The 139,949-nt window shown below is 39.8% G+C and overlaps 17 protein-coding genes across 19 annotated transcripts; 8 read left to right on the top strand and 9 right to left on the bottom strand.

Annotated features, from left to right (window-relative positions):
- Positions 1-34,073: 34,073 nt before the first annotated feature.
- On the bottom strand, positions 34,074-68,731 carry ssp3 (short spindle 3). The gene is made up of 11 exons (XM_070213997.1): positions 68,068-68,731; positions 65,191-67,449; positions 63,694-65,131; positions 63,173-63,430; positions 62,979-63,102; positions 60,192-60,331; positions 39,767-39,912; positions 39,564-39,656; positions 39,218-39,309; positions 34,929-35,255; positions 34,074-34,678 (listed from the first exon to the last, which is right to left on the bottom strand). The coding sequence occupies exons 1-11, from the start codon at positions 68,240-68,242 to the stop codon at positions 34,553-34,555; spliced, it is 5,178 nt and encodes a 1,725-aa protein (XP_070070098.1). The 5' UTR covers positions 68,243-68,731; the 3' UTR covers positions 34,074-34,552.
- A 5,731-nt stretch (positions 68,732-74,462) lies between these two features.
- Positions 74,463-75,117, top strand: LOC123003221 (uncharacterized). The gene is made up of 2 exons (XM_044395032.2): positions 74,463-74,772; positions 75,001-75,117. The coding sequence occupies exon 1, from the start codon at positions 74,563-74,565 to the stop codon at positions 74,734-74,736; it is 174 nt and encodes a 57-aa protein (XP_044250967.1). The 5' UTR covers positions 74,463-74,562; the 3' UTR covers positions 74,737-74,772; positions 75,001-75,117.
- A 2,412-nt stretch (positions 75,118-77,529) lies between these two features.
- LOC108059364 (glutathione S-transferase C-terminal domain-containing protein homolog) lies at positions 77,530-79,625 on the top strand. Its single transcript, XM_017144594.3, has 4 exons — positions 77,530-77,774; positions 77,837-78,006; positions 78,066-78,531; positions 78,591-79,625. Exons 1-4 carry the CDS (start codon positions 77,631-77,633, stop codon positions 79,566-79,568), a joined length of 1,758 nt encoding a protein of 585 aa, XP_017000083.2. The 5' UTR covers positions 77,530-77,630; the 3' UTR covers positions 79,569-79,625.
- A 656-nt stretch (positions 79,626-80,281) lies between these two features.
- Nedd8 (Nedd8 ubiquitin like modifier) lies at positions 80,282-81,037 on the bottom strand. Its single transcript, XM_017144595.3, has 3 exons — positions 80,879-81,037; positions 80,600-80,730; positions 80,282-80,537 (listed from the first exon to the last, which is right to left on the bottom strand). Exons 1-3 carry the CDS (start codon positions 80,894-80,896, stop codon positions 80,432-80,434), a joined length of 255 nt encoding a protein of 84 aa, XP_017000084.1. The 5' UTR covers positions 80,897-81,037; the 3' UTR covers positions 80,282-80,431.
- Positions 81,038-81,497: 460 nt separating this feature from the next.
- On the bottom strand, positions 81,498-84,374 carry LOC108059369 (homocysteine S-methyltransferase). Its single transcript, XM_017144597.3, has 4 exons — positions 84,111-84,374; positions 83,182-83,352; positions 82,931-83,110; positions 81,498-82,270 (listed from the first exon to the last, which is right to left on the bottom strand). Exons 2-4 carry the CDS (start codon positions 83,336-83,338, stop codon positions 81,612-81,614), a joined length of 996 nt encoding a protein of 331 aa, XP_017000086.1. The 5' UTR covers positions 83,339-83,352; positions 84,111-84,374; the 3' UTR covers positions 81,498-81,611.
- A 1,366-nt stretch (positions 84,375-85,740) lies between these two features.
- On the bottom strand, positions 85,741-88,034 carry Bhmt (Betaine-homocysteine S-methyltransferase). Its single transcript, XM_017144568.3, has 2 exons — positions 87,248-88,034; positions 85,741-86,485 (listed from the first exon to the last, which is right to left on the bottom strand). Exons 1-2 carry the CDS (start codon positions 87,860-87,862, stop codon positions 86,105-86,107), a joined length of 996 nt encoding a protein of 331 aa, XP_017000057.2. The 5' UTR covers positions 87,863-88,034; the 3' UTR covers positions 85,741-86,104.
- A 760-nt stretch (positions 88,035-88,794) lies between these two features.
- Positions 88,795-100,427, bottom strand: Nak (Numb-associated kinase). 2 transcript variants are annotated; one of them, XM_017144571.3, is made up of 8 exons: positions 99,935-100,427; positions 96,596-96,729; positions 96,399-96,532; positions 95,774-96,326; positions 95,149-95,714; positions 94,362-94,660; positions 94,029-94,253; positions 88,795-91,740 (listed from the first exon to the last, which is right to left on the bottom strand). In XM_017144571.3, the coding sequence occupies exons 1-8, from the start codon at positions 100,095-100,097 to the stop codon at positions 89,360-89,362; spliced, it is 4,455 nt and encodes a 1,484-aa protein (XP_017000060.2). In that variant the 5' UTR covers positions 100,098-100,427; the 3' UTR covers positions 88,795-89,359. The 2 variants fall into 2 exon arrangements, with proteins under 2 accessions (XP_017000060.2, XP_017000062.2); XM_017144573.3 differs by lacking the exon at positions 88,795-91,740 and adding an exon at positions 93,552-93,935.
- Positions 100,428-100,694: 267 nt separating this feature from the next.
- On the top strand, positions 100,695-104,011 carry Tango6 (transport and golgi organization 6). Its single transcript, XM_017144588.3, has 3 exons — positions 100,695-100,844; positions 100,903-103,101; positions 103,509-104,011. The coding sequence occupies exons 1-3, from the start codon at positions 100,784-100,786 to the stop codon at positions 104,009-104,011; spliced, it is 2,763 nt and encodes a 920-aa protein (XP_017000077.2). The 5' UTR covers positions 100,695-100,783.
- Positions 104,012-104,033: 22 nt separating this feature from the next.
- On the bottom strand, positions 104,034-106,501 carry L2HGDH (L-2-hydroxyglutarate dehydrogenase). The gene is made up of 3 exons (XM_017144590.3): positions 106,088-106,501; positions 104,641-105,498; positions 104,034-104,579 (listed from the first exon to the last, which is right to left on the bottom strand). The coding sequence occupies exons 1-3, from the start codon at positions 106,207-106,209 to the stop codon at positions 104,192-104,194; spliced, it is 1,368 nt and encodes a 455-aa protein (XP_017000079.2). The 5' UTR covers positions 106,210-106,501; the 3' UTR covers positions 104,034-104,191.
- A 660-nt stretch (positions 106,502-107,161) lies between these two features.
- On the top strand, positions 107,162-110,276 carry LOC108059345 (uncharacterized). Its single transcript, XM_017144574.3, has 3 exons — positions 107,162-107,313; positions 107,366-109,624; positions 109,936-110,276. Exons 1-2 carry the CDS (start codon positions 107,243-107,245, stop codon positions 109,551-109,553), a joined length of 2,259 nt encoding a protein of 752 aa, XP_017000063.2. The 5' UTR covers positions 107,162-107,242; the 3' UTR covers positions 109,554-109,624; positions 109,936-110,276.
- Swip-1 (EF-hand domain-containing protein D2 homolog Swip-1) lies at positions 110,263-120,723 on the bottom strand. 2 transcript variants are annotated; one of them, XM_070213695.1, is made up of 3 exons: positions 120,533-120,723; positions 120,140-120,472; positions 110,263-111,513 (listed from the first exon to the last, which is right to left on the bottom strand). In XM_070213695.1, exons 2-3 carry the CDS (start codon positions 120,376-120,378, stop codon positions 111,099-111,101), a joined length of 654 nt encoding a protein of 217 aa, XP_070069796.1. In that variant the 5' UTR covers positions 120,379-120,472; positions 120,533-120,723; the 3' UTR covers positions 110,263-111,098. The 2 variants fall into 2 exon arrangements, with proteins under 2 accessions (XP_070069796.1, XP_017000064.1); XM_017144575.3 differs by having other exon boundaries at positions 120,140-120,723.
- Positions 120,724-121,183: 460 nt separating this feature from the next.
- EMC5 (ER membrane protein complex subunit 5) lies at positions 121,184-121,808 on the top strand. Its single transcript, XM_017144593.3, has 3 exons — positions 121,184-121,345; positions 121,417-121,469; positions 121,535-121,808. Exons 1-3 carry the CDS (start codon positions 121,264-121,266, stop codon positions 121,727-121,729), a joined length of 330 nt encoding a protein of 109 aa, XP_017000082.2. The 5' UTR covers positions 121,184-121,263; the 3' UTR covers positions 121,730-121,808.
- A 63-nt stretch (positions 121,809-121,871) lies between these two features.
- Positions 121,872-124,474, bottom strand: LOC108059361 (uncharacterized). Its single transcript, XM_017144591.2, has 3 exons — positions 124,206-124,474; positions 124,007-124,138; positions 121,872-123,343 (listed from the first exon to the last, which is right to left on the bottom strand). Exons 1-3 carry the CDS (start codon positions 124,279-124,281, stop codon positions 121,872-121,874), a joined length of 1,680 nt encoding a protein of 559 aa, XP_017000080.2. The 5' UTR covers positions 124,282-124,474.
- A 249-nt stretch (positions 124,475-124,723) lies between these two features.
- Positions 124,724-126,373, top strand: LOC108059362 (uncharacterized). Its single transcript, XM_017144592.3, has one exon. The coding sequence runs from the start codon at positions 125,233-125,235 to the stop codon at positions 126,244-126,246; it is 1,014 nt and encodes a 337-aa protein (XP_017000081.2). The 5' UTR covers positions 124,724-125,232; the 3' UTR covers positions 126,247-126,373.
- Positions 126,374-126,884: 511 nt separating this feature from the next.
- LOC123003219 (uncharacterized) lies at positions 126,885-127,460 on the top strand. Its single transcript, XM_044395012.1, has 2 exons — positions 126,885-126,956; positions 126,990-127,460. Exons 1-2 carry the CDS (start codon positions 126,885-126,887, stop codon positions 127,458-127,460), a joined length of 543 nt encoding a protein of 180 aa, XP_044250947.1.
- Positions 127,461-128,041: 581 nt separating this feature from the next.
- Positions 128,042-130,832, bottom strand: LOC108059368 (protein psiQ). The gene is made up of 4 exons (XM_017144596.3): positions 130,673-130,832; positions 130,502-130,615; positions 128,905-129,801; positions 128,042-128,422 (listed from the first exon to the last, which is right to left on the bottom strand). The coding sequence occupies exons 1-4, from the start codon at positions 130,752-130,754 to the stop codon at positions 128,214-128,216; spliced, it is 1,302 nt and encodes a 433-aa protein (XP_017000085.2). The 5' UTR covers positions 130,755-130,832; the 3' UTR covers positions 128,042-128,213.
- Positions 130,833-133,406: 2,574 nt separating this feature from the next.
- Positions 133,407-139,258, top strand: LOC108059370 (probable multidrug resistance-associated protein lethal(2)03659). The gene is made up of 8 exons (XM_017144598.3): positions 133,407-133,486; positions 133,638-133,946; positions 134,006-134,214; positions 134,265-135,805; positions 135,925-136,424; positions 137,167-137,432; positions 138,105-139,034; positions 139,095-139,258. The coding sequence occupies exons 1-8, from the start codon at positions 133,408-133,410 to the stop codon at positions 139,116-139,118; spliced, it is 3,858 nt and encodes a 1,285-aa protein (XP_017000087.2). The 5' UTR covers position 133,407; the 3' UTR covers positions 139,119-139,258.
- The last annotated feature ends 691 nt before the right edge of the window (positions 139,259-139,949 follow it).

Raw genomic sequence — 139,949 nt, 5'->3', positions numbered from 1 at the left:
GAATGAAATAGACCTCGAGGACACAGAGACTTAGGCTTAGTATGCGAATAACCCTTCCGGGCTATAAGGATGATGATGATGGGTTAGTTGTCAGGGGCGTTTAACCCTTGACATATGGCCTAGTAAAAAATTGTCAAGTATTATCAACTCCGCGTTGTCATTAACTTTAATGCGCGAGGCAAATGTAACGATTCGGTGAAATTTACTGGAAGCTAAATCCGTAGCCGTGAACAATTGCAACCCCTAGGAGACGTACCCCTACCCATATATTCGGATATCCAAACACACACACTCACACGCATTACATAATTGCAGGGCGCTGTACCGCCCACATTTTGTGTTTCGAAAGCTTTTGTGCGAATTGGCGCCTAATCAAGCGGAAGATTTGAATGAGCGAACAGTCAACACCCGCAAAAGAGGAAGCTGCCTCAAAGGAACAGAGGTTGAAGCACTGGCAAGCGGGGTGGCGGGCTAAGTGTTGTCATTTTGGTGGCAATAAAAATATATTTTTGACAACCGCATGGCAGAAGTGTCGCCGTCATCGCATCAGGACATGCTTGGCTGCATCGCGCTTATTTCCTGGAGCGGGAGGCGGAGGCGGGCAGAGGGGGCGTGGCCAGACAGCGGCTGTTGTGATTTCGGCGACCCCACGGCACTGACAGAAAAGTTTGGCCCCAAAACTATCATATTTTGGTTACCCATAAAACATTTCTTGTATTCCAGATTCAAACTTAACTAGAGCTGCTTGCAGTGCACTTTGAGTCGCTGGCCAGTGAAGTGTGCTCGGACAGCGAAAGACTTCCACTTGGCTTGGCTTTAGTGGGTGTTATGACTTCTGACCATCGAATGAACAAAAGTATGTGTCATAAATCATGGGCCAACTGACAGGCGGGCAGATGAAGGGACTCTGACTCTGAAGAATAAATGAGGATACAGCAGAAATATGCGATGAATCCTTTCCCCCTCCTGTCGTCTCCTCATTAGCAGCCAGGTAATCGAGCAGCCCGGACACGTGCCCAAAATGCCCGAAAGGATATTTGGGCCAGAAACATCTCATCCCTTCAGAACTTTCCGAAAGTGAAAGTTTATACACTTTTAATTAGCGTTAATGATGAAACACAAGGAGAAGAGGCGTGGGCGTGGCAAACTGCATTTGGGGGGCTTTGTTCTACGTATTGACTTACAGCCTTAAAAGAGTCGCGCAAATTTATTGTAGGCAATAATCCTTAAAGTTTAAGTTACATTCCAAAGATAAGCGGCAGCCAAATGACTCGAGTCCCTGCACCAGAGCACCTCCATAAAAATTCAAACCAAAACCAGACCAAAAGTTGAGTGCACTTGAAGAAAATTGTGGAGTTCCATAAGGGGATCTGAAAATTAAGCCTACAAAACAAAACGTTTAATTCATTTTTCTTTTTTATTAATTTGTTTTGTTATCATAAAATATATTTAGGCTAATTTTTAAAAGGTACTTTTCATTAATACATTTAGGGGAATAAATTAGAACTAAAAGAAAAAGGCTTAGTACCTTGAAATCGATTAATCATTCGGCTCAAAAATCTAAGCTAACTAAACTAGCAAGAACTTTTTTGCTCAGTGTATTTATACGTACTTGTGCATATATGTATATGCTTATAAGGCCAGACGCCGTCGGGTCGCTTAATTGTCAGGCCCGAGTTCGGCTCAGAGAGCTCACCTTGCCGCAGTTGAGTTCTGTTCGGCTCGGTTTTTATTGTTTGCGGTGAGTCAGAGGGTCTCGGGACTGGATCTGGGATCTGGGGACCCGGACCCGATGGTGTGTTATCAGTGCAGGTTTAACCGAACCTATAAACAACCGCGCGGAATGCCATGCATAAATGTCCCCAAATTAGATAAACATGGCGCCAATGCAATCGAAAGACTCCGGCACGCACACAAAGGCCAAGACTGAGGAAGAAAGAGAGGCCCCGAAGAAGGAGACCTACCCACCAATGTGTGTATATATGTACTACTATCCAGGTGATTCGGTTTCTTGGACCTCCGCTCCGGAGTCGCCATTGCAGGGCGTGTTTCTTTTCTTGTGGCCCAATTTTATCTTAATACCTTTCCTAATTTCTGCCTCTCGGCCGGGGCTCATTTGAATAGATTCTACCTCTCTTTTTCGTTTTCCTCGTCTTTCTCTTTCTGCAGCCGGCTAGCTCTTCTTATTTTTCCTGCAGCTTGTAGCGTCTTATCGGCGAACAAATTTTCGTTTTGATAACAAAGCCGACTTCATGTAAATTGTAACCCAGACAAGACCAAAATAAAATAAAATAAAAAATAGGGTAGACCGGCACAAGAGGGGTAAGAGGAGGTACAAATTTGGTTTTCTTTGATGGCATATAAGTCATTTGTCGGAGATATTCCCGGCTAATAGGGGGCATGTGGTTTGGCCAGCGGAAAACAGATGTGAAAATGTGTCTGGCCAGCAGACGCTGGATATCGAACTTGATTGAGCATTGTCTGATGTCATATGGGAAAATTATAAAAAATATTTAAATAAATTTATTTATTTCAGCTTTATCAAAATGTTGTCTTTACAGCTTTCATTTGCATTTTACAAGTTTCATTGTGATTTTGATGAATAAAAAGGTTAACTGAGGCCTTTTAAAATAAATACTTTTAGTTTTAGATAAATCGTTTAAAAATTTAAGAAAAAACGGCTTAAAATATTTAGCGCTTTTTGTATTTTATTGATAAGTCATTAGTAATGCGTTAGTTTATTCAGCTAATTCATTGCTTATTGTAAGCCTCTGCCATTATCAGTATTTCCATAATCGAATCCCCAGTTAATCCTTTACTTACTGACGGCTAAGCACAATAGTATCGTGTTTGGAAAACCTCACATCCAGGCATATCGAATTTCGCAACATATTTTACTCAATCAGAATTGAGATGGATTTAGTGGCATCTCCACTGGACTCGGTACTTGGTTTTCGTGACATGTGTGCTGGACTGATAGCGTAACCTCCAACCCCACTATAACCCCCGACCCCTTCCAATAAAATCCTGCTGAGGCTGGCCGCAGTCAACGCGCACCCCTCTATTTTCTATTTGGACTTCGAAGGGGCGGAAAAAGCCTGCGCACCGAGTCATAAATTTCACTCTCAACTTTTGTGTACACAGGAACACATGAATTGCATTTTCGGCAAGCACCCCAAGAACCATAGACCGTAAGATCCCAGTCCCAGACAGCGAACATGGAAAATGCACAAAATATTGCGCGTTAAATTCAATTTTCAGGGCAACCCCCTGATACTTGTGTCACTGTTTTTTTGGGGAGGGATGTCCTTGCGGCTAGATGAGCCTTATTAGTTGATTACAGGATGCATTATCGTGATTATCGCGTATGTTCCGAAGTGTAGTCCCGAATCCATAAATATATTCTGCCTATCCGTGGCGAAGTATTTTTTGCACTTCCACTCCAAAAAGGGGTGTGCATGGGGGTGGTTGTGTGGGTGGAGGCCGAAAATTTACTGCTAATAGTTTGATTAATGGCCTCGAGTCAGTGGCTTAAAGTGAGCAACAAGGAATTTTCTCTGCGTGATCCGCAAATTGAATCCGGGGGAATATTTAATCGTAATCCCAATAATCATCACGGGCCCTGTGATTTGAGCGCGGCAGCTGATTGATAAGATTTCACGGAGATGTAAGTAGATTAGGCCCTGGAAAATTATACGGAAATGTCGCAATATGAAACAAATGTTCAAATTTATGATGGCCAGCCTACGAAAAGGTATGATTATTGACTGAAAAACATTTTAAAAGAACATACTGAATGTTAAGTGAAATACATTAAGAACTTGAAAGCATTGAAATATGATTAAAAAGATTTACTGATAAATTAAAGGCTCTTATTAGAACGAAGATGAAAAGGAAACAGTCCTTAAACTATAATTTGGTCATATCTTTGAAATTATATTCACTCACTTTAATATTTATAATTAGAATGTAATCTAAGTTTACATTGACGTTCAATTTATTTCTGTATTTGGTACCCGTAAAAATAGATTTACCTCTTAAAAATTAAAGAGAAAATATTGCAACATGAAGCGTAGACGGAGTGTGCTGACATATTCCAGATATCGAGATATGTGGCGCCTCTTGAAATCCGATTCTAAATGTAGCGGGATTGCAGCTGACTTGAGGATCGACTGACCAAGGGATATCGCGTCCTGTGACAGCTGTTCGTGGCACACTTTTCAACACACTGAAATTTCCACACTTTTGATTTCGGAGATCCTTCAGATCCGAGTGCCAACAACTGATGCTGCCGTTCAGCGCAGTCGCGTGTTATCCTTTAAGGGTCCTTGTGGCCTCTCTCACTCCGATTTCGATTCCGATTCCAAACCGAAACCCATTCGCAGTACCCCTTCTCCTTCTCCGATTCTCAAGCGGCACAGTTGCCGTTTTTGTGGTTTTTGTATATGTGTACTTTTCGTACATATTCCATTGGCATTCTGCTTTTATTGGTTTCTACAAATATTTAATGGATTTCAAGTGGCGGCTCCGTTGTTGTCGCTGGCACTTCATAATTTTCTGTTTCGAAAAGCAGAAGGGGTTGCCTTTTCCCTTGGCCCCACACCCCTTTTTTTCTCAGTTCGTAAGTGGAGTGCACCACTGTGGCGTTATATGGTTATATCGATACATGACTCATGTCAGCGACTGCAAACTGAAGATCTTTCGCCAGCAGCTGCTGTTTGGATCGGAAAGGTAACACAAGCCGGCTAAATTTAACCACTGAAATCGAAGCATTTCAATTGCAGTTTTTACTGTTTGAAGATCTCCTTGAAACTTAAAATAAAATCTGTGAATGGATTTAATTTATCATAATGCTCGTGAATAATGGATATTGCTATACAAATCTATTTTTTACCATAATTTTCGGTGGACCTTAAAAAAATAGATTAGATCATTTTTAAATGCCACCAGCACATCAACAAAACAAAGCCAGGAAGCAAAGTTCTTCCAAAAATGTTTTCACACACTTTATTCTATTCCCATTTCAATAAACTTTTCAACAAGGATTTTTCTCTGGCATGCACGCAGCCATATCATTATGAATCACCGAGCAAATCCTTAGAACAAGTTCGCCAAACGATCTCAGACACTTTCCCTGCAGAAAGTTTCCACACATCGCAGTGGGAAAGGAAAGCCCTTAGGAAGCCAAGCATTAGAACTGCCATTAAAGTGTCTTAACTTTTTCAGGGGTTCGTTTTGTTTCAGTTCACGTTTGTGCCTTACTGATTCTCTCTGCCTGGTTTTTCCTGCGCATTTTTTCCACACTCCCATTTTAAGCCTTAGTATTTGCCTTGGTCCGGGATCCGGAGTAAAACTCCACTCGAACTAAACTCTGGCAGTTAAAGGGGGTTTCCCATTTGGGTTGGGCTCGCTTTGGCTCTGGGGTTAGTAAATTTATGATCCTAGTCGTTGAAATGACGATGAACTTTTTGCTGCACACACGAACTTGGACTTGGGTCGCCGGTTTTTGGCCGTTGCCCGGTTTTTGTGCGTCCCGAGTATCATCTGCTTAATCACCAAAAATAGCCACCATATGGCACTCGCCCACAGAAAGGGAAAAAGGACTTCAAAAGGAGTCTTTGCTTTTTGCACGCACTGTACGACTGCCACAGTGTGCTGTGTGTTTGTGCCTCAATAATTTATTCATATGCGCTTACAAGTCACTAATGTTGTTGCTGCTCCTCCGGTTGCCGCAGACAATTTATGCACGCTTTTGCGGAAAAGCCGCAGGAATATACACAGTTTTTCCTTACACCATATCGCAGTTTTTCCTACTCTTCCGAGAGGTATTTGCAATTTAACTGAAAGTTTGGGGAGCATAGAATTCAGCTTGAGAATGATGAATTTTTTTTATACGATATACTTACATCTTATTTATTTGTAAATTTGTTTTTTTAACTTTCGGGAATATTTTTAAATACCAAACTTTGTTACCCACATTCTTTGTTTATATTTTTCGGGTAGCTTTTCCCCGACTTAAATTGCAGGAGAAATGCGTCGGGCTAAGCTGCTTACGGTGAGCTGTCGATAAGAGTGCGAGACTGACTGCCAGCAGCGATCGCTCATGTGCGCCATAAATCATAAAGAGGCGACCTCGGATCCGTGTCCCCGGCCATATTCCCTCCATGGTCTCCGATCTCGTCTCCGATTCGGCCGCCGTCGCTGGCCTCTAATGTGCTTAAGGAACGCTTAAGGTTGTCCGCACGTCAGGAATTCGCGTCCCGAGCTGATAAGGAGTCGGGTCGTCGCTGCCCTACCTGGATTTTGGCCCGAATACGACAGTTCGAGTCTTTAGACTCCAGACTGCGGCCCAGAATGGCCATGCAATACCAGAAGCCCGAAATCAATTGCGTATTTATTGGTCACAATCAATGCGGCGCGACAAGCAGCTAAAGACAGCGAGAGAGAGTGGGTAAAAGATAGTACACTGAAGAAAAATATTGAAATTATTTATTGTCAAATTTCATTATTAGAAATTACAATAAATTGTATTTTAGAAATCATTTTACATCTTACCGCAGGAATCAACAGTTAGTATTTAATCTATTGAAACCGATTAATCATCCGCGTGCCTAACTAAAATTGTTTTTTACCTAGAAATCCAAAAGAAATTTAAACATTAAAATCTACTTTACCTGTGTTAAGTTCAACAAGCTGAAAAATTACCGAAAACTCCTTTAGATTCTTGAAAAATATATTTTTTTTAACCGTGTACGAGAAATAGCGACGTTGATCGGCGACCGTGGAACGAGCGTTTAATGATCGCCCACCGCGTCGCCGTCAACCGTCAACCGCAATAAGCCGGCGGCGTCAGCAGAGCGCACCCACTTCATTACCGCTCCTGGGGAGGATCGCTTGACCAGGGCTCGATCTTCCTTTTGGCTTGTCCATTGCGTCATGGCTGTGGAATGCCAGCCCCTATATGGTGTTCCTCCGTTCTCTTTTCCGATTCCCTACCTGTCTTGTTGTCACTGTCTCTCTACGCATAATCAGTTATAAATCACCCGTCTAGGAAGTCCCAGTGCTTCATGCTGCTGTTGCCCTTCCAATTCCCAGTTTATGGCCCTGCCAAAATCGGAGAAAGGGTGAGTGGTAGGGGTTGGTCTTGGCTAATAGCTCCTACCTAGCCTTCAAAAGGTTTTCTCAATGGATTTCGATGGTTGTATCATTGCCTTTGCATGACTTTGGATGAAATTGATCTTTTATTTGTTTTGAATGGAGTTGTCGTTGCACTAATTGCTCAAATATCTTTCAACAATATCTATTCTTTGGGATGTGGGTATGCTAACGTGAAAGGTTCTAATGTTTTAAAATGTTCAATACCTTTTTTTACAGTAAATAATAAAAAAAAAATTATGATATTGTCTTTTGTTTCACGAATTACAAATGGTAATTGAATTAGAAATTCGAAAATTATAAAAATGAGGCAGTTCAATTTGCATGCCGTTTTTTCATCCCCGTAAAAGGACTTTTTATTTTCTGTGGGATAATTACATATGTTCATAAAATACAATACCATTTATTAAACATGGACAGCCCGCCGACTTCAAAACTTTAAATCAAGATAATATTTGGCCAACAACTGAAAGGACTATTGTGACTATTAAACTGAACTTTGAACTCAAAAGTGTTCCTGCTGTTTTTTTCAACCCCTAATTGTTAAAATTTTATTAATTTTTTATTATTAACACAAAACCAAGAGAACTTATGTTCTATTGGCAAAAGTTGCTTGCACGAAATCAAAAAGTCATTCGCAATAGATACATTTTCCATGAGCTGGCCAAATTTCGTTTATTCATCCCCCGAGCAGTTTCCATCGTTGGTAATTCCCATCAACAATTTTCCCAGGCAACCTGTGACCCGGGCTTCGAGTTGCAAACCTCCCATTCAATCATCATAAACATTGGCCACCGCTGCAAGTGCACCGCATGTGTCCCAAAACCCCTAACATCCCATCTACCACGGAACACCTCCCGCAGATGGTAATGAGTAAATTTCTGCCATGCGATTGCCCGACAGGAAAATATTAGCCACACTACACGCCCCGCATAAAAAACGGTCGAGGAGGGGTGGTTGGAAAATGTGGGTGGGGATGGAGAAGCGGAGGGCGGCGTAGGGGGAGGTGCACGCGCCGGACACGCAGCGTGACAAAAACGAGCAATATGGACAAAAAACAATTTACCAGGCCTCAGGCAAACGCGAATCCTTGGAGTGAAGCGAAAGTGTTGAGCACAAAAGTCAAAGGATCAACGCCTGCAAGTTAACCGGCGAAGAAAAAAGCAACACACCAAAAAAGAGCGTCGCGGAAACGGAAGAGAATGGTCGTACACTTGGAAAAATATATATTTTCAAGGAAATATACATGGAATGCTCTAATAGAATAACTTAAACTAACATCATTATACCCGTTACTCGTAGAGTAAAAGGGTATATTAGATTCGTGCAAAAGTATGTAACAGCTAGAAGGAAGCGTTTCCGACCCCATAAAGTATATATATTCGAGTCGATCTAGCCATGTCCGTCTGTCCGTCTCTCCGTCTGTCCGTCTATCCGTCTGTCCGTCTGTATGAACGCTGAGATCTCAGAAACTACAAAAGCTAAAAGGTTGAGATTTCCCACACATATTCTTTGGCTTCCTGCGCAGCGCAAGTTTATTTAAGCCGAGCGCCACGCCCTCTCTAAGGCCCACAATCGTCCACTAACGATTTTAAAATGGGTCCTGCGCCTACATCTTTAAAGATTTCCGAGAAGTATAAATGCAATTTTGTTGTGTATATTTATACCTATCGAAATGTAGAATACATTTTTCAAATCGGACCGATCATTAAAAAGTTATACTCAATGAAAATTTATATATCTATCTCCCTCGCACTATCCAGTACAACTTTCGCACTCCCTTTAGCTGAGTGACGGGTATTAGATAGTCGGGACACCAACCCGACTACCCGTTCTCTCTTGTTCTTATATTAAATTCATTAAATTAGTTTAAATTCAAGAAAGTGTCATGACAATGTTTTTATTTTCCATAAATTATTTTTTATCCTTTTAAATAATTTTGATTTAATAATTTAGGTGCTTTGAAAGGGAATTTAATTTTAATACTTTTTTTAAGTTCTCTTATAGCTGAGTGCTACATTTTTTCTGAGTGCTTCAAAGAGGAAGTTGAGGCACACGTGCCCTATAATGAAAACGGAATGAAGCGTAGCAGCGACAACAACCACCGAGCAACCAAAGACGAAGTGGACGAGGGGAGTTGAAACGAGGAGGAGTCATCATCATCGCAGTCATCGTCATCGGTGGCCAGCGGCACGTGCAGGATCCACGTGACTTGGGCGAGGGGATGGGGAAAAAGTAGCAAAACAATAGGCCACATTGGCGGGCAATCAGCCGTGGCAAGAGGATTGGGTTATCCAGCTAAATGTTCATCTTCCTGCCTCACAAATTGTTAGTATAAACAACAATTGTCCAGCACACGTGGCGGCCATTCGCCAGCGGATGGATGCAGATGGGTGGTTTCTCGGATCGAATTGAGGGACAAGTGCAAGGCGTCACCCCAAGGAACTCCCATACCACACAAATCATTCGGGCGACAATTTATTAGAGCAGTTGATTTTCGTAGTTGATTTCGATTGCGATCTTATATCCCCCTCCAAATTGCCGAGTTCCTGGCACGCGACATTCAATTGACGCTTTCGAAAAGTGATTAACGCATTAGGCCACGGCCACTGGCGGATTTCCCTTGGCCCAAATGCAAATCGAATTTACAGCGCCGCTTTCGGCCATTTTGTGGCCTCCGAACACTGAACGCCGAACACTAAACTCTAAACTGATTTACCTGAGCTCTTGGGCTCTTTAAGGCGCTCATGCTCACTACAATAGCGGCTTATTCCTCATTTAACGCATCTTTGGGCAAACACACTGGGATGATGCAGAGATACAAAGATACTCATCCGCATGGAGATTCGGAATCGGGGGGGGGAAATATCTGGAGGCTGGCGGAGGCGTGAAAAGCGTTGCGATGGCGACAAAAGGCGGCACTTTTTGTTCTGCTGCTCTTATCTTTTTGGTGTTACAATATCTGTCTGGGTGACCCACCGACCATCCGATTAGCCTAATGCCCTGTCTGCCGATCCGACGATCACCCCTCTATCTATCTATCCAACCATCCATCCATCCGTGATGATGCTGCATTATGTCATTTACTTTTTCTACACCTTCTTCGGCTTTGGCTGCGGTTTATCTATCGGTGTGATCGAACGCCGATCGCCGATCGCCAATGCAGCTGCCCCTCCAAAAAGATACGCCTTTGTGGATATGACTCAATTGAAGGGGAATTTTCAAAGGATTAGGGCTGGGAAAGGTGAACTTAATTTGATCGATATTAAATAAATATTTTTAAAATTTTATTTAAATTTCAAAATTAATTTTAAAAAAATACATTTAAATCTTGTTTTAGGTAATAATAATTAGCTTGGCATTCTGACGTATTAGAACATTACCTAAAATGTAATAAAACCCTAAATAAACATCTTGGTTTTTTAAATGCAAAGATTTCCCTTGTGGTGTAATTAAAGTCATTCCTATATGTCGGATTACATTGAAATATTTATGTTACCTTTCTGTTAATTTATATTCGACTAAAAATATTTTCATTTAAAGAAAATCTCCAAAATCATGATAATCTTCTCATTGCTCGTGCAGCCCTGATCTTAACCGTTGAATTTTTGATGGATGTGCATTGTTTGGGAATTTGTTAAACGCCACATTATGTCAATTTGGCATCGCGACTGCCCATCGACCGTCCACTGTCGCTCACCTTTGATCACTGCTCTTTTTACTCCACCGATCTTTCGGTAGATTGGAATTCAAGCCTCTTCTATAACATCTCACACCACCAATAAGCATCAGAGGAAAATATTGAAATATGAATGCAAACAACAAAATATTTTCCTTTCATTTGCGGCGTGGCTCAAACGTTTCCGTATTTTTTTTCGGCTTGGTTTCTTCTTTCTTTCTACGGTTTATTTTTGTGGTTTCAAAGGGGCAAGGGTTTTTTATTTTTTCCGTTTTTTGACTGCCAAGTAAGTAAACATGTCGCCACTTGACTGACAGCTGACTCGGCTCAGTCTGCGTCTTTGCAGGGGCACCTTACCCCCGCCCCGCCCTTAACCCACCGGGGCCCCAGCATTTTCCAGCCTGCCGAGGCGACTTTGATGCGCGGCAAAACGCGCCGTCAGCTAATCAATGCAATTAGCCCCCGACTTTTTGACCCCCAAAATGTGGAACCTTTTAAAATGCCACGCATTTCACGGCATACCCGCCTGTTTCCCCCGATTGCAGTACAATGCAATTTCCCTTCCGCTTTTACACGTAAAAAAAATTAACAGTTTTATGATAAAAAAAACCATCATATTTTTAACTCGTACTCTAAAAAGTATGAAGCTTTCTTTTAACTTTTGACAACGTAAAATAACTATTGTAGAAATAAAATAGAAATCATAAGATTTTATTAAAAACAAAAATGTAGTAAAGTATTTTATATTCAATTGTACTTTCTCCTACCTTTTAAGATTACCTTAATGAAAGAGCGAAATAAACTTCCCCCTAATTTTCCTGTAACTTTTTCTCCGTGCAGGTTCAATTATTGTTTATTTTGGTTTTCGGAACTGGTGGGAGAGTCGGCGGCAAATGGACTGCCATATATAAAAATGCACTCAGTCCGCAGCCTAGACAATAAATATGAATTTGAAAGTGTGGCCTGTGCCGGATCGGATCTCTCTCCCTCTCGCTCTCTTTCTTTGTCCCTATCTCCCTCTATTTCTCCCTGCCGCATCCATTAGCCCGTCGTCTAAATATAGTGCACTGGAGGCCCCATGATAAATGCCGCACAGAGGGCGCCATGTGCCGGCACTAGTTCCCTGGGATCTGCTGTTGGATCTACGGCAGGGTCCCTGTTTCAGTCCGCGTCCCTGGCCTTTGGATACCACAGATTTCCCATTTATTTCCTTCATCATTTTCATATTCCATTCGGTGTGTGTTTTTATAACAGGAGAAAGGAAAGGGTATCCAAGGGGAGTATTGGATCTTTAGAAAACAGCTATTTGGGTTCATATTTAAAAGTGGTAAAATCATCAACTTAATATTAACTTATGGGTTTCTTTTTACTCATTTGAACCTACTTAAATGTAAATATAAAATATATTTAAAACCCTTGTAAAGAATTTCTTACTACGAGTTTCTATTACTTTTATATTGGTTTCACTTTTAAATATTATTTTATACCACAGTATCAGCTAGTCTCTTACCTCCGAGAATACAAAGTATTTTGGCATTTCTTAACACATCGTCACTGTCAGTGGGATAATTGTGCGCCATATGTTTTGTGAAGCACTTTCGCAGTTCGTTTGTCCCTCATCCCAAGGTACTAAGTACTTGGTGGAGTGATTTAGTCCGTCAGACATTTAGCCAGTTTTCCCGAGTTCAGTCAGATGAGAGTCAGACTGATGCCAATCGATCGATCCGTGGCTCTAAGCCGCTGCAAATTGACTTCAAGCCGGCACCGATCAAGCCAATTTGTGACCAAGGCTTTGTGGTAACATTTCCACCGCTCCTTCCTCGATCCGCCGAGTCATGATCCGTTGCGATCTCAACTGACTGACAGGCTGACTTCCATGACGCTGGCGTTTTTACCGCAGTATCCTCCCCCCTTTTAAGATTCGGAGATTGAGTTATCAAGATATTTCTGTAATGCCTTCAGTCTGAAGTCGGTCTTTTGACACTGACACTGACGAGCGGCACTGCATTTCCTGCCAACCAAAAAAACAGGTGACTCCAGTGGGTACTCGGCCCCTTGCCCCCGTTCCCCCCTTTCTCACCTGGCCAAATGCAAATGTTGTTGACCGATGCGGGCGTCGCGAATTCATCAACTTCCCAGAGCTTGTCAAGCCACCAAACGGGCAATTAAAAAACAACACAAATACTTCGTCATTAACGATTTGTGTGTTGTATTAGGCTTCTTTTTGTTTTGCTTTTTTACGATTGTCTCTTGTCTGTCGCGGCGAATATTTAACAAATTTTATGGTACTCTCGTATGCGCATTCTCGAAAAAAAACAATGTTTATTTGTCATAAGACACAATCAAAACAGAGAAGCAAGGTAGAATAATTAATTCTCTTTTTCTTTTCAGGGTTTCTGCTGATGTAAATAACTTTTTCCATTTTAGTCTTTAATAAATATATTATTTTTCATTATTTTATATTATTTAAGTTATGAAAAAACTGCACGCATAGTTATTAAAAAGCCTAAATTTTATATTTATATAATTCAATTTTAAATTTGTTTTGCAAAAAAAATAATACTTAGTAATTATTAAATTCACAGCACCCCAAAGCCAAGTAGGGCATCTCCAGCTTGCGCAAGCAACCATCAAAAATTGAAGTAGTCACACTCATAAAAATAATTTTCTACATTTTAGAAAATTGCCCTAAAAAAATTTTCGCCCCTGAACTGAGAAAAATTTTCTATTTTCACGACAATTTTGCCATAAATTCAAGGCAGGTGACCATAAAAAAATATTTTTAGGGTTAATTTTTCTATTTTTCTAATAATTAGGGCGATTTTTTCGATTTGCTTCGATTTGACCTTTTCTAAATCCAACGGCGAATTGCCCTAATTTTTTTTCCAAAATCTGTCTAAATACAAGGGCGATTCGCCTTAAAAATCACTCCAAAAGTGTGAAATTCGGTAGCCCAGCGGTCTAATCACTAGCGCTTTCATCTTTGCTATATGAGGACTAAGGTCGTGGGGTTGTGGGTTCGAACCCTGTGTGATTCAACTTGATTTTTATTTATTTTTTTTTTTTGTAAACGTTATAATACTAAGGACATTTTTTCGTCCGAATTTTAAATTAAAGTAGTCTTTAAACCTTAAAAACGTATGGGAGTTCTGAGTTAAAAGCATCTTTGTGTTTGCTGGCAAGAAAACGGGACTAATTGTCACAATCGTCAGGAAAAAATATACGGTTTAGTTGCCTTTAGTCAAAATATAACGTAGACCTCAAGAAAATAAGATGTCTGCAGAGTTTGTTCGTTGTCTTGCGCGATGGGTCTGTGGTGCAGCGGTAGGACGCTAGACTCTAAACCGAGAGGTCGTGGGTTCGATTCTCGCAACGACCAAAAAAAGTAAGTTGTTTTTTCTCCTCATATTTATTTCCCTAATTCGTTTACAAACATGATTTTTCAGTTCTAACGGCTGTGTTGTATAGATCGGGCCCCCCTCTTAACGCAGCTCCCATATAAGCTACACACCAATACAATAATATGAAACGGTGTCCTCCGACTGTGTTGTTTAATTAAAGAACAGTCCCAGAATATAGACGATTAAAAAAAAAACATGCTTCCCAAATTCAGTTAAGCATGCTCAAACACGATTTTTTTTAATTTGTCTAATTTTTTAGGGCATTTGCCTATAAAATCAGAAAATTCGCCCCTAATTTTAGAAAAATACACCTTAAAATTAGGGCAAATCACCCTAAAAACAGGAAAATATTTCTTATTTCAAGAAAAATCACCCTAAATTAAACCAAATTTCCATCGGGATTTTTTAGAAAATTTTTCTAAATACACGGGCGAATCGCCAGCGGATACGATTTATGGGCGATTTTCTAAATCCACGGGCGAAAAGTCAGTTTTTTAGGGCGATTTAGGGTAAAAATTTCTATGAGTGCATAAAAAATCTCGGGTATAATGTTAATGTTTTCATCAGGCCCGCTTTGTCGCGTTTCGGATTTCTGGTTTCGGATATATATAATTTTTTGCTTTTGCCGAGAGAAAGGTGTTTCCAAAGCAATTCCTCCATGTGTTTTACAAGCGAAAAAGATATGGATATGCGGTGATTTTCGAGAGAAGAAAACGTTCCTAAGTCATGGCTAACTCTGCCTAACTTTGATTTATGCTAATCGAAACGCATAAACCTGCGATTCGGCCCAAATCGAAATGTATGCAAAACGTTTTTCAGATTGTGAAGGGAATAGGGTTAAACAGCAGGCCTACAAGGGGTTAAGGGGGTGGCGGTGGTGCGTAAGGTGGTCTGTGCCATGTCAAACGGAAATCTTCGCACACAAATGCAAACTGCAGCGGTTGAGAGCTTGAAAAGCGGGACACAATGGGGTAAACCTAATGGATTTCCGTTTCGACCAAAAGCCAAAGGCGGAAAACCATTGGCACTTGAGGAGACCAACATCTTCTAACCATCCTCTTCAATGGTGTTACATGGAAAGCAAATTCGACTTATTGAAATTGTAATATTATTGTATAATATTGAAATATTTTATTTTTTTGAATGTTAAAGCTGAAAAACATATTATTTTATTCGAAAAAAACAACAAGCAAACCATTAGTTTTTTTATTTTCTCAGATTTCTAAACAGTTATATTAAATAAAGTATATTTTGTAGCACACAATTTTCTCGGTGTACCACTTCTTTGCTTTTCTATTATGTGCAACCAAGCGCTTGAATGACATTTGTAGGCCTCTTTGCTTTTGCCTTCTTGTGCAAGTGGAAAACACCTCTTTTTGCCTATGTTACTTATTTTTAACGCATGCGAAACGCCCGAGGCTATGGCTAGCTGTTTTCCCCCCTTTCATTGTTCTGCTTTTGATATTTATTTTTCGCAATTTTTCTCTGGCTTCTTTAAGCTGTAACTAGCACTGAAAGTCACCAGCATTTTACTTTCGGTTGCTTCCTCGGCTGGTACCCAGGTGTTGGTACCATGGCACCTTAACCCTTCGACAAACATTTGTGGTGACAGGGAACAAGTGTTGCAATAATTCTTAGCCGAGCTCGAAATGAACAGAGTCTGAAAGTCGAAGAAGTAAGGGTTGTGTGGGTGCCTATATGATGAAGTTCTAATAACTAACAATTTTAGAATTTATTTGTAAAATACGGAAGAACCTCTTTTTAATAAAATCGAAAATGTAAGAATATGAATAGTAAATTAAAATATTTTCCCTGAGTTTTTCCCTTATCGATTTTGGTGAAGAACAATTTGTTAATACAAATTGTTTCTAAAATATTAATTCCAGGGCATGAACGGTCCCACTTTAAACTTTACCAAATACTTTAAATTTTAAGCTGAAAATGAAAAAGCGAAATTTATTTAATTCACAAAGTTTTAGAAAACCATTTTACTTTTATGTTGTACATTTGAGATTAATAAATAATTTTTAATGGCTAGCTCATTTGTCAATTCTTTTAGTCCCCAGAACAGAACATATTTTCAAAATTTCCCCCTTTGACGACCCCGATGTTTTTGTAAAATCTTTATTATGCATTTTTCGCTGAAAAGTCTCTTGATGAATATTTTTGGGCAAATGTTTTAATTATTATTTAATAGATTCAGCGTTGAAATTCGTGTTTCCTGCGATGGTACTCGATAGGATCGGGCATAAAGCCTTGTTGGTAGCTCATTAGCATAACAAACACTTTGGCGAGGACACTTTCCTCGCTGGTTGCTCGTTGTTTCGCTGAATTACAAATGTTATTTGCACAAAGGCGCAGAAATATTGCATAAATTCACTTTTATTACACCGCCAGATAGGGTTACATTTACACACAGACACACAGGATCCCTCTCTTACACACACACAAACACACATGCACAGCGCTGGTATTTATTGCGCGTCGACGCCATTTTGTTTGAACCTTTTGAAATATTTATGCGTTGAAATCAACACGCAACACACACAGAGTTGGATGAAGGGTGAAAGGGATGGAGGGGGTTATATGCGGATCGGGGTCCCACAGCAAAAACAACAAGTGTAAGCTGAAGTTACCTTCACACCTTTTACATTTACCCATTCTTTCCCAGCAAGCCAGTTTTACTAGGTCTCAAAATAAGAGATAGCTGAGTATTTTATTGAATTTTTATCAAACTTAAAAAAATATTTAGAAAAAAAGGAAAATACTTAAGTAGAATTAATATACTGAACTACATTTAAGATAAGATTGCCAAAAAATATTATATAATTTATAATTTGTATTTTTTTTTCTTTAATACTGTAAGAACATCTTTCGATCTTAAGAATGTGGAATGATAAAAAAGTTTTAAAGAAGTTTTAAGATGTTATTGTGTCTAAATAATTTTATTGTAACCACTTTCGATTGAACTACAAATGAAAAAATAATAAAGGTGGGATATGAGTATTTTCCAAAACAGCCAGACTGACAACTCAGTTGTGAACCAACAGCAAACCACCGACATGTTGGTTATCGTTATCCTTTCGCTCCTTGATGTTGGCGCAGCAACGAAATGCGAAATGCCAGCCGTATGCCGGGTCCTTTCGTCCTCTGCGGTGGTGGTGGTAGTACATCAGCCCCACCTGCCCCCCCTTTTGCAACACCCCTGCGATGTCCAATCCCTTCGCTTCGCCTGCCAGCGCTTTCGTTGTAATTACAATGCAGTTTAGGGTGCTGAAAGCTTTTGTGAAAATGTGCTTTATGAAATTATGATTATAGCTCAACAGCTGCACACACACAAACAACCAGCCAGAGGGGAGGACTGGCATTTAAATGTGTGGCAGCTTGTGCAAATAATGAAAATGAAACAACACTTTGGCGCATTAAAAGCATTAAAAACAGTTTGCCATATAAATGTGTCTGCTACCCCTCGCCGTCAGCATTTCTCTCCCTGCCCCTGTGGAAATATGGAGCCTCTGTGCGTATACATAATATGGACTCGAAACATACGCATACGCCGCATAGGCCGCGTTGTTTTTCTTCTGGCCTGGGGACAATGTCCATGGGCAGAAGCTAAGAGTTCAACGGAAAAGCTCTGCTTTCCATTTTTTTTTAGAGGAGGAGACTTTTTATTTTTCCTCGGGGAATTAACAATGAGAAAATTATTGTGGTGTGCAGCAAATACGAAGTTTTGCTCGGAACGTTTTAATAACTTGGAAAAGTACTTAGGCCAAACATTCATTAAAGCAGACATCATTTAAATAATCGTATACTATTATGGATTTCACTTAAACATCCTAGTTAGCTTTAACATTTTAAGACGATAAAGGGCATAGCAGACTTACCTAGGGAAAACGGCCCCCAGCGATTTTTAAAAATTTTGAATCAGCGATGGTAGATAATTAGAAGGAGAATATGGAAACCAATTTTCAAAGCTATTGGACATTTGGCTGAGGAGAAATCGTCTGCAATCCAAAAATGTATTTAAGCTTATATCTGACCAACGGAAACGCCTAACTGAAAATTAGTGATGAGAAATCAAAGGGATAAAAAATAGGTCCTCGCTAAAAAAGCTTGGAATTTTTAAGACTTTTTAAAAGTGCAGAAAACCGCGATTAAAATTTTCAAAAAAATTTTTGACCACTTTCAAGTTTTGGCAACACCACCAATTTTTTACAGCTCCTGTGTCTTTTAACCATTGAATTAATAAAAAAAAATCATAATTTTATAGGTGGTGCAACAGTGTCAAAGAAAGGAAAAACTAGATTTCAAGTAGTTTTGTGGGACTTTTTCTACAACCCGGCCACCCCAGTTTTTTTTTTTAAGTTTTTGAAGTGCACAGTACCAACTTGATTGCAAAGCCCATTGCTTCCAATATTTATTCTCACACCTATTTTGGCACTATCATCACTCTTTTGCCGTATTTTGGCGTTAGAAAGAAAACCGAAATCAATTTTATCTTTCGAGCAGAAAGCACGATTTGCATAATTCAAAAGCAGAAATATCTGTCTTTTCATGGCCGATTACGAGATAAAAAAATAATGCTTTCAGACCATTGATGACCCAGCGATACCATTTTTTAAGTCCAAAAGTAGGCTTTTAATATGTAATACACAAAATTGTATATGCTTTGGAAAAAAGTAATAGGTCAATAAAAAGAATTTATAGCGAATTCCTCAACGGAGATCCCACATTAAATCCAGTGAATTGGGATAGAATAGTATTTTTTAAACTTACCTATTGGCCGAAATCCTACTTTTGGACTTAAAAAATTGTCTGAACATCTATGGACATCTATGGTCTGAAAGCATTATTTTTTTATCTCGTAATCGGCCATGAAAAGACAGATATTTCTGCTTTTGAATTATGCAAATCGTGCTTTCTGCTCGAAAGATAAAATTGATTTCGGTTTTCTTTCTAACGCCAAAATACGGCAAAAGAGTGATGATAGTGCCAAAATAGGTGTGAGAATAAATATTGGAAGCAATGGGCTTTGCAATCAAGTTGGTACTGTGCACTTCAAAAACTTAAAAAAAAAAACTGGGGTGGCCGGGTTGTAGAAAAAGTCCCACAAAACTACTTGAAATCTAGTTTTTCCTTTCTTTGACACTGTTGCACCACCTATAAAATTATGATTTTTTTTTATTAATTCAATGGTTAAAAGACACAGGAGCTGTAAAAAATTGGTGGTGTTGCCAAAACTTGAAAGTGGTCAAAAATTTTTTTGAAAATTTTAATCGCGGTTTTCTGCACTTTTAAAAAGTCTTAAAAATTCCAAGCTTTTTTAGCGAGGACCTATTTCTTATCCCTTTGATTTCTCATCACTAATTTTCAGTTAGGCGTTTCCGTTGGTCAGATATAAGCTTAAATACATTTTTGGATTGCAGACGATTACTCCTCAGCCAAATGTCCAATAGCTTTGAAAATTGGTTTCCATATTCTCCTTCTAATTATCTACCATCGCTGATTCAAAATTTTTAAAAATCGCTGGGGGCCGTTTTCCCTAGGTAAGTCTGCTATGCCCTTTGTCAGCCAGTTACATATCAATAAATTTAATCAAAACCTAAAAAAAAATCAGCTTGTCCTACAAATAAAGACTAATTTATTTATTTATTTATTTATTTAATGCTAGCAACTAATTATAAACTACTTGCTAACAGTGGGTATGAGCTTTAGCAGCTGTAGGCCTTCAGCTCTTTGTGGAAATAAAGACTAATATTTTTGTAAAATATTTTGTAACTTTATTTATATTTCAAAGAACTTTTCAGTGTAGTTCCTAAAGTGTAAGGTTCATAAAATATTTCTCCAACCTCAAACCATATTTGTAGCTTTCTTGTTTTTGCATCATACCCGCACTCACATATATTTTATTTTTATGTGTTTTTATTGTGGGTTTGACCTCACACTAAGCATCGCCACGCCCCTTTTGCCCACAGACGAGGCAAATTGCATTTTCAACACTTTTGTTTATGCAAAAAAAATATTTATGCATGAGTTTCTGTCCTTCGCATGGAAAACCAAGCCAACCCAGCGCAAAACCAACCTCCCCCTATTTTGGAGTGTGTGCCGAGGGGCTTTAAGCCCGACCACGCCCCCTTCCACCGCCCATTTGCCACTGTATGCTCCTGCATAATGCAATGCAAACATGATTAATGCAAATGTTTTGCGTGGTGGGCGTGGCAAAAGAGGCACGAGGTGTTGCTTTACATTTGCATTTTGGCTTACGGGTTGGCAAGGATGCAGCGAAACCGCCAGGAGCCACCAGGAACCACCAGAAACCACCAGCCAACCGAACCACACTTAGTTGCCATCTAAGCAGCAAACGAAATTTCATTTTCCCCACTCCTCTCAGCATGTTTTATTTATTTTTTGCTGCATTTTTGTCGCATTTTTCATGCACTTTACGAGCTGGCCTATAACTTGCTAAATTTATGACAAATTGCAGCAGGCGCGATAAGAAAGTGAAAGGCTGCTCAAAAAAGAAGAAGCCCAGCTTCGGTGTGAGGCATAGCTCAAATGATTTTATAGTCCTTTGGGTGACTCCGAAACCCGTTTCTCCGATGGATTCCCCCGTGGCCATATCCCCATTCACATCCACATCAAGATGGCGTCGCTTTCATTGCACACAAAAGTGTAAAATGTTTACGCTTCGCTTGGGCTTCCTTTGGCTTTAGCTTTTCCTTTTTCTTCGCTGCCCATCCTTCGTGTTTCCTTGGGGCTCCTTTGGCCAGGATCGCTGGGCTGGCTTGGGTGAGTTGGTTGGGTTGGATAACGTGGCCTGAACCAAGCCAAGATGCTCATTCGAGCGGAATGAACCGTTTTATGCTCTACTTTTTAAGGAATAGCACATTGAAATTTCTGGTGAACTTGTTCATTTTAGGATTTTTAAAAAAACTTTCTCTAAATTGGGATTTTTAAATGAAGGATAACCAATTATTTTTCAATTCTCTAATAAATAAACCATTAATCATCTTATGCATAAAAATATATTATATTATATTTGTTTTAAAAACAGTTGCGTTTTATTTAATATTTAAATTATAAAAGATAATACTGTTTTGATCGAATTTATTCTGAATTTTTTTTTTTGCATGCATTAAGGTTTTTTTCTTTACTTCGTTATGTTTTTTAGATTTCCCTTTCCCGTAGAAAAAAATACTTCTTTATCCCAATTTTTTATTAAACCTTTCTACTTTAGGTCCTTGTAAAGAGTATTTCATACTTGTGATTGCCCTCCTCTCCATCATTTAGAACTTTCCCTGGAGCCTGGCAGCGACATTCGGTTCTCACAGTTTTTCGCTCTCGAGCTGAGCTTTTCATTTGTCTGGCTATTGACTTTGTTTGCCATTGGCGTGTCTGGCGGTGCTTAAGCTGCAGCAAAGTGTCTGCCGGGGAAGACTCGAAACGAACAGAAAATGGTCCGTCGGATGGAACTGGATCTCGACTGGCGGTCGAAGGTGTCTTCACATATGGATTTTTCGGATGGCAAGTGCAGCGAGTGCTGGTAAGTAAACGGCAGATTTGTTGCGTGTTCGCTTGCCCTTTGCGGGCTTTTCTCCTCTCTGATTTTGTATTTTTTTCCCACACGCAGCTCCAGTATCTTTGGATTTTCCTCTTCCGGTTCGGAGTTTTAGCCCAGACAAAACGCTCAATTTCCTTATCTTGGCTGCAACAATTGAGAATTTTCTTTTGCCGTTTAAGTGGTTCGGCATTTGGGCTGCTCAAGTGCTTAATTTATGGCGTAAAATATGGAAATCGGCGGGGAAAACACAAATGCCGACAATGAGACAACATTTTTCATCTCCCTCTGCGACAGTTGCCGTCTCTGTCGCTGGCGGTCTCCCCTTGAACTTGAAGGGACACACTGGGGGAAATATGTGTTTAAAACTAAAAAAATGCAAGGGAAATAAGCTATACTTATTAACATGTAAAATAGAGTTTTATATTAAGTTAAAATAAAAGTTTTAAAACCAAATTTTATAATAATTTTACAGGATAATTAAATTTTGTTTATAAAAATTATAAAACACATTACACCTTATTTTTGAAAAATCTAACTTTTTTCAAAGTTAATTTTTATAAATGTTCATTCAAAAAAAGAAGTACACTTTCTTTTATAAATGTTTATTAAAAAGAAGTAGCCCACTATATGTTTAATCAAATAAAATGAAGAAAGTGTTACAAGATTTATTGACAATTTGGAATACAGAAATTGAAAGCATATTAAGATTCTTAATTGATTAGTTAGTTTTTGCTGCGTGTAGATCTTGGCAGTTTCCATTTGAAATGGTAGATCACCGCACACGCAGATTTTTATTGATTTCCATGTAGCAACAACTACGGCAACTATGGATATATGTTGTGTTAATGGAAGGGCGCGGCATGACAAACGGGACGGGGGCTACTGTAGCTAATGTTGCCGGTGTTTCGGTGTTTCAGTTGCTGTTGCCACTTCCCCGCTGCCACCGCCACACGTCGCTAATGGAACCAAAACGATGACGTCTCCGTGTTCTTCGCGGATGGAAGTCCTCACCTTTCGCAGTGCAGAGACAGAGGCAACATCACCACTCCGGAGCGATCAGCCGCCTAATTTATGCCCCGAACGCCGCCCCTGCTCCTTTGAAGTTTCAATTATGCGCCTCATATGTCATTTTGTGCAAGCTGCCTCCGAAGTTGTTGCCGCTGCCAGAGACGCTAAAAGCCGCGACATGTTAATTGTGCCGCTTGGCCCATAAACACGCCAACTTGATGATGGCGAGCGCCAGGCTCAGACCCAGACTCCTCATCCACCAAGTGAAGAGCCCTCCTCCTCGCACTTCTCCAGCGACTCCAATTCCTTCGCTGGCCATTGAAAATTTGTTGAATTCTCCACAGAGAAAAAAATTAATGCCAAAATTGTTACCCTTCTGGTTGTCTTTAATGAAAACGTTTAGATATTTTCTAAATAAATATGGCGTTTCGATTACAAATATTAGTGTTATGCTGTTTTTAACTTTCATTTTCATAAAATATTCAGCATTTTTCAGTAATTAAAACTTTTCAAAATGTTTAAATGTATTTAATGTTTTGAAAAGTTGTATAAAACACTATTTCGATTTTCAAATTAGTAATTCTTTTAAAAATGTTTATTTTGGTAAATACATCAATTTATAAACTAATATATAATAAATATAATATTAATAATTTCATTAAAATATTGTATAAGCAACATTTTTTTTTAAGTACAGGCCAGTTTGTCGTTTGAGGCATTGCCAAAACCGGGTCTTATATCGTAGGCTATTGTGGGGGCAGAGATGCGGTGAGGGGTCCGGCATTAGAGAGACACAGACTGAAGACAAGGGGCAAACACTTGAGGGGCAAATCCATTTCGATTATCATGCTAAACGATTTGGTGGATATGCATATGTATCTACTTAACCCTGCTAAACCGAAATCTGCCGAATGCTGTGGGAGAGACTCGGCAGTGATGATTCTTCTCAGTCATAAACTGTAATGAAATCCATAAAAAAATAAACTTTGACGATAGATGTAGCAACGGATGGACAGAAAATATGTGAAATTTTATGCTGAATGATTATGGACTTTGTCCATTTGTACTAATGTCTCACTCATTGCTGCATGTTTTACAACTTGTTTAAAAGCTTTTCATAATAAAAATTAAACTAAAATAATAATCGTTTCCTATCAGGTTTATACGTGAAATATATTTTACATTTTTTTCTTTTTATTTACTACCTATTGATAAATGAAGTTTTTAGTTTAGCAAATAATTTTAATCTGTTTTGTGACACCTTAAAAATAATTTTCCCAAAAGGTCCACATCTCCTTGTTCCTCTTCTCGATCTGAGCACATGATGTCCCCTTTGGCTAATCTCCAAGCAAATGCAATTTTGTAATGACCAAAGTTTCGAGTTTGTTTTTGGTTATTAATTTTGCTTCGCTGGGGTTAAGTGTTCCACTGTACAGGGATGTCCATGTGTCCAAGTGTCCAGATGAGCCATTTAAGCCGCCGTTGGTCGTGTGTCCGGCATTTGAGTTGAGCTGTTACAGCGACGAGCACAAAGGTGTGAAAATTAAACAGGCTGCGCTGCAGGATTACAAATTATGACACCCACGAAGCCATCAGGGAAATGAGGGGGGTGGCGTTGGGTGGAAAATGCTTGACCTGCGCTGGTCAACCGGTCAAGTGTCAAAAAGGGATTTGCATGCAGCAGAGACAGCGGCAGAAACAGCGAGTGTAAGCCTTGTAATCGTGCCAAAGGAGTGGCGAAATGGATGGGAAATGGGGACTCTGGAGGTCCTGGTTTTGGTGGATTGGATTGGAGAAGCGTTGACAGCTCAGTTTGGGTTTTGTCCGGCTTTTGTTCGGGGGCTTTACTTGAATCGCCTGGATTGGCTGACATTTGCTTTGAAATGCACCGCAGAAGAGTTGATTAAAGTGGCTTTGCTGGGTCGCCATGCCCATGCCTATGCCCACGCCCCCAACGCCCCCCTGCCCACACGTATATATTATTCATGCAATTGCAGTTGCACCACCCTTAACCCCTTTTCTCTTATTTGGCCCTTGCATTATGAATGAGCCAACGCTTTTTGCATTTTTAATGCCTGCATTCTTCTCGTTAATGTTGAAAATCTCTTGCAAATTATTTTATGCCCATGTACCAAACAAATAGTTGCAAAAAGTCTGCAAAACAATCCGCCCATGCCAAAAAAAAATAGTAAAACCGGAAAAAAACATTTTAACAAAGGTAGAGTCACACAACAAATGGGCAACCGTAAAAAAATAAAAGGAATGAGTTGGAAAAATGGGAAAACTGTGGGGCTGTTGTCGAAAGATGAAGGGGAAATGGAAACGAGGATGCAACGTTAAACCAACAACAAAGGAGAGTCTCCTCATTCTTCCTTTAACTCCACCCACACAAGAAAAACAAGCATGGCCAATAACAATGCAAAATGCAAATATGCAATAAAAGCAAATGAAAATAAAAAACATTGCAGCACAGAAGCCGAAGCTAAAGCCCAAACAGAAAAAGTTTAAGAAAAACTTTTGGCGGAATAAACCAGGCTTTTTAATACACTTTAAGCTATGGACTGAAAATATGTCTACAAAAATATTTTCCAACACAAATAAAAGTTTTTTATACTCTATTTAAAATAATTTAATTTTTAATATACACAGAAACTAATATTTAAACACATTTTTTAAGTTTTTATAACAACCATTACCAAAATAATTTTACATTACGTATCAAATTTTTCAAAATATGTTTCACAAATCATTCCCCAATTTGTAAGTGCACCGAAAAAATAGTGAAATACAAATTCAAATTCCAAATGCGTTGCCTTAGCTGTGGTGGCAAAACAACAGGAATAACAATAACAATGGCCAACAGCAGTGGCAACAATGGATGATGGCCGGCAGTGTAAAAGCCAAGTTTAATCAAAATACGGCATGGTCTAGTGGACAAAGGACAGGCCGTGGTTGCTTTTGCACTGGCATGTGGAAATCCGAATGGGCGGGTGTGGGCGTGTCCAGGGGGCGTGGCATGCGGCTTTTCAACAAGGACACTGGACAGAGATTTTTATTTTTAATTTTTTATAAACACGCAAAAATGCTGGACACAGTTTGCGGTGCAACAAAGGATCAGCCGGCGTACAATACATATCTGAATATCTCTCCTACATCTATATCCCTGTATATATCTCTTTTATTTGCTGCACAGTGAGAAAAACATTAAATCAAACAAATAAAATTAATATTTTTCAATTATTATAATAAATTGTACAAATTATTACAGTTAAAAGTTAAAGAGCTAATATTATTTTATTTCAGCATTACACTTCCTTTTCTTTTTCCATTTATAGAGCTATAACTCAACTCTTTCTGCGTTTTTTGGTCGGCATATGGAATGTAGGACTTACTTTTATTACTATCAGTTTATGCAGCATTATCGCAATGCGAACTGTGCACTCATTTACCCACCCAATACACCTTGGAATCACCCATGGGCTATATCGTGCCTTTAACCCATAAAATTAAATCAAATTCATATTGTGCTGACACTGAACATGATAACTAATTGACAGACTTGTCGTCCTCATTGCTGCCTCGATTTCGAGTGTTCTAGAGTAGATTCCTGGTTTATTGATGGAGTTGTTTTCGTTGTGGAAAATGGTTGGGGCAGTTTTTCGACCCGATAAGCTTTTCCGATTACCAAAAGCTGACTGGACATGACCAGAGGCAAGCAATTCATTGGCAATCTGCGTAACAATGCAAACAAAATAGTTGAATCATGTCAACTGACAATTATGGGAGTCTGTTTTTTTTTTTTGTGAAGTCAGGATGATTGCGGGAGAATACCGAAATACTGAACGAGTGTTTGGTCTGTTTGGTTAATGGTTTAAATTAGTAAATAATCGAATGAAAGTTGTCTTTTTCGTACATCCGCAAAAATAACAAGAAAGGAAGCTAGCTTCGGCAAGCCGAAGCTTATGTACCCTTGCAGATCATTCTATTAATTTACAAATCGCAAAAATGTTAAATTTCTTATTATTTCACATTATTTTTTCGATCGTTTCTATCACAGCTATATGATATAGTAGTTCGATCTTTTAAAAATTAAAATCGAAATTCGGAAATATTTCAAAATAGTCATATCCCAGAGTAGAAGGAACTGTAATAAAAACCAACAAAGATATAATTTTTTCCCATTAATTTCCATTTAATTTTTCGACCGTTCCTATGGCAGCTATATGATATAGTGATCCGATTTAAAAAACAAAAAAACCGAAATTCAGAAATATATAAAAAACGAGGACGGAAGCTAACTTCGGCAAGCCGAAGTTTTAATACCCTTGCAGATTTTACGAATTAAAACTTTACTAGACTAGCAACATGAATTAATAAACAACAAAATATTTTATAATTGAAAAAATAAAATTTTAAAATTTTTCACCCTATTGTTCCTATGGGAGCTATAGGATATAGACGCCCGATCGGCACGCGCGTTTACCCTAATGAAGGTACGCACAAAAAAATACGATTTGGAAAGTTTCATGGGAATAGCTAATATTTTGCGCGAAATATCCTGAAAAACGTCAAATTTTGACCGATTTCACCCTATTGTTCCTATGGGAGCTATAAGATATAGACGTCCGATCGGCACGCGCTTTTACCCTGATCAAGGTACGCACAAAAAAATACGATTTGGAAAGATTCATGCCAATAGCTCTTACACTGAGCGAAATATCTTCATTTTTGTGAAAGCTATATCCGATTGTTCCTATGGGAGCTATAGGATATAGACGTCCGATCGGGTCGGCTTTCAAACTTGACCTGCGTACACATGTTTTAGGACGACTGTGAAAGTTTCAAGGCGCTAGCTTTTAAACTGAGCTCGCAAACGGTATTGAAACAGACATACAGACGGACAGACGGACAGACGGACAGACGGACATGGCTATATCGATTCCCCTATTGATCCTGATCAAGAATATATATACTTTATGGGGTCGGAAACGTCTCCTTCACTGCGTTACAAACTTCTGACCAAAATTATAATACCCTCTGCAAGGGTATAAAAATGTTCCCAAGAGTAAAAGGTAAAATTTTAAAAAACACCGGAGCTAGAATTTTTTTACGTTTTTTTTTTTGATCCTTCCTATGGGAGCTATAAGATATAGTTGTCCGATCCGTTTGGTTCCGACATATATACTACCTGCAATAGAAATACGACTTTTACGAAAGTTTCATCCCGATAGCTTTAAAACTGAGAGACTAGTTTGCGTAGAAACGGACGGACAGACGGACAGACGGACGGACAGACGGACAGACGGACGGACAGACGGACAGACGGACATGGCTAGATCGACTCGTCTAGTGATGCTGCTCAAGAATATATATACTTTATGGGGTCGGAAACGTCTCCTTCACTGCGTTGCAAACTTCTGACTGAAATCATAATACCCTCTGCAAGGGTATAAAAATTGTAATTTCCAATATAAAAAATGTAATAAAAATAAATATTTTAAATAAAATCAGGAAAACTCTACAAATTTGTCGTATTTTTAATCTTAAAACAATCAAGAAAACATTTATTTTGTAATCAATAAACTAACTCAATTAACAATTAACACTCTAAAGTTTAAACTTAAATTTAATTCTAACATTTATCTATACTGGTTAAAAACATATTAGCTTTAAAAGTCTAAACAGAAATATTTAAGTTCACAATTTCCAACCTTTATCTGGATAATCCAAATACTTTTAACTGCTCTCTTTTCTTATTGTTTTTGCAGCCCGATAAATAAAATGAAAATAATATAGCTGGAAAAAAAACGAATCAACGAAGAATAACTTCCAGCAAATGCAAATAACGCAAAAGTTGGGCGGAAGAGGGTTGTGGTCTGCGCCCAGAAGAGTGGGCGTGGCATGCTACTGCATGGCTTTCGATGATTAAATGCAAACACGCAAATATGACGAACGACGACTGACTGACAGTCGGACTGACTGTCTATATCCCCTCGCATTTGTTTTCGAGTGTGCGTCTGTTTGCCGACTGCCAACTGTCTTCAAATATGTAAAAATACGTATATGGGCAGAAAGAATGGGAATAAATAAAAGTTGGCATTAATAATTTATGCAATATTGTACAATGTACATATCCGAACGCATATCTGCATGAGAGACCGAAAATATTTCCGAGATAGAAAATGATGAAAATTGAATGCCTTACAACATCCAACGTTCTTCTGCCCCATCTCCACCATATGAAGCCATAATATGGCATTTGGTATATAAACATCTTTGCTCCGCTCTTCAGGCAATTGGAAAATTCAACAAAATGTTGTCAACACTTTTGCCTGTAGCAGACACCACTAAAAAAGAAATAAAACAAAATTGTATAGCCGTAATAAAAATTGTGTATTTTACTTATTGGTATTTGGAGGGAAAAAGTATAAGCAACTGCAAGAAATAGTTTTGATTACAAAAAAACGAAAAAGGTTTTGAAAAAAAAATTCTAAGTTCAAAAATGAAAATAAATTGCATTTTTAAGTTCTTACATTCTTATAACATTTATAATCTTATAACCTAAAGAATTCGTAAACATTGTTTTCAACAAATATTATACCACTGTAGAATGTTTTTGCCGAAGCTTAGTCTTTTATTTCGTCCTCTCAATATTTTCCCAGTTATTTAACCGGTAATCGTATCTTTAGCTATCTTATCGAGTTCGCCCCACAACATATGCTATATATTCGAGAACGATATGAAGCCGGCTAGTGTGGGTAAAACGCGTTTAATTAACCACTTACATGGTTTTAATTTATCTGCCTGCCGCGTTGGGAAAAAAAATAATTTCCATTAAAAAAACAGCACAAAAGTGCTTTGATAAAGATTTAGCTACAACAAATTGGTGTTATCTTCTGTGGCGGCCTTATCGAGACAGCAGGAGATACCTAGGCCACATGGCAGTGATTTATGCCCAGAAAACTGTCATGATTTTTCCCTCGGGTCCCCAGTTCTCCCCCTGCCCCACAAACTAGTTTTTCGAGTGTGGCATTTTGGCATCAAACAAACATTTTCGCTGTTCATTTGTCGAGTCGAGTTTTATTTATGCATATTTAATATTTATCAATATGAACTGTGCGCCCGTTACATATAGATATATATGTATTGGTATACCTAGATGGTTGTAGTCTGGGGACTGAGCTTCCTTTCGGTTCTCGGCCCTGTCTCTGCCTGGTTATTAAAACAAAAGAGAGTGGCAAAATTTATAGCCATATTATTTGTTATTTATTTAAGCTATAAATATGCATATGAAATGAACGAATGCTAGCAGCAGGTTTTTTACCATACCCTAGAGGCCAGCGACTTATGTCTATCGAGGGTTATGATGGACGCATCGGAAAAAAGTCATATTAGGTATTAGTCTTAATACAAAAGAAATATCAAATTCGTGAACCTAATAAATGAAACTAGAGCTATATAGAAGATTTTATTTCCAAAATAATAGATACCTACAACTATAATAATTATATATTTCCGTTATATTTTTATACCAGGACACCGTTATTACTATATCTTGTAGGGCATGTTCTATAAATCACAAAAACACTAATAACCTATATTGGGTATTGCCACATAATTACCGTTACCACTATACCTTTTTGAGGTATTTTTATCTTCGTTTTTATCTGGTTTTTAGTTGCTTGGGGTTTTTTTGGTGGGTATTCCTCAGCTGCCATCCCTATCGCACAGGCTCTATCTCTTTCTGGCTCAGACTGCCACTGGTTTTTCTGTTATGTTATTTATGTGGTCATAAATTTGCAGCTGAAAGCAAAGCTCCGAGAAAATGATTCGGGGACAAATAGTTGCACAAACACAGTTTCTTTTCCATGTGTGTGGATTGTCACGGTTAAACACTGAAAAAATCCAGTTATTAATTAAATTGGCTTAATGTTAATAAATATAATTTATTATTGCTGATCATATGCATTTTTTTTAAATTAAAGTTACTTTCTTTTTTAAACGAGTGGTCAGTTCAACACATTATAATGTAAATTCAATGAAATATTTCCTGTGTATTCCTAAGCCTTGACGCTTCGCTGCCTTTGAGGGCACAATTCAGTTGAGTTGAGTTTATTCCAGTCGGGTCTGGTTGAGTTATACGTGCAAATGAGCATCGGCAAAGCCGCTTAAGGACATTGTCCGTGGACGGGACTTGGCAACAGGAGCTTAGGCCACTGCGCTTCGCTGATTTTGAATGGGAAAGGCTGTTCTGTTCCTGCCCCTTATTCGTTGCCCCTCCTCCGAATATCCTGCGTGTGTTACATAATTTACCGTTGCTGCAAACATTTCCGCTGAATTTGAGGCGAGCACGCAACCAAGTCCAGGATATTTCTTTATAATCAGCTGGGTGTCATCATAAGGTCATCACGCAATACCATTGTTGCTCACATCATTTGTCCGCTTAGTCCGGGAATAAAAAGTCGGAAAGTCAACCCCCCGCTCGGTTCTTTGAGTCCTGCGCTCCCGGATCCTGAAGTCTTATCGGACACCATGCATCGCGCATAATGTGCACGGGGCACGTCAGGATTCTAGAATCTACATGACCAAGTTTCCAACCCAGCCTGCACAGGACACAAATTTGTGTGAATATATTTTACTGAAGATCGTTTCGTTATTATTTGTTACAAAGATATTTTAAACATAGATCCACAGGGGGACTTGCGAGTTAATCACTCCCCTCTCGGATGAAAAGTGAAAGGGAATTTGGTATTTAAAAAGTATGAAACAAAATATGTATTCTGCATTAAAATATATGCTAAAATGTGTTGCCTCCGGAATAAGGTGTTTTTTAAAAACGACAGGTACAACAACTTAATTTTTTTACTGTGCAAAGGAAACAAATTGAACAAGGAGCGAAAAAAAAGCAGCGGCCGTCGGCTAACCATAGTAAACAAATTAGGAGCGTATCCTGACCGGAAGTTCAGGCGCAACAAAAATAAAAATACTAAAACAAATCAGACGCAATAAAAAAAAAATGGACAGTCAGGATGGGTCAACTTTCCCTTTTTTGTGATTTCCTTTTTATACCCTTTTCGTTTGAGTGTACAATCATTTTTAGATCAAAGGTTTCAATACAGAATAAGCAAATTTCTACACCTGTATTTTTCCATAAAACAAAACAAAAAATGTTAGAAAAATTATTACTTAATTGCAAAATTCTGTGGACAAAATAAGACGCCTATTTAGGGTATTACAATTTACGGTTTACAACTTTTTCCAATATTCTTGTTTTCCGTTCGTCTTCTTCTGTGTTCCTTTGGTCAACATATTTTGTGTGGTCGTCGGAAATTTGTTTGTCCTGGCCGCGCCTGTAAATCAGTTGGCTTGCTGCGCCTCTTTAAGTTGCAATTAACTTTTTGGCTGCTTAAAGCTGACCAGAGCGAAAACCCTCCCTTAAAGTTAGCGGCCTTATGAGGCCACTGCACGCAACATCAGCGCACACTTTTTCATTTTAATTGCCCCTCACTATGCTAAACTAATCTACACAAAACGCAGCTCCCTTGGGGGTGACTTCTATACCGTTTCGATACTACAGTCAGTCGGTCATAATTTTGATTGAGAAGGTGAAATTGGTATTTTGTGATATATTGACATTGCCGCTCAGCGATGTCGTCTGCTTAGTCACTTGCAGCAATTAGTGGAGTGGACAGTTGGACAGTGGGAGTCGTGGCATCTACATAGCAATTATGACTTTTTATGGATAGTGGATGGATGGATGGATAGCTGGAAGGGTTGATTGACGCACTTTCATTTACGGCAAGTCCACCCACACTCACTCCATATTCAGCCCTTCTGCTACTGTAACTGCCCCACACTTACACGAATATGTTCTATTCTTTGTGCCCAAGCACTTGGCTTCTGCTAACACCAATTTGTTCATTGCTTTTCCGGGCTTCAAATTAAAAATGATGTTTGACAAAAAAAAGAGGAAAATAAAGCAGCCAAAACAGGAGACTTGATGAACATGGGGTTGTATTTATAAGAACAAAGATTACCCTACAATTGAGTAAATTTTTTTAAAATTATATTAGTAGTAAGTTCTTAAATTTGCTAACCACTTTATAAAGACGAATCTTGTAAATTTTTTTCGACTTTAAAAAAAATAGCAAAGCTCAGACTTTTAATTACTATTTTAAGGCAAGGATTGCAGATTTAATTTAAGTGGAAATATACAGTTTGAGCTGCTATACAGTTCAACAATCGTTAATTTCAAAAGGTCCAATAAACTTCTCACTCAAAACCAAGGATATTCCAGGATATGCGCTGCATATTGTCCCCATTTGATTGTGCAACTGTTCAGCGCTGACGCATTTTATTTCAAGTTGAGTGACTTCAATCTGTCGCCAGAGAGAAAGAGTCTTGAGGCCTTTTATTATTATTATGCTTGTTGTCGTTGTTCGAGTTCTTTCAATTTGGCAAAATAAAAAAAGCGAGGGTCTGGCCAGGGGTTGTGCATATGGCAGCATTAAAAAACCCACACGTACAATGTCCAAAGAAATTAGATGTCGTCGGTTGCCGCTGCTTTTCTCTGCTATGTTTGCTCCCACCGTGTGACATACATAATTCCGGGCTAGGTGCAACAACAAGGACAATCGAGACAATGGCCAGCCCAACACATCCTCCAGCCCCCCGGATCCTTGCCACGCCCCCGCTCCAGTCAGCAGGACAAAGGGACATTGCGCGATGTCTCAGCGTTGCCGACACTGATGAGTTTTGCCTTTGTTTCGCTTACAAAACCCCAAACGCCCCCTCTGGACCACGCCCACAAATGATTAAGGCACATTATTTTTGTCGTTTTTAATTTGTTGTTTTTTCGGGGGAGAGAAAGGAATTGCCAGGTCTCGGTTTCATTGTCTGCAGCACTTCAAACGTAAGAGGAAAACGCTGATCTGCCTGGCTGAGGAAAATGTAAAAAAATTACATGTTAGAACATAAAGAACTTTATCTGAATTATGAAATAACAAATTGCGGATTATCTAATTTTTTAAAGTTTTTGACGAAAAGAAACATATAGATTTGTTTAAAATAATGTTGATGCTGATCAAGAATTTACATATTTTGTGGGGTCGGAAATATCTCCTTTACTGCTCTCCCAGCCCAGACCTGAATATTTACGGAAAAACATTTATTATTTAATTTTTTAATTCTTTACTTCAGTTTTATTTTATTATACTGTTTTTGCACAAAACGTTGATGTCTATAAAAATACATTAGGTAGTTTAGTTAGGCCTTTTTTCCCATTCGTGTTTGTAAGTGTGTTATTCTGCGCAAAAAGCGTTAATTAGTTCGATAACTGAGAATTTGCCGTGTTTGTAAGTGAGTTCGATACAAGCGTTAAATTAAAGTTAATACTTTGCATTAAACATAAGCTACAATGAATATATGTATGCTATAGATATATGGATATATAATCTCTGCGAGTTCGACTTGTTGTGAATGTGTTTTAGCGAATGTGTGAGAGTGAGTGAGATGAAGTGATTGTTTAGTAAACTAGTTTAAATTAACGTTTAAGATTATATAAATTATATTAAAAATATTTTGTTTGTGACTTCAGCTTTCGATTTCCAATTATCCAGTTGTTCATCTCCTTGCGAATGTTTCAAGTTCTGTATTTTTGCTCTTTGCTTTAGTTATTTTAATTTTCTTTGAAAATAATATCACTTTGAGAGTTGAGACTTCGAGTTTAAGGATCCATCTGTAAGACAGCTACAGAGCCTGTGCCTGCGGATTACTATTATTACCGGGGCTGATTTTGTCTTTGGTGCGACTATTTATCAGTTTAATGACGCTGTTTCTTTGGGCGACCTCTGATTTGCTATACTCATCTATGAACTGAAAGGACATTTAAAAGAAATTTTATAAATTAAAATAATAATAGACCTTATTTCAAGCAGTGTTTACATAGGGTTATCAAAAATAAAATATCAAAATCACTTATAACTTTTTTATTAAGTTAAAGTTGTCTCAATTATACTCCCAAAGCAAAAGCAAAACGACAACAAAAAATCATGAAAAAGGGCTTGTTCTTTGGCCCAAATCCGAAATAAAAACATTTTTACTATTTAATTTATTTTTCACTTACCGCCAAATCGAAGTCCTTGCAGAGTAGCTCCCTAGCAGGCACATTTCCAAAGGAAACAGTGACCAAAAAGGGATAAATCACAGGATTAAACTGGGTCGGCATCTTGGCCAGGTTCTTGAAGATCACGGCAAACGGTTCCGATATCAGCAGGTCCTGATGCCTCCGATTGTTGACACAGAAAAAGGCCAGCGAAGCGATAAGGTCAATCAGCATTGGGGTGCTCTCGCTGTTCTTCACCCACTGGGCATTCGCCACACTAAAGTTCAGGATGAGGCTCATCACATCCAACAGCTTCAGCGACAAAGGACCCTCCACAGTCAATGCCTCCTGAAAATACAAAAAAAAATATATTTAATTGGCAACACACAACAATGGAAAAATAACCGAAACCGAAATCACTGAGCAAATGTTTTAATTAAGTCAAAGCAAATATCAAAAGAGTGCCACTTGTTTAGGGCAGGAAATGAAGGGCCGGCACGTCCTGCGGCCCGAATGTTTATATTCCTGGCTATATATTTGCGTGTTATTTGCATAAGGGACTCGCTGAACGAACCAGAGAGCGCTTCTAATTTGTTTGCCCTGGCAGGCCAAAACCCGAAACTCGATTCAACAACTGAAACAGGCAACTTGTTCGAGGACGAGGACGAGTACGAGCACTAAGCAAATATTTAGCCAAACAATTGACATGCCTGGCTGGCTAGAACAACGCCTCCTCACTTTTCCGACCCTGGCAGTTTATGAGCGAGCGGCAAGGATTTTCCAGCCGGAAACGAAAAAAAGAAATAAAGCGGCGGAGCGATTGAAATTGCGTGGGCCTCGGATTGGCTTGGGTTAAACTTGAAAATTTCATTTTACAAAGTCAATATTTACGCAAAAACAAGCGCTGCCTCTGAAGCGACTCTCGAAAATTGAGTTTGCTGATTAAAACCGAATCAAATTATTTGCCAAAAACGGAGCAACCGCCCCTCGCCCTCGCCCAAAAAGTTGATGATGAGCAACCGAAACCCTTATCTATTTTTGTGGTAATTTAAAACAAATAGCTCTAATCCCAGTGCAATTCGGGGTTGGAGCTTTCGGCAGCGGCAAAGTTTGTCTAGCAAATTAGTTTGTCAAGTGCGTAGACTTGCCTGCCACAGCCTGCATCTGTTAAATATTGACACGTGCAACAGACGCACACTCGAAAACTCAGATAACCGGATAGAGATACACAGGAAATTAAAATACAGATGCGGCACTCTACTAAAAAGGAGTCCCAAATTAGCCATTTGTTAACGGTTTAAAAAGTCAAAGGTACAATGTATAAAAGTATTTTTAAATATATCTGAAATATTTAGCTCATAAATTTATGGGAGTCCTGTTTAAATTGGAAGAATATACAACATTATTTAGTTTAAGATTATCTTTATTTTATTAATCTACACCCAAAAAAAACTTGATGTGAAACGTTGACCGACTTGATGTTATTTGGTGTAAATTTTGACTTGATGTGCTCGAATGATAAAAACGATATGCGTATGTATAAATACCAAAAATTTACCATGCGCATATCGATTTGATTCCGCCTTGTTTTTTTGTGTGTAGTTGCATATAATAAGCAATTACACAAACTTATCCCATCAGCATTCAATATTTTTCTAGTGCATTCAAAGAGATCCAGAGGTACAGATCTGCCAGGCTGAGTCCCAGTTAGTTTCACGAATTGCAGTACTCCTATATTCCGTTTCATTGGCGCGGTTTTTGGCTGCCAACCGAACTTTACCCATCGCATCTCCAGTCGGTTCGTTTCGTTACGGTTGGCATAAATATTTTAGGCCACGCCAAGACGACTGCCGACATTTGCCCCAAGTAAAGTGTCAAAATATTTGCGTATGCCACCCATCCTCTATTTTATCCTGACCCCATCACCATCACCACCCCCACCATCGTGCCATTTTGCTGATTTTCACCTCTGAATTTCTCGCAGGTACACGAGTACAGAGCGAAATGTCATCGCGGTTCAATGGCGTTTGCCTCATGTTGTGTTTGTCATTTGGCGCTGTGTTGTCTGTTAAGCAAATGTCACTCTGCCCTGACTCTGACTCTATGCATTTTCCCCAAACCAACCGAAGCCCACTCCTCCGGAAAATCCCACCCCACAAAATACACAATTCTCGTGGCTGTCATGACATTTGGCAATATGCAAATCACTCTGTCGAAATTCACTCGCAGATTGCAAGCCGCAGCGATTGCAAAGTTTTAAACGTCTGCACTAACTTTTCCTCGTGTTTTTTCACCCGCTATTGTTGTTGTTGTTGTTGTTGCCGATTTTCTCAATTTTCGCCAGGCGATTTCACGTTCGACAAAGTTTAGAAGAGCAAAGCAAAGAAAAGCCAAGCGCGTACACATATACCACCAGCAAAAACAAGAGCACCATCAACGGGAAAAAATAAAACAGAAGAGGAGAAATTCTAATGAAATTTTCTCTGGTCCTCGCTGCTTGAGCAGAAAAAATCAAGACACAGTGGATGGAAACTGGTTAGGAAATGTTAGATTTAAAAGAACTACGAGAACTAAAAGAACTTTTAATTATCTACCAGACAGATTCGAATAAACTTAATGTATAAAAGATTATAAGTTGTTTACCAAATCGTATATTATAATCGATTTTATATATACCCTTGCATAAAATATAATGATTTCGTTGAAAAGTTTTCAAACGCCGTAAAGGATACGTTGCCGATCCTATAAACTATATATATTCCTGAATATCCTATCTAGTCGCGTCAAACCATGTTTTTTCAGTTTTTCGGGTTTACACTTTCAAAAAAGTCTTATTTCTTTTGCAGCTAGTACATAAGTCGGAACGATCCGGACAACTATAAGCTTTCACAGGAATAATCAAAAAATTAATGGGAGGACAATTTAAACAAAATTATAGCCTAGGGGTTTTTATACCATTGCCGATTGATTCAAAGGGAAAAGCACTTTAAGGCATTCATCGAAATAATAAAGTAATATTTAAGTCATAACAAATTATTGAAAAAATATATTATTTAAAATTTTTATTTCATGGATTACAGCATGGTAACCAGTAATCTTAGAAATGATTGACTTCAGATAACTTAATCTTTGCAGTTTTTCCAAAAACTCTAGCCACTGCACTATGGGAAAAAAGTCTATTTTTTTGGCATAAACTCTAGTTTTAGAGATACAACTTAGAAATTTTGTATATATACTATTAAGATAAAGCTGTAATTTCGGTTTTTGTTGCTTTTTGAATCGGACCATTGTTTTTATCCACCGCCCACGCCGCATATTCAAATTAATTGGCAGGGATTTTAAAAAATTTGTATTTGTATTGGTAAGACGGTAAAATAATTTCGGTTTACGTTAATTTTTAAAATTTGTCAAAAAAAAAAAATTGGTGTCATGTACAAGAAAAGTGAAATATTATCTTAGAGCAGATGCCAATTTTAGCTTTAACGGGGGTCCAGCTTCTTTATATTTGAGTCCTTTGCAGCCAGGATTTTCACTTGACTTGTCCCTTTCCATGAATTCAATTTTTAAGATTAATGAAAGCCAGTTAGATTGTTTTTTTATTTAAAAAAATATTTTTTTTATGTTTATAAGTTGCTGGATTTAAGTCATTTTTTTAAGAAACGTGCAAAAAGTTGCAAAAATGATTAGTTTTGCGATATTAAGGATACATTTGGTAATAACTTTGCGTTTTTACCTTTTTGCAACTTTGTGCCATTTATAAGTTGTACACCACGGAACACAAACAAACTTGTTAGTTTTAAGCTAAAAAGATACACATTTAAAACAGTTCACAGTTGGACAACAAGCCACAATAATCAAAACATGTAATCTAAGATACATTTATAAATACCTTTGCTACGATTTGACATGATCAGAAATAATAAACCATTTTGTTGCTCCACAAAATAAGCACTGAAAGTTTGCAAAGATTTTTCACTAATTTACGCACACAACAAAGTCAATCAAACAGCTGACTTTGTTCGTTTATCAACCTTATAGTGTTGCTAGTAAAAAATCTTAGATAACTGTTCTTGGGTAATTAGGGTATGTAAATTCACAAAATATATTTTATTTTTAAAAATAATTTGTAAAATAAGTTGATTTTATGCCAACAAAATTGACTTTTTTCCCATAGTGCACTGTGCGTTCGTATTGAGTTTAAGGGCTGACTGACTTTTTGATTTGTTTAAACGGCGACGCACAACGTTCGACGTTTGTCGTTTGCCTTCGAAACTCCCAAGAATCCCTCTCCCGTGGAAAGGCAAACTCACCTGGAAAGTGTTCACATCCAGCGAGGCCAGGGACACGTAAAGATGAAAAGTCGATGCTGCCAAGGCGGTCGTGCGCGGTGGAATGCATTCACCTGCAAAAACAGAACATAAAAACACAAAAAAAAGAGTCAGAAAAAAGAATGAAATGCGGATGAGCAGCGATAGCGGATATTCCCTCATAAAACATTAGAGGTTTACGGAAAAATCAAAACTAATTTCCGCCTTTGCGAGGATATCACGTTGCGTGGGTTGTTTGTGAAGAGCATTGAAATCTAATTAGCACCTCCCCTACCACTACTTCTCGTCAACAATTTTCAGCTACTGTTTTAGTTCAGTTAAAACTCACCCACTGGCATAACGCTGCCGTAGAGCATCGATACGGTTCCAAAGAGCTCCGTGGACTTGGCAGCGCTCAGCAAACGTGTCGGATCGGCAGGACCTTTCCAAAGAGGATAAAGAAACGAATTATCAAAGATCTTCTGGTGTATTTACTCTCAACCAGGTGTGACTTCTGCTGCGAAACAGGAGCTGGCTAATATGATGACTCACCTGGCTGGCAAACATCAAGGAATCGGGACAGGAAGCCCAAGGTGGTCAACAGACCCAGCATCACACTTTTGTTGCCTTCGATGGACTCCCGAACCTTCTGAATGCGTCGGGAAAGAATCTCTATCAGGCCCGTAATCACAGCCAAGCTAAAAAGAAAGAACAACAAAATTAATCAGAAATATATCACCAGTTAACTATTTATCTTATCCAATTAACTGGTATAAACCATATACACAAAAAAAAAGATCGGGATCAAATAGATATGTGCATGGTAAATTTCTTATGGCATACCGAATTCTCTTTCTCTCTCGGAGATTCTCTCTAATTTACGTGAGTGGGAGGGAAAACAACTAATTATCTCAATTCGAAATAAGTCAAAATTGATATGCAACGATGATCGATTTGATGTTATGTGGCATGTTATGTGGCATCAAATCGATCATCGTTGCATATCAATTTTTTTGGGTGTAACTAATGTGATTAAAATATTCCTTATTAAATAAATCTCCATTCAAAGCGAGAATTAACTGAAGGATCTTTGACTCTCCCAAACAATTGTAATGCCTTACAGCGATAACATCCTATTCAACCTCAATCATTCGTCCATTTTCTTGTTGTTTGCCCCGTGGTTTCCCGTGTCCATATGTTGCTAGTTCTGTTGGTCTATCCCCTCGGCACTTTCTACCCTTTCAACTAGCTACCTTTTGGTCCAGGACATTCCACACTTGTTAATCGCCGGGAGCGTTCAAAGGCACGGGGTAAAATCACGGTTGCCCGACAATAGAACCCCTGACCATGTGTCATTTGAAAGCGATTTAAATTCATACTCCCCACTCGCAAACAACAAGTTATCCCCGCCTCGTCCGCAGAATCCCCTCTTCATCCCGAGTAATCAACGGGCAAATGACATTTCATTTGCTCTCGTGGCAAGGTGTTTCCATTCACATATCGAGGGGACCAGACTAGTGTGTCCTGTTTAACCTCCGAGTGAACATTAACATGTCCTTGCTCTGGCTGCTGATGCTGTTGCCTGTTGTCATTGTCAGCGCAAATCTGTTTTGATTTTAATCCAGCTTATGCGAGCCCGAAATGCCGAAATGCATGCCCATGGTCCTGCAGGACCTCTGTTACCTCCTGCTTCCGTGTACCTCCCTCGTCCTGTCCTGTAAATTATTGTTCAACGAACTGTGCTGCTCATTGACGATACACTATAAAAATTTTTGGTATGAAAAGTAATTCCATCTGTTACTACATTTGAATTAAAAAAGTAAACGAATTTGTTAAAAGAATAAATAAAAAATAATATCAACAAAATTTAATGGGTAATAGCTTTGATTAAATAGTAAATCGAATTAGAAATTAAAAATTTTTAATTAGGCCAAAAATAATTTCCAGTGTGCCCAAATCCGCTGCTGCTACTGCTTTATGCTGCCGATTATTCGCCTTAAGTGCCGAAATCAATGCACACAAATTCCCAAATTACAAGCGCCCGTGAAAAGGACATTTTCCAATCTAAAAAGGAGAGGGAACAATTTTTGTTTCTTGTAAAAAAAAGAAATTTTCCAGCCCTGCAAAGGGGTTGTAATTTTTTCTTGGCAATTGCAACTATTTTGTTTATTAAACAAGAGAGACAGAGCTTGAGTTAAGTAGCGTGTGCATTTGACACTTGTTAAAATATTTGCGCCTGTCCCGCACACACATTAACACTCACACACACACACACACTCAAGGGAGGTCCTTGATGATTAAAAGGGGGTGGAGATGAGGGGATGATGTGCCTGCAACTGTCGCGCGTATTTAGCGAACGTGTTTTCACAACTAACAAGGATGTTAATTTTTTTTTCCTGCTGGGGATTCTTATTTTTATTTCGAGCTTTGCACCAAATGCCTTTTCACACCCGAAAAAGTCCTGTCTGGGTGTCCTGCCAGTGGTTTACCCCCTCGACAACCATTTTCGCCCAGTGTTGTCGCATTTTATTTTTATTTTGTCGCCATCGTCGCTGCTGCTGCTGCTTTTGGCTGCTGTTTATTTTACGGCACTGACGATTATTTCCTGTCCGGGGTCCGGGGACCAGAGTCCTTGGTCCTGGGAAAGGAAACCTCGGCCACATCCGATACGTCTCTGGCCCGGGTGTTGGCCATTTTGTGTTTGGATTGATGCGACCAACGAACTAAATACTTTCCACAGGCGAAACTCGGGCCAGGACACATGACAAACGATGACAGTTCACTGACGGAAGGGGGCGGGTCACCCACAGACTCGGGGTAAAAGCATCCTTCATGCTCCGTGCTGGCTTTGTGCTTGTTGGTTTAAGAAAATTATTAAGGATATTTTTGTGGTGCTGATGAGTTTGCCGAGTACTTTTTGTCCAGCAGCCCGTGCAGAAGGGGGGATGGTGGGGGCGGTGGGTCGGATTGACCAACCAGGAGAGCAAACATCGTGTGGGTTGTCCCTGCGTCCGGGTGTCCTCATGTCCGCCTGTCTGCCCTAAGTGTCCTGTGTGCGATGCGAGGCACAAATAGCAAAACAGGAAGCTCAAGTATGTTTACAGTTGACAACGCCAGAAACGCTGTGGGGATATCAGCATGGGATCAGCAGGGATGTGCCTTTGGCTATATTTTCAGATTTATGCTCAGACATTTTTCGAAGTAACACAGTAAGTGGGTAAACTTTTTCAATTTATATTTAATTTTAATTATTTTGTTGAAGAAAATAAATGTAAAATCTTTTTTGACTATATTTCATACTTAAAGTTTAATTATCCCTCTCAATGCCATAATTTGGAACTATTTAAAAATATTTCGTACAAAAAACTTGAAAGTCCCAACTCTAAAAAAAATCTTAACTACCATTACGCTGGAACTATTCTAAAATGTATTGCAAAATTAATTTTAAAGTTAAAATTTTTAAATTTTAAAGTAATTATAATTCTAGTAAATATATTTCTTCTTCTTAATAAAGATTCATGTGTTTTAACAAATGTTTAAAAGGTTCTTTTATTTCAATACAACGAAATAAAAACCACCCAGATTTTATCCTAAGATTTTTAACCTCCTTTTAGATAATGCTGAACTTAAGAATTACTTTAATTTTATTAAGTATCTTAAGCTAGGAGCACAGATCCAGATTTAGAAGAGCGGGAGTTTGGGACTCATCCTGGCAACGGCACGTAGTCCTTGCTGCTTTGTTTGTCTCCCCAGCGTGCGTGTGTGTGTGTGTGTGCTAGCGTTTGAGTAATGGACGCTTTTATTTGGGAACAGGACTTCTGGCTGTGTCAAAAGGGGTCAAAATGGATTTTTCGGCCATATAAAAATTGCTGCTGGCCGTGTTTGCTTTTCGACGCTGCTACTGCTGCTGCTTTCGTGGCCAACGAAATTCTCTGAATCCTGCGGCAGGACATTGTCATGGCATATCAATCACTCATTTATAGAATGTTATAGATCTGTGTATGTTTATGGCTGGCCACTTAAATAGCAGAAATCTGTATGCCATTCATTTGTATTGCAAACACCGAACGATAAATGAACTCCTTTGTTGATGACTCGCTTTCGTTTATCACTATGGACGGCAGTCCATGTAGTGACGAAGCGCACCAGGAGAGTGTGCGAAGGCGACTACTATTATATAGCCGCAAAATTGAAAATCTGCTGTGATAGTCCGATCGTAATGAGTAATACACCAATCGAAAGGTATTGCAAAAACTTAAAGGATTGCATACCAAGACTTTAAGAAAATCAATTGGCTTGGGAGAGAGAGCGGTGAAAGTGAAAAAGTGAAAATTTCGAAATTTGGAGCTGTTGGGGCCGGTGGGGATAAATGCCCCCTCGCAATGTTTTAGTTGTATTCCTTTTGAAAATACCCGTCGAATGAGGGGTCATTTGTCAAAATCCGACGCTCCGTTCAAAAGTTATAGCCAAAATAAGATTTTCTTCTTCTTCCCAAAATGAAAATTTAATTCTGTTTGTCAGTTTGTCCACTTGTCCACTTGTCCACTTGTCCACTTGTCCACTTGTCCACTTGTCCACTTGTCCAAAATATGTTTTTTAAGTTCTGAAAATTTGATATGACGTTTATCACATCGATATAAAAAACTTTTGTTCTACCACTTTTGGAAAAACTCGCTAGTTTAGCGGGAAAACAGCTATAAATAGCTAAAATTCGGAAAACCGTAACTTCTATACTACTAAAGCTACAGACTTGTGCTGCATCTTGTTTGAAAGGTATTTTTAAATGCTATAAACTCCTTCTATATGCAATTTGTGTAAATGTAATAATTAAAAAGATATGAACAAAAGACAATTTTTTGAAACTTTTTTTTTAGCTTTTTTTTATTTTTCTCAAAAACGGCTCTAACGATTTCCTTGAAACCTTTAAACTGTATAGCCCTTGAGATTCCTTAAATTTTGGTATATAACACATTACTGTAAAAAGTCACGTTTAAAAGTTATTTTTATACGAAAATAGCCACTTTTGGCAGCTCGAACAACTAAAGCTTCTTGAGTATTGAATTTTGTGTGAGGGTATCCGAACTGTATTTTAGGGTCATGGAATCAGTAAATTTGCACTTAAGAGTTCCATATAGGAATCTTTTGTTCTACGACTTTTGGAAAAAGCCGCTACTTTAGCGGGAAAAAAGCTAAAAATGGCTAAATTTCGTTAGTTTGTAAGTTCTACACTACTAAAGGTACAGACATGTGCCATACCTCGTTTAAAAGGTATTTTGAAATACTTTTTAACTTAATTTGTTTAAATACAATGGCTTACAAATTATGATTGACCAATTTAAATTTAAATGTATATATTAGCTCCTATGAGAGCAAATGTAAACAAACAAAAACTTCTGATATCAAATAAAAACACCTCTTAACGAGGTAAAAAACTAGTGACGATCGCACCTTCAACATACAAAAGTTCTGATATCAACATTTGTGACGAAAAATTATTACACTCGTCATTAAATAGACTTTCTAATATTTTTTCATTCGGCACGCTGCAATAGAAAATGCCTGTGAAGGGAAAAAGGCTGGAATAGTCTGCTAGGGCGGGCCGAATGAGAAAATATTAGAAAGTCTATTTAATGACGAGTGTAATAATTTTTCGTCACAAATGTTGATATCAGAACTTTTGTATGTTGAAGGTGCGATCGTCACTAGTTTTTTACCTCGTTAAGAGGTGTTTTTATTTGATTATGATAAATCACACAGAAAATAATGAACAGAGAGTGAGGTTTTGTTTGATATTTTTAGTGTTTGTAATCAGCACTCGCTTAATTGAAATCAAAACATCAAGCAAACCGAAATGTATTTGGACAACAATTTCTCTTTCAGACTCTCTTTTCACAGAAAAAAAAAATAATAATAAATAAAACAAAGAAACCCAATGGTTTGAGAGGGACTTGCACTTGAATATCCAAAAGCTGCCAAATGGATGCAATGTCACAATTCTCGGGATCGCACACACTCCTCTCGAATGCCACTGGTATTTGCTTACAAACATTTAGCAGCATTTTATGGACGAACGTATCTGAATCTTTTGCTAATCGGTTTTTGCATTTTGAGCACACTTAATGCTAGACGCGTGCTGCTCATTAGCATATGAAAGAATTATATTGCCATTGTCGGCGGGCTTTCAAACAAAATTTGCACTGCACGTGGCATTTCGAACGAATGGACAAGCGATTTTAAAACTGTTTATGGGATTGGTGGCTAAATGTTGGGCTTGAAATGGTGAATATTCTAACGAAATCTTTGTTTTGCCAGATTAAAAAGCTGACAAACAAATTAAGCAAATTACATTTAAATCAAAGGTTTTTAAACATGTTATCTTAATGCCTGCACATAAGTCTATCGTGTGTTAATTTAATTTATTATATTAGTTGCCAAACTGGAGGATTTTTATTAAGAGTATTAGCTGTATTCAATTATTTCAATTCAAAGCTCACATGGCTTTTAATTAGATTTTGCAAATCATGCAAGTAATACCAATAGAATTCTTCTTTACAAATTCGTATGTTTTTCATTTACCCAAAAATGATTAGCCCATTTTTAACCCCACAGCATTCTGTGTTTTCACAACCAAATCTGCTTAGCAGCTTTCGCAGTAATTCAATTTGAACACGAATCATTGAAATTCATCAGATTCAAATTCATTCAATCAAGTAAAGTCAACAACGGAGGCTGGAAAAATGCCAGCTGGCTGCCATTCTGCACCCGAGAATCCACATATAGAAACCAATCCGTATCCGAACCCGATTCACATTCAGATTTAGATTCAGGTCAGAGGCATGTGCATAAAACTCAACGCCTTGCGGTGGGCCTAAAACAACATTAGGAATTTCGAAATTCGATTGTAGCAGGGGCAGGCAAAACAAGCGACACACACGGATCGAAAGGTGTTAAATGAAAACTAAACCGGAAAAAAAGAAAGCAGGGAAAGGTAGCTTGTAGCTACCCCTTAATTTTCCGCAGTGAGCCGCACGAGCCGGAGTTGATTAAAATGCAATTTCAAATTGTTTTCTCTGCCGGTTGGTTGTCAGCACTTGATTAAGAGCAACTGTTTCTTTTCGGAGGGTTAAAACTGTCGCTTCTGCGCCTTGCTACTCCGAAAGGCAGCCTGGGGCTACCCTATTCGGGTGTCATGTCAAAACAATGCAACTCGAGTCGCAGCTTTAGGGGTAGCAATCGGCAGTCAAACAGCCGGCAAGAGTCGAGAGCTCTGATTGCCCACAAGTGGCTGAGAGGACCCAGAATAACTGAAGCAACCCTCGGTGGAAAATAATGTAAACTGAATAAAACCAAGGTAGGCTACAGTATAAATATAGGTAGGAATCTTAGGAACTGCATCCAAAAATCTTGATATTAAACGATGATCAATTTGGTATCAATTTAGACAAGATATGCGGCATATCGATTCGATATGCTCGGAATGTAATCATCATGATTTTTCTCCCTCCCACTTATGCAACCTTAAAAGCTTTCCCTATCTATTTCGAATTAAGAGAATTAGTTATTCTCGCTCCTACTCGAATTTATTTCAATTCATAATAAACGCATTTTAGTGTGACCAAATGTGTCAGAAAAGTTCTAAAGTGAAATTCTATATTTGAGAAACTGTACAAAACTAAATTTCATAACCTTTTTTTCGGCGGGTGCATGGCATCCATTGACGATGCCAAAAATTACACAACACCTGGTACCGGCTTTGGCAGCCAACTTTGTTGGCCATGTTTATGCATTAGAGCGCGTGTAAAATAATTTCAGGCAGCAAGTTGGGCGACTCCTTTATGGCCATAAAGGGAGTCGATGGCCAAGGGAGGTGAAGGGATTGTTGTACCGCGGGGGAGGGTGAACTTTTAATGGGCGACGCGAAAAATGTGGGCATGTGGAGTTAAGTAGCATTATCAGTGGGCGAGAGCAGGGACGTCGTTATCATTAAGAGCCACCAACAGTGTGACATCATCATCATCATCATTTTATCATCATAATTATAGCGCTTACTAGGGCAGCACGTACAGCAGCTGTCACTGAAACAGTGGCAAGGGGGATATATTTATTACATAAATCTCGGGCTCGACTAAGACAATTCGTCATGTCACACGGATTTGCCACTCGGAGATCTCAATTGTGGCTAATGGAGCAGCGGCTCTGAATAGTAGTCCAGTCCTCTTATGAATTTCAATTGTCGGTCGGTGATCCCTCTCACCTACTGTGATTATCCACACAGAAAACATTTTATCGTCTTAAGGAAATGTATTAATTTAATTTTAAAGAAAAATAAAAATCAATGTAAAATAGGGTAATTTCTATCCTATTTTATATCAATGAAAAGGCGATATAATTAATGTCAAATTTACGATTCAAACATTTAATAAAAAGTAAAAAAATTCTGTTTTAAAATAGGAACCTTAGTTTTTTTTGAAAAAATATTGTAAAAAAAGATAAACATAATCTTTATACATATCAAAATGATATGAAAAACTAGATCTTTAAAAAGTATTAAATAAACACGCACATATCAAACTAATCTTTTGTCAATTTATTTTCTGTGTAGACAGAAATACCTCTGAAAACTTGAGATTTAAATGTTATAATAAATTGAATACCAAGTATTTTAGTTAACGTACATCCCACCATATTTAAGAGCCACCACCGAATTGAACAGAGATTTTTACATTATTTCTCTGTGTATGTTTACATTACTAATATGAAACGCCTCCAACAACAATAATCACATCAACGGGAGTTGGGACGTGACTCTCTAATGCCCAGCAAGGGTTCCCATTCGCTGGCAGGAGGTCTCCTTTCGTCCTGCATGTCCTTTTGCCACTTCGGACATCCTGCGGTGCTAATAACCCACTTACTTAGACTTATCCCTTTGTTGAAAGAGGGCAGAACAGCGAAAGGAAGAGGGCCAAATTCTACGCTGCCCATCAATTATTGCCCGGGAAATGCAATTCGGAATTGAAATTGAATTGACCGTATTCGGCTGCACAACATTTTATATTTTTGATTTTTTTGGAAATTATCCTGTGGCAGGCATAGCGAAATGGTCAATGAAAAAGGGCACCCCTATGTGCCGATGGATTTATGGTTTATGGATTGGGTGGACTGTTATGGTTTAATTGCATTTGTAAATGTTTTGGCTGAGGCGGAGATGCGGTTATGATTGGGTGGGATTTTTTGAAAGTCTCTCAACTGGGGGTCTATGCGAAATGTCGATTGATTTGTAATGAAGTCGTTAAGGTACAATAAATAAATAGTATAGAGATCTGATTAAAACTTTATTTATTCCTTATTATTTACAATTGTTGTTGCAGAAATTACATTTTTAAAATTGTGTCAGACTGTATAAATGTGCAATCTTTTATTTTCATAAAAGTAACACGATTTATAGATAACATTTAAATTTGCGAACTTAATTTTGTAATCTTTACATTTACAGAGAATAAATCAGTCGGATATACAAATCAAAACCAAGCAAAAACGTCTAGGCATGAAATTTTAAACTTTAAAAAAGGGTCCGATTCACATTTTCAAAAACTACCTTTTTTATAGTTTTTTTGTTCAATATTGGTGAGTGCGGAAAGCAATCGAATTCAATCGGTCACGCTCAAGGACTCGACAGGACTTCAGTTACGGTCACGCCCGGTCCAAATGCCCCTTTTTTTGTTGGTCACACAGCTGTCAACAGAAACCCTTGAAAATCTTTTTGCGGAAATTTAACTAATTTGTGATTTTTCGTAATTAAGCGTTAAATAAAAAACGAAGCAAAAAACAGTGTAAAATAAGAATAACAGAAATACAAATCAAATGACAGGCGGAGAGGCGAAAAAGCAGCTGTGTGTTTTTTCAGGGCCGCACCTTCGACTGATAAGAGTTCCAGTTGAGATCGTAATTAATTTCTGGGCTCTCCCCTTATTTTTATTTTTATTTCCGAATGCAAATGCAACAACACTTTTAATTCATTTACCTTGCGACAGTCGCCGGATGACGATGATGATTCAGTTTGGGGAGTGAGGATGCCCGAACCCAGACATTGACGTAAATTGATTTTCAACGCCACAGCAGAAAGAGTGGGGTATACGCCGAAAGAGATGGCAGAACTGGCGCCGCAAAACCGCAAGGCAGCTGAGATAAAGGTACGGCCCATAGCGAAAACCGCAGCGAAAGGATTGCCCTCTCATGAGGTATATAAGATATGCATATTCATATGCGAGTATCTGCCCCTCGGTCTTTTGAGCTCATCATAAATAATGCACCAAGTGGCTAAAAGCGCAAGCCAACCTAAGAAAGTCCGTTTTTGGCTTATCATCGAGCTTCATCACTCAAAAAAAAATTTTAGAAAATCGCCTATGGATTTGCTTTACTGGCGATTTTTTTCTATATTTCTGGAATATTTCTTGAATTTAATGAATTTTGATTAATTGGAAGAAAATTTTCTTTACCAGTAGAAAATTTTTTTATTTTAAAGAAAAAAATCGCCAGTGAAGCAAATCCATAGGCGATTTTCTAAAATTCAGGGCGATTCATTTTCTGAGTGATGAAACTTGGGAGAAAACTGAAGTGAGGGAAAAGTTTATAAAGAAGCTCATAAAGATGCTAATAAAATTACGATTAGCTTATAAAAACGGTATTTATCTAATTTTTTGCAATGTGTATTTATGAGTTATTTAAATATTTTTGGATAAATTTCTACAAACACGTTAAATTTAGTTTTATGGACATTTTAAAATTCAATTGTTCAAAAAATTTTTAAATCCAAATGAAATATGAAAATGAACACACTTCGTTTTCTTTTTAATCCCCTAAAATTGGTTTATAATAACCGTATTAGTTATTGACTTATAACCCTCTGCCACGCCCACCATGCAAAGGTTATCCTTTTTTTGCGACAGTTGCTATGGAACCCCTTATTGAAAATACTTTCAGGGATGCACATTTTCCAAAACTGCGGATTCTGTTAAACTTTTTACAAGGTTGCGCCTCATTAAACCGCCCAGAAATGGGTAGCCACGGGAGCAGGCCCATTACCACGCCCATTAATGCAAATTAAACGCAATGCAGACATATGCCAAAATCAATACCTCAGCTTCTGGCTCCGGCTCATCCAGTTCCGTTCGCCTCGCTTGGGTTCGAATTCGGGTTGGGTTGTGTCACAGCGCATTATCATTCATAAATCAAAACATGGAAATTGTTTAGCGCGGAGTGAGGGGTTGCATTTTGGCCGGAGAACAACAATATAATAGCCCTTCCTCCCTCCCCTCGCTTTGCGCAGTCTAATAAACATATATAAAAAGTTATGAATAAATTAAGACATTTGGTTGTCAGTTCGGTTTAAAGGGATGCAGATGGATGTGCCCCCGGGGTTGTTGCTCACTTTTTTATACATCAATGATTAAATTCGCATTACGCGGAGAAGCGAGGGTTAAGGGTAGGGAAATTTTAAAGAGTGCCTGCAAGTGCCGAGATTGAGCTGTCAAGTGTGCCCTCAAGATTTAACCAGAAAAATGTGCAAAAAATATGCGAAAAAATGGGGAGACGAAATCCAAGACTCAGGCGAAAAGTTTCTCAAGTGAAACTCAAGTAAATTCGAGTTATAGATATGGGAGGAAAAATAAATCTGCATGCGGTAGGCCAACGAAAGGCGAAGACAAACACGGATGTGGCAATCACTCCGTGGGATATATAATCCCGATCCTGTCTAGCCGGGTTTTTAAAATGAAAATTCATCAACACGTCAGCCGTCCATCCAATCCATCCATCCATCTATAGAGCAATACCATACCAAACCATTCCATCTAGCGTCGTGTCTCCTGTGTTTTCTTAGTAACGAACGCCACCCAAAGCGTTTTCCATTTACCCCAAAAACACACGCGGCAAAACATTGGAGCGACTGACAACGGGGTAAACGTTTTGTCTTATATTAAATATATATATTTTGACAGACGGGCGGGAAAGGAGAAAGAGTTCGGGCGTCTTCAATTACGACACGCGCGTTGAAAATAAAATTTCAGCAGTTTTTACACAGCTGCACAGAGAAAAACATTGAAATTTTGAATAAATAGTTAAGCCATTTTACAAATATTTGTATGCTTTTAAATCCAAAAATTTTAATACATAACATAACATAGAAATAATACAATTTATTGAAATTAAATGGTTACTATTTACCTAACTTCCTATAAATTACAGTTTTGCTACACACAAAAAAATTTGCTTGGTAAAATTGACAAACAAAGGTAGTTACGTAACTATTAAAATGGTTACGTGTATTTTGTTTTTGCTTTGGGTTTGTGTCTTTGCTAATTGTGTGTATTTTGTTGTTATAATATGACTATTTACTTAGTAGAAATGACAATTTTGCTGGTTGGGGCCTGTTTGACAATTATTACAGTTGATTTTACCATGTTTTTTTTTTGTGTGTAGATAACTAAGTATTTTTCTCAGTGCTCGGCTGCTTTCCATATGGGGCTTGTCACCGGGCAACATAAGGCGGCGACTTCTTATTTTCCTGCCTACCGCAGATGCTCATCCAGAAAACCGAAAAGATAGGAAAATATAGTCTTGGAAGGGGGGGAATCAACGTCAGAAATGGACAACACACGTGGGGCAGCGTCGATGACGGGATTTGGCATTGGGATTGGGTCTGAAAATCCCCCGTCAACCTTTGGGAGGCTGTTAAAAAGCCAAGTCGAAATAGCTGCGAGAAAGTAAAGCCGCTCGTAAAACTCAAACGAGGCGCGAAGAAGAAAAAGCTTGGGGAACCCAAAGGCAGCTACACAAAAACATGGCGCCAAATAACCGCAAACATAACGATGTTCCACCCGACACTCCCTTCTTAAAATCCACCCAGAGCTATAGAAAGACCCTGAACAGGACCGCGCGGCGACGTTTGCCGCCATTTTGTAGAAGAAAAGTGCATATAATAAAATAAAATAGCAACAAGACCAACAAAAGCCAGTTGAACAACATACACGAGACCAGGAGGTGGGTCACAAAAAATGGCATGGGCATTAAAAGTAGCCGAGTTGAAAAATTGAAAGTGAAACTTCAAATACTCTACTAAAAATAGGATAAACTAAAAAAATATTATTAATTTATTCATTTTATAATTGTTTATTTTTCACATTTTTAAATATTGAATAAAATACTTTTTTTAAGATAAAATAAAATTTCAATTTATTTACTCCATTTTAAAACAAGAGACATTATTTATTTACTAAAAAAAATCTGTTTTATTATAACAAAAACAAAAAAACCGTTTTAAGAAAGTTAAGATACCCCACTGAGCAAGGATTTTCAGGATTGGGGAGTTTGAGTCTAGGACCAAAGTCAGTGAAAATGGGCGCCTGTGATTTGGCTTTCACATTGTGAGTGTGTGTGTGTGGAAAAGTAGAAAATGGAAAATGGCGAGCGAATGAAAATGTCGCCGAGTGAGCATCGTAAAAAATTATGCCCAACGTAAGGTTCCACCGCCCCTCTAAATAAATGTATAAGTATGTATATATGCATGGGGAGTCGGAACCAAATTGCGTTCTTATGGCACTTTAGTGGCAAAATCAAATTAGAATTTATGGAAAGTCGCCGCCCAATCATAAATGCGGCGCCCCCTATACCAGTATATGTATATGAATGAGGAGCCCGTAGCGCCCCCGCTCCAGGAATATTCCACAACCATTGAATAGCCATAACCATAGGAGCGACTTCGCCTTTAGTGCTAAATGACCTTTACTGCCGGGCCATTTCAAAAAATACTTTTGCGAAGATTTTTAGTTTGCGTCGTAAATTTTTATGCGGATGGTGGGTAGAATGGGGGAGCTATGGAAAATCGTGAGGAGTATATAGCGTACCTCCCGGATTAGTGGCTTGTAATGTGCGCCATCTGCTGGCCACTTGAGGGCATTACTCATGCCACATTTGGTACGATTCAAGTGCTTAGCGTGTTAATTTTCACCAGTTTTAGTCCTCATATCGGGGATCTTCAGCAGGGGATGCGACCGGGACTATCTGCTTTATAACTATAGTGCGAGGGTTGCTCGGTATTCCGATTGTGTTGCGGCCCGAGGCCTCGTGTTAAGCCCTCACAATTGCCATTTGATTGAGTGATGCGTCAGTTGGTTGTCCTTGTCCTTGCTCCTGTTTTGTGTTCCCTTTCTGCTTATCTCCACCCCCTCATAATCGCCCTCCTCCTTCTGTTTGTTTTGAGAGCTACCGATGCGCATTAACTGCACTCAAAAAAATACTTACTGAACAGCATTTCCTTAAGTTATTATAGTTACACTTATGTACAATTTAACAATCATTTGATCTAGAGATTAAAAAAAAGTCAAAAGATAAATCCTGAAAATAAAAAACCAAATAATTACGAAATTCTCTTGATTTTGAAACTATACTTTTTCAACCTTTGAACAACCTCTAATCTAATAAGAACTTTAGATTTTTATTATAATTATTTTTATTTAGAAAATACAATTTTTCTAAGTGATAGACCAAAAAAAAAACCGAACCAGGAAGGATGTGATTTTATAGAGGGTGCATTATCATCCCGGAGATATAGTACTTCGCATCTGACGAGCATTAAATTAACTGTAACCGGCACTGCACTTTACACATTTTACATATGTCTCCTACCAGAGAAAACTTCATCTTGGTGGGTGGTTGCTACCGCACCCCTCCCCTTGAAAATTTTCCCCAGAGAGGGAAAACCCAAAACAGAGCAATGGAAAAAAACAAGGCCAAAATCAAAGCGAATGCACTCAAACGAGGAGTGCCTCAGCCTCGGACTGAGCCTGTAGGTAATTCAATAGCCAAAAGCCGTACCGCTCGCACCCCTCCCTCCCCTCTCTCCCCTACCCGCTGTTCATCCTTTGACATGCGGCGGAGCTGGACAGGCACTCATCAAACTTTTGACATGCAGCTCGACAAGGGACAGGAGTTTGAGGGGAGGACGGGGAAAGGACATAGCTGCTGAGGCTGCTGCGCCTTTTTGCATGCAAAATGTCAGCGCATATGTCAGACTTTTGCATATGACCTCTTCGGGTTATGCGAGAAGAGGGTTCACTGTAAAGTTTCTAGTTGTCAGTAATCTAAAGAAATTCATTCAAAGTATTGTTGTAATCAAAGTTTTAAACAAATGTTTGCATTTATATATATTATAAATATTAAAATAATATTTAACATACTTGTCAAGCAATGGAACCTCTTTTATTAAAAGAACGATCATTAAGATTAATATTTAATATACACTGTATTTTTTGAAAGGTATTTGAAAAACTATTCACTATACAATACACAAAACAGAAAAAAATCGGTTTAAAATTTAATTTGGTCAATAAATTATTTATTCACTGAACTATCTATAAAAAAACAAGAGAGAACGCTATAGTCGGGTGCCCCGACTATCAGATACCCGTTACTCAGCTAAAGGGAGTGCGAAAGAGATGGAGAAAAACTTTGATCCGCCGTAACTTTTTAACGAATGGTCCGATTTAAAAAATTTCTTCTACATTTCGATAGGTATTGATAAACACAATAAAACTGCATTTTTACTTTTCCAAAATATTGACATTTTTAAAATCGTATATAAGCGATTGTGGGCGTTAGAGGGGGCGTGGCACCCTTGCATGCAAAATGTCAATCTTCTAGCTTTTATAGTTTCCGAGATCTCAGCGTTCATACAGACAGACAGACGGACAGACGGACATGACTAGATCGACTCGGCTAGTGATCCCGATCAAGAATATATATAGTTTATAGGGTCGGAAACGCTTCCTTCTACCTGTTACATACTTTTGCACGAATCTAATATACCCTTTTACTCTACGAGTAACGGGTATAAAAACGACTGGATATGCGCATGGTAAATTACTGGTAAAATTTATGTTAAGAAATATCATTTTGACGGTTTCTCTCTCTCGGAGATTCTCTGACTTCGAAAAAAAAGACTAATAAGCACATAAATTTGCGAATTTAATATTCAGAAACATAAAGTTGAAGGCATCAACTCAATTATATTTCCCAAAACTCTTGAAATCACCCTCTAAAATCTAGTTTTTTCGTCAGTGCTTTATAGCCAAATGCATTTTGATGCAAATGTACTGCGAAGTTTAGGGCTACACTTCTTTTGAGCTGCTACTCTGACCCTTGACCCCCTCCCTTTTGCACCACACCCCCGAGAGCCCACCGCCTCTTCACTCACACTGCCCCGATTTCGGGATATTTGTGTGGGTTTTTGTGCAGGGGTTTTGCTATGATGTCTTTGTAACTGTAATTGATGCTGACTTTTTGACAGTTTGAATGTCGAAACGAACAGATGAGCAACGAGAACTGAAAACGAAAACTGAAACTGAAACAGAAATTGAAACTGAGCTCCAGTTGAGCAGTTGACTAAACTCAGAGGAGGGGCACTTCACAAGGCGAGAACCGGGGACAGATGACAACTTTGATTAGTTGTGTGACAGTTTTGTGATTTGAATTCAATTATGACATGCAAAATGCTGGCAGGTGGTCGGGTGTACTAGCGAAATTCTTCTACCTCAAATAAAGTAAGGCCACATTCAAGAAGATTTTCGAAATAATGAGGAAACTTTATTATTAAATTGGTTATTTTATTGAATTAGTAATAATTTATTTTAGTCAGTTTGGCTGAATACTCTATATTTCCAGAAAAAAAATAAAGAACTTAAAAACTCAAAAAAATTAACAAATATATATATTAACAAATAATATTTATAAAATTAAATTAAGTAGACAGAAGGTTGACTGCAACGCAGCAATAGCGAAAGTAGAATTTAAGGCACCCTCCTCCACCTTTTGTTCCACCCTCCCCCTTCTCTGCCTTTATGGGGTAGCTGGATCAATAAACACACCGTTAAGAGTCAATATTTTGATTTTCCTTCCAGCGGGGGTGGGAAAAATTGTGAAGGGCGAGGAGCGAGGAACAAAAGGAGCGGCGCACTGAGCAAATAGGAAACTTCGCCAAAGCCAAACAAAACGAAAGAGACAGCAACTGAGCCGAGTTTTCCCTATGCTCAGCCTTTTGTCAAAAAGAATCAACAGAGACGAGGGGAAAACTGAAATCGGATATTAAACGCTGCACATAAAAAAACCAACAAACAAAGGGCCAGAGAGGAGAAACAGGAGACGTCGCAGGACATTTCCAAAAGAGTGAGAGAAAGCGATAAGAGTGAAGAGCAAGGAGTACAAAGGACCAAGAATGAAATTAATACATTTGACCAGATAGGCGAGTCAAAGACTATGGTCTATCGAAGGGGCGGACTGGGCTGCCGTCTAGTTTAAGGTCTAAATAGTTTCTCTAATATGTCGATGGTAAAATAAAACCCAGAGGCACGTGTGTGTGAGCGTGCAAGTGTGTTTTGATGCCAGATACTGTCCTTGTAATTGAGCCAATAGTTTTTATTGGCACTGGGAGAATAAAACCTTACAGTATAATTAAAAGTTCTCAAATAATACTCGTTGTTATAAAATATTACCACACAAAAATTCATTCTATGTCAATACTTTTCAATAAATTTTACTATTTCTATGTCGGGCAAAAATGAGTTTAATGGAGCTTTTTTGTCTAAATCTATAAAAAATTGAACAGATTTTTCTGAAAAAGACTAGAAATTACAGCCCTGGAATGTTTTCTGTATTCTAAGTAAATATTATTAATTATTGTATTGTCGATGAACAACATTGTATGACTGACATTTGCAATATCGTACAAAACATTTTCCTTTCGTTGGTTTTTTTAGTGCAGTGGAGTCTGGGTAACAATGTCAATTGCAAAGTGCAGACCACAAAAACTTGCACACTCAGAGTCATGCTTGCGAACATCCTGCAGGATGTGGATGCGCCAGCTCCAAAGCCTGCTGGCCATAACTCCAAATTGGCCATTCGATCTGGTTACTTAAAGGGTAATTAAATTAACTGCCGCACAGCAGCCGAGCAGTTGAACAGTTGAGCAGCAGGCGGAAGTAACTCTGCCAGCATGTCGTCCTTGTTGACATCCTGCCAGTGGAAACAGCAGCCGCAGGAGCATCGGCAGACAAGCCAAAAGGACGAACACGCGGCTGGGGAATATCGAAAAGATTTTTTCCCTACACCCAGAGAAATATGCATATTTCATTATGACTGCTTTTTAGGGGTGGCACGGTAAAGGGGTTCCGGTTCGAGTTTCTGGTTTCGATTCCGCGCCTAGGGGTGTTTGCTTTATCGCGTGCCAAATCATCGTTATGATTGCGATGTGCCTCCTTTTCAGTTGTTGCGATTGATGATCAAATCGTGATTAAAATATATTTACTTCCCTTTTTTTTACCAGTAGGGCTAATGACTGTGATGATTAATTATGAATCAATTACATTGTAAAAAGATATCTCATAGATCTGCGCATAGCTTTTTGTGTGATGTGAGGTGCCAGAGCGAGGCAAATCAAATTTGTCATGGTTTTAGAATGAGGATGACATTCTGAGTGGTGGGAGGACACGATTTATGGTGGGCAATATGGATATCCAAGGCCAAGTAGAATATTTGTGTTAATACAATTTGCATCGATATGAATGATTAATGATTGGAAGAGAACTAAAATTGTTGATTAATTTTTAGACTATTTTTACTACACAAATTTAAAAAAATTTCACAGTGCACTTCTTGACATGGCATATGACTCTTTTTTCCGTACTTATTTAGAAAAACAAAATTAAATTTTATCTAAGACTTTAATATTCAACAAATGGCGTTTTTCTTTTAGAAAAATGGACCGAAGTTGGGAAAATCTTTTAACAGAAGTTTCCTAGTTCCAAACAAAGTTTCGCGCTCCTCAAAAGAAGAAAACCCCTTGTCTAGAAATAAAAGTTTCTCTTTGTCAACTTTAATTCGATTACACGACTGCTCGAAAACTTTATTCAAATTAAAAACAAAATATTCAAAACTCCCTCCGCTCCTAAACAATTAAAAGTAAACAAAAATTTAATTACACATCCGACAAAAAGCGGCACGTAGAAGGACAAGAAAGAAAGCATCGAATTAGGAAGCCGGAAAATGCAAAATATTTCGTGGCTAGAAAGAAAGAAGAAACAGGATGCGGAACAGGGGCAGAAGAGGAAGAGGGTGAAGTGCAAGATGGCGGACCATTCAAGTGCGGCGAATTGAGTTTCCCGTTCCAAGTTTATTTATTTTCAAGGCAAAATGGCGCAAGGTGCAGGCACAAAAAGGGAGTGGGCCAGTCGGGGGTTGTTTCCCCAAAAATTATAGTCAAAAGAAAATTTGATTTTGCAAACGCCGTAATTGAATTGAGCGCCGAAATGCGCGCTACGAAAAATGGCCGAAGGAATAAAGGCGAATAACGAAAATAATAAGGATATAAAGCAGCAGCAGCCACCACAAAAGGCTGCAAAGGAGACACACTAACGTAAAAAACACAACAATGCCAGGCTAATAAAATAAACGAAAAGCTTTTGTAAGCAAATTGAAAATATAAACAAACGAAAATTGGTAAAAAAAAAAAAATAAAAAATAAAGAAGCATAAAAAAACGGGAGCCAACAAAATGGAATAATAAAAAAATAAAAAGCAAACAGCTAGGAAAAGGCAGAAAATTGGTCAGAGCCCAGAGCACACACAATAGGATAAACAAAAGCCACAGCACACACAAGAAAAGCCAACACAAAAAATGGCTAGGAAAAACCGAAACAAAAACAAACGCAAATGTAACAAACAAAAGCCAATTCACAATTGGAAAATGCATAGCTACAAAGTTTTTTCTATGTAACAATGAAGGGATAACACAAACACACAAAACTATCTGATACATACTAGCAAAAATATGAAAAAACTCAATGTATGCAGTGAAAAATATGTTTATATGCATTTCTTAACGATATTTTGTTTTAAAAGTTTTCATTTCTAACTAAATATACTTTTGCATTAAGTGTAATTCAACAGCATATACCAAAATAAATGTTAAAATATTTTAAAATAGGAGAGGAAAATGTTCTAAACAAAAGAAAAGAAGATAATAAATAAGGTGTTAAGATTATAATACCGAATCAAATAATTTATTAATCAATTTAAATCCTTTTTCACCGTGCACAAGGATATACAAAATGGCGTTTATTTTCGGAAGCTACAGAAAGGTCAACAATAACAACAATTCGATTAAAACTTTTACCCACAAAAATGAGCGCAAATTAAATGAAAACAATCAGCCAAAATGGGGAAGGAGACGGATGAATCCAGAAACTCCGAACTGGACGCAACATTAAAGCATCCAATTTTGAAATTAAAGCTCGGAAAAATAAAGGGTGAGCACAATAATGTTCAATGGAGTTGAAAGCACATCAATAACCAGAGCAATATTTGTAACAGGAAATAACTTGGACCATAAGCTACATAAAGTGTTGCAGTTTTGCAAGTAGAATTAAATATATATTTAATTTAAATAAATTATAATTTTAAAAAATGTGTTTTGAGAAGAAAGAAAAAACACTAAGGTTTCTGTAACCCAAAACTATTAATGCTTAAATGTATTTTTATTACACTTTTTTTAAGGTTCTTCTTCGTTTAAATTTTTGATTTTAAAAACATGCGAAAGCCACACTTTTGAATGCTGTGCATCAGTGTGACCAACTAAATATAAGTTAAAGTTAAAAATAATATTTTTTAAACGCGGTGACGCGAGCAGCGCAGCAGCAGCGACGTTGGCGCAGGCAGCGCAGCCGCATTTGCTATCCCGCTCTTGCGCAGACACGCCCTCTCTGGTGTGAGAAAGGGATGGCAAGACTGCGCTCTACAATGGCCATCCCGCTCCCACCCACACCGGGTTTCGAACTCGTTTTTTCGAACTCGCGGGGTTTCCCCTCTTTTACTCGAAGTTTTTGTAGTTGGCCGCAATAAACCGGCGTAGTTGCACTTGTTGTTGTACTCACTTTATCATGTCCGGCAGGCGTTCCGGAACTTTTGGGTGGGTGTTCTTCTTCACGTAACTCGAGGACAGCGCCTCCGTGCAGGCCAGCATTAGCTCCGTGGACAACTCGACCGGATGTTGTGGTGATTTTTCTTCGGGTAACTGCAAAAGATCGAAGAGGAGTTAGAAAAAGAAAATCTTCGGTTATACACTCGTCTTAATTGGAAAAATAAAAGGAAAACTTTGCTACGCTAATACATAGCTAATTTCTTAACTGACTTTCAAAAAAATCATATATTTTTTCGAATAAAATTTTTAAAAATGGGAAAGTTGCTAATAAAATCCTTTACAAAAACCTCTTGGAAAATAATAAATTACATTTCAATATAATTATAATATAAATATATAAATATAATTTAATAAATATAATTATTATTAGTTTGCTATTGCAATTATCTGGTGTATCAACCACATTTGTTTAAAAATCGAACGGATTTCAGAGGTAGCGCACAATTGTTGCATGCTTTTTGGGGCCAGCAGTGAAATTCCTTGTCGCGTGTTTAAATTAATTATCTATTTAAACAGCAACAACAGACAGAGAAAGAGACATCCACATCAATCAAAATGTTAATTGATGTTTCTTCCTCGCTCACTTACAGTTAACTTTTTCACTCTGTTGCGCCTTCTTCGTATCTTTCTTTCTCCTCCTTCTTTTTCATTACACGACAAGCGGCGCGCGCGCTGATCCATCAACGAAAAAAAAGAAGGTGAAAAAGAGGCGAAGTGGGTGGCCAGGAGGGGCTGGGGCAAATGGGCGGGGGGAGCGACAATAAACACGAGCCACGTTAACAATGCCAACAGCAAGCGACAGAAACTCCAGAGTGCGATGAGCAGTAAAAATATTTTTATAGATTTAAATAAAAACCAACAAAAAATTACTTAAAAAAAAATGAAGACTTAACCGACATTGTAATACCCCTTTATTTAGAGTAAAATAACGTGCAATAAATTTGCATAATATTTTAAAAATCAACTATAAACATCATTTTAATAAGATAAATGTTATATCTTCAAAGTTAACTAAAGAAACTTAAATTTCAACAATTAATTTTTAAATAAATTTCGAATCGTTGTTATACAACGTGTTTAATTTATCATAATTAAATAATTAATTGGACATAACAGCGAATTCTATCGTTGATTTCATTATCTGTTCATACTGGTCCGATATGAAAAAATTATTTGGCATGAGATGGCTTTTGAAAAATTAAATAAAATACAATTGACTTTGCAAAAAAATCATTGAATATGTGGGAACCACAGACTAGAGTCCTGCATGAGTGTACTTGAAAGTCAATTTTTAAAATCAGTTAACTTGGATCGCCTTTTTAAGGAAAACAAGTGATTTAATATAAAATAAATAGATATAAAATAATTTCGAACCACCTAAATAATTTGCTTAGTAATTTTATCACTCCCACTCACTTTTATTCTGTGTTTGTATCACTTTTTTTTTCCTTACGAGTGATCAAGTGAAACAAGTGATCCAAGTTAACTCACTTGAACTCACTCACTCTATTTTCCAAAAATTGACTTGTTTGTCAATTCAAGTGTACTCATGCAGGACTCTACCACAGACTTATGCGGTTTTCATATCATAGGAACCCCAACAATCTGCGTGGGAAATCACCACTTTCTAGCTTTTGTAGTGTCCGCGATCTTAGTGTTGATGCAGACAGAGTGACATGCCAAGGTCGACTCGGTTACTGATCCTGACCAAGAATATATAGGTTGGAAACGCTTCCTTCTCCTTGTTACATATTTCTGATAAATACAATATACCCTTTCACTCAACGAGTAACGGGTATAAAGATGAAAATAACAAAAAAAAAACACATTTATTGAGTGGGAGTGCCTTTTTATGCGATTTAACGATTGATTTAACAGCAGCCGCAAAATGTATAAACATTTTACACGCTGACAAATTGGCCAGGAAAGGGAAAAGCACCCAGAAAGTGGAGATCCATGGAGGGGCAGGCGGTCAGGGAACCGACCTAGTGTTTAAAAATTGATAGGCCAAGCGACAGACGAGCGAGCGCACGAGGCCAGTAAATAAAATTCAAATAAAAATGCCAAACAAACAAAAGGCAGCGCCAAATAAAAGCGTCAAAGAAATGGCAAATAAACAACGCCAGCCAAACGAGCAAAGACAAAAGCCGAAGCGAACCATAAACTTTAAACAGGGCCGAATAAGTCTTGGACCCAAATCGACTTGCAAATACTCTTTCAAAATATTTTGCAATATGTCTTAAGTGAAAAAAGAAAAAGAAAAATCTTAGAAAATTTTAAATGTTTTAAAATGCATAGAATATCAATCGTACACTTTTTGGAAATAATTTTTGTATACTTTCTTTTTTAAATGTAATTTGAAATGAGAGTTTCGGTCACATTAGTTTTGAAACCTTGCAAAAAAAACCCCTGGAATTCGTTAAGACTCTGGCCAAACTAGGATTTCTTTTAGCGCGAATTTAAGACAGACAGAGACATAAACGCGGCCAAGTGTTAAGTGGCTGCCGGGCAGGACCATAACGCCAGCCAAGTACGAATTTATACTATACACATAGGCGACATCCGACGTGGCCCGGGGAATCGAGAAGTGCCAACTTTTGCGACTACTCCTAACCCCAATCCCACGGACAGCCCCTGAAGGCGAGGACGACTGCCTGGCGACACTTTTATTGTGCAGCAGTTTGGGTGGCCAAAAGTTTCTAAAAGTTTCTTTTGTGTGACGGCTGCTTTTGAGGATTACCTGGAAAGTCTTGTTGATGGCATCGAACAGAACGGTTATGGAATTGCCCAGAAGAGCATGACGAGCAATCTGGGGACACACCGAGCAGGCATTCCTGTATAACTGCACGGCCAAATGAACGGACCTAAAAAATTATTAAATAAGTACTTAAGTAAAGATACTTTAAAAAGGTTCCAGTTGCAAAACAAACTCACTTTCTTGAGATCTCAGAGTTTTCATCCATGCCTTTGCCGATTACATGGTTGGCCAAAATGCCCAAGCCATCCATACAGAGAAATGCCTGGAAATCACAGGTCTGAGCTTTCGGTATGACACGCAATAGGTTCCCGAGGTTCCTATCCAATCCTTGGGCTCCTCCACCCTTGACCACCAGATTTAACAGCTTTGGCACTGTACTATCCCGTTTTAAGTAAGGCGGCAATGGATCCAAACTCTCCAAATACTCAGCAGCGCTGTAAAGAGATAAAATCATCAATAAATAGCTCTTCTTTTTTTTATCGGAAGAAATATAAAAAATATTAAATTAGTTTCAATTTCCTTTAAAATTGTTTACGTTTCTTAAAACTAAATCTTATTCATACAAAATCAAAAAGTCAGTCAATAACATTTTAACGATTAAGCGGAAATTCTGGAATCGTAAAAAACACCCAAGTCAAAATAATACAATAATAAATTTAATTCCATCAATAAAAGTTAACAATCCCAATTTACTTACCACTGACTCATCCTCTGCTTCAGCTTTTTCATCTTCTTTTTGTAGCTCCTCGAATGACCAGGGATTCCCCCCACCTCGGAAAGAGTTGAAGACAAATCGCAATCTTCATTGGCGGTGCTCGTGCCATTTCCATTTAACAAGTCCTCGGACTCATCCAGATCACCTCGCCCCTCGTCCGCCTGCCTTGTGGGCATTGTCAGCTCCAAAGCTCTCTGGCGGATGTGTTCGATGTTCTCCTCGTGGCGTCGAGCAGATTCCATCTGTTTTTGGAGGATCTTGCGCTGCAGTTCCTCTGTTGTTTGCTGCTGCTGAACCTGCAAGGCCAGAAGTCGCTCCTCGCGATCCCTGGCCTTTTCCCTGGCCAGAGCCTGTCGCTGTTTCTCTTTCTGCTCCTGCATCTTGCCGATCCTTTGCTCCTTTTCCAGTCGCGTCTCATTCATCTTCTCGAGCTTCAGCAAGCGTTCTTTTTCCAGAGCTTGTCGACGTCTTTCCACAGCAGCTTCTTTGGCCAGCTTTTCTTCCACCCTCTTCTGTCTTTCCTGCTCTAAGTCCTGCAGTCTTCCCTCTGTTTCCTTGGAGGATTCCAGCAGATCCAATCGCTTGTTCTGTGCTTCTATGTTTTTGATAAAGTTAATTTCCTTAAGTTTTTTCTCCTCATCATGAGCCTTTTCAATGATTTGCTTGAGATATTGTTCCCGATTCTCAGCTGCCCTTTGGAGTCTTCCCTGCATTTTCAGACGTTTGTCCTCGATAAATTGATTCTTAGCTGCCTTGACATCCTCCACTCGGGAAAATAGTTGCTGTAGCTTAGCTGCCTTTTCCTGCTGCAGCAAATTCCGTTTCTGTTGAGCCTTCGCCTGTTTTGCTTGATATTTCTTCAGGGTTTCCTGCAGCGAACGACGCCTAGAGGGCGAGGATAGCTTCTGATGCAATTCCTGTGCTCTTCCCGGATGTCTGGCTACGTAGGCCTGCAAAGTGGCCAAAGCCTCTGCTCTTTCGTTCCAGGACATATCGGATAGCAATGCCTGATATCTTAGCTCCAAACTAGCGTTTTCATCATCACTCATAGTCACAAAAACGGCGGAATCATCGCCGCTGCCCAATTCCAATCCATCGTCCTGCTCCTCCAGCTGAACCTCACAGTCCGTTTCATCCGTTTCCGTATCCACGTCGATCTCCGTTTGCTCCAGCTCCCTGATTTGCCGCTCCAGAGATTCCTGTTCCTCTACCAAGATTCTTTCGTTCCGCTCCTCCTCGTTGTCATCCGTATTTTGTTCCTCGTTTTCATCACAGGCACTCAGGATACAGGCATTGGGTTTAAGGCTTCCATTTGGTAACTTACAGTGGGCAATGCTCTCGTAGAGTTCGCCAATGGTCTTGGAGAACTCGCAGTTTGTCTGGATCTTAATGTCGATCTTGTTGTGGTCATCGTTGTTGGCTAAAAGGAAAAATATATTTTAGGATTACCTTTATTTGATAATAGGAATAACTACTCACATTCCACAACGGTTTCCGCGGATGAGGAGCTGCTGTTGCTCTGTTTGTTGCCCTGTTCCTTTTGTTGCAGCTTTCTCAGGGCATTTTTCTCACTTCTCATGTACTCCTTGTGCAAGGACGTCATCTTCAGCCCAGTTAGATCGGATTTCTGCCTCTTAATAATTGAAGTGCGACCAATGGAACTGTTGTTACTGCTACTACGAGTACCGCTTGAGGATAAGGAAGTTACAGGTGTGGGAGCCACTTTCTTCTCGGAGTTTTCGATGTTCTCTGAACTTTCATGCTTCTCTGTTTTCTTCACTTGGTTGGCGGTGCTTCTCTGCGCGGGAAAAGAATTTACCTTGGCCTTGGCATTCTTAATTTCGGGTCGTGAGGCTGTTAAAGTTGTCTTTGCCTTAGCCTTAAGCTCTGCAGGCGCTCCAGTTTTACCAGAAGTGGATTTACCGATGACTTTGCCATCACCTTTCTGCTTCTCCTTGTGTTCCTGTTCCTTTTGCTGTTCATTTAGCAAGGCCAACGTGGGCAAACTGGCATAGCCTGTGGGCTGATTGAATCTATTCGACCAGTGCATGCTGCTTCTCCTTCGATTTTTCACAGTCAACCAACCATCGTTGGCATCCGTGGGGAGTTGGATCTGTTTTGGCTCGGAGTGTCGTTCCTCCGCCTTTAGAGTGCTTCTTGAATTCGAGAGCTGTTCATTGCTAGCTTTTAGGGTGGACGTGGAACTGGCTATATCCTCCCTGGAACTGAGCCTAGAACTCATGGTAGTTCTTCTGGCAGTGCTTAGAATGGAACTTGTAGTGGTTTTTTTCGGCAGGGTTTTGACATTGGTATTACTGGTACTCCCATTTATTTCCAACATGGTTCGCGAGCGTGCTGACAATCTTGAGGCCACATTATTGGGTGGACCATAGCACTCGGTTTTGCTCGATGGCCGGGGAGGTGGCTGCAGTCCACTTCTACCTGTAGTTTTGGTAGGCGGAGGAGCTGTTTTTGTGCGACGTAAACCATTGACTGGTGGCGCTGTATTTGTCTTTATCTGACTGGGTTTGCCTGCTATTATCTTATGGGCAGCTATTCCCCCAGTCGGTGGCACCACCTTCTTTGCGGGTCGATTAAGCACACTGGAATATTTAAGGGGACTGTTTTGAACAACATTTCCTGTAATGGGCTGCGATTTCTTAAACAGCTCCGCCACTGGTTTAACAACAGTGCTAGGTGGCGTGGGCTCTTTATTCGCCTGCTGGTTAAGTAAAGCATTCTCCATTTCCTCCAGAGAAGCTACAGTCATCTCAAGAGCTGTTGGTTCCGGTGCTGTTTCCATCAAAGCAGTTTCTGGTTCATTTGTGGAAGGTTGATTAACAGAAGACGCCTCTAGTTGGTTGACTTTTTCCTCTACATATTCATTAGCTACTGGAATGGTTTCTTCTTCTAACGCTGCCTTCTTAATCTTCTCCTGAGCTTCTCTTTCCTCCGCCTCCCTACGCATTTTCTCCCTAACATCCGCCAGAGTTAAGTGCGGATCCTCCAGATCCGTTTGCGAGTACTGCGTGTTGAGCTGCACATAGTTTGACTTGTCGCCACTCAAATCCAGCGGACCTTCCATGTTATCAGATTGGGCTGATCCTTGGGTAGCTCGCTTGCTGGCTGCAAAAAGTTCTCGGACATTTAGACGCATTGCTCCCTTTGGCACTTGGTCGTAGGCACGCAAGAGTTTCTTGGGCGAAATCTGTCCATGATCACAGCACGGTGAGGTTTTCCCGGATTGAGAGCCGGGAAACAAGGCTGGACTCGATTTGCCCGAGTTGTTGGGACTGCAGAGACTTTTGGTTCGAACTCTGGGCGTGGGATTGCTCTTGCGTATTTCCCAAGCCAGGCTTTGGGGTCGCTGCTGCAGTGGCCGAGAATCATAGTCCCAGGACACTTTGAACCACTCGCTCAGCGCCTTAAAGTCCCGCACATAGTTCTCTAGCACCAGAATCGCCTCCTGGCAGCTGGATATGTTTTCATAGCACTCCACTGTTTGATAGATCTCGTTAACCGCTCTTTGTAGATTTCCGAAGAGCAATGCCCAGTATCTGGCTTGCAGCTCTGATTTCTTGTCCCTTCCTGTGGAAGCGCTGCGCACGCGTGGACCACTGCCGCCTCCGTTTCCTACGACGCTTCCAGAGGTTTTCAGCCGTGGTGAAGTGGGCGACTGGCAGTTTTTGGGCGTATTAATGGGCGACTTGGGCGGCACAATGGGCGGTTTACGATAGCCTGAAAAGGGTGACACATTTAAGTATAAAATTCAAAACAAAACCATAGTCAAAATAGTCGACAATTCCATACCCGGTACTCACTAGATTATTAAAGTTTTTAAAATGTCTATCCAAAATGCGAACATAATAAATGACTTTTAAGCTTTAACTGTGTTTATATACATAAAATTAAGATTTGAATATCAGAATGGTATAGAAATAATACAAATTAAAATTGTATTGTATTGTGTAGACCTTTTAAAAATTATTTTATGATTCTCTGCTAAATATAAATCTAAAAGGTCGTTTTCTCGTCCATATGTTAAATTTAAAGTTAAGTTTAAGCCTTGAAATTGTATAGGAATCCAGAGTTTAAAGCTTCCTTTAAATTTAACAAGCGGACGGCAAAAAGCCCTTTAGAGCTGTTGTTCCTACGATATTCTATAGATTGTTATGTATATCATATCATAACAACATTAGTAAGACATATTAAAACTCTTGGGCTAGAAATAGATCATTTTCATGGTCTTTTCTATGCGCCTGTATACACATATTACAAATCGAATTGGAATCATAGCTGCTAAAATAAAAATCCTCAAGTACCGGATATCGAAATGCAACTATTTGCGTGTCTTACAGTCGCCGTTCAAGAGCACGCCTCCGCTTCCAACAGCTGCTCCTCCATCGCCACCTGCTCCTCCTCCAACTCCTCCGCCCACGGATCCACTCGAAGTTGTCTCATCGCAGAACTGGTAGACTAGCAGATTCTTCGCCTCTCTGCCCTCGCGACTCAAGACCTCTCGCATTTCCATTGTTGGAAAAAAGAAGACCGAAAAGCTTGTTGTTGCTGTTTTGCTGCTGCTGCTGCGCTGCCTGTGCCGGCGTCTCTGCCGCGTCGCTGCCCACGCAGCGGCTGCAGCTGTTCACGCGACTTTTGGTTTCGTCCTTTGGGGCAATCGGAATCCTGGTGAGATGCCCGTCTATTGCAATCCGCCGAGGGAAACACTTGCTTCCGCTGATATTTTAATTGATTATTTCTGGTTTCTAGTTCCTCCTATTTGAGGCGTCGCTTCTTTGTTGTTTTTGTCGCAGAATTTCGCAACGCCAGCGGACTGGACAGCATTTTCCACGACGTCACTGGGTTATATCCACCGCGACTTGGTCGATCGGGGCTCAGCCGGTATCCCTTCCACTTTCCAGAACGCCGTTCCTTGCCTGGGCCCGGTTAAATTGGAAAATCCCTTCGAATTGCGTCTGAACTAAACTTCTGATTTCTGCCAATTTCAGCAGAGCAGAGCCAGCTGATTCGAACGCAAGGTTGCTTTTCGGGGGCCCAGTGCAATCGGCCAATCGATAGGCGGCACAGGTATCGAAGGGAGCGCGCTATTTATCAATATAATCGGAATATTTAAAATAAAAAGTGAATTCCATTTAAAGAAGTTAATTAGTAGATAAATTAAAAAATAAAAACAAATAAACAACTATGATTTGTTGATTTTAAAAATAAATTTAAAGTTTAATTTACAATATGTTTTATATTGTAACATTTATAGGGAAGTAAAGAAGGTAATTTACCTTATTAGGCATGAATCAAATTTCTCTTTAAAAACACATTCAACGGTTACGAAAAGCTTTCCGTTAATGGCGCTCTTGAAGCTCCAACAGAAAGCTCCCCACGCGGGAACGAGACAACGGTAGCTCCGGTAGAGCAGGACAGCCAGAGGGCGAGAATAATCGCCGCGACTTGAAAAACCGGTCTACTAGAGCTGCTGCGGGCCTGTTACAATTCCGGTCTAAATCTAAATGATGCTGCTCACTGCTCTAGTTGTTCGAATTGGAAGCGCCAGCGGAGCGAAAAAGACGCAAGTAAAAGAACCCGGAGTCGGTACTAGCTCCGCTCCCCACTTGTCCCGTTCAACACTCAACTTTTGAGTAGCGAGTACATATTTTCCAAGTATATTTTGTCACTATATATTAAAAACAAGTTATATTACAGCTACCAAGAGTCTTCTTCGTACGACTAAGACTCCTTTTTTCGAGCGACCGCAGTTTAACCAACACTAATTTTCGAATTAAGGCAACGGATGGGAAAACGAAATCGAAAAAAGACAATATCGTCACTTGAGCCACACAATTTCGATTCATGGACTCTAACGAACAGGCGCCCAGGCGGAATAACCAGCTTCCCATGTGATTTATCGCGGTGGCAGTCACTCGACCTCCGATTTCGTTCCGTTTCAACTGAGTGTGAATTTCTCAGGCCCATGTGCGGTATGTGTTTGTTTGTTTGTTGGTTTACCTCTCGCCATGGAGTCGCTTTTGAGAGGGTGTACACACAAACACAAATTTGTTGTGTGGGGCCACAACTGAGTGGTGGTTTTGGGGAAATCATAATTTGAATTGAGTGGTGGATAGAGTTTTACTCTGGATTCCTGAAGCCCACAATATTCTTTTTGACTCTCTCCTGTTCTTAAGAGTGGTGTTTCAGTCAACTCAATGGTTACGATGTACTTAAAATGGTTAAATATTTAACAACTCCACTATCAGTTGGTCTCTGTTTCAGAAAGTTTGATAAAAGCTTTATTATATTGTTTAACATTTTCCTAAATATTTCCTTTGTGCACCCAAAAAAATTGATATGAAACGTAGATCGATTTTACATTACTTAAGAACAGTTTTAATTTGATATGCGGCCAGTTAAACATTTTTAATGACAACAAAATTTATGAAAAAACAATAGAAAAGCTTGTAGGCAGGAATCCTAAGTATCTGCTTACTAAGTCCCAAATTAAACGCACATAAGGCCGGTTTCTCGAGTCCCTGTCAAAGACCCTGATAGCTATCTATTCGAAAAACTTAAAGACCAGATAAACAGATCCGCTTTCTCGACTGCTTTAATATATCTGAACGAGAAACAATTACAGAGTGCTGTTAACGCACAGAATTGTGCTGTAAGGCGCAAAAAATGGCGTGCTTCGATTATTTCATCGGCTGTTTGGGTATAATTCAAAGGAAAAGTCAGCTGTGATTTGGGAAAATCAGCTGTCGAGAAACCGGCCCTTAGACAATAAAGTTAAGGATTCTCCAGAAAAATAAGTATACTTAAACACACCTTTAGTTTCATATTATAGCTGAAATAATAACTGAAATTAATACATTATTAACAAATGATGAATATATAAATAAAATAACTGACCATCTTGAGAAAAACATTTTGGTCGCTCGTGGGAATCGAACCCCTTACCTCACAGTTTGCAGTCAAACACTAATAGCTGCGCCAGGGAAGCATCACGTGAGGCACTGTACAAAGTACATTCACATTTTGTTCTCTTGGGTTCAAGGTTTATACTCTCGTTTAGCCATTTATGTGTGTGTTATATTACGTAAATCTAAGATGTAAGGTGACTTTTCTGAGTTTCAAAGCAAAATTTCTGAAAAACAGAAAGTTTTTCTAAAAGTGGAGCAGATCTAATCAGGATAAATTTTTCTTATTTTTTACAAAAATATTTCTGAAAAATAGAAATTTTTTTCTGAATTTCAAGGCGATATTCAAAGTATGGCGATTTTCTAAAATTCAGGGCGATTTTTTTTCTGAGTGTACGGTAATTAAAATAATTTATGAAAGGAGTTTAAAAAGTTTTAATTATGGTTCAATATTGTTTTGTAAGAACAAAATTTTGTTTATGTTGTTTGGGTTTGCTGCAATAGTACTTCTCTTCTCTGTTATCAGGCTTCTAGCAGCTGAAAATGCTTTTTCCGAGGCGGCACTGCTCGCTGGTAAACTAAAAATTTTGCAACTAGTTTTATATAGTATAGGATACACATTTTTTTCTGAGATCCACCAAGCCAAGCACTCAAATTCGTCATTATATATAACATTCATATTGCTGTATCCTTGGACTTTTCGATCGATTCTGCTCACCGTGGGCTTTTGAGTTTGCTTTATGACGTAATCGTCAAAAGCATCGTCTTGGCAATCAGGTTGGCTTAAAACACCTTCGGAATTAATCTCTGCTAAGACGATCTGCATCATTATATCTTTACACTTTGGCATAATTTCATGTTTTTCAGTTGATGTAAATTGCAACAGTTTGTTTGTCGGAGGAAATAAAAACAGTGCTATCTTGTGAAACTTGCTTAAATTTTGATAAATAGTCATAGAAATTTGTTCGGACAATATAGACTTTACTTCTGTTAGGAAAGAGCTATCGCTAGAATCCGGTTGGCATTTCTTTTTAAGCTTGTTGATGTAAGGAATGGTTAGGTGCAAGGTTGCCTTTTTACTTCCTTCCAATTTTTTGGAAATTCCTTCAAACGATTCCAGGAGCTGTGTAATTGATCTTAAATGATTTATGTTAACAGCATCCAAACGATTAGTTTCATTTTTATACCCTTGCAGAGGGTATTATAATTTTGGTCAGAAGTTTGTAACGCACTGAAGGAGATGTTTCCGACCCCATAAAGTATATATATTCTTGATCAGGATCAATAGGGGAGTCGATATAGCCATGTCCGTCTGTCCGTCTGTCCGTCTGTCCGTCTGTATGTCTGTTTCAATACCGTTTGCGAGCTCAGTTTAAAAGCTAGCGCCTTGAAACTTTCACAGTCGTCCTAAAACATGTGTACGCAGATCAAGTTTGAAAGCCGACCCGATCGGACGTCTATATCCTATAGCTCCCATAGGAACAATCGGATATAGCTTTCACAAAAATGAAGATATTTCGCTCAGTGTAAGAGCTATTGGCATGAATCTTTCCAAATCGTATTTTTTTGTGCGTACCTTGATCAGGGTAAAAGCGCGTGCCGATCGGACGTCTATATCTTATAGCTCCCATAGGAACAATAGGGTGAAATCGGTCAAAATTTGACGTTTTTCAGGATATTTCGCGCAAAATATTAGCTATTCCCATGAAACTTTCCAAATCGTATTTTTTTGTGCGTACCTTCATTAGGATAAACGCGCGTGCCGATCGGGCGTCTATATCCTAAAGCTCCCATAGGAACAATAGGGTGAAAAATTTTAAAATTTTATTTTTTCAATTATAAAATATTTTGTTGTTTATTAATTCATGTTGCTAGTCTAGTCAAGTTTTAATTCGTAAAATCTGCAAGGGTATTAAAACTTCGGCTTGCCGAAGTTAGCTTCCGTCCTCGTTTTCCATTAAAATATTCGAAATGTCCAGCCAATTTGCGTCAATTGATTGTAACAAATAAAATGAAGTATTCCAACGCGTGGGACAGTTGATCTTTAAGGAAAGTCGTAACTTAGCGTTACATCCAGATTTTTTAAAATACTTCACCAATTTACTGCATTGGGATATCATTTCTGTCAAGTCCGGTATTTAACTGCCTTTTCAATTACGTTATGAATTAAGTGATTCAAGCAATGAATATGGGGATATGTCTTAAAAGCAGATATCATATTAGACCCTCTGTCAGATACAAGAACAGACCTGTCTTCATCCAGGTTACAGTCGAAGCTTTCAAGAATCTCAGACATTTTTTCTCGAACTCTTAAACCTAATAAAACAGTTAAAACTGGAGTTTCATTTTATTAAATTGAATTCTTACCTGTGCTCGGCTCATCCTCACCCTCCCAAAAATTTTCTCAAATTAAGAACGCCGGTTTAAGTAAAAAAAACATTCTTGAAAAAAAAAACCATTTCGTACCTGGCGCCCTTTCAAGACCTTTTGGGCTTGAAACAAGCACAATGTGCTTGGTTTTTTTCTGAGTGTATGTTTCTTCAGCTGCTTAAACTTCCTTCTATGCCAATGTAATAAAATGGATAACTTTAGTTGCACTTATTCAATAAGAGTAAGGACTCGTTTTCCAATTTGAAGATATAAGGTACTAACATTGTAAGCACATTTCTTTGGTAATGGTGTTCTCATATTTCGAAGTCACTCGGGTTGCCAACCTACGTCATCGGCATGCCTGGAAGCATGAAAAAATCCTTGAACATATTGATGGACCAGGAGTGCAGTAGCCGGAGCATATAGCTGCATGTCTGACGAAGTGTGGCGCACATAACTGGAATAACTGCTGCCAAGTCAATGCCACATTATCGGGAACTGAAGCTCAAGAGGAGGGTGAAGTGGGCAAGGGGAAGGGGGAGTGGAGACACGACATTCGTGGGGCCGACCATTAGAAGAAGCCATGTCCAAGGCCGTGGGCGCAAGGGCAGGGGGAGGAGCAGGCCAAAGCGAAGAACCAGGCAGAGGAAGTGCCTCCAGTTGTCTGGCAATTGCTTAGACATTCCTGGAGCCAACCAAGGCCGCTTTCGGTGGGGCACAGTGGGCTCAAGAAGTACTCAATACCTGTAAAACATAGATCTTTAAGGGTCTTTGGCACCAAAAAATCGACTAACTTTGCGATTTTTTCTATAAAAACTGGTTGGATGGATTTAATTCAAACCTTTTGTATATTATTAAGTGTTATTTAAATATCATGCACTAATTTTTATAGCCGATACTATCGGCTAATATATCGGTGGCAAAAGCGATTGCTGGAACACTATTAAAAAAAGGCGTTTTGCGGTGTTCATTTTCCATTTTGTTTTTACATTTCGCTTAAGAATTAAAAAAAAGAACCCTCCCCCTGGGAAGCCCTTTTTTTAATTTTTTATTTTTAACAAATTTTTTGGGAAGTCCAAAGTCAAAAATGCGTTTTTCACCTAAAAAATTTGATTTTCGGCTTAAAAATAAATTATTTAAAGTTAAAAAATAAAATAAAAACGGTTCCCAGGGGGCGGGTTTTTTGTTCTGCAGAAAACTATGCAGCAAATTTGAAAACGATCGGTTGAGCCGTTTAGAAACATAGACTTTTGAAACGTGGTTTCGAGAAAAACGCACTAAAAGATGCACTTACGTACCTAAAGTCTTAGAGGTTAGGGTACTAGTTTTAGTATAACTTCTAAAGTTTATGTCCGATTGACTTAAAACTTTTTTTTTTCATAATCTTAACTTTCAACTTTTTAAATTAATTTTACGTATGATTTTCTTATATAATTCTTAGTAGCTCTTTCCCTTATGTCTTTCATTCGGTTGTCAAATTCAATATTCTTTATGTTTTAAGCATTTCGTTCGAAATCAAATTCTCCCGTTTGCTTTTGTAATCCTTGCACTCCCGAACATGGCAATAATACCGGTTTCCAATATCCATTCAATACGCCCAAATCCTCTACAGGGTCTGGAATTTCTTTACGTACCCTTGCAGTACAGTGTACACGTGACTACAACTCTGATTTCGGCTATTGGGAACTTTCTGTACCGCTTGTGGACACCGCCCTTGAGAAGAAGTTGGTGATATATTCGGAATTTTTTCCTTAAAAGTGTTTTGTAGGTAAGTAATTGAGCCTAGAACTTTTCAAAACAATTGGGTCACAATGTTCTATATATAATTTAAATGCCTGGCCGATGTCTTGTTTAAATTTCGGCAATTTATAACCCCCTCCACGCAATGTAACCAATTCTTCATAAAAAAAAAAAAAATGTGCACTACAGTAATCATTTGGTGGATCACCCCTGATGCATGAAATATTTTGAACGAATTTCTACTCGCAATCCACAGTGCCTGCGATGAAGAAGATGCCTTAGCAAGGAGAGGTTAAAGAAGCCAGACTTGGTCACCAAAGGAATTCGATGCCGGGGACGGACACGACTTCGAGCGAGGCAGATGAAGAAGATGTTAACCCAAGCGGATGCACAAGCAAAGTTCGAAGAGGGACAAGGGTCCATGACCAGGACCAGTCTGGACCTGAGGCAATGCCATGGACCGGGAGGAGGAGCATGGAGCAGGGCAATGGGAATACGAGAAGGGACAGCATCAACAGCAACAGCAGCATAAACAAAACGACCGGCAGCGCTGGAGGAACGGAAGAACCATGCACTGAGCTAAATTTATATCGATACATTTTTATTAACTCATATTTAGAAAATTACCTTTTTAATAATAAAGTACAATTTGATTAAATTTATATGTGGCTCCATATTGGTTTTAATTATTTGACCTATCAATAACTAAACAAATCCCATTATATAGATTTAGGTGTGCATAATCCCCGTCTAGAAAAATTGTATAGTTTTTTATATTTAGTATGATTTCAAGAAAAGGAAACACTTTGTTGGAAAATTACCTATTTTAACTATTTTAAACCTGAATAAAATTCTGAAATTCCCCAATACCCTGGAAAAGAAAAACTATTTGGCTTTGGAATAGTTCTTTCCAAATATTTTAAATATTTTATAATAATAATATTTAATAAGAAGTTAGCTCCACCAGCATTCAAAGGAACCTAATACTATTTTTGAAAATCCTGTAGGATAATCTTTTTCAGTGCACCGACCAGGCTCAATGCAACAATAAAAAAAACGGAAAAAAAGAGGCAGTGTGTGTGTGAGCGATTCTCCGGCTGTCTCTTGTTGAAATTCTCCCCATCCTCTTCCTCTTCTTCATGGGAAAATTCAGGCCGTGGGAATACATGTGAAATTTCGATGGTGTCCGGGAACAGGCAAGCAGCAGCGCAGAAAAGCGACCTCAGAATCAGTTAGAGCGGCCACGCAAAGCACCCCTTCCCGTCCACTTCCCGATTCCCATAGCGATTCCCATGCTACATATTCCCCATGTCATTTCCAAGCGAAAAAGAATTCTAAGCCAGAGCGAGAGGGCTAGAGTGTTGGGCTGTTGCATCGCCAGCGAAGGGCTCGAAGGAAGGGGGCGAGTGGGAGAGAGACGACTGCTGCTGGCCCTTTTATGTTGCTCCCCTGGATGTTTTGTGCAACATTTTGTGGCCTCTGCCCCAGAGCACAGATTTTAACGGAACAACTTCGAGCAGGCGAACAGTTTTTCGAACTCGCTGATCTCATACATGCAGCATGTTGCATGTTGATGTTTCTCCCTCCAAAAAATGATTATCTCGCCAGGCGAAACTCCGATTTTTCAGCTAACAAAGGGCCAAGGTTATTTCCCGAGGCCATCATTAGGGTAGAAGGTTTCGTTTCGATTAGAAATTGCAGCAGGCACGCAGCAAAGTGCAGCAGGTAAATGAAACAGTCCAACATTCGTTCCTCCATTCCACATTTCCCATTCGCCATCACCATTACCATTACCTTATGCCCATTCCCCATTCCTTGGGCCCATCGTTCCTCGAAATGGCTAAAATTAACTCGTCAGCAATGAGGCAGTTAATACCCTATAGTTGTACCTGATTGCCCTTTACTATAAACCTCTTACCCTTACTTTAATTTGGAAATTGTTTTTCATTTTCAAAACTCAAATGTATTTAAAAGCTGAATTGTAAAATATTTTAAAATGTTTTCTTAGGTCCAATGGTTTCATTCAACCGAGTATTTAGATTGCCAGCAACATTTGAATTTCTTTAAAATATAGCTTTTATCGTTTTACTTCTTGTTAAATATATTTTCCTATATGTCTTACCAACATATTCCCAAAAGAGTTAAGACCGTTTGCAAGGGAAGTGTATGAAGCATTATGTTGCCCTTTTTGCTGAGCCAGAAGAACAGCGGCAACAAGAACTTTATTTTTAGCCATCAGCAATGGGAGCATGACAAAAGGGGGGAGTTGGTGAGAACAGGAAGGGGAAAGGCAGAGACTAAAAAAGAGGATGGTCAACAAGAGTATGGTAAAGGCGGACCAGAACGAGTCTTTGTTAACTCGAAAAGGATTGCAGGAACAATGGTAGGGACTTAAAGATATATTTTCATAAAACGTTCTAAAAGGAAAAAAACATAAAATAATTACTTACCCCAGAGAAAAAAAGTTGTTTTAGAAGCAATAGAAAGTTAATATCATTTATATAGATGAACAAATTTACAATTGTAAATGGCATTTTATAAAATAAACGCTTATAGGGTATAAGTAATAGCCCGAAGTCGATTTCATTGACTTTACTCGAAGATAGAATTCAAATTTTAAGCCATATAATAGGATACGAATACCCCAACTAAATAACGGCATGCAAGAGGTAACCGAAATTGTAAATTTAAATAGTGCGCATTTCACCAGGCTGTTAAACAATCGATAAGTTACTTACACGTCGCCCAGTACGCCGACAGGTGAATGTCCCCTGTTCTTCTTCCTTCTGTTTGGCCCCCAGCTGGTTTATTATTTCCTCGCTAGTTTATTTTATTTTTGGTTTTTGTTTAGTTTCCAATTTGCCTTAATGATCCGTTTATGAAACTATGGATCATTTGTACCTGGAGATCGAGATCAGTACCCAGAAGGAGACCACCATCTACACCAGTGTCTCCTCGTTCTTGGCCTTGTTTACGTACAAATTTCTGAACAATCCGAAAAATGTGCGGGTCAACTTTGTTTCCACAAAGGTATGGGATTGCAGATTAATATAATAGCTAAGAGAAAGTTAATTAACCAATTCTACCCGAAGATCGAAGGTGGTAAAATAGCTTTACGGAGCTCCCAGCTGAAAAAGGAGCTGACGGAGCAGCACATCACGTGCAGGGAAGCCGCCTCATTGCCCGCCATCCGGAATTTGAAACTTCCCATTTATGAGAAGGAAGGAAATACGTTTATAGCAGGGACCTGTGCTGTCTGCAGGTTGGTTCTATTGATCTATACATTTAAAATTAAATTCTAATAAATTTCCTTGATTTCAGGGAGCTCATCGCCCGGCAACCGAATGAGGAACTGAAGAAACTTTTAGGCTTCAAGGGCAGCTGCCTTTTGGCTCCGTCTGAAGCTTCGATTTGGACCAGATTCTGTGAGGTGGATGTAGTGAATGTTGTTAGTAACCTTCACAATGGTCAAATTCTGACTGCCATCCCACCGGAAGTCGTTAGATTCGAGCAACATATGAACGAACCGGTGAGGATGCACAACATCTACAAGCAGGCCAGGGAGCAGGCTAATCAGACGGAGAATGGCGTCCAAGTCAAGAGAAGGGAGCGAGTGCAGATCAAGTGCACCACGCCCAAGGAGGAGCTGCTCATAGAACACCGATTCGCCGAGGGCATTAGCTTCACAATTGCTGATCTCATCCTGTATCCCCTGCTACGAATCGTCTTCCAGCATTGCAGGCAGATGCTGCCCCATTTTCCTCTCACCAGCACTTGGTTTAGTGAGGTTAATATGAAAGATTACCTATATTTCAGCAGTAATACCTAAATTGCTATCCCTTTCAGATCGACTCCTTCGATGACAAGTGCTCGAGGATCCTGAAGGAGATATATGTGCCTGAGGCAGTGAAGACTCCGCCCGGAGACCTCGGCATTCCCGACTGCGAGGCCACCAGTCTGTACAAGGCCGATCCCAAGCGATATAAGCCAAGAAATCGAATCTACACCAGTCAGTTGGAAGTGGAAGCGGCCTTATCTAAGCTTTCTTCGCTTAAGCTGCAATTTAACTCGGACTCTGAGCATTCCTATGGACAGCAGCTCATCAACTGGGAGCAGATTGAGCCCACGCATGCCAAGAGTTCAGCGCTGCCCAAGGAGCGACTCGAGCGCAAGCGTCAGCAGCTTGAGAACATGGCCAATGCGGTGGTCTCCTTGGCGCAACCGGGCGATCGCATCGTTGACTTTTGCAGCGGCACAGGCCATTTGGCCATTTTGCTGGCCCTCAAACTGCCGAAGTGCACGGTTATTGTGATGGAAAACAAAGCTTTCTCGCTGCTGCAGGCTCAAAAGAGAACCATCGAATTGGGCCTGACCAACTGCGTGTTCTACCAATGCAATATAGATTACTTTGTGGGAGACTTCGAGATCGGGGCTTCTCTGCACGCCTGCGGAACTGCCACGGATATCGTTTTGCAGCAGTGCCGCCGGGCCAAAGCGCACTTTGTTTGCTGTCCCTGCTGCTACGGATCCCTGCAGCCGATGCCGCACATTTCATATCCGCTGAGTGAAGCCTTTAAAAGTGTTTTGGGTACAAAGGACTACCTGTACATCGCCCATTCGGCGGATCAGGCCCACGAAATGGGCACCACCAACTGCAAGCCGGAGACCACGCTGCAGGGACTCCACTGCATGTCCGTGGTGGACACCGATCGCCAGCTGCAGGCGGAGGAGGCGGGCTACCAGGTGATCCTCACGCGCTTGAAGCCCGAGCAGTGCACGCCAAAGAATCACCTGCTAGTCGGACGTTTTGTTAAACAGAACTGAGCTTTCAAACTGCCACTTACACGAAATAAATGCATTTTTAATCCTTTTTAAATATTACTGGGAATTGCTTAATGTTCTAGTAAAGAATATAATCATTCATGCGTGAATCATTCAATTTTTGTTTTATCATAGTATGCCATGAAATTTCTGATTTGTTTAATTCAATTTTATGTGAAATAAATTGAATGCTTTTCTAATTTATTTCGAATTGAATGAATAAATCCATAACTTTTATGAATTTTTTGAATTTGCCCGATTTTTTTGTGCTTTCTTTTGAGAACAAAAAGTGGAAAATTTTTAACAAATCAATGTTAGCTACTTAGAAAATAAAATTCATGCAGATTTACCCACAAAATTATGGCACTTTTTACTTGAAAAGAAATTGTCGTTTTACTTATTTTGGAATTCATGCCATTCATTCATTCGATTCTATTAAACTCAAAATTATAATTAATTCATTCATATAAAACCAAAAATTCAAAATAGTTAATTGAATTCATTCCAACAATTTTTAACAAATCAATTTTTAAAATTCATACAGATTTAATCACAAGATTATGGCCATTCATTCATTCAATTCTATTGATCTCAAAATTCCATTTCATTCAATTCTATTAAACTCAAAATTATAATTAATTCATTCATATAAATCAACAAATTCAAAATAATGCAGGGCTCTAGTAATCAAGATACGATTTGTGGCCTAGACCTAATCGGATTTTCGCTATTGTTTATTATTCTTCCTTTTTAACCACTTTTCAGACTGAGTTTATAGTTTACATATATCATTCTCCATACGCTGCTTCTCAAGCTTAATATATTTGAGTGAATTTGAAATGAATGTTTTCCGCTTAATAGGCTAGTTACAGACAGGGTATCAGGATGGAATCACCGCCTCGCAGGGCCAAAACCAAGTGGAGAACCGAGCCGCCCTGCACCTTGTAGTCCGCCGCAGTTTTGTCATCATTCCTTGAGAGGGATAGCATCCAAAATTATTTAGAGTCAATGACTAATAACCCAGAAGAACTCACATTTGCTTGCCGGAGAAAATGAGACGCTGTTGCTGGGGCGGAATGCCCTCCTTTTCCTCCACTCGCTCCTTGATGCGATCCACCTTGTCCGTGGGCTCAATGTCGATCTCGATTTCCTTGCCGGTCAGGGTCTAAAGGAGGTATAATACATATTTATTAATATTATTTTGGCACCCCGAAATCCACCTCAATTGTTGTTGTTTAAAGGGACGCTTGGCGTAGCGGCTTCAATCGGTAATAATCCCAGACTATTGCGAAAATGTCTTTGCCCTTTCTTACCTTCACTTTGATCAACATGTTGTGTGAGTTTAGCGAGGCGGTTCTGTACAATTGCTAGATTATCTACAATTTTTGCAAATTTCCACAGCTGGTTCTCTTTTTTTGGCTGTCACTTTCGGCGTTAGTTCGACTAGGCTGTCAAAACATCGATTACACTGCCGATGGTTGGAATATCGATAGTTTTTTTGACCATGATAACACAAGTATTTGAAATCATTGCATTAATTCGCAGTTTCCCGACAAAGGAAACGTAATTCATAACTAGAAAAATTAAAAAATGTATTTTATGCGAAAATAAAATTCTATCGATGTTTGCGCGCTCTGAAAATTCACCTCGCTTCGTAGTGACTGGCAATTGACAGCGCTATCGATAGTCACAATTTTTTAAAAGTTTTGTTGCTTTTTTAAAATTTGAATCATAAAGGTAACTGTCTTTAAATAATTAGCACCTTACTTAGCTTAAATTCCAAAACAGATATTTATGTTTCAGTCATTTAAGAAAATGAAAACCGTTTAACACATTACAAATTAATTTAAAAAGTTTTTCCAAATCAAATTTCTTATTAGTTTGATAATATTACTGTAAAATAAAAATCGAAGTGTTCTTTCAGAATTTTCTTTATTTAATTAACTTCTAAGCCTTAATAATTAACTACGTGTATTTACAAGACTAATTTGAAATGCATTTTGTTCTGTTCGAAGTTACTGAGATCCTCAGCTTAAGGGTTCGCCTCTAGGACAACTTCTTCAGCTTGTTCCAGTCGCGAATGGCCTCTCCGATGTGGCGGATATCCCTCGCATAGGTGCGACAGCATCCCCCAATGACCTTGGCCCCCAGTTGCGCCCACTCGGGTACGTAGTTCGCGAGGGGCACACAGTGCTCCCTTCCCTGCCACCCGTTGACCACGTCATAAACCTCTCCACTGTTTGGGTACACCACCAGAGGAATCTGCTCCTCCACTTCGCGATCTCCGTTCAAACTCTTGAACAGCGGAGTCACAAATTTGGGATGCACGCAATTCACTCCGATGGCCAGGCATTTATCCTGGGCATTTCGTTCTGCCAACAAGTCCCAAATTGCATTTGCGGCTTCCGCAAAGGTCTCGCCATGCGCCAAGGTGCTCTCATCCTTGCACTGAAAGGCCACCCAGAATTTGACGTCCGGATAGTCGTCACAGAGCATCTCCACCAGAGCCTCCGCTTCCATTTGGCAGGGAATCGTCTCGATGGCCAGTGCATCCACGCCGGCCTCCAAGCAGGCTTCGATCCTTACGCGATGCCAGTCAGTGATCTCCTTGGCCGGAACGTAATCGGCATAGCTGCCGGTGTACTCGGAGCCATCGTGCAGATGGGCTCCATAGGGTCCAATAGACGCAATAATCAAGGGGTAGCCTACAAAACATTTTTTTTTATAATAAATGTTGAAAAATAGAAATGTATGTAATCAAATATATTTAAAAACTATAAATATTTTCTTTTTAACGTTTAACTCAAATAATTCTTAACCTTTTACGATCCTAAGCAAATTCAAAATTTTGATTACAAATCCCCGAAAATCTACAAGTTAAATGTCAAGTCTAAAAAATGTCTAAAAAACCCGAATAAAAATGAGAAAATCAGGAGCAAATAATAATAATAATAAATAATGACTTAATTACAATCTATAGTAGGATTAACCAAAGCATAATAAAGCATAAAGGGTTAATCAGGCCTAAAAAAAATATTTTTTTCTAATAAATTTTGGATAAAATAGAAATGTATGTACTCTTATCTTTTTACAAATTATAAATATTTTCTTTTTTAACTCAATTAATTCTTAATCTTTTACGATTCATCCTAAAGCAAATCAAAAATTTTTAATACAAATCCCCGAAAAACTACAAGTTGAATGTCAAGTCAATCTAAAAAACCCCAATAAAAATTTTAAAAAACAGGAGCAAATAATAATAATAACTTAATTACAATCTATAGTAGTATTAATCAAATTATCAATTGATCCCGCACGTGCTAACCAATTCTAGATATGATGGATCCAGCAGGATCTGCACTTACCTTCCGGAACCGCCAGCTGGGCCTGATAACACTCGGTGAGATAGCGCTCCTTGGCGATGTGGGCCAAGCGGACCGTGTTCCTTATCAGCTCGATGCTCTGCTCCTCGTCCAGCTCCAGATACTCCATGTAACCCTCGACACTGGACTGATAGGTGTTGGTTAAAATGATATCGGCTCCATCTGTTGTTGTCGGGGGGAAAATTCGGTTAGTCTGTTGCTAATTGCTCCTGCCATGGCAACCAGATGCTCACTCTGCAAGAAATCCAGGTGGGTACTGATGATGGCCCCCGGATTGGTGGCGTTGAATCGGGCACTCCACAGCGGATCCCCATCCACTGAGTTGCCCACATGAACGGTCATCTGGGTGCCGAACCCGCCATCCTTCACAAGCACGCGCGTCAATCCCATGATTACAAGGCTTACTGAAAGGGGGAGGGACCATGCAAAATTATTTATTAGTTACATACGTCAGAGCAATGGCAGATAATTGATATGTATTTATTCTGAGGGTTTTGTTATATGAGCCCCGACATCTGGCCGATTGCCCATTAAATTCTGATTGATTTAAAAAACAATGTTGCAAAGTTGCCTAGCAAAGTTGTTTATTAAATGGATCACAGAAACTTATCGCCACTTTCTGGTTCAACGAACCTTGCAGAACGGAAGACAAGTGCACTGACAACTTAATCTTAGAAGTGCATTCTAGAAAATAGGGCTACATTTTATAATATTGCTGAATATTGCTCTAGTAAATACAGATTTTTGTAAACATTTTTTGTTTAAACCCACTTATGTTTTAATATTAATAAAATACTAATTTTAAATTCATACATTCAGATACTCTACAATCATACAGGTTAAAGAAATAATAATTATGAATCTGAATATTAAATTTCAACTCTAAAAAATCAATGTTATTAAAAAAATTAAAATTATAATTATTTTTTTTTAAAGAAAATTATTATAGTATTGTAACAAATATTGTTGATGTTTTTTTTTGTGAATTTTGGAATTTTTACAATTAATATATAAATTATATTTTATTATGCTATATTATTTTATCAATATTTTTTTAAAATGTGGAATCAACTTAGAACCTTCTTTAGATAATTTACACAGCTTCTGGCAGAGAATCTGGCTGTCAGTCAGCCGCAAACACACGGTAATGTCCCGCACTCACCTTGGCAGCTTATTTATAGATCTTGTAAATCGCTAAATTCAATAACAACTTTATTAGACGCTAGTCTGGCTGGTTATCAAGCTTTTTGTTTTCTTTTTCACAGAACTCTCAGACGGGTGGACGTGGATACGATCTGTCGCACTGGGTGCTCGCCAAACGTTTAAGTGTTTTACAGCAGATTGAGGGCCTTTTATACCTTCTGGCCAGCCACTCAGCTGTGCGGCTTATCAGGGCGAAATTAATAAATAAAATTTATAACAAAACAAAACGGCAAACACAAACACAAACACGAGAATGCCCCCACCAAGTGATACTTTCTGCTTGATAAGGCGGGTGCACAGCTGCCAGACGCTGGCCAGCCAGATTGGATTGTCCGGGTTGACTGCGACTCCTCCTCCACAAGGCTGATGAAATCGTCAAAGCGCCGGAGTGCGTGGTCCAGGTTTCCGAGCGCTGGGACTCGGCATCTGCTGCTCGGGATCTCGGCTAAATCGGCGTCGATAACCTCTGGAAGCTGGGTAGAACCATCAATCGAAGATGTACTTGGTTGTTGACTCTGCCCTCTTCAGAGGGTAGCAGCGGGTGATTCCAACAGCAGATGATTGTGGTCCAAAAATAAATTTATTGATTGATGTAAATGTAAAATAATATATGAATGTTTACCTAAGAAAACAAACAGGAAACTCTGTAATAAGAAGTAAAATTGGGGCATCTGATACCATCCATACCATTGATTCTTAAATTGTAGCATACCGCTAGGGCGGTATAATTGAAACTATTAAGGTAACAAAATTTAGGTCCAGAATATACGTATAACAATATTTTATAGAGTTAATATTGCATTCGGAAGGCCTAACATTCTAATTTTTACAACATTGCCCTGTTTATCTACTAGTCTATCCGGATACAAAGGTTAGCAAAAAAAAGATAAAAATAATTTTTTAATAAAAGTGTAAATAAGAGAAATAAAGGGATCAAATTTTGGAAACACAGCGCTTTTTTGTTAATTAAATCATATTTTGTGAATTGTTTAAGCCTGGGTCGCACCAAAAATGACTTTAATTAATTTTTTGTGGAAAAAAGAAAAGAAAATAGGAAATTTAAATAAATTTATAATTTTTTTCCAGGCAGTGATTTAAATAACAAGGAAGACAACTTCGCTTCAAGCTAAACCAAGGCTATTGATGCTAATCAACAATATATAAACAGGATTAAAAATGGCATGGCTACTTTGGTGCGTTGCAAACATCTGATTAAAATTATAACAACCTCTGCAAGGGTATAAAAATTTTTAATTTTTCTATTCATACTAATCTAAAGAGATAAATAATTTTTCTTCAACTAAAATAAAGCTTCTTCAAAAAGTTGGCTTTTATCAAAATGAAAGACGATAATGAAGAGTAAAAATGTATTAAACTTTATTTTAGAGGACAAATGCATGTGATTTATAAAAATAAGAGATTTTTTGATAGGATTGAAAATGGCTACTTCATTGCGTTGCAAACGTCTGAGTAAAATTATAATAACCTCTGCAAGGGTATAAACATTTTTAATTTTATTACTCATACTAATCTAAAGAGATAAATAATTTCTTCAAAAAGTGTGCTTTTTTCAAAATGAAAGACGATAATGAAGAGTAAAAATGTATTAAACTTTATTTTAAAGGACAAATGCATGTTGTTTTATAATAATTGAATCAGAGATTTTTGCGATTTGGATTCCGACTTAAATTGAGCTAGGTTTGCAAAAACAGTCGCCGGGTGACCGTCCTGTCCCCAGCCCACTTGTTTACCTTTGGTCCGCCCGTCTAATCTGTTTTTGTCTCCCAGCCGTCCATGCTTTTTTCCACTCTCTGCTGATTAGGCAGCCCATCTGATCTGGGTACAAAAATGTACATATGTATTTAGCAAACTAAATAGGTCTAGGTCTAGTCACACGAAACGGCTTTCGCATTAACGACAAGGCAGCTATCAGTGCTCGGAGTGCTCGACCGATTAGGGCTTTATGCTGAGGCTATCGACGTACTTGCGGATCGCCAACACATCCGTCGGATAGACCCGGCAACAGCCGCCAACGATGCGGACTCCCAGCCGGAGCCACTCGGGCACAAATTTGACCACCTCCTCGCCGTTTCCAGTCCACTCGCCCTGATCCGCATCGTAAATCTCGCCGCGATTGCTGTAGACCACCAGTGGGATTCGGTTTGGTCCGGCTGCTTTGGTAAGAGATGATAGCAAAGGCGTCACAAAAAGTGGGTTCACACAGTTGAGACCGATTCCCAGGAGCCGGTCCTCAGCCTTTCGGTCTTGGACCAACCGCCATACTGTAAGAGCTGCCTGGGCAAAAGATTCGCCACTCGCCAGGCTCTTTTCATCCTGAAATTAGAGATACAGAGTGTTTGTTAAAGTGCCACTTTACATTTCAATTTGAAACTACATTTTTAAAAAATATATGTAAGAATACTTATTTATGTAGGTAGAAATAAAAAATATTAATCGGAATAGTAGATATCAATTACAGAATAATTTTTTATTCAGCTTTAGAAAACCAATCTGAAGTGCATTCATAGAAATTTTTACCCTAAATCGCCCTAAAAAACTGACTTTTCGCCCGTGGATTTACAAAATCGCCCATATTTAGAAAAATTCCAGAAAAAAAATTAGGGCAATTCGCCGTTGGATTTAGAAAAGGTCAAAACGAAGCAAATCGAAAACAAACGCCCTAAATATTAGAAAAATAGAAAAAATTTACCCTAAAAAGATTTTTTTATTGCCACCTGCCTTGAATTTATGGCAAATTTGTCGTGAAAATAGAAAATTTTTCTCAGTTCAAGGGCGAAATTTTTTTTAGGGCGATTTTCTAAAATGTAGAAAATTATTTTTATGAGTGTGATCAACTATCTAACTAACATTTTTAATAAAGTTATTGCAGAACAGCAAATTTTTTAAATGCTTTTGAAATATTTTTTCAAGATTCATTTGGTTAGGTAATTAAAATAGAAAATCTAAAAATATTATAGCGATCGTCTTAGTATTTAAATATTATATTCCATATCTTAAACTTCCGAGTTTAACTTGCCTCGTGGAAAATATCAATAATAATATCTTTCTCTTGCCTAATGGAACACAATTACTCACCTTGCACTGAAACGAGACCCAAAATTTGGACTCCGGATAATTATCGAGTACCAATTCGGTAACTGCCTCCGCTTCCAACTGGCAGGGAAGTGTTTCCAGGGCCAATCCATCGACTCCAGCTGCCAGACATATCTCTAATCTGGTCCGGTGCCACTCCTTCAGCTGATCCTTGCTTATCTTGTCCGCATAGTTGCCGGAATACTCGGATCCATCGTTGAGGCATGCGCCATAGGGACCTATAGAGGCCAAGATCAGGGGAAAAGCGGATTCCAGTCCTGAATTCGTCTCTATAAGAAACTGTTTCTTGGCCTCCTTGGCCAGATGAACACTCTTTTGGATTAGCTCAACACCACGATCCCTGCTCACACCCAGATACTTGACGAATCCCTCCACACTGGACTGATACGTATTAGTTAGAATAATATCCGCTCCATTACGCAGAAAGTCGAGATGAGTCTTAATCACAGCCTCCGGATTCGTGGCATCAAATCGGGAGCCCCACAATGGATCTCCGTCCACTTTTTCGGTTACATTCTTGGCCAATTGCGATGAGAACCCTCCGCATTTGACCAGTATTCCTTTGTTGCTCCAGTTCCAACTGTGGTTCTTCTCCATGACTTTTGTGGTCTACGTGATTCGTTAGACTAAACACTTTTTCCGGTGCTACCAATCCGATACGACTGTATTTTGTATCTGACAGATACGTGATATTGTGAGTTTTTGTTGACTTGGAATTTTATTATTTTTGTCGGATTTTTTCGCTTGGGCTGGCAACTTTTTCGCTTATCTTGTGTGAGTTTTCACAACACAAAAACTCACCTATACTTTTACACAGCTCAGCTGTTCTTTGTTTACGAGTTGGGTACAGTGAACACTCAATGTAGTGAAACTGTAAAGTATTTTACAAAATAATAAGTTAATCAGATCAGAAAAGTTCTTTAATTTAGCGGAAATTGTTATCTTGCTAACACCTCTTGAACTATTGAATTTTAATTGAATTGAATTTAAATATACATTTAAAATTAAAAAAAAAATTGTAAAGTATTTTACAAAATTATAAGTTGATCAGATCAAATAAGTTTTTAATAAAGCGGAAATTGTTATCTTGATAACACCTCTTGAACTATTGAATTTTAATTGAAATTAATTCAAATATAAATTTAAAATTAAAAAAAATGGAAAGCAATAGGAATGTTTAAGCTAATAATTTACAAACCCTTTATAATTGATTCCTACTGTAAGTGTGTAAGAATTCAATGGCATTTAATGTCACGAAAGTACTAAAATAGCAACAAGCGTTGACAAAGAGAAAAATTATAAGGTACTTAACCGCAAAGAAAGTATATATATTTTGAACAAGCAACAGATGTCTTTACGTTATCTTTTGACAAAAGCAACCCTACAGCTGACACACTGCCTCGCCAACAGTCGTAGCTAGAAAATTGAACAATGATTCTTAAAAAAAATTTATTTTATTGAAGTACCAAGTTTTTGTGACTTTTACACACTTGTGATTATTTCCCAAGGACACCAATTAAAACACTGGGTTCAAATATAAATAGAATACGCATATTTTATATAATCGAGATAATACATATGCAAAACAAATGGTGTACTAACATAGACGAGTATGTTAATCGATACGGATAGAATAATTAATTCTTAAATACCTTGGTGTTAGTGAATGCAATTGGTTTAAGCAATAAATTGTTTTTGGGGTTGTTATTGGGTGTATAATCACATAGTTTTGTATAAATAAATAATTGAGGGAATATTTCATGCTGAAAAATGCCACAAACATAAATGTAACTTTGGTAGACTTACGCATTGTATAAATTCTAAAACATGTTTCACTTCTAAATCTATTTTACATTTTTGCACTAAATAACAGTTATAGGTATTGGATCTTGTTCTGTGTATAATATGTCTGTGGTTATAATATTAACCACTTTTCAACATTGCTACACGCGAATAAATACTAGGCTCAAAAAATACAGATATTTTAGTTATTGGAACGATACAAAGAACGGAGAAAAGCTTAAACGAAATGCCAAAATAATTTGAAACACTCAGTCTCAGGTCTCCTTGATAGTTTTTGCCCTTTCTTCCGATTTACGAGAACAGATTGTTGCGCCTTTTGAGGGAGCCGAATTTCTTTTCCGCCTCGAGTAACATCTTCTCGTTCCTCACCACTTCAAAAGGAATGGTCCTGGACAAGCGATCCATTTCCTGATCCGAGGGAAAGTCCTCAAAGCTCATGTTGCTGAAGCCCGTTTTCGCTGAATTTTGTATGGTATTTGATTGGAAATTGCGACTGCCACCAGCTCCTCGATTCTCATCCTGATCCTGCTCGTCGTCGTCGTCATCATCGTGAGACTGGTACTGCAATCGCTGATGCTTTTGCTTGCTGCCGGAACTCAGCGAACTGGTGGATCCCAGGGCAGCAGCACTTACTTTCTTGTACGAATGCCCCTTCACTTTTTGCGTGAGCTTTCCCGGCAGAACCCTCACAGCCAGATGGGACTTCTCCTTCTTGGCCTTCCCAGCGGCAGGTACACCGATTCCGTCTGCCACCACATCGGCATCACGCAGCACCACGGGCTCCTCCTCGTCGTCCGGTGTGAAATCGGAGCAGCGATCTTGGGAGATTTGCACATAAGCATTATCGGCAATGGGCAGCAATGGTCGGAGATGGGTTATGGTGGCGGGAGCAGCCGGAGCAGCAACGGAAACGGGGGCAGGAACTGGTGGAACAGGTGCCGGAACTGGGATCACAGCTGCTGCTGCTGGTGAGGATTGTGGCTGGTTAATGGAGCTGCAACTGGTGCTAATGCTGGAGTAAGACGGCACATTCACATAGACACTGCTGGTGCCACTCGACTTGACCGTCTGGTTATTATTATTATTATTACTATTATAGTTCATCGGTGGCTCCGGCGTTTTGTTGATAATAATCGAGTGATTTATGGTCACCAGTTGTTGTGGGGCAGACGAATTAACAGAAACGGACACGGGAACAGAGGCAGGAAGAGACACAGACACGGAGGCGGGCACTTTGATCACATGGTTGTTGTTGTTGTTATTGTGGCTGGGAAATTGGTGGAGCTGGTGGATCTGGTGGTGCTGTGGGTTCTGTTCGATGGTGCGAATTACCTGTGGAAATGGCTCCAGGCCGAACAGATCGCATTGGTTGTTGGCCACGGCCTCTGACTTCTCCTGGAAGGGATTAAAAATTGGTTCATTAAACTCATCTAGCTGTGGGGAGTTCCCCGCCTGATTTGTTGGCGTCAGCTGCGTTGGAAAGCTGGCAAAGTTGGTCGAGGCATCACCCTTAACTGGCGTTGAGGTCCACATCTCCTTGGCCTTCGACTTGGGCTTACTCTTCTTTTTCAGAGGAATTCCCACGGGTAACTTAAAGGGAGCCAGGGCAAACACATCTTCCTCGGATTCCAGTACCTCGGGTTTAGTGGGTAAAGCTGCCGCCAGCGGAGATTCGGTGCTGCTCTTGCTTTCTCCGGAACCGTAGTCCAATTCATCATCCAGCAACAACGGACGATCGCCGAACTTGTGCAGCAAATCGCTGGAAGTGGGACTTAGTTCCTCGGACGGGGCGCTCGGATCTCCGCTGCCACCAGCGACCAGACCACGGTCCTTCTTCCTCATCCGCACCTTAACCACCACCCTGCTCCGCACATCGTCCTCATGGGTGGTCACACTTTCACATTCAGCATGATAAGCTGAACTGCTGCAGGTCTTCACCGACTCGCTGATGCCATCCATTTCCGTTGGCAGAGGACGACGCAGTTTGGCTTGCGTCTGGCGAGGATTCTCGTCGAAGAGATCATCATCCTCTGCCCGCAGATCACTGGCCGATCCTATGGAGTCGCCATCCGATTCGGCCGCCTTGGCAGCTTCTTCTGCCTGGGCAGCCACCGCGGCGGCCATGAGATTGAGTTGCTGCGCCGCCTGGTGGGCAGCTGTTGTGGGTTTCTTGGTCTTGTCGCGCAGTTTCTTAACAATAGGCAAGTGGGCTGTCTTATCCACCTTGTGATAGGCCACCTGTTGGATCTTATGAATGGTCTCCGGCAAATTGCTAGTCACCAGCTGCATCTGCTTGAAGATGCCGCCACCACCTTCATCGCTATCCTGTTGAAAGAACTCGGAACCCTCCGAATCGGAGTCGTCGGAAGTGGGCTGATCCTTGCTGCGCAGCTTCTCGTACTTGTTGCGATCTTCTAGCGGGAGCTTCACATAGCCAGAGACACCTTCTCCTGCCCCTGCTCCAATTCCGCCAGGCATTCCACACTCCGAATCGGTTTTCAGTTTGCTGATGAGCGAGGTCTTCTCCTCGCTGGAAACCTCCAATGTGGGCGAGAGCAGCCACTTGGAAGAGTTGGATGAGGTGGCGGTGTTGGCTCCTCCTCCTGCTACCAGGCCGATGGGCGTGGCCACTCCGCCTCCTGTTCCGCCGGAGGAAACACCGATGAATTTCGCTGTGGACGAGAGCGAAGGACTTTTATGCAGTAAGGTAATGAGATTACGGGTTTACGGGTTAGCGGCAGTTTGTTCTACAACTAATTATGGATGAAATGGGTGAGAGCATGTCGATGTGGATCCCCTGGAATGTAATGAGTTACTGAGTGATTTATGAATGCTCAATGCTCAACGTGACGTATACGTAATATTAGTTCAATGACGAGGGCGACGATAGAAGCTGGAATACGTTGTAATGTTGACCCAAAAGTTAGTTTCGGGAATTATGTGTTGATTTTGAGGCATGCACAGTTCATTTCTATCGGGGATATCACAGAAATCTCTTCTATTGTGCATTGAAACCAGAACTAAAACGGATTTTGGTTGGAAAAGATTTCTGTGACACTTTTTTGATAACTTTTTTTACTTTTGTTAAACTGTGCATGCCTATGCAAACCGATTACTTATCAATTATATTACCCACAAATTGAGTTAGTTTGAATTACATTTTGTGATTGTTTAGTTTGGTTTTAAACATAATATAGAGTTTATTGCAGTTTTGCTTCAGTTTTGGTTTAAATCTCATACATTTCTTGTGGCTGAACTTAAGCTAACACCCTTTCTTAACTGGTTTGTATAAATATATAGTGCTTTATGTATATATATAGATATAATCTGTATTTGTTGTCATCTGATAATTTGCTTGTATGTGTCTTGGTTACCTGACTTTTGTTGCTTTCATTGCGCTTTATCTGTTATATTTTTCGCTCTTCTAATTACTAAATTTTAGCTCTTTGGTTTAACGCTTCAAGGTGTCTTCCCCCATCGATTTAACTTATGTACAGTATTAACAAGGGTAGTAGTTATAGCTAGTTGAACATTTCAATTGGTGTGGCGGTGTGTGAGGAGCATAAGAAAACAGTTTGGACAATTTGGAAAACATTCTTGGACTATCTTGAACATGATTGTGTATTGTCTTGCGTTGATTGGACTCTCGTGTTGATTAATAACAATTGATTGAGTTACTTTTGTTTGTTTGTTTGCTGCCACATCCGCAGGGACCGAAGCTTTAGGCGAACTTTATCGAAAGCGAAAATATAAAACAATCAGACGTAAAGATCTTAGTCGAGTTTGCTGTCATGTCGAGCGGTAAATATATCTACAGATCCATAATAGTAATCTCTTTAGCATTAATCTTTAGAATTGCACGTTTTTAACACATGTATAGTAATAACTCTGATATGCAAATTATTGCCAAAAATGTATACGCTAGTTAGAATTGAATTGCTTCACACTCTACGCCAACAACATGAATAAATATATCTAATATTTTCTCTTAGATAGCTAAAATTTATAATTACACACAGAGTAGATACATTTACAAATAAGCCAATGAATTGTACAATAAAAATAATTGAAATTTGTTCTTTTGATTGGTTAGTTTTTGAACCACAACCGCTAATTTATTACTTTTAAGAACTAAATTTACATAGAGGCTAGTTATAATAATATATTAATATTGGTTTTTTAGCTTTCATTTGTTTCTAGCTTAGTACCAGCACCAAGTTATATTTTGTTAGAAGCGCTAAGATTGGAGATGGTTAAAGGGATGGTAAAGTGATAAAAAAAACCTTGAACATTTTTAATAAAATTCATCTTTCAATAGAAAATCATTGTAATATTTAGCTAATTTTTCCGTAAAGTAATATTTGTTCAAAAATAAAATGGTTAACGATATTTTATAGTTAAATAGTAATTTGAATAATCATTTATCAATATTTTAGGTTTTTTTTGTTATCCTAAAAGAGACAGAGTTGCTTATATCTGTGACCAAAAACTTATGAAACACCAAAAACAAGTTAAAAGAAGAAAGATAGACAGTTTCTTTGGGGTATTTTCGGGACGATTAGTGCGTGCATTGTGGGGTATTTACAAATTGATTGATTGCACTTAAGTAGTCTACGTCGCGGGATCTTCCACCCTTTTCTATATGGCACGCTAAATCTTTCGATCGTGCAGCGATCGGCTAGCAAATGGATAATCTATAGCTGGAGCTGATCGTATCTTTCGGCGGCTGCCGATGTTGTCTGGAAGCGGCTCCTTGGATGGAGGATATCGAGGAGATCGCCTTGGCGGCTCTCTGCTGAGTTGAGCTGAGCGTTACTAGGAAGTTTTTAGACTACGTCTACGTCTACGTTCAAATCACTTTCACTTTCTGCATCGAGATTGAGAGCGAACAAAAGCAACAATCGGAAAACTAAACGTATTCTGGCATTGCAAACGGTTAAGGTAGAATTTCATGCTTTACCTCCGGTTTTGCGCAGCGAGCTCGCCTTCTCTCGCAGCCCGGGTGGCAAGTTGAATGGCGCCGATCCGAAGGGATCCTCCGAGACCTGCGGTGGATGCGGCGAAACGGCGGTCGCAATTGGAGGAGCAGGCACTGGAGCAGCTGCTATAGGAGCCACAGCCGCAGAGTTATTCTGCTCCGTGGGCGTCAGCGTGGATGTCGTGGAAGCCGATTTGGCTGTAATGCCTATAAAAATGATACTGGTTAATATTGAGTTATAAATTGACATTCTTTAAAAAATATATTCTTTTTAAATTTCACGGAATAACCTATTTTTTCTTCCTCTCAACTTACTTCCTTGACTTCCTCTTTGGCGGATCTTGTCGAACTCCGCCTCGAATATATGATCCTCGGTCATTTGGCTGAAGGGCTGCTCCTCCTCGAATGGATTCCATGCCTCCACTCGCTTTTCTACAGCCGTTTGTCCAGGTTTAATTAACTCGCTAATGGATACCGCCGCGGAGTTGGCCGTTGCAGATGCATAGATCCCGGGATTCGAGGCAGCACTGGCCAAAGTCTGGGGACCATCTCCCATGGCAGCCAGGTTATTGTTAAACGGGGCCAGAAACTGACTTGTCTCATTGGCAAACGTTCTGGAGCGCAACGAAATAAATGGATGATTAAATGATGATCAGTGAGTGAAGGGATAAAATTAAAATTGTAAGGGAAAAGAGCAAGCATAAGTAAATGATGGGTTACAGATCTTAAGGCTACAACGTTTCTATTGACTTCGCGGCTCATCGCCTTCGTCCTGGTCACTTGTAGCTCTTAAGAATGAAGAACACACAGAAAGAGACAAGCAGAGAGTGAGTGAGAGAGCAAGAGAAGAGCAGAACACAGAACACATACAGATCGTGCTGGATCAAAGCATTGAAAAGGGTCTAAAATCAAGAATATTTGTATTTAAAAAGAAAAGTTAAAATTGATCAAACAAAAATGTGTCTGTCTTTGTTAGAGAAAATGTTAGGAGATCTATAATTTCTGTACTTATGAGATAGCATCACATTCAATAATTAAAAATTTCTATAATAAATTTGTATTCTTGATTTTAGACTAACTTGTTCGCTAATATTCCACTTACTTATTGAAGGCCGAGGTGTCGCTAACATTTCGTCTGTGACCACCTCCTCCGCTGGGCTTAGGAGGCGTCAGCATATTCTTCGTGGGCGTGCCGCCAGTGCCGCCAGCATTCAAATCCTGAGGCACTTCCTCCTTATTAGGCTCCTCTGCTGTTGGAATAAGTTCTGCTGGAATTACCGCGGTGGCTGGCTCATTGAAGGGATCCGGATAGCCAGTGGTCTCGAAGAGATTAGTGGCAGCAGGTGCTGCCGGAGTAGCCGCCTGATGAGTTGGACCTGGCGGCATGGCTGGAAAGTTGGCCTGGAACTGCTCGACCACTGGTTGAGGCTGTGGCGAAGTGATATTCTGCCTTGGCGAGGGACTGGGAGGCAAGCCGAGACCCAATGGATTTCCTCCATGCGCCGCGGAGGAACCCTTGGGCCGAGAACGAGGAGCTACGCTGGTGCCCGCCTCCACAACCGACACATTCTGAGCCTTGGCTGCCTTGGAGGCTGCGGCACTGATCCTCTTGGCCTCCGTCTCAAACGGCGGCACCACCAGCAAGTCGAAATTTGGAATGGGGGTTTTCTAATGATAAATACAAGATTATTTTCTATAAATTCGAATAAATTTTTAGCCATACTTACATGTAGATTCTGCACGGGATTATCCTTGCCAGCCAGTCGAAAGGCCACTTCACAGACTTGCCAAATGTTTGGCCTCTTCTCCAGATCCGTATCCAACATATATTTAATCAGCTGGTGCATGCCCTTCGAGTACTTCGAGGAGTCTGGAATGGAGAACTGCCCATTCTGGATGGCCAGTGTGCTCTCCCCAAAGGGCAGGGAAAAGAAGCACAGCTTGTAGAGCATGCAACCCAGTGCCCAGATGTCCGCCTTGGTGGTAATACTCTTTCCCCCGTACAGATCGATCATTTCGGGAGCTCGATAGGACAGCGTTGTGTACTTCTGTATTTCCTCCTGCACCACAGTGACCCCATGCTGCTGCGGATTTAACGTCTTGGCCGTGGCCGATCCAAAGTCGCAGAGTACAAAGTTGCCCGCGTCCGTCTGTAGGATATTCTCAACCTTGAGATCACGATGTATGATCGGAGTCTGACAGTAGTGCAATCGGGAGACCGCCTCGGCAATATCACAGAAGATGTTAAGCACCTCGGGCTCCGTAAAACCAACATGTAATCTAAAGGGGGATTTTATTCAATTATATTATAGTTCAAAGATCAAATGAATTTAATTAACTCATTCAGTTTACCTGGCATTCATCATGGCCAGCATGTGATGCTTGCAGTAGGGCATCAGTAGCAGCACCTCGCACACCCCGTTCCCAGTGGGCGTGATGCTCGAGTCCACGTAACCGATGATGTTCTTGTGCCCACTCAGGTTGCTCTGGAATGGTGAAAGTGATTGTTGTATTAGATTAGGTCTGTTTGTCCTGATTTATTTACTCACCGCAATCTGTATCTCGCGCTTGGCCACATTCAGATCGTGCTCATTGTTGACGTACATTCGCTTCAGGGCGTACTTGGTTGCCGAGGAGCTGCCCCCGCCGTTGCCCCTGGCCAAAAAGACCATGGCGAAACCACCTGCGAGAGTTTTGGGGAGATGGGGGAAGAGAAAACCGGAGCATTAGTGGGGGTAGGTTGACGGGCTAGACAGCCATAACAGCTGTCAGCTGTAAACAGCAAAGCACATATTTCAGTGAGGGGACTAAGTGCTAGAAAACACAACTAGTTGGATACCTTAATAGTTACAAATAAAATGGTGCAAATTATTACGAGTAGTTAGTTTAGTTTTTGCCTTCAAAAAGTTATTAGTAAAAAAGATTTGATTTTGGCAAAGCAATTTTGTAAGCCTAATTGTAGGAAGGCTTATTGGTCATCCCGGGATTGAAAACTTTATTGTTAGTAAAATATATAATGATATTAAGTAGAAAATAAAGGGGTGGAAATATCAACATTTTTTTTTTAGTTTCGCTACTTATTCAAAATTTTAATGCCAAAAACCACTTTTTTAAGATTCGTTGAGAAACATTATTAGAATTTAATAAGGTGAGTAATATGGTTTTATCTCCCTTCATAATGAATACGTGTGCTTCATAACTATTTTCTATTTTTCTCGTAATTCAAGTGCTGTGCAAATATGCACTCAACTGAGCTGCAATTATAGGGTATCTAAATTCGAACGATAGCAGTTACTGTCTGGCCATGGAACGATTTACACATGTTTTGCCTAACAGGCGATTTGCATGAGGTTTATTTCATTTTATTGCAAATAGAATTCAAGTAGAGCCCCCACATTCAGACCCTCTTCACCTGTCGTTTTGCGCCACTTCAAAATGTACGATAAAAAGGCAACGCAATATAAACTAAACTATTGAAGGTCACGTACAGAAATAACAACAATAACATGCGACAATAACAATACTCAACGGGGGAAGATCGGGGGGTGAGAAAAAAAAGATAGGGAGCGTAGTCACTGAGAAAAATATCATCTAAATAGGGTTCAAATATATTTTTTAATTAAATTGATTTAACCTAATGCTCACTGGTTATTTTTAATGCGAACCAATAATTATTTAAATACCAAAATTTCACAAAAAATCTACAACAAAATATATTACAAATGTAAAAAATAATTTCCTGTCCATAAAAAGAGAGAGAATGAATAGCGGACATACGAGTGTAACCATTTTTGCTTGATTTTTGCTCGACTTTGTGAAATTATGGCGTCAAATGTTAATCAATGCTGAAGGTTGCCAGCCAACAGCAACAAATCAACTTTGGCAAAAAGTACAGCAACAACATTCAGTAATAATAGTATGAAAAGCAACACCAACAATGCACAATTGTAGCGATGCGAGAAAACTGGAGAAGGCAATTTGAAACGCAAACGAGGGTAGACAAAGTGGCTGAAAGGGGCTAAATGGGGAGTCAAATGCAAAGTGGGCGTTAAGGGGGGTTAAGGTGGGGCAAGGAAAAAAGCTCCATTCGTTAACCGTTTGTCGCTTAGTCATTTCTAATTGTTGTTGCTACTTTTGCTGTCTTGTTGGGTGCTCAAAGTTAACTTAAAGAAAGCAGGTAAAAAATATAAGGTGATTAAGTACTGTGTACTGTAAACATGCTCAGCATATTTGGACAGTAAAAAAAGAATTAATAGATCAATGAAAAAATTAATGATTTTTTTTAAATAAAACTAATTTACAATATTACTAAAACGTTAAAAATTTATAATGTAATGTAATGTAATAATGATGTATTTTAAGCAAAGTACAGAAATATTTCTTAAGGGAGTTAGAAATTCTAAAAATGAAAACATTTGTTTCGTCGTAAACCTATTAATATTTTAAAAAACTCCATTCCCACTGAGAGTCATAATTCCAAGGGCCGCTTTCTCGTTCGTTTGTTAAATTTAAAGTAGTGTTAAAACCTTGAAATCATATAGGAAAACTGTGTTTAAAGCTTCCTTTAAATTTAACAGGCGGACGAGAAAACGGCCATAAATCTACATAAAATTTGTTCGTTTATTCAATTAAAATCATTAGTTAAAATGAGAATGAATAAACAATTTAAAGGAGAACTTATGTAGCACTTTATTTATCGCGGAGAAATGGCCTAAGTCTATACACTTTCCCCCAATAAATTACAGGGTATCCCCCACAACAGCTGACTGTCTGACAGCGGCGCCAGCGCAGCGCAAAACAATATTACGAATCGAGTCCGCTTGCCAAATGTATAAAAGTAACAAAAAAGAAACTACGTAATGTCTAAAGGAGAGGTAGCGAATGGAAGGAAAGGCATTGTGTGAGCAATCGTTAGATGATCCAACGTTAGATGGCTGGTGTTTGTGCCAAGCCAAGGAGGCACTTGCACGCGGGACGGGGATGTGGTGCACTCCACATTTCAAGGACAAGGACAAAGCTATTTCCTTAGGGGCGAACTTTGCCATTTAGCTCGGGGAAAGGTGAAAAACGGAAAACTGGGAGACAGTCGGCTGATGAAGGCAGTTGAGTGTTGGTCTTGCCGCTTCATTGGCTAAATTAACATAATTGATTCAATTGATTTGTGGCCATGTGTAGTGGCTACGGGAATTCTATGGGTATTCTTTGGAAAAACCAACTAGAACTGTGACTGTGTTTGTACAGTCGAGCTTCTTAAAACACAAAAACCCATTAGTCAAAAAAACAAAGAAATTTAAAATTCGAATTATTGAAATACATAAGTTATGAGTTAAGTTATACAGGATGTTATGGGTTATGAAAGTCAATTCATATAGTTTTTAGCATAACTAGTTCAGAGATATATTTGAATAGAAAAATTAGTTGTAAAAAATGAATATATTATTTGTTGGATAATTTTTGAAACTAAAGTGTAATTTATTTGGTAATAGTTTTTTAAATTTAAAACTAAAAATCTATAGAAAGGTAAGTTATTTTTACATTTATTACTAAAAAAAGTCTTACTAAACCTAACAATAAAGACTTCAATTTTGAAAATACTTTTATCGTCCCAGTTAGTTAATTTCGACCGTATGTATAATCGGAAATGCGACAAGTGGCGCCCCCAATTAAGTGGATACGCAGCTGATTTTTATGCTCTTTAGCGGTTTGTGTACGCCCCACATTTGGGAATTCTCGATTTTTATCTAATCTGCCGGAGGGAGAAACGAAAGAGGGCATGTAGGCTACTGCCCACCTGTAAATCAGCCCGGTGATAAGCATAATCGCTACGTGCTACGTGTTGGGAGATAGGGGAAGTGCGGACAAATATAGATGGGTAGCAGTATGTGTACCTTCTGCCAGGACATCCTCCACGGTGACCGTGACGCGTCCCACTGTAAAGACCTTGCCCACAAAGCTGTTCTTCTCGTTCGAGGACGACGAGCTGCTGCTGTTGGGCGGGTTCTCCAGTCGCGAGTTCTCATTGCGCTCGAACTTGGACAGGATTTTCTTCATTTTCCCCCGATTTTCACCAGAAAATGTTTACTGCCCAGCAGCACTACACACTCACACACACACTCGCGAGCACACACACACAATATCACACGGACTTAATTGCCTGCGCGTAGGTGTTTTTGGCAATCTTTTTTTCGCGGGGGCGGCTGACGGTGGGCGGAGCGTCGGTGCCGCTGGACAATTGATGCACGTTCGAGTCCGAATCGGTTAGCTGAATTAAGCTATTCTGCGCACTTTGTGTTTTTGCATGCACTCACACAAAGCAGGGGAAAAAGAAAGTTGTTCGATTTTCCTGCTGCTCTTTTTTTGTTCGTGGGCCAGTATGACCAGAGCGAAATGATGCAGTCGATGCGCAATCCGCCGCCAGTGCAGCCGACTATCGATTGGCAAAACATAGCTAGATTTAGGGTAGAAATAGCTAGAAGTTAAATAGTGCATAAGAACTGTTGATTCTTGAAAGACATTCCGTAAGGAAATAACAAATTTATAACAATTTTAATAGTTGTGAATAATTTATGTAATTTATTTTTAGAAATTAACGTAAGCCGATAATTGATGTACCCCTTGAAGTAGCTATATTGCCAGCACTTTGTTCAGCTTATCGATTGCACTTGTGCCACTGTAAACACTCATCTCTAGCAAATGGTCGCGAATTTCGCACAAATTTAGTGTTTGTTGTGATAATAATGATAAATACGGCCAAATACTTTGCTCTTTTAGAGGAATTAACTTTAAATAAGGCACTAGGTAACCAGAGTGACATGTTTTAATAAATAAAACAATTTAAATATTGTAATATTTGCAGCAAATAAGTCAAGCAACTCAGATCCACCCGATGTCCTAGAAAACAACCTGTTAATTTTAGAGAAATATGTGAAACTAGAGGTTGATCAGCAGTTGCATGAATTGTGCGAGGAATACCTGTTGACCGCCGCGCAGAAATGCAGTATAGATCCCACAAGGGAACCCACAATTTCCTATATAGTGAGACTGCAACATGTGCTACACTCCATTACGAAGAATATCAACTTCCATAGCGACGCCAAGGAGGATCTAATATCGGTGGCCCACCTGAAACTGTGCATTCAGGCCACCCAGGAGCTGTCCTATTATTCCCTTCGATGTCAGTTGCATGAGGATTTTTACAAGTCGCCTATATTCAATGAGGCCGACGGAAAAGTGAAGGCGAATCCTTGCTTGCTGCTCCTGAGCATTCAGTTCTTCGTAAATCTACTGCCAATACGACAGTTTCACATAGCCAACTCCATGGAGCTAGTTGAAAGGGATCTTCTGGCCGCCATTATGAGTCTGCGTGTTGAGGAGGACTCGGTGCACTTGGAAAAGGCTATATCCTACCTCTGGCAACAGGAATCCAAAGCGGATTTCTTCCGGCACATCCTACTCTTGAAGGCCACACCTCTCAGCACTCCTCTGGCCAAAGTGTTGCACCATCAACTCCTCGGAAAACTAAATTCAGCCCAAGGATTTTTCAGCTTTGTGGAGGCGCTGCATCAGACGCCCAATGTGAGTCCCACAAGAAATGCGGAAATTGTTGCGGGAATTGTGGCTAGGAAGGGATTCTCTCAACTTGCGCAGGAAAAGATGATTCTCCAGGTGTTTGAGTATTGTAAATTTAACCTTCGGGATGCGGACAAAATGTGTGCCGGTGTCTTATCCCTTAGGAGGCTCTACGATCTAAATGATGCCAATCAGAAGCAGATAGAGGAAACCTTATACAAGCACTGGGAGAGTCTTATTAACCCGGAAGATGTTATAAGTGGTTTAATCGTAATGGAACACCAGGAACTCTGCAATCGCATCCTCTTGTGGCAGCATCTTTTCTGCTCCTCCACCGTGGCTTGTTTGGCCAGTAACCTTCTAGTTCCTTACCTTCCCCTGCTTTTTCAACTCTACGACGGTTTTCCTTTAGAACTACCAGCCACTAAACAGCTTTCTATGATCATTTCACGTTGTCTGGATAACAGAGAAAGGGAAAAGGAACTGCCAGAAGTGCTTAAAAGACTTTTAAAGTGGCAAGTCGACGAGGAACCTCCTTGGTACAGTTTTCACCCACGAATTCTCATCCTCCCTTCCGCAAACAACCAAGTTCAGGTTAAAGTAGCCCACCAGGAGCACCAAGTGGATCATGATATGGGCAGAATTTTGCCTGGACTGCTTATCTCAAGCTCTCATCACACGCTCACTTGCAATGTTTTCCTAGTTCTTTTACGTTTTATGGGCAACCAGTTAAAGGAAAAGTCATCAGCCAGTGTTGATTTTATTTCAACGGAAACGGAGCTGAAGGACTTTCTGAACTCAAAGTATCAACTAAAGCTGGATTTGCTTATTGCGCTGAACCAAATGGTGGCTCACCAACCATTAAGGGCTCAGCTAGCCTTGCACACCAAGGAGTTCTTGCTCATACTAAAAGACTTGTTGGACCATCATTCTGGAAAACAGGACACTGCGGACCATATCTTACTCATTGTCCTAAACCTTTTGCAGGAACTTATTGAGGGCAGCGAGGATCTTTGGCTCGCGGAAAGCACTAAAGAACTGAAGCAACAACTGCAGCAGTTGCGATTACGATCTTCTAACCCTCTCGTTCTCCAATCTGTACAATCCTTGATTACATTAATCGAAGGAGTGTGGCGACCAAGTGAAGCCATAAAAATCCAACCATTTCACAAAGCTCGCTCTTTGATAGAGGAAAAGCAGTCCCATTTGCAGGTGTACGGCATTCAGATGATAATGGATTTGCTCAAGAAAAGAGATCCCGCTACCATGTCGCAGGGTCATCTCATTTTAGCTTTAGCTCTGACCACTCTTAAGAACAAGGAATCGTACACATTCCTCAATTGTGTTCGGCTCTTTGTGTCGTTGGTTCATGTGATGGAGTCCGAAGTGCTGGACAAGCTGAGTGACGAGTACTTATCGGAGACGGCTGAGTTGGATTACCGATTGGTTGTGGGCGAAGCTATCCTGAAAGTCGCTCAGGAGTTAGGTGAGTACTCCATTTAATGATTATTTTGTAAGCGAAAAAAAATATCGCTCAGAAATAATGATTATTTTGTGAGCGATATTATTTTGCTTAGAAATATCACTCAAAGTTAGATTGCAGCCGTCCTACGCGGAATTTTACAAAGATTTAAATGTGCTCTTGTATGTAGAACCACGGAGCACATATTCAGTTAAGAAAAAAATAAATTTTTTTGCATAAACCGCCTAAAAAACAACAAAAAAAAAATTTGTATAAAAAAACACTTTCTGTGGGAATTGAAATCGTGCTTACAGCTCGGTGGACCAATACACTACTAACACCCATTAAATAAAGATTTTTATTATTTTACTTATAATGATTACGGTCCCTGATTAAAATACAAATCTAGACTTATTTAACTACTCTTTCAGGCCCACTTTGCTATAGATACAAGGCTGTTCTGCTCAATTGCTTTATGCACGGCTCACGATCTCCGGTTCACGATTTCAGAATGTCAGCGTTTGCCAATCTCGCCCAGCTTTGTCGTCTGTTGGCCTATCAGGTGCAGAACTTTTTCCACGAGCTTCTCCAACTGGTTAATAGCGAATTAAACAACGGCGGCTTTGTGCCTACTAAGCGGGCAGCTGTCTTGGTTTTGGCTGAACTGTTAAACGGCATGGAGAATCTACTGGACTACCAGGAAATGCTTCTACCCATTTATCGACTGCTAAAAGCCATCGAATCAGAGGAGTCTTGTGATGCGCAAATGCGTCAGCATGCAGCTAATGGCCTGAAAATATTAAACGAGAAGTGCAAAATGCTAATTCAATGTAGCTTAGAGGAGAATTCGTTACAAAAACAGATAAAGGTGCTGGGCATCAAGGACGATGTTTCTTCTCAAAGAAAAAACCGTCATATTCTCGAACTGAATTAAATATTAGCCTATAAATCGTGAAAATCGTTTAAGAATTTGTAATTCTATTGTATACAAAATAGTTTAACATTATAATTTACAAGACGAAATGCGAAATAGACAGATTAGTTTGCTACTGACACTATAAAGGCAGAATTTGGGACGATGATAGATGGTCAGTAGTTTCGGATTTATGGCCTATCACTTGCCGATGGAGAACTCAGTCTCAATCTTGTCGGCAATCATCTTGGCGATGGCCAGACTGCTGGTTGCCCCCGGCGATGGAGCGTTTCTGCAGTGGAGAACCCGCTTGGCCAGCGCACCCGATCCTTCGCCGCGATCGAAGACGAAGTCGTCCACCAGGTTGCCCTGCAGATCCATCGCCTGGGCACGCACTCCCGCCGGACCGCGCTGGATGTCGTACTCGGTGATGTCCGGGATGTACTTTTGCAACGCCTTGATTTGCAGGTTAATGAACCACGACTTGGACATCTCACTCAGCCCAAAGCCGATGTATTTGCTGGCCATTTTGGCAAATCCTGGATAGCGCAGGGCGTCGAACAGCTCGAAGAGATTGATGTCACCCCAGCTGGGGAGTGGAGAAATGTTATCATTAGAGTCTTAATGGCAATTCCAAGATAAAGACTTACGTGTAACCTTCCCTCTTAAGAGCCAGCACTGCATTTGGTCCCAGCCAGATGGATCCGTCCATGCGCGGCGTGAAGTGAACTCCCAGAAAAGGGAAACGGGGATCGGGCACCGGATAAATATTGCCCTTGACCATATGCTGCTTCTCCTTGGCCAGCAACAAGTACTCTCCACGGAAGGGCACAATCCGGGGATCCCTGGGACATCCTGTCTTCTCCGCCAGCAAGTCGGATTGCAGGCCACCGCAGGTCAGGACATTCTTGGTGCGAACCGTTTGACCAGGCTTGGCGCCATGGATGGTCACTGGATAGTCGGTGCCCTCTTTGGTCTCGCTGAACTTGCTGACATTGAAATCCAGGTAGATATCGCCCCCGGATCGAGTGAAATCCTGGCCATAGTGCTGAGTAACCAATCCCCAGTCAACGATTCCAGTGTGCGGACTATGCAAAGCCTTCAGTCCCTTGCAGAAGGGTTCGATCTCCTGGATCTCATCACCCTTGATCATCCGTAGATCCGGCACATTGTTGGCAATGCCACGCTTCTCCAGATCCCCCAGCAGCTTCACCTCCTTCTCATCCGTGGCCACAATTAGTTTGCCGGTCTTCTTGTACGGGATCTTGTGTTCATCTAGATAGGCGTAGGCCAAGTGCATGCCCTCCACACAAAGGCGGGCTTTCAGGGTTCCGGGCTTATAGTAGATGCCCGCATGGATCACTCCGGAATTGTGGCCGCTCTGGTGCTTCGCCAGCTGGCTCTCCTTCTCCAAGACTGCAATTTTCAGGGATGGATGGCGCAGTAGAATCTCACGGGCAGAGGCAGCTCCCACGATACCACCGCCAACCACAACCAGGTCGTAATCTCTATGGGAGAGAATGAAGAAATAGAACAATAATTATCAGATTATAAACGGTTAAGTTCCATATCAGAGCCATGATACTCTATTATTTCGGTAGAACCTTTTTTTAACACTCAGTAAATCCTACATTTTATAAACCCATATCTTCCTTGAGATAATGAATAATTCTTTGGGGTTTTATTAATTAATTTATTTTAGTTTTTAAATAGATATCCTATTTTGCTTATATTGTTCTATTCTGAATCTTCTGAATGAAAACTGCTCACATAAGATGAAAATCTCCAAACAGTGAAAAATATCTGAATTAGTACTTTTTTTAAGTACTAAGTAAATTTTACATATCTTCCGATTTTATTAATTAATTTACTTTAGTTTTGCACAAATGTTAATTGAGCATTTAAATGATATCCTAATTTGCTTATATTGTTCTATTATAATTTGTTACTGTGTAGTTTTAAGAAGAAGAAGAGTAAAAGAATTCTCCGAATGAAAACCGTTCACATGAGATGAAAATCTCCAAACAGTGAAAATTATCTGAAAACCAGAACACCCCCGAATGTGAGAGAATCTTATCGGAATCTCAAGAGACTTACCCAGAGTTCGACGTGCTGTGCTGAAATCTTTTATGGGCGGCGGTGGATTCGTGGGGCGTGACTGCGCCCACATTGAGCAGTCCCCTCCGAGCTCCCTGTACCAGCAATCGCACCTGTGCCATTTCTCTAGCTTTCTCCTTTCACCACCCGCGCACACACGTAGAATTTGGATTTTTCGCCAGTCGAATAAAAAGACCTTGCTTGACCTTGCCTTTTCCTTCGCCCAATTGTGCGTACAGACCGCCTCCGAGCGAATCGACAGACTGAAACCCGTGGAAGTTTTCCGTGTGGCGAGAGAAAATAAATATACTCACGGGCCGAGCATCTGGCGGGTTTTTGGGGCCAGGGGGTTGTCATAAACGCGCTAATTGATAAGTGTGACGGATTAATGGTGAAAGGGGGGTTGGGGGTGGGAGGTGCGCGTCAGCTGTTCCATTTTTTGATAAGACCTAATGTGGCCAGCCGGTAGTTTTGCAAATTTGCTATTCATCCACACTAAAAGTAACCGTTAATTGCATTTTTTAAAATATTTATTTTTAAATAAGTAGTAAGAATTAAGTTCACTTTATTTAATTATTATTATTCTACTTAAAATTACATCTTTTATTATTGAACCATTACTATTAGCCTTGCAGAGTTTATCAACTTATTCAGAAGCAACGCAGTGAAGGAGACTTTTCTTTATAGTACACGTATTTTTGATAACCATATAAGTAAGATCCAGCCTGATCGGACAACTATAATCTATAACTTTTATAACTAATTAGTTTATTTGTGAGTTTTAATTAAAAATTAGTTTTCTTCTCATGTAAAATAAACCTCTTTGACGACGAATCATAATTAAAGTTTGCTCTACCTTGAAATAAACAATAGTTTCTTATGGGCCATCCTTTTGTCTTGTAATTTTCTTTTAATTCAAATCAGTTCCATTTTCCGCCAAAAAGCTCGAATCAAGCAGGCCCACAGGGTGATTCGTACCCACCTCCGCCGATAATCATCGATAGACGACATAGTACAGCTGTTATCAGCTGTTTTCAAAAACAAAAACAGCTGACTAGCGAACAACAGCTGGTTTTTCGAAGTAAATAGACCCAATTCGACAAATTCCTTTAATTAATTGGACAATAAAACAATAATTAATTGGACAAAAAAAAAATGCCAGCCCACTGCGCTGTGGTAAACTGCAGCCATAAATATGTGCACGCCGGCAGCATTTCCTTCCACAGGTGAGTAGGAAAACCATTTCCAACAAGCGTTTACCCTTCGTTTCCCTTGCAGGTTTCCCTTTAAGCGGAAAGATCTCCTCCAGAAGTGGAAGGACTTCACGCTGCGGAGTGGTCAGTGGATGCCATCCAAGTGGAGCGCGGTGTGCAGTCGGCACTTTGTTGACGAGGACTTCAATTGCAGCAATAACAGGAAAACACTGAAAAAGAATGCTGTGCCCTCGGTTAGAGTTTCAGGAGGAGATTCCCCGAGCTTCCACGTGGAACAGGTGTCCCCCACTAGCAGGCCCAACCACAAACAAACCCTGGCCAGTGCCGCCGAGTCGCCGGCCACAGGTGTTAAGGCCACCTGCCGCTTCTGTGGCTCCTCTGCCACCAACTGCTCTTCGTTCGACAAGAGTTTCGAACTCTTCGGCATGATCCAGAAGTGCTTTCCCACCCTTCAGATCCTGCAGGACGACACCCTGCCCAAGGATATATGCAAGGAGTGCTGCCTGCAACTGGAGCGCTTTTCCCAGTTCATCGATGTGGTGATGCTGGCGCAGAGTGAGCTGCAAAGGAAATACCGCCGCCAGCTGAAGATCAAGCAGGAACCCTTTGTCCGTGTGAAGCAGGAGGCCTGCGAGAGCCTGGACAATCTGTTTCCCGACGAACTGGACATGGGCCTGGAGCAGGACGAGGGCTGCGATCAGGAGGAAACAGAGCAAAAGTTCCAATTCTGCGATTTTCCCATGCTAAACTCGCAGGACATTATCAACAATTGTGATATCATGGAGATAATCAATCTGGATGATCCGTTTATTAATATTCCGGACGATGCGGATGTGGGACAGTCGGAGAGAACACAGCCTGGGAGGTCGGCTAATGAGATGCTGCAAACGGAACTGTTGACCGAGGAGCATAATTATGCCAAGGAGGAGTGGCAACTGCCGCCGCATCAGTACAAAACGGAGAAGGTGGAGGACACGGCTCAGCCACCTGTGGATCCACCTCTGATTAATGATCCCGAAGCTCGCTCCTGCAAACCCATTGTGACCAATGTAAGCCAAATACCCAATCCTTTGATCTGCGAGCTGCTGCCACCACCCCCACCTGCCGCCCCTCCAACTTCCATCAAACCCAACATCGTAGTGCTAAACGACAGCGTAGTCGAATCCTCAGCGGCCTTCCGGCTGCACAACTGCACCTTGTGCACTGCTAAATTTATAACAATAGATAGCTTGAATCAGCATTATACCCATAGTCACAGCAATACCACGCCCATGGTCAGCGTTCCCCCGATGAATATCAACCTGCCCAGCTTGACTATGAATCCCCCCATGAAACTGGAGAGCAACCGGGGATTTGTGGCAACTGAGCAATTGGATTACTGGCAGTCAGAGTGGCAGAATAGTCCGATATCAACGCAACCCAGGAAGAAGATTGATATACTGGACATGCAGAGCAGTTTCCTGCATCACAAAGATCTCATACCCACGGCAACTCAACTCACAGCACCTCCTCCTGATCCTCAACTGGTCGCCGTGACCGCTAACTATGCTAAACTAGCAGTTAGATATCGCAAATTGCAGCTGAAATGTAAGAATATGAAAAATCCTAGGAAGAGACGTCGGAAAACTTATATATGCCGGATGTGCAAGAGGGGATTTTCCAGTCTTAGGAAGTTACACCACCATCGTCGCTTAAAAGCGCACTTTGTCAAGCTAATACCAAGCTTTTCCGCTCGCTGTGGTGGCTGTTCAAAGTTCTTTCGATCCCGCCTGGGACTTCGACAGCACATGCGGTACATTTGTCAATCGTTGTCGCTCAAAAACCATCGACGCCTTCAGAGCTTCAAGTGCCGCCACTGCCAAGCGATCGCCTTTGCCCACTGGCGCCTGTACCGCCGTCACGAACTCAATTGCAGACTACGAAAATCCAAAATTAAGGTCCAGATACCAATGAATTCAAAAAAGAAAGTTGCCTCCGCCCGGATTTATGTGTGCAATATTTGTAAAAAGACATTTGGATCGCTAAACGGACTCCGCCAGCATAATATTACCCACTCGACGGAACGGCAGCACAAGTGTGGCATTTGTGACCGGGTTTTCAAGCGGCGCAACGGACTGTCGCAACACATTAAGGGCTACCACCTGCAGCTCAAGCCGCACGAGTGTCCCGTCTGCCAGCATCGCTATGCCCTGAAATGTGATATGTTGAGGTGCAGACATTCCCTTCGCAAAGGGCCAGCTGCCGGGGAGTAACGGAAGCCCAGGAGATGACTGATAAATGGAAAAGATATAGCCTCCCTGGTAGAACACTTACGACATGTGGGGTAAGATCGATTTTTATACCCGTAAAGTAGGGTATATTGTATTTGTGCAAAAGAATGTAAACCTTTGAAAATTTCAGAGAAGTATAAATGCAATTTTCTTGTGTATATTTATACCTATCGAAATGTAGAAGACATTTTTCAAGTCGGACCATTCATTAAAAAGTTATACGCAATCAAAAAAGGTTATATATCCATCTCCCTCGCACTCCCTTTAGCCGAGTGTCGGGTATTAGATAGTCGGGACACCAACCCGACTATAGCGTTCTCTCTTGTTGTAATTTAATTTAAACTACTTAAATTTATCAATATAGATCCTCTATTAACACGTGGACTCCGGACACCCCATCGAATTCTTGGCTCTGGATTTTTGTATCAGCACGAAGCATGAAGTCACTCCATGTGGCACTTAGTGGGTGGTCTCGCACTATAACCCCCAAGGCAATGAAATGGTCGCAGCGGGAAGGAAATTGCTGCTAGCCTTGGGCACTGGTGATGAAGTCACCATGTATCAACACATTGAAATATCGCATGAGTGATCAGGAACAAGGTTTCACAATTTAAAGGACTCAACAAATGAAGTAAAAGCTTTAATGTTTACAATGTAAGACGCTCTCCTAAAATAAAAACAATGAAAATCGTTTCGTATTATATACATTTATTTATTTAAATTGCAGTATAAGTTTGTATTAAACGCTCTCTAAAAGTACGTGTATTTTCTTGTGTATTCGTATTTAACGCATTAGTATTGCTTTAATTGCTAACTTTAAACGTGAAATACTGAAATCGAAACTTAATTGAATATTCCACAGATTCCAACTTGTTACGACTGAAACTAAGATTGAATGCCAACGCAGATTTAGTATGTACAAAGAAGGTTGAATTTTACAAATTGATTAGCTTAACATAACTATCGAGTTTTTTTAACAAAAAAAATGAAAACGAAGAAAATAATAATGGCACTACAAGTAAATATCGTAAAGTAAAAGAAGCATACATTTTAGACAACCGTCAAGGAAAACGTAAATCAACAAATAAATTTTGCGCAACACCGAACAATAAAATAGGTCTTAAGCTAAAACATGTTTCACTTAACTAAGGGTTAACTATAAATACGCTTTTGGTATGATCGTTATTTATGTACGTATGTATTCTTATGTGAGGGCTAGATGGCTCAATTTAGATGGATTTAAAAAAATAGATATTAGAAATTGAACGTTACATTTCGGTATTCCTCAAGGTAGTTTCAAAATTAATACATAGAAGAAATAACATTCAATTCCTAAGATGTTTCATCCAGCAAATCGAGATTATATTCGGGACGATTGATTAGTATGGATAATATTACTGTATGTGATGCTTGAAAAATGCCTGCTGCTTGTACGAAGCGTATCCTCTTCTCCCGGGATTAGTTCCACATTCGATTAACCTACGCCAGATAATTACGCGCTAGACTACGTGGGAGTGCATGGATCCTCTACTGGAAGATCGCTGCCCGCTGCTGGAACTGCTGGCGTCGCTGGGCTCGCTCCTCCTCCTCGCGCCGGCGCTCCTCCTGCTCTGCCCGGATCTCATCGTGGAACTTGTTCGTCCGCAGCTGCTGCTCGATTTTCGCCTCGAAGAAATTCTTGGCTCCGCTCACGCCCACCTGCTCCACATCGACCTCGGTGAGGCGGGCCAGCTGATTCAGCCCCGACTCAGAGTCCAGTTCTCCGGCTTGGGCCTTCCTGAAGATCAGCAGGAACTCCCGGAAGGAGATCTTGCCATCGTTGTCCTCGTCCACCTCGGCAATCATCTGCTTGAGTCCCAGATGGGTCTGCGGTGCACCCAGCTTCTCCATCATGAACTTGAGCTCTTGCAGATCCAAGAAGCCATCGCGAGCCGTATCGTATCTGGAAAAGCGAAAGATAAAACATGCAAATCAATTAGTCAGCATTCAGAGAATTTGAGAAAGGAGAAATGTCACTGGTCATTGACCAACCGCGACACACGAGACTCCCAATGTCGGGGATTAGCAATCGATAATGCAAACGTGGCTGCACTGGCGTCAGAGGTCGCGTGGCCCGATGTCTGCGAAAATTGTGGGAGGCAGAGGATTATGGTTGGCAAGCAACCCAATTTCATGCTAAATTTGCCAACAACAGCCCAGGGCGAAACAATAGCATCCAGGTGACGACCCATAAATTTTACGGATAAAAGATAATATAATGAAAATCACTAACGTAACATATCAAAATCAAAAGTATCTATAAATAATAAAAAAATTTTATTTCATATGCTAATACGTTTAGATGTCATTAAGTTTTTAAAAATTTCCTATTGTTCCTCTCTATTTTTGTTAATATTTTAAATTGAAACCAATTTTTCCCCAATTTTTCTTCTCAATCTTTTTGTAAATAATTGCTTCCTTATAAAGTATATTTTAAAAGTATTGTATTAAGAAGGCCAAATAAACTGTTGTTTACTGCTGCCACTCCCATTCACTATTGAAAATATTATGTTAAGAGAATTTCCCTCACGATTCCCGTTTATCTATCTCCAGTTCGACGACCGAAATCGGCGAGTCAAGAGTTCAAACTTCCGCCAAAGTGTGGGCAGGAAATCGCGATGGAAATGTAAATAAAGCCCATTTACTATCTAATTGTGTAATATATTAAAAGAGAAAACGCAAGAAGCACGCGCTGTCGTCTGGATAAATCGCGTGTTGCTGCGGGCGGCAGATGAGCAACATGAGCAACATCATCAATCGGCGACCATGTGGCGGAAACAAGTTGCACAGGCTCAGAAACCAGCGACCTTGCGAGTTAGGCGAAGGATACCGATGCTGAGCCGATGATGATCATCATCCAAACTAGTTAAACTAGTTAGTTGGGGCTCTATCTAGCTAAAAATACGCAGCCAAGGAAGCAGCAACTTCACAGCCTCACTCGTATGACAATAAATACTTATTACCCGCGAACGGATGGATACATACACCTCGTCGTTACCCAATAGTCGCAACTTTCAGTTTCGATTTCTCGCTCGCCTAGAAGCCGCCACCTAATGACGAAATAGTATCTATTAGATTACAACCGCCGAGCAATTGAAGTTTCGCTTTCGTTTCATAAATAATTGAATCCGTATCGACAAATTGCGTGTTTTTTTTTGTGGGGGGGAAAGGAGAAAAAAAGAGTGAAAGTAATTAGCCGAGATGCAATGAAAATGGTATCATCTCAGGCGTGTCTGGCGTTGATGGCTAGGTGTCACCACCATCACAACATCGCATTTTGGCCACCATCCGAGATGGGCAATTAACGGTGGCCAGTGTTACGCTATCGCCTCTTTAATTAACTCCAATTGCACTCTTTTCTTCAGCCTCGAGTTGCGTCAATGTGACAATTGCTGGCACTTTTGCTTTTCCCCTGCCGGTTTCTCGTTGTTTTCTTTCGAATAATAAATCGAGGTGTTGTTGTCTGGCTTTCGTTTCAATTGCCGGTGATCTCTCACAATAGAGACTCCAGCTGTTCGATTCAATTTAAGGTGTTTATTAAATCATTTCTGAATCAATTTAGCTACCACAGGAGGTATCCATGTGGGTGGTATTGCATCAAACTGGAATGCTGCTTTAGAGATGCAAACGTAATTCTTGTTTAAATGAAATTAAACGATTATCTACAGAACTTTTGATATCAAACTTTTTATAACTAAGCACTTAAGAAAAGTTTTTTGTTGATCAATTGATTTGTTCATTTAATTTTTACAATAAATAAATTATATGAAATAAATATTCTGAACTCTAGATAAAACAAATTATTCTAGAGCACCTGCCATTAAAAAAATCCCTTTATTTTGTTTATGTTCAATTTTAAAACGTGTGGAGTATATACTCCAAACACCTGCTGTTTAACTTTGGCAACACATCCCGTTCCTGCCCTAACATCGAACCCCCACCGGATTTAGCCTAATTTTTATTGATTGTTTTCATTCCAATGAATCGAACAACTTCACACTCCGAGGTTTTCGGGGGTGTCGTACATCTTTCTGCCCCATTGCATGTGGCCGATGTTTTTGTTGTTGTGGCAGGGCCGTATGCTATATGCTATATATGCAAGCGATTTTCATTTTCTTTATCGTTTTTTCGCGTACAGTTCAACAAATAACGGGGTCAGCTGGCCATTGTTATTGGTGTTGCCGTTTATGCCTGCCGCAATTTGCATCGTAAATTTATCTATGCATGTACTTGGCTTAGTACTTTGTAAACAGCTGCGGTTAAAAAAATAGCACTGACTATTTGTATTTGAAATATGTTTAGTTAGATACTCTGTGCTCTATAATTATTCTGATAACAATCAATTTTACTTAGTTTAAAATTATAATATTTATAACATCTTCTATTATACATTATTTTTATTTTCTGGCTTTTGGTTGCAGGCCATTTGAAATTGCTTCAGAACCAGAATATAAATAAATAAATAAAAATATTTTCTGTCTTTGTGATCCTAACATTATTTTCAGTTGCAATATTTTTCATCGTATTGTAGATTTGTTACTATAATAAATACTAGTAGTGCTAGTTGCTTAGCTTTTATTGTAGGTAGCTGCTGCTTCTGCTTCTGAGACCTGCAAGCTGCAATTACTATATTGAACACAGGTTTTCTCTATTAGTAGCCTAATGCCGCGCAATTGCAGCTTCTACTGTGAATGGAGTTTTTGTGGCCCCGATGTTCAAGCGGGTTAATGCCAAAGGGAGTCCGATTTCGATTCTACTCTAGCGCTTTTGCAGTTAGAAACGCGTCAAGTTCCTGAACTTTATGGTAACGGTTAACAGACTGTTGCAGACGCTTAAAATGCACCGCATGTCTTCATAGGGCGGGTTTCATCATTATAGCGATGTGATGTACTACAGAGTACCCACACTGGGGGCCTTGTCGCTCTCATCTATTGTGGCCGAATCGAAACGAAAAATGTTCAAAGGCGATGTCTTGCATACACAATCGCTTGTTTATTTCGACCGATGTTGGCTGGTTCGTCTGGATCGTCTCACTCACCTGAATGTTTTCTGTTTCGAAACCAAGCATGCACCTGTGCACATTGCCTGCGCAAACACAGGTATGTAAAATTGTAAATCAATAAATAAATGAAATGACTGGTGGGCGGGGAACTTGCATTTAACGGACGGTATAGGGCTAATTGGTTCTATAAATAAGCCACTCGATAGTAGAGTAATAACTTAGAATCCTCATAAAAATTGTTTTTTCTTAATATTTTGTTTTTAGCCTAATATTTTATACATGTAATTGTAAGTACATTTATATTTTAAATATCTGCTATTAAACTGTGGTTAAACACTTTTCATTTATCCATGTAATAGCTAAAAATTTTAAGAACTAAAAATAAATAATATAAATAAATGGGATAATAAGAAAAATAGTTAGGAAACTCTTTCTTTTCTTACTTTTATTACAAAGCAATTATGTATTAGTGTAACAAACTAAATACTCAACGTTTCTCAACTTATAAGTACATTGTAAATGTTTACAAAATGATTATGCTGTACTTGTACTATTTTTTGCCGAAGACTCTAACTTCTAATGGGGGTCTTTCCCATCCTTTCCCAATGGCTCAGGAAATGTGTATGGGATTCCCAAAATAAACGCGCCATATTTTGACATTTCGAAATTGGAGCAATCCGAGGCGATGGGAAGCGGGAAAAGATGCGTTGCGTGGGTCGCATCTCTGATTATTTTTAGTTGCTGCAGGAAACAAGAAAAGGCAGCCATTTCGAGCATTTCTTATCGCCTCTGAAGTAAATCAAACAAATAAAATGGACAATGAGCAAATGCGGTGACTAATTGCAGCAAGTTGGGGACACAATGGATGGATGAGTGACGATGATGCGCCACTGTGCTCGTACATAATTTGATATTTCCTCAATTGAGTGGACAACACTCGACACTAAAGCAGTAGCATATATGTAATACTTTTATGTATGAATGTTTACACAATTGTGGTCAAACTAATAGCACTGCAATGCAAATGTCATAAGCATGCTAGAGAGATAGTTAGTCAGACATATAATATTTAATGGAATAATATTTATGTCTGCTTGATAGATTGAAGTGAGTTATTGGATTGGCTGGAAAATTGATATGATTTATAGCGCTAGAAAAACTTTCTCAAATATTTTTTCACAATAACACACTTAAAATATGTCAAATGTTTGATAACATTGTAATAAAGTTCGCTAATCATTTGTTTTAAATTTTTAGATATTTCTAATAAATACTGGATAATCACCCTCAGAAAATTAATTTTTTTTAATTTCTTTGCTAAGGTTTTGTCCATACATGTGCTTGTCATCCCGCAACCGCAGAGCGCGTAAAACGTAATCACAAAGCGCACAATGAAGCGTCGATGGACACGAGGCGGGGGTTCCACTGTCATCCTGTCAATGGCTTTCCTTTGTCAGCTAGTTTACTGTACGTCATTTTACTTTTTTTTCTCTGACGCTTTTTGCGGACATGCCAGACTGGCCGTCGCCTGCTGAATGCAATTTTACATCTGTGCTTCGCGAGTCGCGATTTTTGGCCAAATGCAAAAAGGTCGTGCACATGTGCGCGGAAATAATTACAAGTGGAGGCTGCAGCCGGAAATGAGCGGGGCGTACGATAATGCATCGCTATCGATTGCCAGAAAACCCGCTTTCCATCGGTAGTGATTACCGAACCCACAAGAGCCGGCATGCAAACAACATTTTGTGAATAACAAAATTAGTGTCAATGAACCTGGCCAAACGACGGCGAATGCAAATGTTCATTTGTGCAATGCACTTTAAGAACTCACATGTGTACACGAAATAGTCCTGGAAAGCAACCCCTGGAATATATTATTCGCATAAGTGCCAAGGGGGGTTATGTTAAGGGGTTATGCCCGAGTGATAATGGGTGGTGGTGGCAATGGCAACTTAATTAAAGGTTCTCCTCGCCACTGTGGCCGCAATAAAAGCCCACACAGAAACGGATTCCTCCCCCATTGTAAAGTGCGTACGAGTACGTTGCTTTTTTGTCCATGAACTCGAATTGTAAACTGTAACCAGGGCGACGACAGCCCATGATACCAGTAGCATTGGCATCGATAGCACCCCTAACGCAACATCAGAAGCTCTGCGCCCACAGTGGTCATTCCTTAATTGTAAGCTTTTTCTATTTGCCATCTTTTTGAAATTCCTAATTCAGCCAATTTGGCAAGTTTTGTGGGTGTATTATAGAAATACACATGTTCCAGGGACTTCTCTAATTGAAAACATATTTATTTACTTATCTTTAATTAATAATGTGATAAAAAAGTTTACAAACGAAGACTAACATGTGAATTCAATTGTAAAAAACTGTTTTTTTTTTTATTACAGAATTTTTACACGTCCAAACTGACTAATACTTCTGGGAAGATCAAAGTTTGATTTACATGAGTAATCACTGTGTTTACTAAAGCAAATTGTGCGCAATTAAATTTTTGTTTAATGAGTAATCACTGTATTTAATAAAGAACAGAATTGAATTGAATGTACATAGCTACAATGAGTACCATGCGTAAGTGGATTCAAGAACGTTGGTGGTTGGTTTGCCAAGGGATTTCTGCTTATCAACTCCTCAAAAAGGCTATGTAACTTGTGCACATCTACTCAAACGAAAGAACTCCCCCATGATACTGAAATATGACGGACTTAAGGCGCCATAAAATGCATAATCGATATAATTCTGCAGTTTATCGCCTCCCGGAAGTTAGTCCCGCTATATATCTCTGAAATTCAGCAGACATCCGTGCGGAAAATGGGGTACTACAAAGGGGGAAAACAATCAGGAAACTAAAGCGAGGCCCAAGACGCTATAAAATAGCTGTATACATTGCGTGAGCAGTGATAAGGTTAGGCGTGGAATGAAACTACGCCTGTAAAATTACGCTTTAATTCACTGGGGTTTTAGGCAGTTTATTTGCTGGACCTTATCGTTTGGGAAGCTCGAGAGGAACACTGCCTCGCTCCAAAATTGTGACGTCTTGGGACGAGTATGTTTATATTTGCATTTATTTGATTATCGGAAAGCAAGTTCGCAGAAAAAACGCGCTCGCTCTGCTGAATCAGTTGCGAATTGTTTATACAAATTGCTTTGTAAAACGAATTCAATGCGTGACTCAGGCGGCGTTTTGCTTTCGATTCTCGAATATGTATATCGCATGTTTTAATTAAAACCTTTCAGGTTTCAGCGCGCTTTAAATTTGCCAGCTTAGCACATCACTTTAAGTCGCCGGTCGACCCAACGTGACTGGAAATGCCAAATGGCGCGGCACAAAGGCGCTACTTTAGCCGGTTTTTCGTTTTGTTATTATTATTTAAAAGTTCCAACCGCAAACTGAGCCAAGAAGATCGAGCCATCTGACATTTGCCCGTGTGGAAAAATGTACTAAAGTCTAGGAAGATAATTCAATAAAGTACGTGAGTAAATCTAGCAGTGAATCCTCACAAAAAATGTGCTTATGTCTTTTGTGATGTAGTCATGTTCGCTGAGACAAGAATTTAATGTACAAAAACATGTTTGCGCATTTTTTGTGATTTGCAGAACTTTTATCTTGTGGTTGTGAAATTGCCAAGTTATCTTTTGTCTTTATGTCGTTCATAAAACTTGGGAAATATTAAAATTATATTAATTGAAAGATTATTTTTGGCCGACTTCCTTTACTTATGGGACCAAAAATAGACAATTGGATAATCAAAGCCAACATTTGCTCTGTCCATATCCAATCTTATTACCCATATATGAATGCCCACAACATTAGCTAATCGCAGACCAAAAGTCTCTTGTCTGTCTGCCATTTGCGGCACATGCACCCAGTATTTCCCAGACTGCCTGGAGTTGTGTTTTTCTCCATTTTAGCGTCTCTTTCTGCTGCTGGTGCATTACATTACAATTGCAGAACACGTTCGCCTTGCCATCATAATGCAGGCTCTTTTCTTTTTGACAATTTGCCAGATCCCGAGGCTTTGACCCAAATGCAGAGAAACTGATTTTAGGGGAGGAATATAATACAAAGCTATTAAGATGCCATAGAATCTGATGTCAAAGGGAGTAATTGTCCAATTGGCTGCCCAGTTCTAAATCAGTTTAACGAATGCTAATTGGCATTCTTCCTTAATTGCTAGGTGATTCATTTACACCTCAGGTGAGTGGAGAGCTAAATCAGCAAGAAAAAGCGGCAGGTGCTTGGCGAATTTCAGGCAATCTGCTTGAAAAAGAGATAATACCAATGAACCTGAGATAGCTTATCAGCCTAGACGGCCCTACGTGCCAACTACTTGAATTTAAATAACTATTCTAGAGATTTAATCTAACAAACAAACCCATTGCGCAACACTGCTGCGGTTGATTGAGCGAAACCCGAGACGGGCTATCACTAAAACGATCCACCACAAGACTAGGAAACTGGGCAAGGGAAAACCTCGGAAAACATTTCGTTTGCAAGGTGTCAGTCAGTCGACAGCTGACGTTGTCGGATGGTAATGCAAAACCGTAAACAAGTACGGCATAGATACAGGTGATCATCGAGAAACATAATAGTTTTTACCCTTAAAATTTTTAAAAGCTTAAATAAAAACCATTATTTTTTGTTAGACAGTTTCTGAATATTCCTAATGTGATCTAAAATGTAAATATTTTTATTTACTATTTATCGGTCTTCAGGAAATCCGACCAAGGGGAGCTCGACTGTAGTGTAATAATTGAATCCGCCTGAAAGTGTTGGGGCAGAAAACCACTTTTGACTCATGATCCGCGCGGCGGGAGCACCGACTTGGGAATAAGCCAGTGACTGTGACAACATTGCTCCCCAAGTACTTGTGAGTCATGCCCCATTGCACAGGGGAGCAGGGTGAATGGGTGGTGCTCCAAGGAGGGGCTGCAGTAAATGCAATTTTAATGCCCATTAGGCGCATGAGTTTTATGTTGCCAACTAATGAGACGCGAATGCGGTGAGATGCCTGGGAAAGTCTTAGTTGCAGGTGAAAGGAGTCCGAAGGTTAGTTCAGTCGACCTTAGGCAGATCGACAACCGTTACTGCAATTTCACAAATAAATATTATTTAAATTAAGGGAAGATGTTTTAGTAAATCTCTATGGTAAAACTTTAAAACATTTCAAACGGCTTTTTATTAAATTACAGGAATTACAGTTTCTTCAGCTTTTAAAGGCTGTATTTGTTTTAAAATTTAAAGAGGCCCTAAACAGCTTTAGAAAAGCAGTTGGTGTTTGTGATATTGCTGAAACCCAGATAAAAAACTTTAAGTACTAAAATCCAATTGATTCATAAATTATTTAATTTAATTTTTAAAAATTTTAAAATCGTCAACAAATTTTGTTTTTAATTAAATTTTTAATTATTATTATTTTTTTATTATTTTAAATATTTTTAGCAAACTTTATTCTACTTTTTTGTAGAAATACTTAATACAGCACAGATAAGATAATCAGAAACTGCGGCCTTGACTTACGTATTGAAGGTCTTCTGGTAGTCCTTGATCTGGTTCCGCGAGAACTCGGGGAAGTCGGTGTAGACGTTGACCACCTTGTAGGTGCGGCGGACCTCGATGCCCGCCTCCTGGGAGTCCATGATCTCCTGCCGCCGGTTGAGGATGTGCGTCAGCTCGGAGCTGTCCGTGTTGGTGGTGCTGCTGGGGCTGTCCACGCTGTCCTTGTTGGAGGCGGACGAGGCGTTCGAGGAAACGGACATGTTTTCGGCCTTTATTGACTCGCTTTGATGTGCTGGAATTTCACTGTTCTCTTTCTCTCCCTCTTCTCCTTTTTGGCACACCCACGCAAAAGGACTGCAAAAGAGACGTCGGGATACACACACAAATAGAGCGATGCGCCAGGAAAACACACACTGTTACACGTAAACTTTTTGGCGGGGGCGTGGCCTTGAGTCCTTTTTAGCTTTGAAAAACCAGTTGATAAACGCGTTTCAAAATGCCGGGTATTTTTGTTGCAAGTTGTCTGTCTTATTGGACTCTGGTTCTCCGCTTTAAATGCCGCGACTTCCGAATCTTCCGAGTGTTGAGAGACGAATAAAGGGACCGTTACTCGAATCGTTCAAATATACCTGCGAGCGCGGCGGCCTTTTGTATGTGACCGTAAAGTGAAAAAAATACCAAAAGTGATTAAAATACAATCTACCAAAACTATCGCAATGGTAATAATTAAAAAATAAAAAAAAGGTTTCCATTTTTAATTCACTTATATATAAAAATAGTGTTAAAAATGTTTGACATTTCTCATTATCTTTAATTTTACGTGTTTTTCTTTCTAATTTGACCTTTTCAATTGTCTGTTTCTGTTTTTCTATGGGCTACAATTTACATTTCAAAAACAGGCAACTTATTTAAGAATTTAAGATTTATAGACCTTTCAATTAGATTTTAATTTTGTACTTTTATATTTTTTTAATAGATTTTTATTGTTTTCAAATCTCTTGAAAAACATCGGCTTAAGTTGACAGCCCTAAACTATCGCCATTGGGTTCACTGCTAGGTGTGCCCGCATTCTTTTAGCAAATTAGCGAAATTTTGTAGAAAATTGTTCAGCCTGTGATTGTAATTTGTAATTGTTCACTAAAAAAATGGGCAGTAAATTGTTCAATAAGCTTCTGCTGATTGCCGGGTTCGCCAGCCTGGCTCATGCTGCTTTTTCGGCTGCCCACCGTGAGTTTCTACCCCTTATTTTGATCAATAAACTTTGGACCGCTAATGAAGGTGCTCAATTTGCTTTACAGATCGCACTTATTTGAGGCTGACGGAGCAGGAATGGACAAGTCTTCCATTGGATGTGAGTATCATTAGCTTCATGGTAGATCTATGGTTATTTAATGTTTGGCTCCTGTTGTCTTTTAGATTATCCTGCAAACCGTCATCAGTTTGGTGATTGTGATATACAACATCATCGAAGTGGTGGGCAACTTCAAGGAAATCCGAGCAACCGTGGACATGCAGCAGAAAACGTGGGACACCTTGGGCAACTTTCCTTCGTTCTACTCCTTTAATCACCGCGGTCGTGCCTTGAATCCTGGCTATACGCCCCCGGAATAGACAGCAATCCCTATAAGTTCTGCTATCATTTTTTTATTTATAGTCTGCGAGTTACAAGATAAATAACGCTAGAGAACAACCACTTGGATATCATTAAAATAAGACGACTGTAAAGGATCTTGTAGCCATGGGCAACTATAAACTATAGGATCATCATAGCACTAAGAAGCAACACAATTTCGTAAACCACTATAGTAGACTTTAAGGACTTTGAGGAACTTCTGGCCTGCAGTAATGCCATTGCCTTGGTCTCCAGCTCATAGGCCGCTCTCAGATCCTTTCCGGGACTATCATTGCAGGCCTGACTGTGGCAAATGCGACAATTGTCATGGTGGCTACTCCTCAAGAGGCATTCGTAGTACAGCTCCGGATTGGAACGACATCCCCTCACAATCTGCTTGCTGTGGGTATCGAAGTACTCCAAGCAAGCCAGTTTTTGATCCTCAGGTTCATTCGCTTGAACAGGACAGGGAAGTGCCGTTTGTCCCCTGGAGATTTCCTCGCAATCCTGTACTCCTTGGCACTGGTGGCACCACAGGCGCTTCTCCGGAAAGGCTCCCTTGTTGCAGAAGCTCCCCTCGCAAGGCAGGCAATTGGCCACATTGGCGGAAGTACAGCTGAGATCCGACTTCTGACATCCTCTCGCTGTGGTGCCGTTGCGAAAGGAAACCACCATACACGATGTGGCTGGCTCAACGCATTCCTCGATGAATATTTCGCCTGGTCTCTCCCAATTCGCACATCCTGCTCCCGCCTGATCGGTGCTGCATCGGTAGCAGCGAGTGAAATCCTTCCTATTGCAACCGCCTTCCTCATCGCACTCGTAGCACTTGGTGACCTCGGGATTTGTGGGTGCTGCTCCACAGCCCCTTTGGATGCTCCAGTTGGAGTACTCACAGGTGAAGCAGGAAGAGGCCTCGGCGGAGCCACAAGTGCTGTTACTTATGGCGGTTACATTCGTTCTGCAAAGTTCCTGATCCAAGGAGTTACAGGTTAAGCACTTCTGTTGTGTAATGCATCCTGCATTGCAGTTGTCACTGGTTCTACACTTTACCAGATCCTCCAAGTACGGTTCCAGATCTGTTGGCATTTTTGTAGAGCAGCCCCTGACCACCCTATTTAATCTCCGGAAACTGAAGCAGTACTTGTCCTCTGGCTCACCCAACAGCACATCTTGTTGGCATTCCTCGTACAGTGAAACATTGCATTTACCGGTGTTGATCTGAAAGAGATCCATTTTGCAGCCCCTACCATTTGCAGAATCGCAGGTGGCGCAGATCTGTGTCCAAGCTCCCTGATCCTCATTGCAGCCATTGATCTCACACAACTTGGCCGCACTGGACAGCGTGTGATTCTGCTCGGAGACACAGCCCCTGTAAGCTTCAGTTGAACTTAGAACATCCGTGTAGCACTGATCCTCTTCCAAATGATAGCGACAGGGTTTTGGTTTAGCCCCCGGAGCTGCAACACAATCTTGTCCAGCGCAGTGGTGACATTTGAGTCGACCCGGAGGATAAACTCCAGCATTGCATAAGTTTGACGAGCAACTCTTCGAGTAAGTCGCTCCAGTAGTGGGGGTCTCAGCTCCGCAGCCGCGATAAGTGATAGAGTCCACTGAAAAAGGCAGAGTTTTGAAAAAATGTATGATATGCTTGGTAACTTTTAAACGGAACAAGAGAGAACGCTATCGGTTGGTGTCCTGACTATCTAATACCCGTCACTTAGCTAAAGGGAGTGCGAGGGAGATGGATATATAACATTTTTTGATTGCGCATAACTTTTTAATGACTGGTCCGATTTGAAAAATGTCTTCTACATTTCGATAGGTATAAATATACACAACAATATTTCATTTATACTTCTCGGAAATCTTTAAAGGTGTGTGCGCCAGACACATTTTAAAATTTAGTGGGCGATTGTGGGCGTTAGAGGGGGCGTGGCGCTCGGCTTAAATAAACTTGCGCAGCGTACGAAGCCCAAGAATATGTGTGGGAAATCTTAACCTTCTAGCTTTTGTAGTTTCCGAGATCTCAGCGTTCATACGGATGGACGGACAGACGGACATGGCTATATCGACTGGTGATCCTGATCAAGAATATATATACTTTACAGGGTCGGAAACCCTTCCTTCTCCCTGTTACATACCCTTTTACTCTACGAGTAACGAGTATAAAAAGGGTATAGGCTTTTTTGCAAGTAATAATTTGCCTTTGTCAATTATAAATCAGTGAAGTACCAAAATAGATTCTTTTAAAAATATCATTTAGTTGCACTTACCAATGGACATGGCACACGTCAGTTCCGTGGGGCATTCCTTGTAGGGGAGAACTCCAACCTCTCCGAGGGTCTGGGAACATTCAGGCAGTGCAATGGAATCGCAGTGATAGCAAACAATGGCAAAACTACGGCCTATAATTTAAAACCCCTTCAAGGGTTAGCAACGCATTATTGCTGAGAGAAATAGCAAGTGTCTCACCTGCTAGAAGGAGGATCAGGAGAACGAGGAGCAGGTGGTGCAGAAACCAGTGACGACGTGCCTTTAGTCCAAGCATTTTGACAGCTCATAAAGAATGTAAGCTAAAAATTGCACCTTTGTTTGCCATTTGAAATCCATAATCTGTTTATGACTTATCAGACTATTTAACAAAGAGTTGATATAGTTGAAATGCTGATAAGGATAAGCTAGACCATATATAAAAGAGGCAAATTACAAACTTGATAATTGAAGATCAAAAGAGCATTTTGAAAATTTTGTAGATTACCATATATACCATATGTGAATAATTAAAATAATATTTGCATAAAAGTATCTACCTAATCTTAAGGGTTACCCATACAGAACATAACATACCCATAACATTGTAGAAATAATGACTAATGCAATATGGAATAATATTAATTTTGAGATCATAAATAATGTTTTTTTTTCTTCATCGTTTGGTTTTGAACCTTTTCGTACCACAGTTGTATGGTTACCGCGATTTAATTCCGGCATATGCATAATGACCAAAAATGTCATAACCATAATGTGCTCTGTGCCTTGACCCCATTATCGGAGTGTCCCATCGGTTCCGTCGAAAGGTTCACATCATCAATAATTTAGAGGCTCGCATTTGTTGCAGGAAAGTCGGGAGCGAAACATAAGCGTGGGTCAAGGGTTCCTCGACTGTTTTCAGGCCACCCCGAGCTATCGATTTAATTTAGAGACCGGATAATTGCGTGACAATCAGCGGATTCAAGTACACGTATCGTATGTCCAGGCGGTTTAATGACCATCGACCTCAGTTGGCAGCCAAACAGACACGGGACAGGTCGGGAATAACAAACTCATCGGTGGCCAGAACGGAACAAACATTGCTATTTGACGAGCTCTTCAGACCAGGGATAAACCGATAACAAGAGATACCGATCTGATAAGCCCATTTACTCTGCGGGTTCAGTGGAAGATTTATTCCCCATCCGAGTCATACGCTCTGCGAAGTTTCAACCGATCAGTGACCACAATGCGCCTGAGATTGCTAGCTATATGGGTTTCCCTAGCCCTTTTACTTCAATGGAGTCGGGCCCAGGAGGATAATATACAGGAAGTCAGCATAAGTGGAGGATCCGAAGGCGAAAGCTCGGATAAAAATGAAGATCAGGAAACGGAAATGAAGGAAAATGGTGTTGGACTTCCAGGAGAAAGCCAGACTTTTATGAACACAACAGAATTGCCAACCGATGACAAAGATTCCGTAATGGGTACCCAATCAGGAGAGGATAAAAACCAGCCTGATGAAATCAGTGTGGGCACAAATTCGGAAATGGATCACAAAACAGAGGCGGGTGCAAAGGAGCCAGAAAAAGAAAGTACCGTTTCGTCTTCTCCACCGGAAACTCTGGAAACTAATAAAGATGACACACCGTCCGAGAATTCAGATGTGTCGCCTACGTCTACTCAGGAATCATCTTCGGAAGTGGAACCCAATATTTTAAATCAACCACCAACTTCAGCTGAGGGGAACACTCATCCAGCCAACGAAACAGCAGTCATATCAGCGGGAGGATCACCCGATTATCCGAGTAATGGACCCCAAGGGGACACCACACCTCGACCCACAACCGAAACCACCTTGGCACCACTCACGCCCGCAATTTCCGACCCATCATTTGCTCCTTTGACCTGCTACTCCTGCATGTTCTGCAATCAAACGACCAAGAATGAGACCAAGTCAAACTGCCCACCGATACCGGGTAAACGAAATGGATGCCGTACCATTCTTGTTCGAGATCCCTTTGTTGTGCCGGGTAAAAGGAATTATTTGAGTCGAGGCTGCATTTCCGAGTTAGAAATTTCGTTTCCCCGTTATTGCGATGATAATAAGAAGCTGTGTTCAACGTGCTACGAAGACAATTGTAATATTCATAATATGACACAATTTGAAGAGACTCCGGGCACTGCTACTGCCAACCAACATCAACTGGCCCCATTTCTTATCTGGAGCATCTGTTTATTCAGTTGGCAGGGGCTATATTAGAAAATACCAGCCCCCGCAATTCTGAGTCATAACAATTAATAAGTAAATGGAGAGTGGCGCACTTAAAAATCGATAAGTATGACTAATATTGAGCAGATTAGATCGGCAGTCTGCTTAGATAATATTATTTTATCTACAAAACACATAAGTCTAATAATAATGAATTGTTTGTCTGAAAAATATGTATTTTCGTAATTTTAAATGAAAAATATTTTAAAATAAATTATTGAAAAATAAACCCTAACTTCTTTATATAATTTATATTGGATTCGGGGTCGCCAATAAATCAAACAAATTTAATACTCCTTTTGCACAATGGTAAATAAATGCACGCTAAGTACTTGACAAATATTACGAGTACTTACTTTCCTTAAATTATAGTGGGTCCATTGCATTAATTATTAAGCAAACTATTTAATGGTACAGGGATACTGAGGTCGACTTTTAAAAGTAGTCAAAAGTCCCCTGAGCTTCAGAAACAATTTACTTAAATGTAATGTAATGGCAGTGATTTTTACTAGAGTGTAGTTAATCAGGATTCAGTTGTTAGCCAAACTACATGGAAATCGCAAGAATAATAAAATAAATTTCTAAACTGGGAATAAAACTCTAAGGATAAACAGAAAATATAACTGAAAATGGAGCTACTCATCAAGAATGTTATATTAATTGTTTTACTACCGTTGCTTGAAGCCCAGTATAATGCCCAAGTGAAGACTTTTAATTTGACTACTAATGTTAAGAGTTCAGCATTTATACCAAAAATTATTAAACCTAAAAAACAGGAACACGAAAACAAGGAAATATTGGCAGCTACCGAGGAACCAATCACGACAACCGTTTTTCCGCCCTTAAGATGCCTTAGTTGTGCATATTGTTCCCCAAAGGAGGGAAAAACTAGAAATAGTGAGGGAAAAAAGATGTGTCCCATTAAATTGGGCGAACTCAACGGTTGCATATCCATTTTTTTTAATTTCACAAACACCGCTGGAGGTCCACACGGCTTTATGGTGAGAAGTTGTCTTTCCGATCTAGACGAGGGCAGTCGAGAATATTGTAAGAAGAATGAAAAATACTGCGACAAGTGTTTCGATGATGATTGCAATTATGTGGACATAACCAAGGACGGATTGGTGACTGGCGGAGGAACTCAAATAATGGCATCAATTATTTTGATCTTAAATTTGATCGGTTGGCTTTTAGTAAGGGTGTAAATAGACGCCATAATTTAGTCTTATAAAAGGCATTTAAACATGGATACTTGATAATGGCACAAAGGGTATTTAAATTTGGCTTCTCACTCTACTTTATTAAAACTTCATAATTTCTTCATGAATATTGTTATTAACAAACTGTAAATTATTATTGTTCCAATAAATAAAAATATATATTTAAATACATTGTGATTATTGGTTTGCAGTGGTACTTTGACAGCTTGTACTTCTTTAGTTCACTATACTGTCAAGATAATGAAAATAAAATAAGTTTGCTTTTTTAATTCAATATGATATGTAAGTATAAACTTTCTGAGCTAGGATAATAATACTAAATATTAATAGTAATGACAAAAAATGAATAAGTTAAAGTTATATTGGATCAGGTTTTCTAACCTTATATTTACGGCTTTGGTTATTTTTATTGATACTTATGTTGATAAGCTGTTATCATTATCTGATACTATTTTTTTCCTCTTTGATAAGCTGTAACTGTTTAAACCCTTTGTCTACCACCAATAACTGATTAAGAAGGTATTCACCGTCTAAATAATTTCAAAACTCACAGAAAAACAATATGGTTATTTACAGATGTTTTATTTTGGATTATAAAAGTATTCTTAATTAGCTTTAGTAATTTTTGTTATGTTTCTTTTATTTCTGTCTGCTGCTCTGTATTATCCAGCATTACTTAGACTTAGCCACATCCTGATAACTGGGATAGATTAGGGAACTAACTCTGAAGTTCCAGGATTACAGGGTACTGCGAAGTGCGATCACTAAGGCCGTCAGCAGTCCGATCAAGCCCATCTGGTTGAGGGAGGCGGCTGCGTTGAATGCCTTATTGTTGCACTTGGTGGGCGTGGTGCACAAAGTGCACTGATGAGCCTCCAAATTGGCATTGCACTGGTACTGCATCAATTGGCTAGCGGAGCTAAAGCAGTCTCGAACGCCAAGTCCATCTGTAAAAATTTATTGAAAATGTATTAAACCTTTTCGTGCAAAGAATATAATGTTTATAAATTTGATCAATGTCATATTCCTTTTGTGTGTAGTTTTTGCTTAAATGAATATTTGTTTGCAGAACATTAAGAAAAAAACTTGTAAATTGGCTAGGCCTATTTATAAAATAAAATTTTGTTTAAATATATCTTCCAAGTACTTAAATTGAAATTTGTGGCACGGTGCTATTTTAGCGTATGATATAGTTGTCCGACTTTTATTATGTGTAATAAAAAAGTCTATACTAATTTAATGTCAACAAAAAATTAAATAAAATATAAAATTTTGAAAACAGAAAACTACTTTTAGAGGTTCCAATCGGGGCGAAAAACATGAAGAAATTGACCTCATTTTTGCTACGATATTTTAGGAACTTGTAGAGATAGTTTTGTGGATACTGCGATTAAAAAATTGTCTGCTTTTTGATTTAGCAAGAACTTACTCCAAACTCCGCTGAAGCAGGTTCCGCTGGCGCAGTCCACAACAGGCAGACTGTTCGGATCTTTGGCTGACCAGCAGTCGGAAACCTCATTCGAGATGCATGCGATGCACTGGAATGCGATGTCCACGGCGCCCACATTGCAGTCCGTTTCCGAGCAGGAAGTGCAGGAATTGGTCACAGAGCACTCGCCGACCAAATTGTTTAAGCATCCTCGATTTACTGTGCTGCCCGTAGTCACCGTGTAGCATCCGGTCGTCTGGTTGTAAAGGGCCTGGCCACAGGACTTTTTCTTATCCGCCTCCGGTGTCGCCGGACAGTTGTCGCAAACCATACAGGATCCGGCGTCCCTTTCGTACTGCAGAGAGTTGCACGAGTTGGAGTCGCAGATGAGGCAACTGGGATCGGTGCTATTAGCCGCACAAGTGATTCCCGTGGTATTCGATGTGCAGCCACGGGTCATGTTGGTCGCAGACGTTCCGGTGGTGAAGCACTTGGCATCGATTTGAGTACATCCTCCGATCATTGATTCCGCAGCCGTATCGCAACCCTCTCCCGAGCAAGTATAGCACTGTCGACGACTCTCGGGAAAGTATCCCCCGTTGCACAGAGACGCTGTGCAGGAGGAGCATTTGGAGGCATCCAAACCGCTGGCGCATGCGTTGCCACACTGACGTGTCACCGTCTGGTTGTCATTCACCTGGTTGACGCACACCTGGCTATCGTTGGAGCAGACCGCACTGTATTTCGTAGCGTTTACACTGGTCGTAGCGCAATCCTCTGAGCCGAGACATTGCTGGCACACGCGATTCGTATTGCAGTGTTCCCCGTTGCAGGACATACAGGAGGGCAAAGCGCAGGGTGTACCACTGTCCAAGCAGCCACGTGTAAAAGTTCCATCTGGAAGAGAGGAAATCAATATCCATGGCACTAGACTTTATGAAACAACACTAGGTTAATGCGCGGACCCACGGGGGGTGATATGGGTGCTATTCACCCCCACTGGGGTGAAAAATTAAAGTTTTGATATTCAAAAAGTATGCAACAAAAAAATTCTTCTGATATCACCCCCACAACAAAATTCTAGATCTGCCACTGACTAGGTTGATCTTATATTAAATACTATACATATTGATAGACCATATATAACAGACCAAGGTGAAGCTATAACCAGATATAACAGACCAAGAAGAAATGGATAAAAATAAAATGGAAAAGTATCTACTGACAGAAGTTCTAAGTTCTAAGCGCTTAAATCGTTTATTAAATTAATGATAATAGTAATAGTGAAACGTATGGTGTCACATTGTCCAAGTTCTTTTACATATAAGTATTGATCGATTTTCATAATACATTTATTTGTTAATAACGACATATAACAAAAGCCAGCTCATGGAATAATACCTGAATGAATCACTAAATAATAAATGTTTTTACCGCTCGAAAATAAAAAGAATTCGTGTAAAATAAGGATCAGTGCTATCAATGAGAGATAATCGCTTATCGCATGTAGCTGCCCTGATCGATAAGAGAGTCCACTGACTGCATTTACCTTTGCCTAAGAATATGAAATAGTCGGTCATGAGTCACACAAGCTCACCTGTGTTTATGGAGGTGAAACACTCAGTGCAATTACTTTGCGAAGAAGTTTGGGTAGTTGGGTTCATTAGACAGCTTTCAGCGGAAGTAAACGGCGAAGTGCAGTTATAGCATTCTGCGTTAAGTAAAAGAAAAATTAGATGAAAATCTTATAAGGAAATTAACGGCTTACGTATGGCCCAACTACTGTCCAGCTGGCTGACAACGATTGCTGTTATCAGAAAGACACATAGGCTATATCCCCTCATGGCCATCGTTTATTTTAACGATCTCAATTGAAACTTCTGACTGCTTGGATCGACCACCGTTGGCTAACTGGCTCACTTTCTGTTTGGCAATATTTTTGTACCCCCATTTACGTAGTCAATTTCAAACCAACTCACTACCAACTGGCCAAGCTCTCCATATGCAATACTTATCTTTACTGTACATATATTCCGGGAGAATTTTAGTTCTCTTTTTGCTGATAACTTCAATACCCCGGTGTGATAATAATTGTAGGTGTGTATAACGCTACTCACATGCGATGGTACTTGCCGTAGCCTTTCGAACTTTGAATTTGGTATAGTTTAAAGCTTTTTAAGCAAGTTTATTATATTATTATATTAACCCATTACTGAGGAAAATAAAAGTTTTATTTTTTTCTCAAAAAATTAAGTATTTTTTAATTGTTACTTATCTATGAGAGTATAAAAAGCCTTAAAAAGATTTTAATTGGATCTAAATTATACAATTTTTTCTCAATAAAGTTATACGTTAAGAAACAGATACATATTTAGATTAACAACCCAAAATATTTCATTCTAAAAATTGTATTTTGGCGTCACAAAAAGCTGTTAGGTGGTTTGTGTATAGACTAGACTTTCACCGAACTTAGTTTAAATTAATATTAGCGTATAACTATTTTGCACAAAAAACCATGGATAAAACCACAGCCAGATATGAAATATTCATACATTTTATTATTGTAATTTATAAAAGTAGTTTAGCATAACTGTTTAATAATACACTTTTTTCAACGAATTATCCACAGTGGACACCGTAAATCACAAACTCACTCTTATCTCACTTATCTGTTGAGAATTTGACACTAATAACCAATTGCTTACAACTCGTCAGTAGTTTGCAGAACTTTCGGGTGAAGAGTCGAGTTCCCTGCTTCGGTTGTTTTTTTTGTGGAAAGATTATAAAAATAAAATTTATTAATTGTAAATTGTAAAATCTTTTTTAAAATATTTTAAAATATACTTCTTAAGAGTTTTTTTATCTTAGTTTAAAAATCACATTGGATTTTAAAATGCAGTTTGTAAGGACTGAAGATCTACCGGATAATCCCAGAGAGCAAGCGAATTTTATTTCGGCATTATGTTTTTGGTAAGAAACCAAAATTGTAAAATTGGGCATAGCATCATATCTCCGCCCTTCTACGAACGACATATCTTATGCGGAGATATGAACTTAAAAACGACATATATCCGCGCGAAGATATTTCATTTTTAAACGTCATTTATGTTACAGTGATAAACTTAATTCTTGACACACTTGGCATCTTGGACTTTAGGTTCCATTTCTTTCGACTAATATATTATCAAATAAAAACACCTCTTAACGAGGTAAAAAACTAGTGACGATCGCACCTTCAACGTACAAAAGTTCTGATATCAACTTTTGTGACGAAAAATAATTTTAGATGCGACTAAATAAGTACGCTACCTAAAATTTACTCGTTCGGCCCGCTTTAGCAAATATTTAATATCTACACGAATGTTTTTCTGTTTTAGCGTGCCGAATGAATAAATTTTAGGTAGCGTACTTATTTAGTCGCATTTTTTGCAATACCTTTCGATTGGTGTATTACTCATTACGATCGGACTATCACTGCCGATTTTCAATTTTGCGGCTATATAATAGTAGTCGCCTTCGCACACTCTCCTGGTGCGCTTCGTCACTACATGGACTGCCGTCCATAGTGATAATATTTATTATTATAAATATAAAACTAGAGAGAACGCTATAGTCCCGACTATCTAATACCCGTCACTCAGCTAAAGGGAATGCGAGGGAGATAGATATATAACATATTTTTGATTGCTCATAACTTTTTAATGAATGGTCCGATTTAAAAAATGTATTCTACATTTCTATAGGTATAAATATACACAACAAAATTTATACTTTTCAGAAATCTGTAACGGTATTAGCGCCAGACACAATTTAAAATCGTTAGTGGGCGATTGTCCTGCGTAGGAAGCCCAAGAATATGTGTGGGAAATCTCCACCTTCTAGATTTGTAGTTTCAGAGATCTCAGCGTTCATACGGACAGACAGACATTCGGACATGGCTAGATCGACTCGGCTAGTGACGCTGATCAAGAATATATATACTTTATAGGGTCGGAAACGCTTCCTTCTACTTGTTACATACTTTTGCACGAATACAATATACCTTTTTACTGTACGAGTAACGGGTATAAAAATTAAACAAAATAAAGTCCAAGATGCCAAGTGTGCCAATAATTAAGGTCATCACTGTATGTCGTTTTCAGAAGCGCGTTGATCGACGGGGGAGATTTGTCGTTTTTAAACGTCACATCTCCGCCAAATAAATCACGACATATCTACGCTGACAAAACAAACTGGGCGGAGATATGTCGTTATCTCGCAGAAAGAGTAGGGGCATAGCGTCAAATCTCCGCACGAGATATCTCCGCCCTTCTACAGACAACATATCTCCGCGCGGAGATATGACGTATAATACGACATATCTCCGCGCGAAAATATCTCGTGTTTAAAGGTCATATCTCTGCTGGAAGACATATCTTCGCCGAAGAAGTGCACTGGGCGGGATATGTCGTTATCCCGTAAAATTGTAAGTAAACTAACTATAAATAAATTTGTAGGTATACCATGCCAGTATTTTTAAAACGGTCCAAAGCAATATTGGGAACCAAGGATGTTTACAGGACTTTAAAGGAGCACAAGTCGGGTAATATATCGTTATTATGTTATCATGCGTTAGAGCAGACCCACGATTAGGAACATTAGTGGTCTGGTTATAATCAAGAAATTGAGTGCTTTATCTTTACAGTTAGCATATCTTCTTATGATCTATATACTTTCATAACTTGGGCTTTCAGATAACCTTGGCAACAAAATATGGGCTTCGTGGAAGCGGGAACTGAAAAATTCGAAGGGTAAACCGAATCTGCTAAGAGCTCTTCTTCGGGTTTTTGGGTGGCAATTCGGTATTTTGGGACTAGTAACCTTTTTGGTGGAATTGGGACTGAGAACCCTTCAGCCAATGCTATTGCTAGAGCTTATTTCCTACTTCGTTAACAAATCAGAAGTTGTTGAGAAAGGCTATTACTATGCGGGTGGACTAATCATAAGCAGTTTCCTCGGCGTGATCATCATACATCCGGCATTTTTTGGCATCCAACATCTCTGTGAGTCTGCTAACAAATTATCAGTTTATACAAAATGTGTTCGCTAAACGATTTTGTAGGTTTCAAGATGCGAATCGCCATAGGCAGCATGATCTATAGGAAAGCACTACGGCTAAGCAATCGGGCACTGGCCGACTCAATGTCTGGACATGTGCTTAATCTTATATCGAACGACGTAGCCCGACTGGACAGTAAACCCTTCCAGGCTCACTATTTGTGGATTGGGCCGCTACAAACGCTGGTAATCAGTTTCTTGATGTACCAAGAGGTAAGCTAGAATTTCCGAATTATGATCAATTCACATGTATCGCCCTATAGATTGGGATTGCAGCCCTGTTTGGCGTCGCCTTCATGGTGCTCTTCATACCCCTGCAGTTGTATATGGGCAGGATCACGGCAGTACTGCGATTAAGAGCGGCCAAAAGGACGGACAAGCGAATGCGGTTGATCAACGAAATAATTTCGGGCATTCAAGTTATCAAAATGTATGCTTGGGAGTTACCTTTCCAGAGAATTGTGGCATATGCTCGCAAAAAGGAGATTAACACTATTACCCAAGGGGCATATTTATACAATCTTACCTTAGCCTTCCAATTATTTATATCGCGCGTTTCCATATTCCTCAGCCTGGTTGGCTATGTGATTCTGGGAAGGCTTCTTAGTCCGGAAGTGGCTTTTCTGATAACCGCCTACTATAACGTGCTTCAAAACTCCATGATCGTATATTTTCCATTTGCCATAAATCAGTCGGCGCAAATCATAGTTTCTATGAAACGTATAGAAAACTTTATGCTATTGGATGAGGTGAAACAGCCTGCAAGAAGCCCACATTTGCCGACGGAGGAAAATAAAGATGAAGCGGAAGAAATTCTATTGCCTCCGACGCACTCCGACACTAATATACCCCCACTTTCTGGTATTTCGATCTCAAGGTTTGCGGCCAAATGGGACCATAACTCGCCCGACTACGCACTTAGTGGGATAAATCTGAAAATTCAGCCCGGGTCCCTAGTTTGCATTACGGGTCCCACGGGATCCGGCAAGTCCAGCCTCATCCAGGCCATTCTTGGTGAGCTGCAAGCGGAGTGCGGACAGATCGAGGTGAATGGCTCCCTTTCCTATGCCTCCCAGGAGCCGTGGCTTTTCTCCGGCACCGTGCGCCAGAATATCCTCTTCGGCAAGTCCTTGGATCGTCGGCGGTATGCCTCTGTGGTCAAGAGTTGCGCTCTGGAACGGGACTTTGAGCTGCTTCCTTTAAAGGATAAAACCATAGTGGGCGATCGCGGGGCTTCCCTGTCGGGTGGACAGAGGGCGAGGATCTGTTTGGCCAGGGCTGTCTACCGAGAGGCCTCCATCTACCTGCTAGACGACCCACTCAGTGCGGTTGACTCCAATGTGGCCCGTCATCTCTTCGAGGAATGTTTCCGTGGCTATCTGCGCGGACGCACAGTAGTCCTGGTCACCCATCAGCAGCAGTTCCTGCAGCAAGCCGATCAGATTTTGGTCCTGGATAGGGGCCAATTGAGTGCCGAGGGCACCTACGAGTCGCTACTTAAGGAAGGAGTCACCATGCTTGGTTTAGCTGAGAAGGAAGATCCTGAAGATCCTGAGGACCTGAGCATCTGCAGTAACATTCACAAGGAGCAGCGCCGCAACAGCGAAAAATCGGAGCATTCGATCGCAGACTCTTGTCCGGAGAAGGTCAATGTGGAGCACCAAGCATCAGGTGGCATCAGTCTTTCCTTGTACAGGAAGTACTTCCAAGCGGGCGGTGGATTTTTCGCCTGTTTCTTCATGATTAGCTGTTTTCTGATTGCGCAGGGTGTGATCTCATTAAGCGACTACTTCTTGACCTACTGGTAAGCAAGCTTTATCTATACACATGGGTTACTGAAATCCATAATCTTATTCTAATTATTAATAATTTATTATTAATATTAATAATATAATAATAATATTAATAATTATTTTCTGTTAGGGTTAGCAAAAAGCGCCAAGTTGCCGACGAAGGAGGAACTGCTGTCGCGAGCCACTTTATAAGTTGGCTTGATATTGAGTGGTCTGTAGACTCAGAAACAATGGACATGTACATATTCACGATGATCATGGTGCTGACCATTATTCTAAGCGTGGCTTCTGGACTTCTTTTGATCAACATCAACAAGAATGCCTCTATTCGTTTGCATAATACCATATTTAATGCGATCATGCGCGCCTCCAAGTACTTTTTCAGTATAAATGACCACGGACGAATTATGAATCGTTTTTCCAAGGACATGAGCCAAGTAGACGAGGTACTGCCCGAATTGATGTTATTTGTCGCACTGTGCTTTCTTTTACTGGCCGGCGTAGTCGTCGTGTTAGCCATTGTCAATCCGATTTTGCTTATTCCAACACTTGTTATAGGAATAGTTTTTCATCAGCTACAAACATTTTATTTAAAAACGGCGACGGATCTAAAACGCATTGAAGCAGTTTGTAAGTACTATTATTTTACTTTAAACAAATTTTAAACACTTTTGCAGTTTGTATATCACTTATATACCCATTAATTGTAGATTATGTATGTACTTTATGTAACAGAAAGCGATTCCTATTCTGTCCGGACTAGTGATCCTGATCCTGATCCGACTGTCCGTCTGTCCGTCCGTCTGTCCGTTTCTACGCAAGCTAGACTCTGTTTTTGAGCTATCGGGATGAAACTTTCAAATGTCTTCTTTCTATTGCAGATAGTATATAGGTCGGAACCGGCCGGATCTGACAACTATATCTTATAGCTCCCATAGGAAGGATCGGAAAAAATACCGAAAAAAACTTCTTGCTTCGGTGTTTTTTGATATATTACTTTCTACTATTGGGAATATTATTTTTTGAGTATTTATGAACTTCGAATTTAATTTTGAAAAAATTGGATCACTATCGAAAAATTAAATGGAAAATAAATAGGAAAACAATTAAATGTTTTTTACATAATATTCTTCTTTAAGATATAGCTTTTCCTCAACATTTCAAAATTTTGAATTAAATCCAACAAAAATCGGACTGTTACATTACATAGCTGCCATAAAAAGGATCAAAAAATTAATGCCTATATATTTCGAAATCTAAATTTAATATTTTTGTAAGTTAATAGGAATGTTCTGCAAGGGTATATAAGCTTCGGCTGACCGAAGCAAGCTTCCTTTCTTGTGTTTCTTTAATTTATTTAATGTTTTCAAAGCTCGATCCCCCGTTTACTCGCATTTGGTCGCTTCTCTATCTGGTCTAAGCACCATTCGAGCTTTTAGAGCTCAGGACATTCTGGAGTTGGAGTTTGACCACTTACAGGACATGCACAGCTCTGCACTTTACATGTTTATTACCACATCAAGGTTTTTTGGGTATTGGCTAGATTGTTTGTGTGTTTTGTATATTGCTGTCATTACGCTAAGTTTCTTCGTCTTTCCGCCTGCTAACGGAGGATATGTGGGTTTGGCCATAACACAGGTAACTAACCCTCAACATTTTCATACCCGTTACTCGTAGAGTAAAAGAGTAAAAGTAAAAGTATCGTATTCGTGCAAAAGTATGTAACAGGGAGAAGGAAGCGTTTCAGACCCTATAAAGTATATATAGTATATATATTATTGATCAGGGTCACTAGCCGAGTCGATATAGCCATGACCGTCCGTCTGTCCGTCCGTATGATATGGAACGTCCCATATATTCTTGATCAGGGTCAGTAGCCGAGTAGTCGATTTAGCCATGTCCGTATGTCTGTCTGTCCGTATGTCTGTCTGTCCGTATGAACGCTGAGATCTCGGAAACTAGAAAAGCTAGAAAGTTGGGATTACCCACACATATTCTTTGGCTTCCTACGCAGCGCAAGTTAGTTTCAGCCGAGCGCCACGCCCCTCTAACGCCCACAATCGCCCTAAACGATGTCTGGCGCCCACAGCTTTAAAGATTTCGGAAAAGTAAAAATTCAGTGTTTATCAATATTTATTGAAATTTAGAATTTTTTTTAAATCTAACCATTCGTTAAAAAGTTATGCGCGATTTTATATCTCCTTCGTCCTCGCCCTTCTTAAGATGAGTGTCGGGTATCTGATAGTCGGGGCACCCGACTATAGCGTTCTCTCTTGTTAGTCTTCCATTTATCCTTTAATTTTTATGCAGGTCCTCGGTTTAACAACTATGGTGCAGTTTGCAATGCGCCAAGCCGCCGAGTTGAACAATACCATGATTTCGGTAGAGAGAGTAATTGAGTACGAGGACATTGAGCCAGAGGGATCATTGGAAGCCCCGGCGGATAAAAAGCCGCCCCAGTCCTGGCCAGAGCAGGGAAAAATCGTGTTTGATGAGCTGAGCCTGCGATATAGGCCGGATCCAAAAGCGGAAAACGTGCTCAAGTCCCTAAGTTTTGTTATTAAGCCAAGGGAAAAAATAGGTATTGTGGGACGCACTGATGCGGGAAAATCCTCGCTGATTAACGCCCTCTTCCGACTGTCCTACAACGATGGATCCGTCCTGATTGACAAAAGGGATACAAATGAGATGGGTCTGCACGACCTGCGCAGCAAGATCTCGATTATTCCCCAGGAACCCGTTCTGTTCTCCGGCACAATGCGATACAACTTGGATCCCTTTGAGGAGTACAGTGATGAGAAGCTGTGGCACTCCTTGGAGGAAGTGCAGCTTAAGGAGGTGGTGGCCAATATGGAAAAGGGCTTGGAGACCAAAATCACCGAGGGAGGATCCAACTTCAGCGTGGGGCAGCGCCAGTTAGTCTGCGTTGCAAGGGCCATTCTGCGGGATAATAGAATCCTCGTGATGGACGAGGCTACGGCCAATGTGGATCCCCAGACAGATGCTCTAATCCAAGACACCATTCGAAACAAGTTCAAGGACTGCACTGTCCTGACGATCGCTCATCGATTGCACACCATCATGGACTCGAATAAGGTATTGGTAATGGATGCTGGGCGAGCTGTGGAGTTTGGGACGCCCTATGAACTTCTGACAGCGGGAGATTCCAAGGTGTTCCTCGACATGGTCAAGCAGACGGGACAGGCCTCTTACGACGGCATGATGAAAATCGCGCAAAAGGTTAGATATCACTTGACATGTTCATCATTTACCCGGATAATTGTAAAATCTTAATTTCAGGCCTTTGAAAGCGTTCAGCATTAATGTATTTCATCATAAAATGAACATACTACACATTAATATCTTCTCAAATGGTTATCTTTCAAATATGTTTATGATATGATTAGTGCTAATTCTATGTTATCTTGTCTAACTATCTGTAGAATAAATAAAGTCTGGACAAAAATATTTCCTGTAAAAATAAAAGTGTATAATCATCTAAGAAGCCTAAAATGGGCTTGAAAAACTGAGTTGGTTGTGTCAGGTTCAGCAAAGAAGTGGAGATCTTTTTTGATATTTTGCGATACGTCTTTCCAGGGATGAAGAGAGCTAGTAATTATGCTCTGCCTATGAACTGCGAACCGAATAAAAGCACCATGCTCTGCGCATCTTTGAAGGGTTAAGGGATTCCTGGGAGTCTGTGTTTTTTAAAGAAAGCTTTAAGTTCCATAAACAACGATTTGGGTTTGTGAATAGCCTATTTGGTAGCCGTACTTCGGCCACAAGCAATGTACCAGCGACGTTGGGAATGTTTTGAAGCTGTTTATATTCGTTACTCGTAGAGTAAAAGGGTATATTGTAGTCATGCGAAAGTATGTAACAGGGAGCAGGAAGCGTTTCCGACCCTGTAAAGTATATATATTCTTGATCAGGGTCACTAGCCGAGTCGATCTAGCCACGTCCGTCTGTCTGTCTGTCAGTCCGTATGAACGCTAAGATCTCCGAAACTACAAAAGCTAGAAGGTTGAGATTTCCCACACATATTCTTAAGCTTTCTACGCAGCGCAAGTTTATTTTAGCCGGGCGCCACGCCCCCTCTAACGCCCACAATCGCCCACTAACGATTTTAAAATGGGTCCTGCGCCCACATCTTTA

This window comes from Drosophila takahashii, chromosome 2L, assembly GCF_030179915.1.
Source record: "Drosophila takahashii strain IR98-3 E-12201 chromosome 2L, DtakHiC1v2, whole genome shotgun sequence".
In the NCBI taxonomy this organism is placed as follows: Eukaryota; Metazoa; Arthropoda; class Insecta; order Diptera; family Drosophilidae; genus Drosophila; species Drosophila takahashii.
Note: the sequence above shows the minus strand (reverse complement) of the source record. Positions and strands in the feature narration are given on the sequence as shown.

Coding starts and splice junctions, on each gene's coding strand:
- Nak (XM_017144571.3), bottom strand. CDS start 100,097: ATGAAGAAAATCCTGTCCAAGTTCGAGCGCAATGAGAACTCGCGACTG. Junction 94,254..94,361: donor CCAAAGAGGAAGTCAAGGAA/GTAAGTTGAGAG, acceptor TCATTTTTATAG/GCATTACAGCCAAATCGGCT. Junction 91,741..94,028: donor CTCGCTGCGCAAAACCGGAG/GTAAAGCATGAA, acceptor TCTCGTCCACAG/CGAAATTCATCGGTGTTTCC.
- LOC108059369 (XM_017144597.3), bottom strand. CDS start 83,338: ATGGGATTGACGCGCGTGCTTGTGAAGGATGGCGGGTTCGGCACCCAG. Junction 83,111..83,181: donor CCACCTGGATTTCTTGCAGA/GTGAGCATCTGG, acceptor CGACAACAACAG/ATGGAGCCGATATCATTTTA. Junction 82,271..82,930: donor CCAGCTGGCGGTTCCGGAAG/GTAAGTGCAGAT, acceptor AATGTTTTGTAG/GCTACCCCTTGATTATTGCG.
- Tango6 (XM_017144588.3), top strand. CDS start 100,784: ATGATAAATACGGCCAAATACTTTGCTCTTTTAGAGGAATTAACTTTA. Junction 100,845..100,902: donor AACTTTAAATAAGGCACTAG/GTAACCAGAGTG, acceptor TAATATTTGCAG/CAAATAAGTCAAGCAACTCA. Junction 103,102..103,508: donor GAAAGTCGCTCAGGAGTTAG/GTGAGTACTCCA, acceptor CTACTCTTTCAG/GCCCACTTTGCTATAGATAC.
- LOC108059370 (XM_017144598.3), top strand. CDS start 133,408: ATGCCAGTATTTTTAAAACGGTCCAAAGCAATATTGGGAACCAAGGAT. Junction 133,487..133,637: donor TTTAAAGGAGCACAAGTCGG/GTAATATATCGT, acceptor TTGGGCTTTCAG/ATAACCTTGGCAACAAAATA. Junction 133,947..134,005: donor TTTTGGCATCCAACATCTCT/GTGAGTCTGCTA, acceptor ACGATTTTGTAG/GTTTCAAGATGCGAATCGCC.
- ssp3 (XM_070213997.1), bottom strand. CDS start 68,242: ATGGAAATGCGAGAGGTCTTGAGTCGCGAGGGCAGAGAGGCGAAGAAT. Junction 65,132..65,190: donor CGCGGAAACCGTTGTGGAAT/GTGAGTAGTTAT, acceptor TTTTCCTTTTAG/CCAACAACGATGACCACAAC. Junction 63,103..63,172: donor AACTCTGAGATCTCAAGAAA/GTGAGTTTGTTT, acceptor ATAATTTTTTAG/GTCCGTTCATTTGGCCGTGC.
- Nedd8 (XM_017144595.3), bottom strand. Junction 80,538..80,599: donor ATTTTCTCCGGCAAGCAAAT/GTGAGTTCTTCT, acceptor ATCCCTCTCAAG/GAATGATGACAAAACTGCGG.
- Bhmt (XM_017144568.3), bottom strand. CDS start 87,862: ATGGAGAAGAACCACAGTTGGAACTGGAGCAACAAAGGAATACTGGTC. Junction 86,486..87,247: donor GGGTCTCGTTTCAGTGCAAG/GTGAGTAATTGT, acceptor CTCTAATTTCAG/GATGAAAAGAGCCTGGCGAG.
- LOC108059362 (XM_017144592.3), top strand. CDS start 125,233: ATGCGCCTGAGATTGCTAGCTATATGGGTTTCCCTAGCCCTTTTACTT.
- EMC5 (XM_017144593.3), top strand. CDS start 121,264: ATGGGCAGTAAATTGTTCAATAAGCTTCTGCTGATTGCCGGGTTCGCC. Junction 121,346..121,416: donor TGCTTTTTCGGCTGCCCACC/GTGAGTTTCTAC, acceptor TTTGCTTTACAG/ATCGCACTTATTTGAGGCTG. Junction 121,470..121,534: donor GGACAAGTCTTCCATTGGAT/GTGAGTATCATT, acceptor GTTGTCTTTTAG/ATTATCCTGCAAACCGTCAT.
- LOC123003219 (XM_044395012.1), top strand. CDS start 126,885: ATGGAGCTACTCATCAAGAATGTTATATTAATTGTTTTACTACCGTTG. Junction 126,957..126,989: donor AAGCCCAGTATAATGCCCAA/GTGAAGACTTTT, acceptor ACTAATGTTAAG/AGTTCAGCATTTATACCAAA.
- LOC108059345 (XM_017144574.3), top strand. CDS start 107,243: ATGCCAGCCCACTGCGCTGTGGTAAACTGCAGCCATAAATATGTGCAC. Junction 107,314..107,365: donor GGCAGCATTTCCTTCCACAG/GTGAGTAGGAAA, acceptor TTTCCCTTGCAG/GTTTCCCTTTAAGCGGAAAG.
- Swip-1 (XM_017144575.3), bottom strand. CDS start 120,378: ATGTCCGTTTCCTCGAACGCCTCGTCCGCCTCCAACAAGGACAGCGTG. Junction 111,514..120,139: donor TACCAGAAGACCTTCAATAC/GTAAGTCAAGGC, acceptor TCGCTTTTCCAG/ATACGATACGGCTCGCGATG.
- LOC123003221 (XM_044395032.2), top strand. CDS start 74,563: ATGGCAATAATACCGGTTTCCAATATCCATTCAATACGCCCAAATCCT.
- L2HGDH (XM_017144590.3), bottom strand. CDS start 106,209: ATGGCACAGGTGCGATTGCTGGTACAGGGAGCTCGGAGGGGACTGCTC. Junction 105,499..106,087: donor CACAGCACGTCGAACTCTGG/GTAAGTCTCTTG, acceptor TCTCTCCCATAG/AGATTACGACCTGGTTGTGG. Junction 104,580..104,640: donor CTTAAGAGGGAAGGTTACAC/GTAAGTCTTTAT, acceptor TCCACTCCCCAG/CTGGGGTGACATCAATCTCT.
- LOC108059364 (XM_017144594.3), top strand. CDS start 77,631: ATGGATCATTTGTACCTGGAGATCGAGATCAGTACCCAGAAGGAGACC. Junction 77,775..77,836: donor TCAACTTTGTTTCCACAAAG/GTATGGGATTGC, acceptor TTCTACCCGAAG/ATCGAAGGTGGTAAAATAGC. Junction 78,532..78,590: donor CCAGCACTTGGTTTAGTGAG/GTTAATATGAAA, acceptor TATCCCTTTCAG/ATCGACTCCTTCGATGACAA.
- LOC108059368 (XM_017144596.3), bottom strand. CDS start 130,754: ATGGCCATGAGGGGATATAGCCTATGTGTCTTTCTGATAACAGCAATC. Junction 130,616..130,672: donor GGACAGTAGTTGGGCCATAC/GTAAGCCGTTAA, acceptor TACTTAACGCAG/AATGCTATAACTGCACTTCG. Junction 128,423..128,904: donor CTGCTTCAGCGGAGTTTGGA/GTAAGTTCTTGC, acceptor AAATTTTTACAG/ATGGACTTGGCGTTCGAGAC.
- LOC108059361 (XM_017144591.2), bottom strand. CDS start 124,281: ATGCTTGGACTAAAGGCACGTCGTCACTGGTTTCTGCACCACCTGCTC. Junction 124,139..124,205: donor CCTGATCCTCCTTCTAGCAG/GTGAGACACTTG, acceptor TTTAAATTATAG/GCCGTAGTTTTGCCATTGTT. Junction 123,344..124,006: donor GACGTGTGCCATGTCCATTG/GTAAGTGCAACT, acceptor TGCCTTTTTCAG/TGGACTCTATCACTTATCGC.